This window comes from Equus asinus, chromosome 10, assembly GCF_041296235.1.
Source record: "Equus asinus isolate D_3611 breed Donkey chromosome 10, EquAss-T2T_v2, whole genome shotgun sequence".
Classification (NCBI taxonomy): Eukaryota; Metazoa; Chordata; class Mammalia; order Perissodactyla; family Equidae; genus Equus; species Equus asinus.
Genome location: NC_091799.1, coordinates 76,309,916 through 76,430,658, shown reverse-complemented (window position 1 = coordinate 76,430,658; position 120,743 = coordinate 76,309,916). Strand labels below are relative to the sequence as shown.

The window sequence follows — 120,743 nt, the reverse complement described above, 5'->3', positions numbered from 1 at the left end:
CTTCCTGTCTCTCTCCTCCCTTGGGGAGCTGCTTCTCCTCTGAGGACTGCTCCCGTTACACACGAACCACGGACAGTTTCTGCCCTGACCACCACACTTTCTCCACTCTGAGGTTGCTCAACCATATACTCCCAACCCTCCCTTTCTCCCATTTGCCCAAGATGGTTGTGTTCCTGAAATAATCCCAGCTGCTTCCTCCTCAGCCACCTTGACCACCTGCCCTTCTTGAACCTGGACCTTTCTCCAATGTCCGGTTTTGCCAGTTATCTTTTTTAAAAAATACCTTTCCCTAAATGACTTATTTTCTACACATAATGCACTCAGTTCAAATCATTTTAAACATTTCTGAAGGCAAAGCAAGTACTTTATACATTTGCTAGCTGTTTGTTTGCACAGCTATATAAATGTAACACCCTATCAGAACAGGACTCTTCTTGCCTCAGGGAACTAGCAAAATTAGACACACACACAGGGCAAACAGAGGAAGTGTATCTAAGAACCTAGTCACAGCCTGTAGAATCCTCAGCCAGATCAAGGATATAAAAGGGGTCTAAGGGAGAGGTTGGTAAAAAATTCCTTTGAAGAGTTTTAAGTATTCAATCCAACCTTCTTGGAGAAGGGGGTTACTGCCTTCTAGCTCTAAACCCAGTGAAGACAACTCAAAGGAACCACCCCAGAGCTTTGAAAGGCGTTTCCTACAACTCTTTTGGTGGGGGGCCGAGAGAGGGCTGCTGCTATGAGGTCACCTTACACTTCAGAATGTGTTCCGACCAAGGATGTGGGACTGTCTCCTGTGGACCAGATATGGGCCACTCAGGAGAAAAAGACAGCAGAGGATAATTTTGGTTCCTGCCAACAGGGCCCTCAGAGGTAGAGAAAACCTCAGGAGAAACAGCTGGATCCTAGGGGCTAGGAAGGAACCACAGGACTATTTTAAATAGAACTGGGAGCTATAGGAGAGGGAACTCAGCAGGGAGCCTCCAAAGGGGTGAAAGAAGTGCCCGAGAGAAAAAGTCAGCTTAATCATCTGCTGGCCACACAGGGCCCCATCCCTTCACCCCTCACCCCTCCCTCCTCCCGTCTACCCTTTAACCCCACCGAGGAGTGAAAGTGCAGCTCAGGAGCCCCAGGGAAGTGTACAGGGAGACAGCTGAGATGGGAGGAATCATGCCTCCTCCACTGCTGGCTTCCCGCCCAAAGTGGAAGAAGTGAGTTAAGTCAACTCTGAGTTTTGACTATTACATAAAACTGGACATTTTACTTATGGAAATAAAATTTTTTACAATTATGACTGGAGAATATACGTATATTTTTTGGTGAAGAAGACTGTTGCTGAGCTGACATCTGTGCCATTCTTCCTCTATTTGGTACGTATGATGCTGCCACAGCATGGCTTGATGAGCGGAGCCGAGGCGGAGCATACGAACTTAACCACTATGCCACCAAGCCGGCGCCTGGAGGATATTTTTTATTATCTCAGAGTGATCTAAAAATACATGGATGGGACAGACCAAGTCGTCATCCTGGGACACTGGGGCAGATTCCCACTGTATAAAGATAAGGACACAAAAATAGTTGTTTTTGTCTCAATCCACATACTAGGCCTCTTCTACAAATCTCTTGCACACATGAGAACCACTGTTTCATTGGAATTCTCCTTGACAAAATATTCCTCTACCCTACTATACAAGGAAGCTTTTGCTTCACATTCCGTTCTTGGTTCCTGAGGTTACTGATAGTCTCTGCCCAGTGCTTCTCTTAAGGTTATGATTTTATTCTGTTTCGAGAAAAAAAGAAAAAACCAAACATAATCCATATGTACTAGTATGAACGAGAAAGCTCTTTCTCTGAAACAAGTAAAACAATTCTATATTTTACTTGGCTTTTCTTACACTAATATACAGTAGTGCAACGTATCAGCTAATTACAGCCAAGGTTAAATTTTGTAACCAACCCAGAACTCAAAACAGGCTGAGTACAATCTCTGCCTGAATGGCTAGTCTTATCTTTGCCCTCCTTATCATTTAGCTTTCTTCATCACCTAAGGAAGTTTCCTCCACCCCTATGGTCACATTCACTGTCTTTACAGCACTTATCACCACCTGAAAGCGCTTACTTGTTCACTGTCACACCCCCAACACACACACACACACACAAAAGCATATGCACAACTGAGTGAGATGTCAGAGCAGGGTCCTTGTCTGTCTTGTCTTCCACTTACATCTCCTGGGCCCAGAACTGCTTCTGGCACATACAGGTCACTAAACAGATATTTGCTTCATGGGAAGGGTTACTATTTTATCAAGAGAAATGAAAGGGAACCATAGAATATTTAGGTAACCTTCCAAAAGCATCTTTAGGGGGCCAGCCTGATGGCACAGCAGTAAAGTTCGCACGTTCCGCTTTGGTGGCTCAGGGTTCACTGGTTTGGATCCCGGGTGCAGAACTATGCACAGCTTGTCAAGCCACGCTGTGGCAGGCACCCCACATATAAAGTAGAGGAAGATGGGCATGGATTTAGCTCAGGGCCAGTCTTCCTCAGCAAAAAGAGGAGGATTGGAGGCAGATTTTTGTTCAGGGCTAATCTTCCTCAAAGAAAAAAGGAAAAAAAAGAGCATCTTTGGTTTTTTAAACTGAACTCTCCATTCCTCATTGCCCAATCTACCCTGAACCCCTAGCAACTAACTTTATTCTTGATACTCTTCTGAAATGGGGTTTACGGAAAGTAAACACTAACCTAAATTTTCCCAAATGCAGAAGTCGGTTTTTTTGGTTTTATTTATTTCAGAAATTACTTTAAAAAAAAAAAAAAAAGCTTGGCCCTGAGCTAACAGCTGTAGCCAATCTTCCTTTTTTTTTTGTTCTTCTTCTCCTCCCCAAAGCCCCCCAGTACATAGTTGTATATTGTAGTTGCAGGTCCTTCTGGTTCTGCTATGTGGGTCATGGCCTCAGCATGGCTTGAGGAGCAGTGCTAGGTCCACACCCAGGATCCAAACTGGCGAAACCCTGGGACACTGAAGCAGAGCGCGTGAATTTAACCACTTGGCCATGGGGCTAACCCCTTTTTATTTCATTTTTAAATCTTCATTCTCCTTGTCCTCAGGCACATATGACTTAGTGCCGCCTCAAATATAATCTTTCTTGGTTTGTGTGATGGATCCTATCCTAGTTCCTGGGCTAATTTTGCAACCACTGGAGTCGACTGTCAACTTCAACCATGTGTTTTGCTCCTGCTGTATCTCTAATGTGGCCTGGCACACAGTAGGCGCATCATACATTATCATGTTAAAATGAATGAACCACACTCTGTCCTCGTGTCTCCTATGGACACCTCCCCTCCTCTTTCTTTGACCCTCTCTAGACTGTCTTCTCTTTCTCCAGTTAGTACATTTTCAAATGGTTTCAACCATTATTGAGTCAAGGATGGTTACTCAAGTTCATCAGTCAAGAAACTGAATCCTTTTCCCTCACCATCATTTCTAAATGCCTCCTAGGTCTCACCATCACCTCGTATCTCCATTTAAATTATCTTTACCATTCTAACCCTTAAAACTAGCTCCCTTTCACAACTACATGTTCATTACTTCCAACTGCAGATCTCTAGTTCGGGCCATCCACTTGAAGTGCCACCAGGTTTACTCAGTTTTTCCCAGATGTTTCCTCCTGGTGCCCTGTCAGCATCTCAAAACCACTCAACTTTACTATTTCCCCTCATTGCCTCCATTCTACATTCCCTTGCAGTGAATGCACTGCCTCCTTGCCCTGGTCAGAAACTTGCCATCCAAGACTCCTATCTCCCTGATGTATGTGAGGCCTGCTGCAGTAGACACACTTCATTCTCACATTATGACCTCATGGAATCCTCAGAGCCTATGATACAGGAGATGGGGGGGGGGGGGGGCTTGGAAGCTACTCCTTTTGATTCAAGTTTTAGATGTTCTCAGTAGAGACCCTCCTGCCACTTCCAATCCCAGTGCCACTACCTTAGTCCATAATCTCATTATTTCCACAGACCATAAAGAACCTGCTGCCTGATTTCCCAGCTTCAAGACGCATCACACACACACCACCATCACCTTACACTTTAATCTTGCTAATGATAACTAATCATGCCATTCTGTGCTTGAAAACTTCAATGATTTATCATTGCCTTCAGGCTGAAGTCCAAACTCCTTAGTATGGTACTCGAGACCTTTCATGATCTGATCACTGCTGACCCTTCCAGAGTCTTCTTTTGCCAACCTCTCCCATTCTCCAGATCTGACAAACCACATTATCTGTGCTTAAAAGGCCAAGTAAATATTATGAGACAGGAGGCACTCAATGTTCCTGGGCCTTATTTCAGCCACCCATTGGTTAGACCCATCTGGTCCTGAGTACCCTCTGCTCAAGAAATACAAATCCCTTACCTATTCAGTAGGGTAACTGAGCTAGCAGGTGTTGGTCAGGCATACTTGCCACTGTCTCAATAGACCAAGTGTGGCACTGGCCCCAGCTATCTTTGGTCAGATTGGGATCCACTTCCCAAACCTCAACTATGATCCTCAGGACATCATCAGATTTGTCAGACGTTAACTTTATGCAAACTAGGGTTCAATGAACAAGTGAATCCACTAGTCTGCACTCAATTCTCAATGTGTTAACCCAGCCCATCTCTTCCCCATTGCCTCTTCCTGGTTTGTACAATCAATTTAACAAACCATTTCATTCTGCGAGCCTTCTATGATCTATGGGGATAATTACCATTGCACCAGAGTAATTTCCCAGTGACACCTACTCTGTGCCTAGGGTCACAAACACTGGGAAACAAGAGGTAAGCTCACCCTATACTCAACATAACAGAGGCCTTTCTTAATGCATTAATGTCCACCTTTCACCTTAACCATTCATGCCAATTGATTTTCCTAAGCCAGGATTCAGCAGTTCCACAGGTCTTCAGGTCAGTGCACACTTGCCCCAAAGCCTAACATTTATTTCATACTGGGCATTACATATCTCAGTGGGCCCCTCCATCACTCAGGAACCAACCATTAGTAACACTGGAAGATTTCAGAATGATCTTAAGAACAAGTCAGATTTCAGTTCTCTCAAGCCAAAATATATTAAAATTGCTCTTTTTGTAGGTCAGAAGCAATTTCTTAAATTTGATCCTAAATATTCTAACTTTAGGTTGTGGCCACTGTAAACGCACCTTCATTTACTGAACTATGGACTGTGCTTACAAGCCCAGCCAAGTTACTATTAGCCCTCTAGTTTACAAGTGAGCACAGGCCAAGAAGTTGGTAAAATCACACTAGCAAATGGCAAGTGGTCTCCAGGAACCAGGCTCTTAACTATGCATCCCTAAAGTACAAAGTACTGAGACATTATATCAAGTCTTATATTGGAAGGAAGCCCAAAGTAGATTTAGATCAGCAGTGGCTTCTGAACAAGTGAATGTAAGCTGAGACCTGAAGGATGAGTTAGGAGCTGAAGAAAAGGGCAAGATGACGGCAGGAATTAGCTAGTATCTTGGGAAAGCATTTTAGGGTGCAGTAAAGATTAAGGTGGGTGAGGCAGCAAAGATCCTGAAAACCCTTCTAAGTTCAAGTTAAGGATAAGATGTTATCCTAAATACAATGAGAAGCGACAAGTTAGCCAGCACACCTTGGCCACATTACGATCTTATGGTGCTATTCCAACACTTGTGCTCTGTTTAATCTTCTCTGTCGTCTCACTCAACAGTCCAACAAAATTAGTCTTGCCTCTTCATGCCAAAACCCTGTCCAGCACTAAGCCACCAGAACTGGGAGAGCATGGCAGAAAGCTTCAGGGTGCTTTAACACAGAAAAATCAATGATTACCCAGTTAAGGGTTAAAATTCCACCAGGGACCCTATTTATCATCTTTAGGCTACAAATAGGAGTTTATACTTGGCTTTCCTTTATGTCCAACTCAATCCACTGGATTTGCATACGGATCTACAGACTTTTTCTTAATCAATCCTACTTACATATTTTTGTTGACTCACACCTAGCAGGTTGCTTTAACTTTCCACTTAATTGGCCACCTTAAACCTCACGCACAGCCTATATGCTAAGTGCCAAGGAAGCACTTTTGATACTAGGATCAGTTAAGATCATCTTTCCAAAATAGAATTCATTCAACTCCTACCCTTCATCTTCTCACTGGTACCCGAAAAGCCCCAGTCTATAGGATGGACAACCACTCTCTGAAGTCATTAGAGTATAGCAGCGGAATGTTACTAAAAGTAATTAAAAGCCATGCTTTCACGTAATCCAACATTGTAAATATCCATGTTTGCCACATGAGCTGTGCTATTTTAATCCTTACTATATCTTTACATCCTCTCCCAGCATTGTCTGCTTGAAGGAATCCTGCAATTGTGCTTCATTCTCATCCTCTTAAGCAGTATCACAACCCAGTTCACAAGGTAGTGCTCCAAAACAGCCACTTAACAAGTAAATCCAATATGAAGTTGTCCCATTCCTAAACCTATAATAACTCACTGATACCACAAGCCTATTAAAAATACCTTAGCACAACAGATATTTTTTAAAACCAGAACATTTATTGCGTGACTAGTCATCGAAATCCTTAAGATGAACTGGATGCCGCAACAGCTGCCCTCTTGGGTTTAGGTGTTGTTCCTTCACGGAATCCATGCCTGCATCGTGTTAAAAAACAAGAACCATTACTTCAGAAACATCACTATAAACGTTAAATTTTTGTTAAAACAGATTCTAATGAGCTTATCTCAGTTAAATGCTGAAATCAGTATTGAATTCATATGTTCAGACATTTATCTTTACAACATCACAGATAAGCTGCTACCATTTCATTTACTTCCCTTTGCTTCAAGATAGCCATTTCAGGGATACAGTTAACTGCAGCTGAAAAAGACTCAGCAATTTGCTTGTACCCATCGCTGGGCCAGTATTTCTTCACTGTTTGTGTCCCTATGCTGTAAGGCAGAGATCCCAACTACTCTCCCTTGGCCAAGGAGAAACAATGAGCATGCTTAATAGCAGACATTTTCTAAACCACTTAACTATGCCACAGTTTAACTCCTCTGACATTCATACCTACTCTGAGCTAAGTGTACTGTTATCCCTCTTTTAAAGATTCATGAATTGAAGCACAGAGAGGTTAAAGTCTGGCTTCAGTTCCTGCTCTTAACTCCTACAACACACTAGCAGGACAGTACTAAGTCCACACTACTGTATAATTGTTTTAATTGCAAAAAAGAATGGTCACCCCAGCACATGAACACAGATACAACTACAGGTGGTGGGGTTTACAGAGCCCCAAACTACTCTGGATCTTTTAAAATTAGAAACTCTGGGACTAAATGCCTAGAGGCCAGGGATTCTGCTAAATATCCCACATTGCACACAACAGCCTCCCACAACAAAGAATTCTCTCAGTTGAGACATTAGATGAGTTTACCCCCTAAAAGCTACCGTTAAAATACACTAAGTCTAGGTTGGGCAGAAACTCTGCACTTCTAACAGACTCTAAGCAACAAGACTGCAAGATGTTTCTTTTTATACGAATACAATAGCAACTATCAGTTTTCTACAGCAGACTTGCCCAACGTTACAAAACCAAAGGCCTGACTACAGACTTCACCCGCACACCACCGTCTTGAGGAATTTTGTTAAGTAAGTGAGATGTGACCACTACTAATAAATATTATCACGTTTTGAGGAGTCTACCTCAAACCATGCTCTAGACATTCATAACTCGTACTACCGTTTACTGAAAAATTAGTAAAACCTACATTAACTGATCCAAAGGTTACCGTGGCAAGAAAAAAAAAAACACTTTCCAACATCTTAGCCCCACTCACCAGGGTAGTATCCTTACTTTACACAAGTCAACAAAGGAGATGGTCCTTTCCCAAGTTCAGAGAACCAACTACGACTAAAACACAAAAACTGTACCTGAATCTGCGGTATACAATTTTCAGGTGCCTCATTCGACCGGTCCCGGTGGTGTTTCGCCTTTTAGCCTTGGCACTCCAGTTATCTACAACACAGACTCAGGTCAGCTTCGAAATGGTCTTCCCCACTCACCCCGCAGGCACTGTCGGTCGGTACACTGAGGAGCCCTTCCTCGCGTGTGAATCCACTGCACCAGCATCCGGACGCACAAGCTTCATCATAGACACCAAACAGCGTCCAGAGCCCTGCCCCGTCACTTAGGTACGGTGCCGACCAGAGACTACTGCTACCCTGGAGATCACCCCACAGCCCGACACAGCCCACTCACACTTTCTCTTCCTCTTGGCGGGGTAGCCGCACTTGCCACACGTCGACTTCTGCAGGTGGTAGGCCTTGGAGCCACAGCGGCGGCACAACGTGTGCGTCTTGTTGCGACGCTTTCCGAACGATGACGTTCCCTTCGTCTGCAAATTAAGCGGACAAACGATTCTGAAATCTAGCAATTTCTAGACACATTCTGACGTTTTCAGGGCAAGAAACTTCTTCTCAGACTTAAATGCAATCCATAAGGGCTGAAATTTCTAAACTTTTCTGAAATGCTAAAATCAGAGACCACTTCACGCTATCGAGAGCCTTCCCTAAGAGATGCTGTTTTGAAATCTACTACATTAAAAGAAACAGAGAAAAAGGTGAAAGAAGAAATAATGTGGTTTCCCTACCTGCCCCCACCCCAAACCCTAAGCGCTCCTACCAGGCACCACCACCAACCAATTCCTTTGCTTACACAGAGCCAAACACTTCCAAACCAGGCTTCTCCCCTCACTTCCTATCCAAAGGCAGGGCTGTGCGGGCTCCCCAAAGATAGACGGCAGCTAGGGACCTAGAGCGGCTCCAGATCCACGACCGCAAGCTCTGCAGCCCCAGGCACAGTAAGGAGCCATACTCCTGGCTCTTGAGGGCCGCTGTACGTCCCTTTCCAGCCCATCGGGCCCCCCTTATCGGGAACCTTGTGGGCACCCCAAGGATAGCAGGGAGCGCGGCGCAGAAAACGAGGATGGAAGACGATTAGGACAGCCGTTGCAAACAACTCACCATCTCGCTTCTGTGGCCGAGACCAAAGAGGCCGGAAGAGGAGGCACTTCCGGTATATCGCCCTCAGAAGCTTCCGTCCCGGAGAGTATTTCCGGCGGCGCGCGGTGCACTGTTCTCAAGCGTCCGTCGCTGCAGTATGGCTGGGGTGGAGAGGAGGATCCGGAGCCAGGTGGAGCCAATAGGGTTCAGCGCCCGGCAGGCGGGCGGAGCTCGCAGCTTTGTGGGGCCGGGATGGGCGTGTCCCCGCCGGACCGGTCTTGGCCGGGAGGCGCTTTTAGGCCGGAACTCTGCTTTGCGCTGCTGTTGCTGCCCTCTGGTTTTCCCGCCTTGTAGGTGGGGAGTGGTGGCCTCATCGCGGATCCCGTCCCGGAGCCGATGGAGAACCTGGCGTGGGGTGAGGCTGCCCCTTCCGGGCATCCTGCGCTGACTCAGCGCCCCGGCGTGTGTGCAGGGCTCGCGGTGGGACTGGGACCCTGGTTCAGGGCAAACCAGCCTCTCCAGGTTCCTCCTCATTCCGGCCGGAGGTTTTTTGTCTGACGCTGATTCCCTGAGAGGTCGCTAGGAGTACAGACCGGCCTTGAGGAGCTGGGCTCAGAACCTAAAGAGAAAGGCAAATAAGCTCTTTCTCACTGTAATTTAGAGGCAACTGGTTTGATCCCAAATTTCATTGTTCCAAGGAATCACAAGTGGAACTTGTTCAATATAGCTTCCTGCACCGTATCGTGAGATCTGATTCAGCAGCTTTGAACAGGGCCTGGAAGTCTGAAATTAAAAAACTTTTCGAATAATTTCGAAATGGTTGGTTCCCAGACCTCGTTGATAAAGGCTAATCCAATTGTAACCTCTTACCTATAACAAAGCCCCCACCCTCCAAAACGATAAAAGAAAATATCCAAACATTTAAGAGTTAACAGGTGAAACGATTCCAAATAACCGTCTCGTGTGCTTACTTTATAAAGCAAACAGAGAATTCTTGACCTGTCACATGTGAAATCTTAGCAAAGGTAATTGACTAATCACTAGCAGAACAAGATGACCTCTAGGAGTCAGAGGTTTAATTTTGACAGGTTGACAGTTGATTGGTGCCTAGTAAATTCTAAGCTTTTCTTTAGCAGCTGGGAATAGAGACATGAACAGGACGCAATCCCCGTCTTCATGGAAGTGGTAGGTCGCGGGTGGGGGAGGGGTGAGGTGGGCAGCAAGGGGAGAGAGCAAGCCAACGTTGCAGTGCTTGGACGAAAGTGCAACTCAGGAGACATTTTTCTGGATTAGGTGCTGTATTAGTTTCCTATTGCTGTTCTAACAGGTTAACACAAACTTAGTGGCTTAAAACAAAACATTTAATCAACAGAATAAAGTTTTAGTTACGCAAGAGGAGTAAATACTAGAGATCTGCTGTACGACATTGTGCCTATGGTTAACAAGTTAAAAATCTCTTAAGAGGGTAGATCTCATGTTGCATTCTTACCACAATTAATGATGTGGATCAAGGCTGCCCCAGGAAGGGAAGCCCAAGACGTCCTGGTCTATATGCTTATCCATATGACCCCAATCATATAAAAAGTTATACAACCACACAATAACCAGACCCCACTTGCACGAGACCATTTTAATGACTTTTTACATCATCTTTCCTTTGTCTGGTAAAAAAAAGTCACGTACCCATGACATAAATTTAGCCCTAACCCTCAACACATTGCCACTCTTCACTGGCCATGGGTCCTGTCCCCATGCTTCAGCCCTTCACTGCCCATGGGTCCTATCCCCATTCCTGCAGCCCTTCACTGCCCATGGCTTCTGTCCCCATGCCCGCAGTCCTTCACTGCCCATGGGTCCTGTCCCCATGTTATTCTCTGAATAAAGGAGCACTGCCCAGACCTTGAGAATCTAAGAAATCTTTCTTTTGACTCCTTAGCTCACTGAGCCCGCATGTATTGTATTAACACACACTTTTATTATCTTACGGTTCTGGTCAGAAGTCTGAAATGGGTCTCACTGGGCTGAAATCAAAGTGTGAGCAGGGCTGCATTCCTTCTGGGAGGCTCTAGAAGAGAATCTGTTTTCTTGCCTTTTTCAGCTTCTAGAGGCTGCTAGCATCCCTTGGTTTATTGCCCTCTTCCACCTTTAAGACCAGTAAGAGTCTTTCTCATGTCACATTACTCTCTTTTCTCCCTCCCTCTTCTACTTGTAACACCCTGCTAAATGAATTAAACAGGTGACCATTAGACTGAGGTGGCTCTAAGGCCCAGGCAGCGTACCTAAGCAAACCAAAACCAAGCCTGTAAATGCCTCAAGGTTGTGAAACTGAAAACGCTAAGGAGAACCAATCACAAACAGCCAATTAGGCTTTGAGCTATAGCCAATCAAATTACTTCTTTTCCTTGCTTCTGCACTTTCTCTATTATAAGTCTTTCCCTTGGATCATGACAGCAGAGCGCTCCTAACTATTTCCGGTTTGGTGCTACCTGATTTGAATCAATTTTTGCTCAAATAAACTTAAAATTTTTAATGTGCCTTAGTTTATCTTTTAACAGCCCCATGTGGATTACATTGGCCCCACCCAGACAATTTCTTCATCTTAAAATCAGCTGGTTAGCAACCTTAATTCTATCTGCAACCTTAATTGTCCTTTGCCATGTAATCTAGCATATTCACAGGTTATGCTGATTAGGTTGTAGGGGAGCAAGAACATTTCCTCTACCCACTAGGTCCTTCTGGCTGGGCTACGAATTAAATTAACATGAGACAGAATAACAGGAAGAAATCAAACAAACATTTATAACATGTACATGTGAGAGAGACCCAAGATAACTGGGTAACTCTCCAAAATGGTGGAGGCTCTCATCTTAAATACCATCTTCAGCTAAAGACAAAGGATGATGTTGGCACAGGGGATAGGGGGTGGTTTAAGCAAGTGTTTGGTAAATAAAACTTTGATAAGAGTGGGCTTAGCAAGGATCCTCCCAGTCTATCAGATACCCAAAGTTATCTATGGTGATGGCCTGTCCTGGGGTCAGGCCTTTATTTTAAATCTCTTTTAGGCAGTTGAGGGAAGGTCAAAGTTTCTTTCACAGTCTTTTGTTCTTAAAAATAATCAAGGCAAGGCAAAGAGACAGATTTTGGGATGGCCAATTCTGATCCCCCGCAAGCTCATGGTCTTTGGGGTGGGGGGGGCAGGCACTGTTCTGCCTGGCACAGGTGTTATGAGAAATGAGATCAGTGTAGACAGGACAAGTGACAACCGCTGAGGAGGCAAGGAGTATGACAGGTGTAATGTGAGTGTACTTTTTACCCCAGACACTCCTGGAATTGCAGACATCAGAGAAAGTGAAATATTTTTCCTCCTCTCCCTGATGTGATGTGGTTCTTTTTGGTGTATTTGAAACCAAACCATTTTGGCCCTGGTCAGGTAGGCAGGCCCTTGGCTCTACAAAGGCTTAGGGAGCCAGTTTAGAACCTCCAGGTTCCTACCCAAATGCCGGGTTTAGGTGAGGACTGGATCAACTTCTGAAACAGATGGTCTATGCTGTTTCCTAGGCATGCGCCCCAGGACATTTTGCCTTTGGCAGAGGATGACAGAAAGAGATTACATAAATCCTGCATCCATGGTTTACGTACAATTTAAATTTCTGGATCACCAGGACTTGGCACTAGACCTGCCTTTTTTTCCTACAATAAATGAAACAAAATTGCTGCTGACTTTTCTTTTTAGAAAAATCACATAAATTAAATTCCTTAGCTGCAAACAAAATTTTTACTCCCGTGTCATTGGATTTGATTTGAGGGATGTATTTTCAAGTCTGCATCTACTAGCCACACTCCCCCTACCTTCACTCCAATTTGCATGCTAAGCCTGTGCTATGCAAATTTTCTGTTACCAAGCAATTGAATTTAAACTTCCTTCACTAAGTTTAAATTTCACTGCTAATATCCCACTTCAAATAAACATTTTCCTTCCCATCAGCTTTGAAATCTCCCAGGGCAGGCTTTTGTGGGAGTGGAGGGTATTTGGTGTGGAGCAGTGGGGAGGAGATGGTGTTTGAGAAGCCTGTTAGTAGAATGCCTTACCAACCAAGGTGAACAAAAAAAGTGGCAAACTTACTGACCTTGCCAATCAAATTGTTATTATTAGGTGGGATGCATCTCTTGAAACCTGTACTTTCAAGACACATGTTAAAACTTTTATGGATACCAGCTCAACACAAGGTTGATACAAGGGAAGCCATATTGTAGAAAAGAAACTATATTGTAACTTTCAATGGCCTCTGACTAACTAACCCAGCTGGATACACACACTCCAGGAGATCTAGCTGCTCTGTAGATTTTATGACCCCTGCTTGTGTATGCACCTCCCAGCTGGGATAAAACAATAACCTTGTTCTTTTGAGTTCCTTAGGAAGGTGATGACACCAGGACAGCGAGTCTATGCTGATAGCCATCATCAATGACAACTGAAAGATCTGGTGTGGTGACTCCTAGTCTGTAACACCAGAGGGTCAGCATTCCTAACCCTCTCTCCTATTAACCCACTGGCCTATAACTGCTTTAAGATTCTGTGCTCCCCTTTAGATGGTTCTTTAGGATGCTAGTCCACCATCTTCTGATTTGCTAGCTTATCACTTAATAAAATACCCTTTCTCTGTCACCATCTTGCCTCTTGACAATTGGCTTTTGTCTTGCGGTGAGCACATCGTGCCCGTTCTGTGATAACATTACCTAAAATTAAGTTTTAGTGTCATATGACGGTTTTCTTATTCTTTTTTCAATCTCAGGGACAGCAGAGTTGAATTAATCATTATTCCTGGTTCCCAATACATACGCAGCATTGATCCATGCATGGCCTGCTTTTAGTACATATTTAACTACTTTTAATAATATAATAAGCACCTATAAACTTATTCTGAGATGATATCCTATATCTAACTCCATGATCTTCTTCCATCCCACCCCCAACCTCCCCCGAACAAGGGTAACCATCCTTCTGAATTTCATATTCATCATTTCCTTACTTTTCATTTTGTATAATTTAATGACTCCTTATATATTCCTAAAATGTATGTGCATTTAAGTTATTTTCAACTTTTAAAAAGGATACCATGCTGTATATAATCTTTTGGGACTTAAATCTTTCCCTTAATATTGTTGTGATTGTTGATGCAAATAACCAATGACAATTCTGTAGATAGGAGAGATAAGGTGAATTTTACTTGAGCCCAGCTGAGGACTATAACCCAGGAAGGCAGTCTCCACAAAGGAAGAAAGCGTTTTGGAGATGCATGGTTTTCAGTACAGTTTTGTACCTTTCTAGAACAAAGAACATACATCAAACATGCCCAGGATACGTATTCATCAAAGTTTCAAAGAGATATTCAGTTGCAAATTAGCAAGTCAACACAACCCTGATGTCTGGGAAAGGAAAATTATACTCAAGAGTATTGATACTGGTGTTACTGATACTGACATTGTAGGAAAGTAAGTATGCATCCTTATCTTCAAAGAGTGCATTCTTTTACTTTGAGATAATGTTTAAAGCATTCTTTACTTTAATGGTTAAAGCAGATGTACAAGGTATGTTTGACAGGTTGTAAGTCAGACTTCTTTAATTCAGGCCGAATCAGGTTTAAACCAGCATATCTACCCACTCTAACTCAATATGTCAAAATTTCTTACCATTATTTCTCGATATTGTGGGTCACTGAAATTCCTTCTTTATGAATGCTGTGTGTTATGTTATGTGAAATACTACAATTTATTCATCAAGTATCCTGTTGATAGTTGTTTAGATTGTTTTCAAGCTCTTGTGAACTATGTAACTATAAATAAAGACCAACTAGACAGTTTTTAAAAAAAATAAAACTAATAAAACTAATAAAAAGAAAAAATGGAAAATATTAAAATAAATAGTAATGTTTAAAGTTAAAAGTATGAATCCTTCTGTAATCATATCCCTAGAGATAACCAGTGTTACAGTTGGGATCTCTCTTTCAGGTGTAGGGGAACAGAATTTGCCACCCCGAAATGTGCCTCTTTGGCTTGATTATTTATTTATTTATTTATTTATTTATTTATTTATTTATTGAGGAAGATTAGCCCTGAGCTACCATCAGTGCCCATCTTCCTCTACTTTATATGTGAGACACCTGCCACAGCATGGCTTGACAAGCAGTGCAAAGGTCAACACCTGGGGATCCGAACCAGCGAACCCTGGGCCATCAAAGTAGAATGTGCAAACTTAACTGCTGCATCACCAGGCCAGACCCTGGCTTGATTATTTTTAAGAACAAAAGACCAGGAAGAAACTTTGACCTTTCCCCTAAATGCCTAAAAGAATTTAAGATAGAAGGTATGTTCAAGGGAGGAGCTATCACCATAGATAATTATAGTATAACATGAACTAGGTGTGGTAGATAGGGAGGAAACTAGCAAGGCCACTTTGATCAAAATGCTCTCTATATCCCGTTGTCTCTGCAAGGCATGGCAAACATTTGCTTATGAAACACTTGTTTTTCCATCTCCATGTGAATTGTCTGCCTCCTCTTTGAAGTCCCAAACCCCTACCCCCAAAATCCTCTTTTGTCTTTAGCTGAAGATGGTATTTAAGGTGGTGGCTTTGGCCATTTTGGCAAATTACTCAGTTTTTCTGGGTTTCTCCCATGTATATATGTAGTTAAACTTTGTTTGATTTTCTCCTGTTGTTTTGTCTCATGTTAACTTAATTATTAGACCAGCCAGAAGAACTTAGAAGGGTAGAGGAAAATTTCTTTCTCCCCTACAACTGGCTGTCTTCTTTTAAATATAATGTATATCCATATATGCATATTATAGATGTACAGTGTACACATTAGTCTTTTAATTAAAAATAGAATCTTACTGTTTTCCATAACAATATATCATGTATATCACTACTTGTCAAGATATATAGATTTAGTTCATACTTTTTAGCTAGTCTTTGGTGTTTCATTGTTGATATATCAACATTTGTTCCACAAATCTCCCAATTTATGGAAATTTTGGTTATTTTCAATTTTCTGCTATTATAAATGATGTTGTAATGCAGATTCTTGCAGATACATCTTTGAACATTTGTCTGAATATTTCCTTAAGATAATTTCCTAGAAGTAAAATTACCAGGTTAAAGGGTATGACTTTTTATTTTTTCTCTCTATCAACATTTGTTTATTTGTTGCTGCATATTGCCAGATTCCTCTCCAAAAAGAGTTAATCAATTCACCTACTTATTATTACAGATAGAGCTCAGAGTAGAAAATAACTAGCCCAATCTGAAATTCAAGAGAAACTTCTCAAAGGAGTTGACCCTGGGGCTGAGTCATCATAAGAGCAGGTAAATGATATGCAGGGAGCCAGGGTCTGGAGGGGCTCAGGGCTGGATTCTCCCACTGCTTGGTCTTGTTTGTATTTCCCGTTTCCAATGCTAGGCATCACTGACATACTTAATCTTTGCCAAATAGAGTCACTCTTTGTGGGGTTTTTTTGAACTTTTTTTTTTCTATTGGAACAATTTTGTAATCCATTTCCTGGTCTGGAGAAAGCAGGAACAATGGCTACCGGGAGTGTTTTCTCAGAGATCACAGAAAAAGAATGGAAAAAGTTACTTGAAATTCTCCAGCAAGATCCTGATTCCCTCTTAGATACATTAACCTCTCGGAGGCTGATTTCTGAGGAAGAGTATGAGACTCTGGAGGATATAACAGATGCCTTGAAGAAAAGTCAGAAGCTGTTAATTCTGGTGCAGAAAAAGGGAGAGGTGAGCTGTCAGCATTTTCTCAAGTGTTTACTTAGTACTTTTTCAGAGTCAGCTACCATTCGGGGCTTAAAGCACCGTAAGTTGAACTTTTTACACATGTTTGGGGTAGGAGGCACAAGGCAGATTTCCTGAAAAAGAAAATTATGGTCTTCTGTTTTTGTTTGTCTTTCTCTTGGAGATAGTTTTCACTGAAATATGACAAAGGAGAAAAGTGTGCAGAACAGAAAAAGCAGGGAACAATAAATCTCATTGGTTTAGGGGATTGATTTTTTTTTGTTGAAACTGTATGCCAAACTTGCCATTGTTTTAGTGCTCGTATAAACTGCTCGTTATTCTAGTAGTGACGTTCCAAAATACTCACGGTTGGAAATAGAGTACTGTTAATGATGACACATCTGGGATTTCTTTATCAAGTAAGTGAATTAACAGATATTAACAACCCCAAGACAAAAGCTGCATCTTTCACTTAGTATAGCCATTTTGAAAATACAGGAAAAATAATTTTTAGCATACACACAGGGTGCATCAGTGGCTTCATTCTCTGGTGATGACAATACCATCAGAACTCTAGTTTTCTGGAGCGGTTCAAATGCTGTCTTCAGTGTTCAAAGATAACTAGTGGCAGATAAGGGAGCAATTTTTCCAGAATATGATGTTTAGCAAATCTGTAGATTACCGCCTGAGGAAGGTGTAGCTCCTTTTCTAAGAATCTAAAAAATATTGAAGATTATTTTAAGAGATGTTAGAGGAGTAGCTCAAATAAAAAGTTTAGTGTTAATCATCTCTAATGTAGGACAAGGTGCATATGCTTAAAGAAATAGGTCATATTATTTCTACGATTTACTATTCCAGATTAGAGCTATTTGCTTCCTGATTAGAAATTATGAGGATCAGATTTCATTAGCAATGGGCCTAGGAAGTCTGAGCTCATTTTGGCTCACAGTAAATCCACAAGTAAGCACTGTTCATAGGATTCATATTTTCTGTTTCACTCATTTAACCTTTAAGTTTGCTCTGAAAGACTCAAAATTTTGAGCAAGGCAGGAGTGTGATCTGATTTTCTTCCAGTGGGAGAAAGACAGTTTTGACAGATGACTTGTGGCCAATAGGAGGCGATGGGTGTTCCTGTCCTCCAGTGAAATAAAGAGGAGAGACGACGCTTTGAGGCCTTGGAAACTCAAGTTATTACAAAACTTATTTTTGTTAATTTGGACAAGCAAAACAAAAACCTCCAAAACTTTCTTGTTGTTTTCATAATTTTTACAACATAATACAGAATCTCCTCCATCTGTGGGGATAAACGAGAATTCAGATGGTTTTCTACCTGGAGGGAAACAGCCTGAGAATCCTGAGATCACAGAGCCCTTCAAAGAGAAAGAACACGTGGATTTGGAAACCTCTCAGTCTTTCAGGGACAACAAAACTGGTTATAGGGAAACTGCTTGGTCCTCAAGGGAAAATGATAAGGAATACAATACACCAAAAGTCGCATTGCCACATTCCGTCGAAAATGTTGAATATGAAGTTCCAGCAACTATTGAGTGCTTACAGGACGGACAGAGATATGAGGAGCCAGATGATTCTTTATACTTAGGAGAAGAGGGATATCTAGAATCTGTTGGATACCCTGTAGATGCAGAAATCACCGTGGAAGAGGAGGATTATGCTGACCCAGACTACATCGTCTATGATGGTGAAGAGCACTGTGCGTATTCAGAAACCACGGAATTCTCTGACGAAGAACAGAGTCATGAGGATTCAGAAACTGGCATGTCATTGGAGGAGGAAGAGGAGAAAAATATGGAAGGTAGGAGAATGATGTGTGTATAGTTAGGCAACAACTTATTTTGAGGTTGCCATGATGTAGTGGGAAGAGGGGATGAAGGGCACCAGATGCCAGCAGAAAAGCAGCTACTCACTTTCCTTCTCTAACCTGGAATTTCCTCAGAGGTGGGTGTTGACAGTGAGGAAGACTCAGGACCTAGGAAATGATGCACAGTATAAGCAAAAGTAAATATTGGTTGTCAGCTTGTGGCTTTCTGCAGTCACCTCCATCATATATATAAGAAGTTACTAACCACCAATTTACGTGCTACCTTCTATTCCTCACATTAAGCCTCTTTAGTCATTTTAGGGCCTTCATGACCAATGGAATGTAGGGATTATGGGTTTAACTGTTGCAGTGGAAACAGGAGAGGAGTTTGTGGTGAATGGATAAGCTCCCCAAATATTATTATTTGGCTTGATACAGTCCATATATTGCCATCTTGATGACGGAAATTATATCAGTCTCTTGAATTTGAATACTTCTTAGTGAAAATTCAAAATATGAGAAATGCTGCATTTGGAGAGACATTGTCTGGGAAAATAAACATCACCAGGTTCTGAGTAGGCAAGAGAAAGGTAAATACCATCTCACATTCAGTCCAAATCCTGGGGATTCACACCCACTTCTGGGTAGGAAAAGAGTAATTTCCTCCTTAGCTCATCTTGTATTAGTTTGTTGGGGCTGCCGTAGCAAAGTACCACCAACTGGGTGGCTTAAACAACAAACAGAAATGTATTCTCTTAGGTTGGAGGCTCTTAGAAGTCTGAAATCAGTGTCTACAGGGTTGGTTCCTTCCAAAGGCTGTCAAGAAGAATTTGTTCCTTGCTTCTGGTGGTTTGCTGGAAATCTTTGGCATTCTTTGGCTTGTAGAAGCATTCCCCAGATCTGCCTTCATCTTCATGTGGTTGTCTCTGGGTGCTTATCTCCATGTCCAAATTTCTCCTTTTTATAGGGACACCAGTCATATTGGATTAGGGCTCACCCTAATGACCTCATCTTAACCAATTACATGTGCAGCGACCCTATTTCCAAATAATATTACATTCTGAGGTACTGGGGGTTAGGATTTCAATACATGAATTTGAGGCGTACATAATTCAACCTATAACACAATTCTTGCCTCACCCCTATACCTTTCCAATACATAGTTGCTTTTAGGGCTCCTTCTTTTTATTTATCTCTATATTTCAGTTGTTGCATAGGGTTGAATTAATTATTTATTGCATAATATCATCATTATTCTGCAAAAAGCCCCTTTTGTTTATCTATTCCATTTTTTTCTTTAATCTCCATTCCCATTCACCTTCCTCCATAGGTAACATTCTAGTATTGTGTTTCTTGCGTGTTATTGTTTTGTTTGCATGATTTTCTTTCTGTATCATTTATTTATTACTACACTGATGCTATATAACAAAGCTTCTCAAAATTGGGGTCACTTAAAACAGTAAGAGTGAAGTATTGTTCATGTGTCTCTAGTTGGCTGGGCAGTTTTTTGGGTCTTCCCTGGGTTTATTCATGTTTCTGTGGTCAGCTGGCTATAAGCTCATCTCCCTTCTTCTAGCAGGCTAGTCTGGACTTGTTCTCAGACTAGATGGGGCGTATTCTCTTTTTTTTTAATTTTATTTTTTATTTTTTTTTAAAGATTGGCACCTAGGCTAACAATTGTTGCCAATCTTCCTTGTTTTTATTTTTTTAAGGATTGGCACCTGGGCTAACAACTGTTGTCAATCTTTTTTTTTTTTTTTCTGTTTTATTTCCCAAACCACCCCCCCACCCCCCAACCCCAGTACATAGTTGTGTATCTTAGTTGCAGGTCCTTCTAGTTGTGGGATGTGGGACGCTGCCTCAATGTGGCCTGACGAGTGGTACCATGTCCGTGCCCAGGATCCGAACCCTGGGCCGCTGCAGCGGAGCGCACGAACTTAACCACTCGGCCACGGAGCTGGCCCCAGGGGGCATATTCTCATGGTGAAGGCAGAGGAGTAAAAGAGAGAGAAGGAGACAAAGAGAGAGGGCACAAAAGAGAAAGAGAGAGACAAAGTAGTGAAGGCCTTTTGAGGCTTAGGCTCAGAACCATCATGCTGTTTGTATTAGTTTCCCAGGGCTGCCACAATAAAGTACTACAAAAGGGTGGTTTAGAACAGCAGGAGATGTACTACCCCACAGTTGTGGAGGCCAGAAGTGTGACACCAAGGTGTTAGCAGGTCACGCTGTCTCTGAAGGCATTAGGGAAGGCTCTGCTCCAGCCCTCTCTCTTAGCTTCTGGGAGCCTCAGGTGTTCCTTGGCTTGTCGACCATCTTTTTTCTGTGTCTTCAAGTCATTTTCCCTCTGTGCATGCCTCTGTTTTCAAATTTCCTCTTTCTATGAGGACACCAGTCAGATTGGATTAAGGCCACCCTAATAACCTCATTTTAACTTAAGGTCTTCTGTAAAGACCTTGTTTACAAATAAGGCCACATTCTGAGGTACTGGGGACTTCAACATATCTTTTTTGGAGGGGACAAAATTCAATCCATAACACCATCACTTCCGCCACATTTTGTTGGCCAAAGCAAGTCACAAGCCAATGTGGATTCAAAGGTTGGGGAAAAATAGACTCCGTCTTGGGGCTGGCCTGGTGGTATAGTGGTTAAGTTTGCATGCTCCGCTTTGCTGGTCTGGGGTTCACTGTTTGGATCCCGGGTGCAGACCTATGCATGGCTTTTCAAGCCATGCTATGGCAGGCGTCCCATATATAAAAAATAGAAGAAGATGGGCACAAATGTTAGCTCAGGGCCAATATTCCTCAGCAAAAAGAGGAAGATTGATGGGAGATGTTAGCTCAGAGGTAATCTTCCTCAAAAAATAAAGAAAAGAAAATAGATGCCACCTCTTGCAGAGTAGTATTGCAAAAGATAGGGATACTGGAAAGCCATTAATTGGGGCTATTTTTGCAATCAAACACCTTTAACAAAACAGGTCAAGAAAAGTCTCATTAATAATGTAGTTATGTTCTGCAATGTAATTCTAATGGCTACCAATCCACTCTAGTTGACTGGAGGCATATGCCTAAGCTCTGTCTCTTTCCTCTGTAATATTTGTCTATACATCTTGGAACTTAAAAAAAATCCAAATGCATCTGACTCAAAGGAGAAGACTCTTCATGCTTTTTGTCATCTTGAACTTCATGTCCCCTAAAAAATCTCAGTGTCAAATCAAAGTCTCAGGAAGGCTTAAGGCATTGCCTTGTGTGTTCTGCACTGTGTAAGGTCAACTTGTATATAGACTATATCAATCAATTCCCTTACCTTCCAGCTTATAATTGGGGTCAGCCAATGGTAGGAACCCATATAGTTACCATGTCCTGTGGCTTTCTTTCTTCCTGAAGATACAAGTTTTAATTTGATGTTATTTTCCTTTAGCTTGAAGAACTTTACTTATTTTTTTCTTTTAGTGCAGGTCTGTTGCTGATAAATTTTCTTAGGCTTTGTTTATTGAAAAACGTCTTTATTTTGCCTTCATTCCAGAAGGATATTTTTGCTGGATATAGAATTGTAGATTGGCAATACTTTGCCTTCAGCACTTTATGGATGTCATTCCTCTGTCTTTTGGCTTCCATTATTTCTTCAGTCATTTTATCACTGTCCCCTTGTAAGTATTGTGTCATTTTTCTTCTGGTTGATTTCAAGATATTTTTCTTAAATTTTTTTCAGTAGTTGACTATGATGTGCCTAGCTGTGTTTTTCTTTGTTTTCATCTTCCTTAGAGTTTGCAGAGTTTGTGAATCTAAAGTGCTTTTTTTTTTTTACCAAATTTGAAAGATTTTCACCTGTTATTTGTCCAAATATTTTTTGTTTCACTTGCTCCTTTCTCTTGTTTTGAGACTCCAAGTACAAGTATGTTAGAGTTTTTGATATTGTTCTAAAGGTTCCAGAGTCTCTATTCATTTTTTTAAAAAATATTTTTTCTATCTATTCTTTATTTTTATTGCTATATCTTTAAGTATACTGAATTTTTCTTCTGTCATTTCCAATCTGCTTTTAAGTCCACCTACTTATTTTAAAAAGTTCAGATATTATGATTTTTAATTCTAGAATTTCCATTTTTTTAATACTTTCCTTTTTTCTAAGAATTCCTATTTAATCATTCACTATGGGCTTATTTTATTTTTCATTCTTGAGAATAGTTAAGATAACTGCTTTAAAATTCTTATATGCTAAATTCAACATCTTGGTCATCTTGGGCTCAGTCTCCGTTGACTGAGTATTGGTTACATTTCCTGTTTTTTCTATGTTTATTAACTTTGGGTTGTGTCCTAAACATTGTCTATGGTTTGTTGTAGAAACTCTGGATTGTTAAATTTCTCCCAAGAATCTTGGTTTTTTTGGTCCGTTTTAGTTTCCAATTAACCTGACTGGACTTAAATTCAATATTTAGTCTCCTTTCAGTGGGTTGCAGCTGAAATCTCTGATCATTTCTTTTTGCCTTAGCTGTGCGATTTTCATGAATTTTTAATTTACAAAAATGATATGGGGTTCTAGAAATTATGGTTTCTTACTTTCTTCATCCAGCTCTGTTCTTATTAAATATATAATTGCTGTGTATACATCTACAGTCATGTGCTGCATAATGACGTTTCAGTTAATGATGGACTGCATAAATGACAGTGGCCCTATAAGGTTAGTATCATACAGTCTAGGTGTGTAGTAAGCTATACCATCTAGGTTTGTGTAAGTGCACTCTATGATGTTTGCACAGTGATAAAATTGCCTGACACATCTCTCAGAACATATCCCTGTTGTTAAATGACATGACTGTACTTTGCTTCTAACCACTCCATAGTAGCCCCTTTATTATCTTGTCAACACTAGACATCTGGCCTGGGCTACGTGAGTACCAATTTCTGTGCTGAAGAAGCAGAGGATTGTTGTCTTAAGTCAAGGTAGAGGATAGGCAAGAAGAGATCTTAAAAGCTTTCCTGCAACCTATCCGCTCACAGCCTCCTCTAGGAACCCTTTGTGCTAGCCTCAACTCATCCCTCACCTTATTACCCCAACACATGTATCAGTTCAAGCAATCTTCAGACTACCCAAAGATTTCTTAGAGTTACTTTTAATTCTTGAAATCCGTACTTTCCTCTCACTTCCATTGTTTCTTCTAGGCTATTTTTATAGGGAATCCAAGAAGCTTATGCAAACTTGCCATCCGTCAGGAGAAGAAAATGCTCTCTGATCTTCTTTCTCTGCTAAGCACTAACTCTGCATTCCCAAGAAATGGCTGGACGATATATTAGAAAATGGGAGATCAGAAGAAATTAGATACAACATGTAAATTCTGAGAAAACTTTAACGGAAATAAAATCTTCCATTTCTCCAAACTTTAGCAAGAGATACATGTAAGAAAGAAATCAGTTCTAACCTAGAGAATTCTTCATACAAGTGTATAATGAAGCATTAACAAGGTTTTTCTTTGCTGCATACAAATATTAGACAAAAAATTGGAAAACTTAAATGGTCATCAGTAGACAATGGTTGGATAATAATGGTCCATCCAAACCATGAAGTATGGTGGATTAGCTAAAATGAATTAAGTAGATCTCTATGCGTACATACTGATGTGGAAGAATCTGCAAGGAATACTATTAAGTGAAAAGAAGTTGAAGAATCATTTGTTCAGTATAATTTCACTTGGGTAAAAATAAATTAGCATCCATTAAGCCAAACTATACATTTCTATATATGCATGCATACTTATATACTTACATAGAGAAAGGATAGGAAGGAAACATATGATACCACGTTGACATATCTCTTAGAATGAAAGTGTAATTGGCAGAGCAGTGAAAGGAAACGTTCATTTTATTTGTATTGTTTCATCTTTTTGCAATGAAAATGTCAATTACTTAATTTTAAAAGTCAGTGAAGGAAGCTTAGATGCTGAATATGACATTCACCGAGTATCTTTTTTCCTACAGAAAGAACAAAGGTGTTTAAAGATGTCCTGTTACATTTGAACATGGATAGGAGCAGAAAGCTTCTGCCAGATTTTGTTAAACAATTCTCCTTAGATCGAGGAAGTAGGTGGACACCTAGGACTCCAGGAGACTTCACCTGGAATTTCCTGATGAAAGTTCAAGCATTGGATGTGACGGCCAGAGATTCAATCCTCACACATAAAGTTCTGGGTGAGGATAGCACAAGGGAATTGCTGACTGGAGTACAGAATTTGGAAATTAGAGACTTACAAACCATTAATCCCCTTGATGTCCTTTGTGCCTCTATGCTGTGTTCAGACATCTCTTTGCAACGTGAAGTCATGTCAAACATGTATCAGTGCCAGTTTGCTCTTCCCTTGCTACTGCCAGATGTAGAAAACAACAAAAGCATTCTAATGCTGGGGGCCATGAAGGACATTGTGAAGGAGCAGTCACTGCAGTCTTCGGGAGGGCCTACAGGGGATACAGAAGCATTTCTGACTCTCATGAAGATGCCTGTCATCTCTTTTGTGCGTCTAGGATCCTGTAGCTTCTCTAAGTCCAGAATCCTCAACACACTGCTCAGCCCTGCCCAATTGAAGTCACACAAAATCTTTGTTCAAAAAGATTTGCCTGTTCTGGTGCTTCCCCGGCAAATCTCTGATGGCCTGGTTGAGATAACGTGGTGTTTTCCTGATAGCAACAGTCTAAAGGAAAACCCTTGTTTTTTCCAAAAGCCTGTTGCTGTGGCCAACCTTCGTGGAGATCTACAAAGTTTTTGGACACAGTTGGTTTCTTGATGGAAATTTCCTCAGCTGTGTTCTTTTTCACTGACCGCCTAGGAGAGAAGGAATGGGACCTGCTAATGTTTTGAGGAGAAGCTGCCATTGAAAGATGCTACTTTGTCCTCAGTTCCCAGGCCAAGGAGAATGAAGAGGCTCAGATTTTCCAGAGGATCTTGAAGTTAAAGTCATCACAGCTACTGTTTTGGGCGGGAGAGGAAGGTAGGGAGAGACAGAACACAGAGGCCCTTCAAGCTGCCCTCCGGGAAGTGATGTCCTCTTCACGCAGATGTGTGTCTGTGGAGGGTATGGCCTCCCTGGCCAGGGAGTTGGGGATCCAGGTAGACGAAGACTTTGAGAACGTTCAAGCAATTCAAGTTTCCCCTGGTGAAAACTTGGCTGCAACAGCTGAAGATGAGGGACAACAAAGGTACAGTCAGCCAAAAGGTTCATCTGAGTGCCCAGCTGAGATGCCTGTAGGACAGCCGGGGGCAAGATGTGAGGTCAGCCAGAATCTTCAGAATCTTCAGCTCACCCCAGTATTTATACCTCATCTGGCAAACTACTGTCCCTTACCAACCAGAATCAGAGGTGATTTTAACCATGTTTCTTTGAAAGCCCCCTGGGTTATGAGCTCCCACTTTTGGTCAGACCAGAAGTCTAAGGGGTTCCGTCCTTTGCCCTTTCAGAATACAAAGACCCATAGTCAAGTTACGAATTTTGGGATTCGATACTTCCAACCCCAGAGATTTTATTCACGTGAAAGATTCATGAAATTTTCGAGAACTGCTTGGGGACGTCACATGGTTGGAACATTGGGGAGACCACCAAGACCCATTTATCAGCATGTACAAGGCTGGCCTGAGAGACCTCAGACAATGGGAGCTCTTGAAGGGTTTCCAGCAGTGGTCTCCCAGGTAGGTCACCTCCATTCTCTGGGTTCACAGCCAGCAGGAACAGTTAGGAAGCCACAGCCTCGGCAAGCCGGCACACGGGGATCACAGCTAACTGAAGCAACTGGAAAACTCATGGGAACAACATCACATATGGAAGATCCTCACCCTAAAGCCTTTCAACCAGCAGGAGCCATACAGAAACCCATAAGACCTGCCTCTCAGCAAGGAGACAAAAATAAAGACACAGGGTGGGCCTTCAAATCGAGCTTTCCAAATGAATTCCCATCTCATGTCCAACAGCAAAGGTTTACCCAGCTCTCAGTTCAAATCTGATCAGCCCAAGCCATCCCAGCTCAAGCACTCCAAGCCCACACCCTCCCAATCTGTGCCCTTTCAACCCAAACCCACTCAAACAAAACCCACTCAGCCCCAACCCTCCCAAGCTAGACCATCTCCATTAAAACATACTCAACCCAAGCCATGCCAGCCCCAGTCCTCCCAATCTAAGCCTTCTCAACCAAGACCCACTCAACTCAAGTCATCTTGGACCAATCCTCCACAGGCGAAGGCATACCGTCCAAGAGCAGGGCCCAAGAGGGTAGGGAAGCATTAAAGTACTTACTCCAGAGACCTATGAAAAATATCCTTTACCCAGGCCATTCCTATAATAAATAGAATCAACCAGTAAATAAATTAATTGAATCCAGCCTTGAGTATTAGGTAATATATAACCTGAATCCAGGGAATGGAGGCTGTGAGACAACCCCAGTTGGAGAAGAATGGGACTGGAGTCTCTAACTGCCAAGTGACCATAAAATAGGGCTCAGGTTGCCTTGGTGGTGTAGGAAAATTGCCCTAGATTTTGGCTGCTCCAGAGATGCCTTGGTCAAAGATTTTTGGTTCAATATCAGCTGCTAAGCAAGTAAGCCTGTTTATTTGGCATATGTAAATCAACTTGCTTTTGACAATAGCCCCAATTTGCTCGAATGATAAAACTCACATTTGACCCTTAATATATAAAAATCAATGAAATTCATTATTTTGCATTAACTTTAGGAATGATCTGTGTATGTTTCATATTTAAAATATTTGTCATAGGTAAGATAATTTGGCTTATTAGAGGAACTGATACATTGGCCTCATGATTCCAACTTAAAATATGTAATTGAGTTTTTAATTTCAGAGTTGTGATTTTTTTAAGTTGAAAAGATTAAGATAGATTTATAAAGTTTGTAAAAAGCATTGAAATATTTGAGAACTTAAGATTCACAGAATTTATAATTTTAATTTATTAGATTCATTATTGTTCTAAACATTTGGGTAAGTTCTGCAGTTAGAAGCATTAAGTAAAAAGAATATATAACATTTAAAATATTTAAGTGAAGTTTAATTAAGTTTGTAAAATGACACCAAATGTTAATAAAAGGCCACTTTAAAGGTAGGTGTTAAATTCACTAGATTTAGAAATAAAATAGTAAGATTTGTAAATTGAACTAAGAGCCCTAGTTTTTGAATTTGCCACCTTTATAAAAGTATTATTAAGTTTAAGTAATAAAATAGCCCTGAATAGTCTTTTCTGGGAAAAAAAATTACCTTAAAGGACACAAAAAAATTCATATTGACGGATGAGAATTAATCTTTGAGAGGGAATAATTAATCTCTGAGAATATTCTCATACTACAAGTATCCTTCATTTGTTTGTGCATGTATTAAACAACCAATATGGGGTATTTACAGGATGTTCAATCCTTCTAAAGGTTATGGTAAGAGTAAAGAAAGAAATAGAGGGCTATGCATGTAAATTTTTATCCTTATCTTTTGGCAAGAAAAAAAGCATAATAACTAGTTCATAACTATAAAATCTTTGGTGTAAAAGCAGAGTTTCTCAATGGAAAATGAGCTTTTTTGTTGTTTTAACTTTTGAATAGTAGTGATTTTTTTTTTTTAAAGATTGGCACCTGAGCTAACATCTGTTGCCAATCATCTCTTTCTTTTTTCTTCTTCTCCCCATAAGCCCTCCAGTACGTAGGGGTATACTCTAGTTCTAGGTCCCTCTGGTTGTGCTATGTGGGACATGGCCCCAGCGTGGCCCGACCAGCAGTGCTAGGTCCATGCCCAGGATCCAAACCAGTGAAACCCTGGGCCACCAAAGCCGAACACGTGAACTTAACCACTCGGCCACAGGGTGGCCTATAGTGATGTTTTTTAAAACCTTTCTGTGAATCCTCCTGCAAGATTAGCACTTGGAGGATAGACCTTGTTTGGGTTCTTGTCACCAAGAGATTCTGTATCAGTCTGGGTCTTGACAATACATATGTGATACATTCAAATTGGACAATTTGAGGAGAGTTTAATAAAGGGACTATTTATAAAGGGCTGGGCAAGATATAAAAACAGCAGAAAGGAGAGCACAGTACCCTAGGTCTCGTAAAAGCAAGACACATTACCACCCCAAGGGCTGAAGGGGGTTGGGGGAGGGGAGAGTGCTTTTCCCCAGTCAGAGGAGCAGAGTGGAAAGGGTCTTGGATCTGGCTGGTTGGGGGTACAGCGGGCTGCAGTGATCTGCAGGGGGAATCCCAGGGAATAAATATCTGCCCTTTCCCTCCCATCTGCCAGTGTACCCCCTTGGCCAAACCCAACCAGAAGCCAGAGAACAAGAAGCCCCTCTAGGCAGTTCACGTAGGTCAGCCTTCTGGGTTCAGAGCAGGGTGGAGAGTAGCTCTGGAAGGGCAAACAGAAGATATCCACCAGATTCCTCCCTTTCCATTCCATTCTTCCTTTTCTCATCTTTTTTCCTTTCTTCCTTCTCTCATGTTTATTTATCAAGCATCTATTATGTGCAAGGCATTGGGCTGGGAACAGAGAAGACATGGAAACAGAATAAGAAATTCTTCTCTGGTTGTGAGAGCCTATAAATCTCTGTGTTTCCTCCTTATTATAAAACTATAAGCTCATTATAAATAGTTTTGAAAGTGCAGAAATAGACAAAGAAGAAAGGAACATAAAAATAATCTATAATCCAATAACTCAGAATGACTAGTAATGTAGTCCTCCAACTCACTAATAACATTTTCATGTATTTTTTCCACATATATATATTTAGAAGCAGCACTCAGTTACATTTTTGAGTATACTAGGGTTGAATGTGGCGAAGTTAAACACAGTGTTAGGAGCAGGCAGTATAAACAGCGTGAAATATTGGTTTTCCAGATGTGTTAAGAAAGTCTAAATTCAGCAGATGAAATATAGTTTGAGTGTCATTGTATCATGTACAAGTGCAGTTGTTTTAAGTAAAATGTGCAAAAATTCAGAACCAGTTGTATATATATGTTGTATTTACTAAATTGAGAGCATTGTATTGGTACTTAGCTTTTTTTTGTTAGCAAATTGAAGAGTCAACTCAGTGATTTACCTCTTTCAACACCTGAAAATCCTCTCTTATAAACACCTTAAATAAATTTATATTTTGTACAAGAAAACAAAGATGACTTTTTTTAATATTAAAAAAGTGTGTTCTTCATTGAGATGCTTGAAAAGAATGTGCACTGTGTTACAAAGACTCGTCCTAGGGACACAGTTGCCTCATGAATCATACTAACCTCATAAATCTAGGTTTTATCTGCACGCATTATGGCCTCCTGAATTTAATTTTTGTCTTAGAATTTTCTATAGTCTTCTTTTGTGATTAAGGCAGAGTTCCCTTTCTAATATTTACTTATCAGATCCATGTAAACAAAGTGTCTAAATTGACTTGATAGTTGAGGAAGATAAACATGACACTGTCTACCAAGGATTCAGGAATCTGATTTAATGTGTGGCTTTAAGTACAACTGGCTAAGGGTAGTTATTGATACTTGTTACGGTAAAAGGCCAAGATGCCATAGCAAAGAGAAGGCAAAAAAAGAGCAGCTTAAATAATATAGGAGTTTATTTCTCCGTCATGTAACAAGTCAGCCTGTCTAGGCTGATGGACAGCCATTCCCAGTAGGGTTAATCAAGAACTTCCATCTTGTTCTTCCATCTCCTGGGCATTGTCCTTTTCTGGACCATTGAGGCCCATCTCTCTCATTTCCTTGATCCAATTTACAGAAAGGTGAGAAACGCCAAAGTCCAGAGAAACAGGCCTGATTTTAAGTTAGAAATGACTTGGACATTACATATGTCTTTCACTCACACCCCATTGGCTCACACTTGGTTGTATGGCCACACATAACTGCAAAGGAAATTGGGAAATGCAGTCACTAGCAGAGTGGCCAGGTGTCCAGGAAGAAGGGGAGAAGCAGCAGTTTGCCACACTATCAAAGAATATCAAGAGTATCAGAGGCCCAGAAGAGGAAGATAAAGTCACCAGATGACCCCAAAGCAAACATCAAATGTTCACTCCTACCACCTTAATCATAATTTTTACCTACTTATTTATAGGATATAAATTATTTTAATTGGGGTTGTGGGGGAGTGGTAATTGCCTGAACTGAAAAGAGGATTTTAAATCATGTTTCCATGAAGAGAGGATTTTAGATTATGTACTCCTTTAAATAAAATAAGGTTGTGAATTGTGATCTGGGTATTGCCTACTCTCAACCCTAAATTACACATGAGGGGCTATAATGTTTTCTATTATTCTATATGCTAGACTATCATCTCCAATGCAAGATGTCAACATTCTTCATACCCTTTTGGCAAGTTTCCTTAAATTCTAAAGCAGTGGTTTTATAATTTGAGTGTGTGTAAAAATCACCTGAGGCGGTTGTTAAAACTGCATATTGTTAAGTTTCCCCCCAGAGATTCTGGTTCAGTAGGTGTGGGTGGGCCTGAGGAACAGCCCTTAACAGGAACTCCCACTGAGGCAGGAGACCCAGAGGTCACATTCTGAAAAACCCGATACAGCCTGGGCTGCAAACCTGTTTTCTGCTGCTCCGAGAAAGATATTTTCAATCTGGGCCAGGAATACAGGCTGGGATAATTTCCCTTCATTATCAGTTTCATTAAACTTATTATTCATCTCCTGCTGGAAAATTGGGCACTGGAAATTGGGCACTAAAATTTTGTAATGTGATAGTGAGGTGAAAACTTTTAGCCATTTAAGATAGGGCCGCTCTATAGGTTTCCGTATCTAACGCTTCTCATTTTGTCTGTAAGTCATACCTGATTAAATTTAAAAGATGTCATTTTCAAAATGTGCTTTGTTCTCTTTGCTCCATGGCTGAGGCTTGATTTTTTTTTCTCAAACCTCAATCCTTTCTTCTTCCTGCCCAGTGTCACTGGTATATACAATATCATTCTGTCACTAATGAGACAATGATTTTGCTAGGGGTTAATGCACTATAATTTTTGGCTTGGATCCTGATTTGACATTCCCATGTCTCTAGGCCCCACAGACTAGATACATTTCTCCGGGATATCAGAGGCAGAGAGAAAGGAGAATAGATGAAGATACTGACGTGTTGTACACGTCTTCCGGAAGGGCTCTCTATCCCCAGTCCTTGGTAAATCCCCACCCCCACCTCTAGGCCCCAGGATGACCAATAAAACCCAAGGAAAGATCTGAATATTGCATGCATTTAATATGTGTCCCACTTCCCATAAGTGGATTGGGTGAAGGGATGTAGTAAGAGAGGAGGAAATACTATTAATAAAAAAGCGCATCAGTTAATACTTCAAATATCATCCTGTCGCAACAGTAGCCTGGGTGTTGGGGACAGAGTGATGAGAACAGAAAGATCAGTAAGATAAGAACTAGATGTGTCGCTTTGCATTGTGTGGTCCTTATCAGTACAGTTTTAGGGAGAAAAGGGCACAGAAGCCAAGCTGAGGAGGGTTGAGGTGTGAGTGGGGAGTAAGGAAGTGGACACGCCAAGAAATTTGAAGAAGAAAGTGCTGTTCCTACAGGGTCAAGGAAAGGGTTTTCTTCCTCTCTTCTTCCTCCTTTCCTTTTCCTTTTCTTCCCTATTTTTCTACTGATTCCTTTTTTAAAAATCTAGGGTAATATAATATTTGGAAAAAAATTCAAACACTGTAGAAATATATGATGTAGGAAGTCGTTCATAATCCCACCCTCTAGCTAGCAGGCGTTCTCAATATTGGCTGCACATTAGAATCACTGAGGGAGATTTTAAAAAATCCTGATGGCAAGCCCACAGCCCAGGTCAAAGATATCAAGATCTCTGGGAGTGGCACCCAGAGATCAGCATTCTTAAAACTCTCTAGGTGATTCCCATACACGGCGAAGGTTGAGAACCACTGCTTCAGGGCTTTGCTACTCAAAGTGGACCAGTGGCATCAGCGTCAGCATTCAGGAGAATCTCAGCTCTGTACCCCCAGCCCCCCGGCTATCTACTGAATCATAATATGTATTTTAGCAAGATTTCTTTTTTTTTTTTTTTTGAGAAAGATTAGCTCTGAGCTAACTACTGCCAATCCTCCTCTTTTTGCTGAGGAAGGCTGGCCCTGAGCTAACATCTGTGCCCATCTTCCTCTACTTTATATGTGGGACGCCTGCCACAGCATGGCTTTTGCCAAGCGGTGCCATGTCCGCACCTGGGATCCAAACCGGCAAACCCCAGGCCGCACGTGCGAACTTAACCGCTGCGCCACCGGGCTGGCCCATTTTTTTTTTTAAAGATTTTATTTTTTTCCTTTTTCTTCCCAAAGCCCCCCAGTACATAGTTGTATATTCTTCGTTGTGGGTCCTTCTAGATGTGGCATGTGGGACACAGCCTCAGCGTGGTTTGATGAGCAGTGCCATGTCCGTGCCCAGGATTTGAACCAACGAAACATTGGGCTGCCTGCAGCAGAGCGCGCAGACTCAACCACTCGGTCATGGGGCCAGCCCCCCAAGATTTCTTGAAATTTCATATGCACAATAAAAATTTAGAAGCACTTTCTGGAGAAAAATCACTAAAAGCAATGAGAAAGACTTTTTTTTTTTTGAGGAAGATTAACCCTGAGCTAACATCTGCTAATCCTCCTTTTTTTGCTGAGGAAGACTGGCCCTGAGCCCACATCCATGCCCATCTTCCTCTACTTTTTTATATGTGGGACGCTTACCACAGTGTGGCTTGCCAAGTGGTGCCATGTCTGCACCGGGGACCGAACCTGGGAACCCAGGGCGGCCAAAGCAGAACATGCGCACTTAACTGCTGCGCCACTGGGCCAGCCCCCAGACTTTTTTTTTAAAGATGGAATGAGCTCATGCTTATAGACTGAGAGGAAGCATCTATAAACGGGAAAGAATAGAAAGTATAAGACAGAATGTCATAATTGTTAGGGCAATGTCCCAGAAGAGGTGGGAGGAATAGAAGTGACAGCCTGTTGGGAAAAATGAACTTTGAAGAGGAAAGGGAATTTGTCTTTTTCTGACAGCGAAGGAAGAGAGAATGACTGATAGACTTACAAGTAGGTTTGTGGAGGGGAGCAGGAAGTTGATGGCTTTTGTTTTCTGCTTTCCTCAAGGAAGTATGAGGAGAGGTCACCTGCTAAAAACGAATGGGACAAAGAGGAATAATGGCTACTGAACACTTACTATGTGCCACAAAGGGTTCTACATACAAAAATCATATATAGTCCTTCCAATAGCCCTATGACAATTCTGTTGTACAGACGGGGACATCGATGCTCTGCTGGTTTCTCCTTTGCTCAGTCTTTAAACACATATCCTGAGGTCCCTTCGCCATTTTTTCACTCTTCAGCGACATCACTCAGTCTTCTGACTGTAACTGTGGCCTTCATGACTGACGCCCACCAAATCTACATTTCTAGTCCTGACCTGTGCTGCGAACTCCAACCAAGTGTTTACTTGACATTTCCATAACAGGCCTGATAGAAATCTCAAACTTATCCTGGCAAAAGGAACTCTTCCCAAACCTGCTCCCCAGCCTCCATGCACCAATCATAATCCTGCCAAAACCCAGGACTTCTCCTGGCAGTGCCTCTTCCCTCCACCTCCCTCCATCCCAAATCACCCCCTCCCTATCCCAAATCACCAGGAGTCTTGTCAACTTGACCTCCATAGTATTCTGAGTCCACTCACTTCTCTAACATTTCCACTTCCACCAGTCCGGTCTAAGCCACTGTCACCTCCTCCGTGGACCACCGCAATAGTGTTCTAACTACCCTCTGCTTCCACTGTTACCTCCCTGCAGCTCGTTCTCTGCATTTCAGCCAGGGTGAGGGGTGTGTGTGTATAAATGGTCATTTTAAACTTACACACAAACAGAATAGTATAGTGAACCTGTTTAGTCTCATCACAGCAACTCCAAAAATTATCAATAATTTGTCAATCTTGTTTTATCTGTCTTCTTACTTCTACATTTTTCTTTTTCTCAAAAGCATTTAAAAGCAAATCTAAGATGCCATATCATTTCAACCATAAATATTTTAGCAGATATCTCTAACAGAGAAGAATTTTTAAAAGTACAACCAGAATGCTCATTACATTCTTAGTGCTCCAGTGTGCTGCACACGTTTCTATATTTTATCTTATTTAGTCTTCACAACGGTCTTGTGGGGTGGTCATTGCTGGGCGATTTCACCTACACAAAAATGCAGATTTAGAGAGTAAGGGACTTGCCCAAAGGGCTGAAATTTGAAGCGGAGTCCTTGAATTTCCTGCCTGGTGTGCCTTCCACCCCATCACAGTCTCCTCTCCTCATTCTTTGTGCCTTGCATCTTGTGATCGTGCACCTTTTTAAGAAAAGAGAAAATAAAAATGGAAACAATCTATATGTTTTCAGATTCTCCTGCTTAAATTTTTTCTGGCTCTAAATTTTAGGAAAAACATCATTATACTGCCATCTTCTGGATCTTTTGAATGCTAACATGGCATTCAATGAATGAACATTGAACGACATTCATTCAATGAATGAACGACAATATAGATATTTAAAACCAGGTCTGTCCAACTCTTTCTAATCTGGGGCTGGCATATTAAACTTTGTATAATTAAAATTATTTCTTTAATTAATTGGCACAGTTCTTTAACAACTTAATACATATCAAATATGGAAGCTAAAGGTAAATGTATTCAGAAATCAGTTATTTTTTTTTCTAGGGGATGGAGACAAACACACACGGTAAAAATTTACAAGTAATTCAGCGGCCACCTTTTGGCCGTTAAGTTCAATCTCTTCCAATGACAGTTTTTAAGATTAGTGTTAATAGAAGTGTTGGGCATAAAAGTACTTCCATCGCTGGTGAAGGTATAAATTATTATAGTCCTTTGGAAGGCAACTTGCATATATAAAAAATAAAAATAAAATATCTGTAACTTCTGACTCAGTAAATTTACTTTATGAATGCATCCTACATATATTCTTGTTAATGCATGCAAAGATGTATATATGTGAAGAATGTACACTCTTACATTGTTTACAAAAGACTAAAAAAACCCTGGAATGCTTGAGTGAATGATGGTACTACACCTATGCAATGTAGTTCCATGAAGTTGGTTAAAAACAATGACGTAGCTCTAAATATGCTTTTAATACTAACTGGTATTGTAAGAGGTTTTTTTAAAAAATATTTTGGCCTAGAACTGGAAGATACTATACAAAATAAGTACACTTTAAAAATTTTTTACTTTTTTTAAATCTATTTTTAAATAATTAATTTTTCTTTTTGAGGAAGACTGGCCCTGAGCTAACATCCATGCCCATCTTCCTCTACTTTACATGTGGGACGCCTGCCACAGCATGGCTTGACAAGCAGTACGTAGGTCTGCACCCGGGATCCAAACCAGCAACCCTGGGCCACCGAAGCAGAATGTACGGACTTAACCACTGTGCCACCAGGCTGGCCCCTTGTGTTTTTAATTAGCAGGTATTTATGTAGTAAAAACTACATTTGGGTTTTTGCTACTAGCAGAGTGGTATGCTCAGATTTTAAAAACTGGAACATGAGGCGATAAAGCATAATCTTAGCTTCATAATCTATGGTACAATAAATAAGGAAAATAATTTGAGCATAAAGTTATATTGTGTAGTTTCTACTCAAGAAAAATTTAAACAGGAAGAAAATCTTAGTGCTCCACGAAATCCATACCCGAGGCTAAATTTACATTGCAATGTTGTTTTACTTACATACATTCTGTAATAATAAAATAATTAAATAGCCATAGTAATCATGACTGATGTTTATCGAGGCTTTTCTATGTACTACGTTCTGTCCTAAGTGCTTAGCATGTGAGAAGTTAGTTGATCCTCTCCACGATTCTGGAAAGACAGGGTAAAGACAACATTCCTGTTTAAACAAATCGAGAGTGAGGAAAGTCAAGTGAGCTGCTAAAGATGACACAGCCAGCAAACGGTCAAATCAGCAATTGAGTCCAAAAATTCTGAATTCATATGCAGTGTTGTTTCTATTATTACATCCAAGTGGGCCAACAGGGAAAAAAATATTGGTGCAAATGCCTATGTTAGAATGTACATGAAGGGCCATTGCCGGGGACATTGTAAGTACTCAAAAAGTGTTAACTGTAATTCTTATTTTTTTTTTTTTTAAGATTTTATTGTTTTCCTTTTTCTCCCCAAAGCCCCCTGGTACATAGTTGTATATTCTTCGTTGTGGGTCCTTCTAGTTGTGGCATGTGGGACGCTGCCTCAGCGTGGTCTGATGAGCAGTGCCATGTCCGCGCCCACGATTCGAACCAACGAAACACTGGGCCGCCTGCAGCAGAGCGCGCGAACTTAACCACTCGGCCACGGGGCCAGCCCCATGTAATTCTTGTTATTTTTATAGGTTGAGAGGAAATAAGGGTAAGTCTTTTTTCAAATGACACTGATAAACATCCTTCCAATGATAAATCAACCCTTCCAATGAAAACTCTCAATTGCGTTGTGATATCTTCACATGAATATGCACCATAGCCCCAGGAGGGCAGGAGTTTTGTCTGTTCTGTTCACTGTGACATTCCTGAGGCCTAGACGAGAGCTCCTATTAAGTCCTCAGCAAACATTTGACAACTCGATTGAGAAACTGTAAGATCTTCTTGTTCCTTTTTTCTCCTTTTTGACTGTGACGTTATTAAGCTACTGTTGGTGTCCTGTTCTGCATAATTGGCTTGCTTTAGAATCCTGCTTCTCAAGTTCTAGTGGTTATGAAACCTCCCAGGATCTCGTTAAATATGTCGATGCCAGAAAAAAGTAGTTCCCCAGAAAGCTTCTTTATATATTTTTAGACCTTTGTGCATGGACCTCCATCCAAAATTTGGTTTGGACGTCAAGACTGATGATTGTCATATGCATATCAAGAGGGTATAAAAATACATAATGAAGCTTTCTGGGGACAGAACATCCCTGGGCGGGTTTCCCAGCTGGTTCAAAACTGGCCCGAGGGAGCAGAGAGAGACTGGCTTAGGGTTTTATTGTGATTAGGGAGTGGCACTGAGATAAGATCACTTCCAGAAAGTTGTACACACAACTTTTGCTGATATCCCCTTGGCCAGAAGTTAGCAGTATGAACTCACCCAACTGCAGGGGAAGTTACAAAATGTAGCCTTTATTCCAAGTCATCATGTGCCCAGTTTAGCGTTGGAGTTCTATTACTATATAACAAGGGGAGAATGAACATAAGGGGACAAAAACCAGTCTCTAATCCAGTTACTAAGGAGACATTAGATAGAATAACATCAATTATTTGAAGTCATCTGTGTATGGTTTACTACTCTTACAATTTCTAGTTCAGTGTTCTAAAAGTTGCTCTTTTTATAACTTATGGGTTTCAACATGTTCCATAGCACACTAGGTGAGCGTTGGAGGTGGAACTTAATGGAAAAGAAAAGGAAATGAACATTTATTCCTGGCAATGTGCCAGCCACCAGATTAGACACAGTTCTCTCATCCAGGGCCAACCATAGGCAAAGTGATAAGGAAGGTACTAATTTTTCTTTTATAATTTGTGCTTTTCTTTTCAAGAGATCTTTTTCTAAAGTGTATTCTGTATATTTATTGTTTTACAACAGAACGTCCAAACTAGAACATAACTGAAATTATTCAGCTGTGAAAAATGATATGTAGGACCTTAGTACAAATGGAAACATAATTTGTCAAGATAAATACTACAATATAGGACCAGCCTCGTGGCTCAGCGGTTAAGTGCACACGTTCCACTTCTGTGGCCCAGGGTTCACCAGTTCAGATCCCAGGTGTGGACATGGTACCACTTGGCAAGCCATGCTGTGGTAGGCGTCCCACATATAAAAAAAGGAGAGGAAGATGGGCATGGATGTTAGCTCAGGGCTGGTCTTCCTCAGCAAAAAGAGGAGTATTGGTGGCAGACGTTAGCTCAGGGCTAATCTTCCTCAAAAAAAAAAAAAAAAAACAAACATAATTTCAGGTCTTACAAAATAGTATTTCAACTAGATGGTTTCTAAATCTGACTGGCTGTGCTGCCTCATCTCTGGATCCCAAATAACAGTCATTCTTTCCCTGCCCAGACGGAAATAATCAATATGTGGAAGCATTAGGGCCAGTGGTTGGGTGTCATCACAACTGGTTCCTTTTTCCTAGAGCTTTCTCTAGTATCCTACAAATACAACATGCCTTGGATAAAAGACACCAGAAATTTCTCAAAGGCCAGTGGTTCATATAGTAAGCATGGTAAGTATTCTACATGATTCTATTGGTTCCCATTTCTAATTGGACTTCATCTAGATGAATTTCTTCAGTTTATCACTTAGGACAAGCACAAAGCCTCCAGCCAGTCTGAGTATTTTGGACGATGCACCTGAAAAAAGGCTTTCCCACCTGCATCATTGAAAATCTTCCTCCACCATTTGAGGGTCCCAGGATACACAATGTCAACTCCTTTGTGCCCACATTGCAACAACAACCACTGGCTTGCAGTATCAAGGGGGTAGAAAGCCACTTTAGCTTTTAAATTCTGCTTACTTGGCAGATTTTCCAACATCATTTGCCAAATGAGTTCTGGGAAAATCTAATGGGCAGAGGAAGGAGAGTAAAGTGGCTACAGATGCTCCATGAGAGATCACATTGCCAACAAAATATCTCTGATACTGTGTGTGTTTGCCTATTCCTCCTAAGAGCACCTGCTTGTGGTTACCCTTAAAGGCAAAGTGAAGGGCTTGAGCAAGGAAATATCTGTAGACACTTGTCGCAGTGCCCTTCTAGAAGGAGAATGCCTCCTGAGCTTTGGGAAGATGGAATATGCAATCCACTATGCCTTAGTACAAGGAGTCAGTAGCAACCTATTGGCTGCATCTGCCACAGCAGCTTCACCCACTGGATTGGGTCACTACAGTCTTGGAGATGGTAGTGGTGATGCTTCAGTCAAGAAGTCCCTTGTGATGTAGATGACCTATTTAGTTACAACAGCAGGGTGGACTAGAGGAGGATGGGAGGCCAGAGTGGGAGCTTTGAGAGCCAGGAGTGTTGCCATCACTGGCTTGACCCTGCCACAGACTGAAAGGCTAATATACGGCTTAGTTTCTTTCTTTCTTTTTTCTTTTTTGGAGGAAAGATTCACCTTGAACTAACATCTGTTGCCAATCTTCCTCCTTTTTTTTTCCCTCTCCAAAGCCCCAGTGCATGGTTGTATATCCTAGTTGTAAGTCATTCTAGTTCTTCTATGTGAGCCACCACCACAGCATGGCAACTGACAGAAGAGTGGTGTGGTTCTGCAATCAGAAAGCAAACCTGGGCCACCAAAGTGGTGAGTGCCAAACTTTAACCACTAGGCCATCAGGTCTGGTTCTAGTTTCTTTTGCATATCTTTCCCTTGTCCTTCTTTTTTCTTTCCCTTCACATAGTCGTATTCTTTTCAAGTAGGACTTTTAAGTCACTCAGTCTGGAGGAGGATTGTTTTAAGCAAAGAATAAATTGTTAAAGCTATAATTTCAGGCCTCAGGAGACAGAAATATTTGAGTATTTCTAAGGGTATCTAGAAAATATTCCCTGAGTAAGTGCATGAAAATTGGCATGGGGGAATTTTGTTGGTTGAAAGAGAAGTGAAAAGGAGAGAGGGCAGAAGACAGAGGCTGAGGCACATGGACAAGTCTTTGCAATGCAACTAGCATTGCCACTAACTCATGAGAAACACTGCTCTCCTGTGCTGAATCTATCCTAGAAGAATCAGGCTTAATAGCTCCTTTTATTACCTGGGAGCTAAATTCATCAGTGGCATTCTTTCCATATATTTTTTGAAGGCTGCTCTCAGATGGAATATAAAATGCTTTAGAAACCCAATTTTAGTTATGGGCTGCATCATATTTTTTATATTCTTGCTGAAGGGACTTAGGGTGAACAGAGTGTCAATGTTAATGTTATCTTTTTTTTTTTTTCACCACAAGAGCACATCACTCAGCAGAGTACTTAGTAGCTATGAGAATGAAAAATCCTCCCAGCATAAGATGTAGCGAACCTACTGGATTAGAAAGTATAGCGAGCTTTCTTTCTTGAAATAGGCCTAACCAATATACTTTATTATTCTTTATCAGGGGCATTCGTCAGTAATGGACCAAACACTAGGTGTGATATTGTGATTTATAAGAAATACATATATTTGGTCACTCAGAGGACCAAAATGTATTTCTCACATACATTTGGTCTTCCTCCACAGTTTCTGGCTCACAGCTTCCAAAACCCTTGGAATTTCCTGAGCAATAAAAGCAGTGAGAGAATCTTTTGTTATAATATTTGATCTCTTCTCATTTCCTGAAAATGCTTAAGAGGCATAAAGGTGAAGTGAGTGTCTTGTTATTCCAAAGAAGACCCTTTCCATCACAAATGGGTCTATGTTAATGAAGGTGACTTTTGGAATTACCTAAGAATGCAGAGGGGGAGGTGTATGGTGCTGGTTGCAACCTTGAAGAAAGGGTTGGAACTTTCAGTCCCACCATCTGATTTCTAAGGAGGGAAGAGGGGCTAGAGGTTGAACCAATTACCAATGGCCAATGATTTAATCAATCATTGTATGTAATGAATCCATAAAAACTCAAAAGGAGAGTGTTAATACAGCTTCCAGATTGGGGAACCACAACACTTCCATATGCCGTTGGGCTGGGCCCCAAGCTCCACTAGAACAGAAGCTCCTTTGTTTGAGACCTCACCCTATGTATCTCTTCATCTGGCAGTTGATTTATGAATAGCCTTTGTAATAAATTGGTAATCTATTGAGAAAATGGGTTTCCTGAGTTCTGTGAGCCATTCTAGCAAATTAACTGAGCTTAAGGAGAATGTTGTGGGAACCTCTGATTTATAGTCAGTCTGCCAGAAGTATGGATAACTCCCTGGACTTGCGCTTGGCATCCTGAGTTGGAGGGGGTCATTGGAACCTCCAATTTGTAGCCAGTTGGTCAGAAACACCAACCGGCATCTGCAGTGTAGGGTAGTCTTGTGGGACTGAGCCCTTTGCAATTGGCATCTGAAGTGGAGGGTAGTCTTGTGGGACGGAGTCCTTCACCTCTGTAATCTGACCCTGTCTCCAGGTAGACAGTGTCAGAATTGAACTGAATTGAATTGAATTGTAGGACACCCAACTGGTGTCTGAGAATTGCTTGTTGGTGTAGGGAAGCCTACACAAACACACACACACACACACACACACACACACACTGGAATTGGATCTCAGAACACCAAAAAACTAGGCAGAGCTTTTCCTAAGAGGCTCTCTGACTGGAGTTGCAGCCTTGAGATCTGAGGTTGTGTCTATGAATGTTATTCATTCTGAAAAATGCTCCTGTTAGCACCTATAAACATAGGTTCCCTACCCGCCACACAAGAGGGGCCAAATAAAAACTGGAATGCCAGGCTTGTCACAAGGAAATGGTTTTTATTTTGGGTGATATAAGCTGGGAGATGAGAGTGAGCCCTCAAATTTGTCTCGTTTCATCTCATCTCCCTGAAAGATGAGAGGACAGGGGTTTTAAAGGTTTGGGAGGAATGTGGCTGCTTGTGTGTGTTGGGGGAAGTCAGTGGCCTTGCTGGTTGGAGCATTCCCATCAGACTGTGTTCAGCCTTGGGACACTGTTTGCAGGGAGGAAGAGGAGATGATAAGGAATCCAGGTGTCTGTCCTTGGCCATTGTCTTCATGACAGATGGTTGATTCTGGAGCCAGAGAGCCAGAGAATAAGTAGGAAAAGAGTGCTTTGGTTTTACAACTCCATATATACTGGGTTTAATGTAGGGGAACTGATGTTAGGGCTGACATCACTCTGAGTACTTACTATGGGCCCAAATGCGGGGTATCATCAGGTCTTAGAAATTCACTTGTTTGGGGAAGCATTTAAGTATCTCTGCTGGAACAAGGGTCACATAATCACTCCATCATGCAATGTTAAATTGTAGAGGCAGTGGGGATGTGATCTGACTGAGGGCAGGGTTGTTCCTAAGCAGAGTTTTTAAGAATAATGAAGGTTAGAGTCTCTTCTCAGGTTTAACTGTGAGTGGACAAGATGGGACCTGATTGACAAATGAAGGAGTTGGCTTCAACTAGGTGCACATGGAGTTCATCTGTGGTAACAAAGGATAAGGTAGAATGTTTGGGCATAGATGCTGGTAGGTGGCCGGATGGACAATGGGAGCGTGTGGAAGTCCATTTACAATGGATTCCATTTTATCAATAAAATAAGAAGGTCCTTGGTTAGGAATGAATATGAAACAGTACATATTAGAGGTATGAGGGGAAAAGTAAGTATGAAATAGTTATCCACAAGTCTTTCAGTGTAAGATTTCTTGGATTTTCAGCCTTAGTTACACTCACCAACTTGCCCCATTGCACTCCCTCACCTCTCCCTAGCATCTCAATTATCAATATCAAATAGAAACCAGTGAAGAAAAATTCATGATAAGATAAATGAGAGAGGAATGTAGTAGCGGACAGATATGCAAGACAAATAATGGTTAAGCCCAGTACCAATTCTACTAAATTCTATGGGACTGAGAGTGAGGTCTGTTCCTGCCATTTAAAATCTTGGTAGCATCAACTCACCAATCTTCATATCTATCACAGTGCCCCAAAAGACACTAGCTTAGTTCTGGGGGTAGGGATTGGAGCAGAGGCTGCTTTCCTGTCTAAAATGCTTGCCTGAGAGTATTCTGAACCAATTCCCTCTGATGGACATTCCAGGGATTCTGAAGATAAAAAAGACTCAGTATGAGTCCAAAGTTATTTTCCTTCCCTTCATGGCTTCTACTACAGAAACGTGGAATAGAATTTCTAGCTACCGAGTTAGGAGCATAAAGAAGCAAAAGAGGGAGGGCAGAGTACATTGGTTCAGTGTGAGTATGTGGAATTTCTCTCTCTTATTTCAGTTTGCTCAGTGAAACAGGGAACAAGGTTATTATCGAGAGAAAGTTTGTGGGAAGAGGTTTAGAAAAGGAAGTGTGAAATAGTCATAGTGAACAATCGAATGGACTAGTCAAAGTAGTGTTTTTACCACTTAAAGACCCACTTGAGGTTTATGGCCATGAATTTAAAGTAAGATCAATCATAGGGTACAGGCAGAGAATAGGTAGACTGGATTTAACTAGGGTTTTGATTTCAACAAGCATATTTAACATTGTAGTGGAGGTTCTAGCCAAGGCATTTAGTCAAGAAAAATAAATGAAAGGCATACAGATCGGAGAAGGGGAAATAAAATTATTTTTACTTTCAAATAACGTGGTCTTACATAGAGAAAATTATAAGAAATCTACAAAAATCTATTAGAGCTAATAAGCTAGTTTTTCAAAGTTGTGCGATATAAGATTCATATATAAAAATCAATTATATTTCTATAAACCAGCAAAGAACAATCTGAAAATGATATTTTTAAAAAGTCTGTTTATAATAGCATTAAAAAGGATAAAATACTTAGGAATAAACTAACCAAGGAGGTTTGAGACTTGTACACTGAAAACTTCAAAATATTTCTGAAAGAAATTAAAGAAGACTTAAATAAATAGAAAGACATGCCATGTTCCTGGATTGGAATGCTTAATACTGTTAAGATGGTAATACTACCCAATGCAATCTAAAGATTCAGTGCTATCCCTATCAAAATTCCAATGGCCTCCATTGCAGAAGTGGAAAAGCTGATCTTAAAATTCACATGGAATTAAAAATGACCCCAAATAACCAAAATAATCTTGAAAAAGATGAACATAGTTGGAAGACTTATACCTCCTGATTTTAAAACTTACTACATAGCTACAGTAATCAAAACAGGGTGGTACTGGCATAAAGATAGATATATAGATCAATGGAATAGAATTAAGAGTCCAGAAATAAACCTATACATCTATAGTCAAATGACTTTCAATAAGGATGCCAAGACCAATCAATGGATAAGTAAAAGTCTCTTTAACAAATGGTGCTGGTACACCCGGATATCCACATGCAAAAGAATGATGTTGGACCCATACCTCACACCATATAGAAAATTAACTCAAAATGAATGAAGACCTAAAAAGAGTTATGAAACTCTTTCAAAAAGATACAGGGTTAAACCTTCGTGACCTTGGATTTGGCAATGGAGTCTTAATTATGATACCAAAAGCATAAGGAACTGAAAAAATTAGGTAAGTTGGACTTCATCAAAATTAAAAACTTTCATCTATGAAGGGACACTATCCAGAAAATGAAAAGACAACCTACAGAATGGGAGAAAATGCTTCAAATTATATGTGATAAGGGTCTAGCATCTAGAATACATAAAGGACTCTTATAATTCAATAACAAAAAGACAAAAAATCCAATTTAAAAGTGGGTGAAGAACATTTCTCCAAAGAAGGAATATAAATGTCCAAAAGGCACATGAAAAGGTGCTCAACATTATTAGTTATTAGAGAAATGAAAATCAAAGCCACAATGAGATACCATTTTGTATACTGTCAGGTGGCTATAATTAAAAAGATGTAGAGTAAGATGTGTTGGTGAGGATGTGGAAAAATTAAAACTCTCATATATTGTTGGTGAGAATGTAAAATGTACAGCTGCTTTTGAAAACAGTTTGGTAGTTCCTCAAAATGTTCATCAAAGAGTTACCATACGACCCAGTAATATATACTCGCAGGTATATTCTCAAATGAACTGAAGAGATAGGTCTATACAAAAACTGGTCTATGAATGCTCATAGCAGCATGATTTATAATAGCGAAAAAGTGAAACAACCTAAAGTCCATCAACTGATGAGTGGATGAACAAAATATGATATATCCACAGAATATTATTCCTCCATAAAAAGGAATCAAGTACTGATACATGCTACAACATAGATGAAACTTGAAGACATTATGCCAAGTGAAAGAAGCCAAACACAAAAAGCCACATCTTGTATGATTCCATTTACATGAAATGTCCAGAATAGACAAATCCATAGAGACAGAAAGTAGGTTAGTGATTACCAGGAGCTAGAAGGTAGTGGGCAATAGAGAGTGACTGTTAATGGGTAAGGGATTTCTTTCGGGGGTGATGAAAATATTCTAGAATTAGAGAGTGGTGATGGATTTACACTCATGTGAATAATCTGCTGAACAACACACTTACAAGGGTGAGGTTTTTTTTAGTCTTTAAAAAAAATTTGTTTATTGAGGTCATATTGATTTACAACCTTGTGTAATTTCAGGTGTACGTTATCAAAAATCAGTATCTGTATAGACTGCATCATACTCACCCCCAATAGTCTAGTTTTAATCTGTCACCATATGTACATGCCCCTTTACCACTTTCTCCCACTCCCCTACCCTCTTCCCCTCTGGTAACCACTAATCTGTTGTTTGTCCATGTGTTTCTTTATCTTCCACATATGAGTGAAATCATATGGTGTTTGTCTTTCTCTGTCTGGCTTATTTCACTTAATATAATACCCTCAAGGTCCATCTATGTTGTTGCAAATGGCACGATTTTGTCTTTTTTTTATGGCTGAGTAGTATTCCATTGTAAATATACCACATTCATCAGTTAACGGGCACTTGAGTTGCTTCTACATCTTGGCTATTGTGAATAATGCTGTGGTGAACATAAGGGTGCATAAATCTCTTTGCATTGTTGATTTCATATTCTTTGGATAAATACCCAGTAGTGGGATGGCTGGATTGTATGGTATTTCTATTTTTGATTTTTTGAGAAATCTCCATACTGTTTTCCATAGTAGCTGCAAGAGTTTGCATTCCCACCGGCAGTGTATGAGGGTTCAAAAGGGTGAGTTTTATGAGGTGTGAACTATATCCCAGTAAACAAATGTACCAGACAGGAGATAAGGGAGCAAATGATATGGAGAGGCTGACTAGTACACTGTCAGTAGAACAAATGAAAGGGTATATAAATCAGAAGAATATTCTACAGAACTTGTTGACTGATTGAGTATAGGAGGCCGTGAGGAGGAAAAGTTCAAGAATAATTGAGGTGATGTATCACCTTGTATTCCATTGATTTATTCATGTATTTTCCCATCCCATTAAAACATATTCTCCTCAACCTACTCTGGCTAAAAACATAGGGTCTGTTCTGAGGGAGGAGAACTAAGCGGCAATTTTAGGCACACTTTGGATAAAACATCAGCAAGTACGTCCATTTTCATGGGTCCGATTTATGTAATTCCAGAGTGTTGCTCAATTTCCTCTGTGAACAGAGAGGTTGCTTCCTGTATTTAGAGAGTTTTAAAAGTCTGTTTCCCATTCTGAGGTTTCCTCATTTTAGTCTTGATGAAAGAAGAGGAAGCCACTGATCTCTATTGACTCTACATTAAGTGCTATGGGTCCTACAGAGTTCTTCTGGACTTTTTCACAAGTGAGGTGCCCTCTTTGTTTCATCTGCATTGGGCCATGTGTTGTGAAAGACTTTCTTGACAATCAAAGCATTTGTTAACATAATTGGTTTCACTTTTTGCTTAATCAAAGTTGTAATATATGCCGCTGTCAACTGGACCTTCTGCTTATTGTGAGCTGTACCACCACTATCACAATGCTAGTTGATATAACTCCAATCTAAAGAAAAGGATCTTGATACTTTGATAAGCCTGCACATTTTCATTTTAGATCATGTAACTTTAGATCATGTAAAATAGGCCTGGGTACCCCAATGACTCTCTTCACAGACCCAAAAGAATTTAATGTCACAGAGTTGGTAATCTCCTTGGTAATTATTGATTAGGTTCCTTCTGGACTGGGTTTTTGCAAGTTGATTTGATTGTTCTTAGGAAGTCTGGCACTCAAACTGTCTATCATTGAAATTATATCTAATTTCAGAATGTCCAGTATATCTTTGGTTAAACTGTTTTGCTAAAATTTTTCTTTGGCTCACATTTGCTGATTCATGTATTTTAAAAACTCATTTATTGTTCATGGATGTGAAGGGTATGGAGACCTGCATGTGCTCACAGTGCTGCCATGTGTGTTTTATGTGTTTTGAATTTCATCATCCCTATAAAGAAGACTTCATTATCCTTTTTCTTTTTTTTTTAAAGCTTTTATTTTTCCTTTTTTTCCCAAAGAGCCCCCGGTACATAGTTGTATCTTTTTAGTTGTGGGTCTTTCTAGTTGTGGCATGCGGGATGCCGCCTCAGCATGGCTTGATGAGTGGTAGTCCGCGCCCAGGATTTGAACTGGTGAAACCCTAGGCTGCGGAAGCAGTGCACACGAACTTAACCACTCGGCCATGGGGCCGGCTCCTCATTATCCTTTTTTTAAAGTAAGAAGATTGAGGCATGAGAGGATAACACAGCAAATGGTAATGTCTAAATTTATGACAAAGTTTGTCTGATATTCTTTCTAGAAGACCACATTTTCTCCCCAGAAGCAGGCCCACACTAGTAGAAGCTGAAGAAAGAACAAGAAGAGAATGAAACTAATGTCTTTATGAATATGGGTAATATTAAATTTTCATTTATATTTAAATACATGTGATCAGTGCACTTTACTCATATGCTCACTATGAAAGGGCATACATTTGGGAACATAGTCACATAACAATCACATAAAAAAGGAAATATGTCAGTGGTGCACTAAAGTTAAGATCTATGAATCACAAGATCTACCATCCTTTTGGCCCTGGTGCCCATGAAGCATTTTGGCAAGATTCCTGTTTCTATCATTGCTGTGAGTATCATTACAATATACCCCAGCTCCTTCAAACAAATGAATGAACAAACAAGCACGCAAAGGACAGAGAATGGTTAGGATGCTTCTTCTATGGCACTATGAATAAGAAAATCATAGTAACTAACACAACAAATTAAACAATTTTAAATTTCTTTTTTGAATAGGTAATACCTTCACTCATATATTAAAAATATAAAATAGTATAAGGTAAAAAGCCTTAGTTTTATCTTTTTTTCTATCATTTCTTTTTCCGTCTTTTCAACTAGTCCCCTTCTCACAGGATTGTTTCCTATGTATCCTTCTAGAGATTCTTCATGCAAATACAAACAGAAATATATATTCTTATTCTCCTCCCCTCTTTCAACTTCAAAGTAACTTACTGTTGTGTATCTTTCCTTTTTCTCCCTTAACAGCATGTTTTGCAGATCTTTTCATATCAGTGCATCAAGAACTTCTTCAGTTTTTAAATAGCTGTGTAACATTCCCTTCTATATGTGTACTATAATTTACTTAATCAATTCACTATTGATGAATGTCTGGGTTGTTTCTGATCTTTTGCAGACCAGCTCACATTTATTGGACTAAGCTTACTTTATATTTATTTATATTCCAGGGGCAGTGCTAATTGTTTTACTCGGATTCATTTAATATAACAATCCTACGAGTTAGATAATATTATTTTCCACTTTTCAGATAAGGAAGGAAGAGGATCAAAGGGGCTCGGCAACTTGACTGAGGTTTGAACCCAGACCGTCTGCCTTTAGAGTGCATATTTGTACTAGTGAAGCACAAATTAGTACCCTTTATTGCTTTCAGCAAAATTTCTATTTTTTTTTTTTTCCTGAGGAAGCTCTTCCCTGAGCTAATATCTGTTGCCAATCTTCCTCTTTTCTTTTTCTTTTGCTTGAGGAAGACTAGGCCTGAGCTAACACCTGTGCCAATCTTCCTATGATTTATATGTGTGTTGTCACCACAGTATGGCTAATGAGTGGCATAGGTCTGAGCCCAGGATCTGAACCCGCAAACCTGGGCAACCAAAGCAGAGCTCGCTGAACTTAACCATTACGCCATGCAGCCAGCCTCAGAAAATTTCTACTTTTAAGGAGAAGTTTCTAGTTATGTATTTGTGACTGTTCTCCACTGGTTTCTAAGATTTTTTCACAAACATCTGAAGAGTTTGTACAATTCATATTTTTCTCCTTCTACTACTCATTCTTTATTCTTTCTTGGTCTGAGGAGTATATAATGATGAATCTGATATTAAAATATGTCTGTTTAAAGACAGTTTAATGAGGTAAAGTTTACAATTATGATACAGATTGACATTTTCTGAAAGTGATTACTTTTTATTTTAGAGCTATAATATGCTGAATTCTTGTTCTTAAAAAAAAAATTCCACCTTTTTCTGCGTAGACCCCACAAGTTTAAAGTGTGGATTGAATAGATGACCTTGTCTTTTGATAGTCACTTTTCCTCTGCAGGACTTTGCATAATGCAGTTACAGAACCACAGAAATCTTTGCGTTTCATATCTTCCTTCTCAAAGCTGTTTGACTTAATTCAAATGTAAACCAAATGAAATGTATCTTGGATGTGCAGGCTGCAGCCACGCATTGCAGATAACTGAAAACCCCAGATGACAGCTAGAAACCCAAACAAACCCAGGCCTTCTTCTAAACGTAGCGAGAGCCTGCCACTATTGAAAACCATCACGCCAGAATGTCTTATTGCCTCCTGATTATAATTTGACCCTTGCCATCTGCAGCCAGCAGGACCACCAGGGCAAAGGCTTGTCCAGTGTTGTAAAGGGCAATGACGTCTTGTCCAAAGGGAATTGTGAAGCCCTGTAAATATTTCTTAATCTATTTAAACCTTAAACAACATTCTTATCAAGGACTGGATGCCAAAAGAGAATACTAATCCAGCGACCTCACTTTAAATTAGTGCACTAATCACAGAGTTTAGTGCAGTGCTACCAGTGGAGACGGGCAGTATCTTATTACGTGTAATGATAAAACATTTAACAATCATTATTTTGCCAAAATCTTCCTTTGGATGAGGCATTGCCTAGCAGCCATTTTTCACTCTCAAACTATTCACACAGTGACACTTTAATGGAAAAAGAGATACCACCTGGAGTACTTATTAGCTTAAGCACTTGACTGGGAGCTTAAGAAGATTCAACATTTCTCCCCTTACCCCAAGTCCCTTAAGGCCAGAACCGAAGGCTGTTCTTTTACTCAAGGGATAGGAACATGCCTGCCACTAGAGGGTGCTGTGATTCTTTGCTCCAACCCCTGGAAGTTTCCATTTTGACCTTATCAGTCTCAATAGAGGAGAGAAAAGGAGGCTTTATCCTTCCCCACTGAATTCATTCTTATGCCTCCAGAGTTAGAGGAATCTGTTGGAACAATTTAGAAAGAAACAAAATGACTCGTAAGTGAAATGGGCTTGTTGAATGTTTGCAAATATGTCCCTGAGGTGGACCACAACAACTTCTTGATATCATCAGAGGCCTAATAGTTTCATTAGGGTCTGAGGATGTTAACAGTTTTTGAGAGGCTACCCAGGGTAGCGAGGACTAATGAGGATTAGGGAGTGTGTCATGTAGGACATGGGGAGAGGGCTGTGCCCTTGTGGGCCCTTCCCCAGTCTGGCAGAAATCTGCTCTTCCCCTCTACTGATTCTGTATTGGCTCAGACACCATTTGCCAAAGCGTGTCATATATACCAGTTTTGAACAGGGGGCTGTTAGAAATACAAGTTCTGGAGTCACATGAATTTGTGAAATTCTGGTTTGAAAAAAGTTTTTAAAAGTTTAACTTGGTGTAGAACTTCCAGAACGTTTAATTTAGGATGCGCTCTGCACTGTGCTTTGTGAATCTAAGGCTGGGCATTTGCTGGGGGTAGAAACTATAATAGTAGTTCTCAATGGAAGAGAGAGTGATTTTGCCTCCAGGGGACATTTGGCAATGTCTGGAGACATTTTTGATTGTCATGACTGGGGAGGGTGTTACTGGCATCTAGTGGGTCAAGATCAAGGATGCTGCTGAACGTCCTCCAATGCACAGGACAGCTTCCCCCAGTCCCTCCAACAAAGAATTATCAGGCACAAAAGGTCAGTAATTCACAGGTTGAGGAAACCCTGCTCTGTAATATACACAGTTTCTTACATGTGCTTAACCACAAAAGTAATTATTTTTTCCTGAAGTACCAGAGTGGAAAATATGTTGGGAAACTCTGTTCTAAGTTTATCCACAGTGCTTTAATTGTGGCTTAACTGCTGAGTGGTGTGGTCTTCCCTCAATACTCCTTCGCTTTGATCTCCATATGGCACTTGTCATTGTTGACTGACCTCTCCTTGAAATCCTCCTGAATTGGCCTGACACTGCATTATTTTGGTTTTCCTTCTCTTTCCGTAACCTTTCTCCTCTTTGGCTTTTCTCTTTCTTCCTGCTCCCCACACAGCAGCGTTCCGTCTGGTTTTGTGCGTCACTGTGGTCAGTCTCCCGTGGCTTCAGTTCTTTACCCTCACGCCAGTGGCTCTGCCTAGGGCCCTATCAAAGGTATTTCTTTCCAAAGAGATCTACGTTTCCAGTTACGGGACGGACGTTTTCTCCAAAATAAAAATGTCGCCTCTTCAAAGCCAGCTCTTGCTCTTCAACTTCCTATTTCTCTCCTTCATTAATTTGTTCTTAAATTCTTCCAATTTTCTCAGTCAATCAGACATGAAATCATGTTTAACCGCAAAGCCTTGTGAATTCTCTGGTTCTTTGCTCCTTCTAAGTGAGGCCTTGATTGCCCTTGTCTGACTGCTGAAATCAATTCTGAATCACACTTCCTGCCTCCCCGCCTTACCTCTTCCATGTAGTTTGCACACTACTATTGTTTCAGTCATCCTAAAGCACCACTTTTATTCTTTCCTTAAAACTTCCTAAAAACTTGATGGGGCTGGCCTGGTGGTATAGTGGTTAAGTTCGCGCCCTCAAGTTCAGCTGCCTGGGGTTCTTGAGTTCAGATCCCGGGTGCGGACCTGCACACTGCACCACTCGTCAGGCCACACTGTGGTGGCATCCCACATATGAAGTGGAGGTGGATTGGCAGGAATGTTAGCTCAGGGCCTCTCTTCCTCCATCAAACAGAAGAAGATTGGCAGCACAGGAAAAAAGAAATAAACTTCCAGTGTGTGAGTTCCCATTGTCCCTTGAATAAAGTCCATGCAACTTATGCTGGCAGTCACATTTCCCAAAGTGTGGCTCCCACTTCTACTTAATGCCTTCTTCCAATGGCTTCTCCATTGAAATTCCAGACAGAAGAAATACTGTTCACACAAGCACAAATATGTAAGACTGCAAAGCATTCGGGGAAAGGAAGTATTTGTAAACTTTTTAGAGTTAAATAACCTCTGGAATACAATCTCTGGGAACTGAAGAAGTCAAGTCCTAAATTATCATAGGTACATGTGTTTGCATGTGATCCATCCTCTAGCCTATGGTTACTCTATAAACAGGCTAATATGATCTATATAATACGTAAAGAATGAAAATAAAGAAGGATATGGCTCAAGGCTTCTGTCTATCAAAGTCCAGAGTTTATCATATTCTGCATCCTCAGTAAGTATTTGTTGAATGTAGAATGAACAAATGAATGCATGCACGCCTGCAGGAAAAGCTGCTGTAGCAGGTGCTCTTGGTGTCCTGCCTCTGTGCCCTCAGCACTCGCCTCTACGTGACAGGCAAATACTGGCGAGTACTGCAAACACCTGCAACTCTCTACTTGAAGGCCTTTTTGTTCTGGCTACAGATATGTGCTCAGCCTACCCCCAGGGCAAGCTGAAAGTGTCAGAAAGTTGATAAGTCCAGAGCCACCCTCAACCCACAACAGACAGAGTGTTGGTAGATATATTGCCTGGTTTTCTTTTTTTAAAGATTGGCCCTGAGCTAAAATCTGTTGCCAATTTTCCTCTTTTTGGTCTTCTCCCCAAATCTCCCCCAGTACATAGTTGTATATTTGAGCTGTAGGTCCTTCTGGGTCTGCTATGTGGGTCACCACTCCAGCATGGCTTGATGAGCAGTGCTAGGTCCTCGCCCAGGATCCAAACTGGCAGAACCCATGCCACTAAAGCGTAGTCGCGAACTCAGCCACTCAGCCATGGGACCAGCCCCTTGCTCAGTTTGCTTACCCTTTAGTTGGGATAACTCTGAGATGTGCTCTGCAGTGTCTCTCAGATTTCCTCATTAGACTGAGCTCTAATTGCCACAATCGTATCTTGCATGATAAAGTGCGTTTTACTGATTTCTTTCCTCCCCAATCTCGTTTTCCCACCTCTCAGCAGTGCTTTCTAGGATCGCTTCTCAAAAGCAAAACAAAACAACACAACAACAACAACTCCCTTCAAGAAACTCCCCCTCAAAACCAACAAAAACCAAAACCCAAAACGCAAAAAAAAGCCTGCTTGCAATTGAATTCTTGTCTCAGAATCTACTTCCGGTGGAACCCAAACTAAGACAGCCATTGAATGTAGAATTCCACATTGAGTACTAAAGATAAGCCCTGACATCTGGAATTCATGCACTTGGAGTTGAATAAAAAAAACATTTCTCAGGAATCAGGGGTCATCTTCTCTGTGGCAAATTTCTTCCACACAAACCACTGATGGTTTGAACAAAAGGTGTGGAAGCTTTGTCCCTGGAAGACCACACTCAGTTTATGAGGGGAGCGGAGGGGTAGGTCTCTATTGTTCAAGGTCTTTAGATACAGAAAGACAAAAATCATTAAAACTGGAAAATATTCACTAATGGAATGTTTACTCATAAAATTACTCTCAACTCAAATTTCCTTTCCTACCTAACACTTGGGGTTCTCCTACCCATATCGGCTTAGTAGCAAGCATCAGAACATTTGGCCAAACCATGCACATAAAACTGTAGCTCAACTTAAATAAAAAATCTGAAATCTGACAAAAAATGCAGCGTTTCATGAAATCTATGAAAGTGATGTTGGAGAACTGTTAGAATCAATGCAAAGCCGTGGAAAAGGAGATCTGGCAGAGTAAAACAAGGCAACAACTGAAGAAGAGAAAATGGACGTTGATGGCTACCATGATGAGAAGTTTCCAACAGAATTATCTGAATATCAAAAGATTAAGGGAAGTTCTTCAGAAAATTAGTGATGCCTTTAAATATGTTTGCAAAAAATGATGCTCTTAATAGTCTGATCAAAAAATGGGCAGAAGATATGAACAGATGTTTCTCCAAAGGAGATATGTAGATGGCCAATAGGGGCATGAAAAGATGCTCAACATCACTGATCATCAGGGATATGCAAATGAAATCTAAACTGAGATACCACATTACACCCATCAGAATGCCTATAACAACCAAGACAAAAAATAACAAATGTTGGAGAGCTTGTGGAGAAAAGGGAACCCTCATACACTGCTGGTGGGAATGCAAACTGGTGCAGCCACTATGGAAAACACTATGGAGATTCCTCAAAAAGTGAAAAATAGAACTACCATACAATCCAGCTATCACACTACTGGGTATCTAGCCAAAGAACTTGAAAACAGCAATTCAAAGAGACTTATGCACCCCTATGTTCATTGAAGCATTATTCACAATAGCCAAGATGTGGAAGCAACCTAAGTGCCCATCAACTGATGATTGGATAAAAACGATATGGCATATATATACACAATGGAATACTACTCAGCCAGAAAAAAATGACAAAATCATCCCATTAGCAACAACATAGATGGAACTTAACAGTATTATGTTAAACAAAATAAGCCAGAGAGAGAAAGACAAACACTGTATGACTTCACTCATATGTGGAAGACAAATAAACACGGGGAAAATAAGAACTATTTAGTGGTTACCAGGGGGAAGGAGGGTGGGAGGTGGACACAAAGGGTGCAGAGGCACATATATAGGCTGAGTGACAAATAATAATGTACAACTGAAATTTCACAATGTTGTAAACTGTCATAACCTCAACAAAAAAATGATGCTCTTTTTGATCCTTCTGCAGAAGTCAAGCATGAAGAGATAGATATTATAGTGTGTTAGGCTATATATGTTTTTTGGGGGGAGGGGTGGGGAGAAATTCCACTCCAGAATGTTCCATTTACATTTTGAGTGACAGAACTGCATTTAGACCTTTTCTCCCGCAAAGTGTTTAATCTCAGTCTGGTGTACAACATCCTTTAAGAGAATATGACAATAGCTGCTTAGTTCAGTAGACTGAAACAGGAAGGAGGCTTACCCCTGGCCTTACAGAGTGTTATTTGGTTGAAAAATCACTTAAACATGGAACTGACAATATTTGCTCCTTTTCTTGATTTACTGATGTTTTCTCAGAACTACACTTCCAAACAGCCCCAGCTGGCTGAATCTAAGGCCTGTGTAAATTGATAAGATGCATCTGGCTTCAAGACACAGACTGAGTACAGGCACAGACTCTTCCGGAGAATCTGATTGGGGTAGGAGCTGAGTCTCAGAACCACTTGCTGTATATATCGGTGCCAAATTAACCCCCAGCAGGGAGAGACAGGGAGGGAGCAGACTGCTGGGTTCTTCCTGATGGTGAAATTCATGGGGGACACAAACTGGAGATTTTCTTCCTCTGTTCTGCCCTGAGTGTTTTCCCAAACATGAAGGTAAGATAACAATTTAATTACTTTTGTAAACTAAGCTTTCTCAACAGGGAAAGAGACTTAACTGAAAGAACTCAAATAAGGAAAACATGTGGGAAAGAAAGAAAGAGAAAGATCTAAGGGTGACTTTTAAAAAATCCTTACTTAATGTATTTAACAGTTCAGCCAGGGTGAATTCCTTTTTTTTGTCTTGCAGTTAAAATATTGGTTCAGAAGTCTGGGAATCAGAGAGTGGAGACAATGTTTATGAAAGCCCTGAGAAAGCCGTTAAGAAATACAATAGTACTATTGTTATTTCTTAGGGAAAAACTTCCTCCAGTGGATTTTGTTTGATTTGGAGCCATGCAATGAGCCCCTGGTGATTTGACTTATCTAAGAGTTTTATGGAAAAGTGAATTTAGACACTTGGAACTTCAGAACTTAGAATCCTGGATGAAAGCGTCAGGATTGTGAGAGTAGAAGATACAGATATAAGGAATGAAACTAAAGGTTTACCAAACACACATGTTGGTCGCATGCAAAATGGCTAAATGTTTAAAAAAAGTACTATTCAACCAAAGATATGGCCAAAGGCAGAAATAACTATCATAGACTAGACTTCTAGTATGCAAAAATAAGATGAAATTGCTACTACAATTTTATTACTGCAAATTTTGGCATTTAAACTTTAAAAATTTTGCATTATAAGACTGGAACAGTAATTTCTGAGCCCTGTCAACTGCTCGATTGCTTTTGTGGTCACTGTGCCATCCATTTGCAATACTGAATCTGTGCTCATTTTCCAATGGGGTTGGAGCAGGAGCCATATACAGGTCCTGAATAACTCATGCGTGAAATTACATGGCATTAAATAATTAAAAATTAAACACAAATCACAAAGTGAATTTGTTTAATGTTATGATGTTAGAATATCAACTAACCCTACAAAGTTAGGATTATAATCTAATCTAATCTCTATTACTCTGTCTTGTATTTTTATTTAGAACTTTAGAAAATTTGTTAGCTCAAAAAGAATATGGTGCTTTTCTGAATCATCTAATTAGCATTCTTTCTTCTAATATTTGTATTAATCATCAATGAATTTCCCTATTTATTTTATGAGACATCTTAATAATTGTTTTGTGCTTAAAAATATGTTCACAATCATTGATTATTATGGTATTTTTCTTTTGTGATAATAAATATACTTTTCTCTGTCTATTGGCTGATACGATATCAACAAATAAAGAAATTATCTTCCTGCAAGTTGCATGCAGAGTTCTCACCTATATTTGAAGCAGGTAGTCACACTTTTACAGTAAACCTGAAGGGCATGCTTTTGTGATACATTTCAGAGAAGGAAAACTTGGCCTATGAAGACACAGCCACAAATGACTTTCAGGTCTGGCCTTTTAAGGGGGAGTATTCTTTTGTCTCCTTCTCCCATTATTCACATGAACTAAATTCAGAGAGGTAGTCCCAGAATCCCCTTGGTTCTCGTGGTATCCTTTGCATAGGATTCAGAGTGGAAGGGGCTTCTCTCTGAGCTGGCTGTGGCCTAGCCTTTTATTCCCCCCTCCCTGTGAGATGAACCTGGGATTTGCCAACATAAGGCATCATTCCCATGGGCTGGGATGTGGTCAGACACAGGGATGTCCTAGCTCAAGTCCTCTCTGCTTCCTTACCACACCTAGAGCTGATCTGATGTTATCAGCTGTCTTCTACCAATTGTACTGTGTTGTTGTTTGAGCCTTTAAAAAAATGTTCTTTTCCAGATTCAGATGCTACCTTATTGGCAAATGTAAGTTCAAAAAGAAGAAAATATCTATTATTTTTCCACCCAGAGATAACTGTTGTTAATGTTTTAATCTATTTCTTTTCAGATTTTTAAATGAATATGTTCAAAATATATTTCACTAAATTGTTATCAAATTGGATCTGGGTCTTTTTACTCATTATATCATATGGATATGTTCTTTGGACAATCTATAACATGCTTCTGACGGCTATGAAACGCTCAATCATATTATTGTGCCGTTTAGCATTTCTTTATTATTAGAAGTGTTGCAAATTGATGTTTATTTCTAATAAAAATGTAAGTAAGCTGATTTTAAAATCTTCCTTATTCATCTGGAGAATGCCCTATGTTCTAAATTTTTGATCAAGATATTAATTAGGACATGATGAATTAGATTTGATTTTTCCATACTATTTTTTGGAATTTAGGTATGTGGAATCCAGGGTATACTACAGAAATTAATACTTTGTTTTTTACCCTAAAAGGACTCATGGTTAAGTAGACAGACACAAATGACCAAACTTGGAGAAATTGGAAGCATAGAGATAATGTTTGTAGCTGGAACACGTTAGAGGAAGGAGGTAGAGCTCATGCTCATTTGGTGATAAGAAAGAAGAGAAGAGAATTCTGGGAGATGTAGTTCCAGGTTAGCTACATTACACAGGACAAAGGTTGCATATCCTTTCAACTAAACAATTCTTTCATAGAGTCACCTTAGATGTATACCTATCTCTGTCATTAATGTGACTGTTTATTGATGTGGGATTGTTCTATCATGTCCGTTTGATGAGATACTCTTTCCAAAGGCAAGGAATGATAACTGCTTCCTTTCTAGGTCCTCAGCTAGCACATATTCAAGAAATTCTTTTGGTTAATAGATTCAGCTTGTGTAACTCATGAACAGACCTGACCTTGTACTATGTGTATCTTCATGGGTTACAATAAGGAGGCTGTATGTGAGGAAGGAGGTGGCAAAGGCACTCCTGGTGAAGAAAAGTATATTCCCTAAAACTTGATTGGCAGTCTTTTAAAACACATGTAATAGAAGGTTAAAAATGGATTTTTCCTCATGCTTGTTTTGACTGAGGGTCAAAGGCCAAGAACAGTAAGTGGTCAGTACCCCCACGTTTTAAAGTGAGGTGTTGGACATTCAATTCAGTATTACAAGAAGAATAGCCCTAAACCTGTCTGGTGACCTTTTGGCCATCCCATTCCCCAAGAGTATGCAAGATCATATCCTTTGGAGTATGAGGGATATGGAGAATGATACCTGACCCACGTTTGAGGCATTCTAAAGGCACAGGCTGGTGACTGGCCTGCCTTTAATGGAGGAAATCAACACAACATTATTGATTACATCCTTGGCATTCAGAATTTGACAGGCCAAGGATGTGTGCAGGTATCCCATGGACCAGAAGTGGACCTTTGGAAAGGAGCCAGACTTGGGTTGTCAGAGGCTCTGCGTGAGAGACTGCCTGCAGGATGAAGCAACCCTAACAGATAGCATCAGTATGGAAAGGACTCCCAGGAAGCAGGCACTGGTGAGAGGCACGAGTGATGAACAAAGAGATGAATCATTTGTGCTGGAGAACAGTGGCTGTAGATCCCAGAGGGGATACCCTAGGAGCCACAAAAACACTGTGAGAGAAAAAGAATTGACATTCAAACATCCAGTACACCCTGATTTACCATCACCAGACTAGCTGGATCAGTCAAGCAATATCCTTTTTGGCTTTTGTCCATCTCACTCATCCCTCTCTGACTTTGAAGAAGACAGAGGCAGCTTGGGGAGGTGAGGAAGAGATGCAGAAGAGCACAGTGAGGATTTTGAAGTGGACCCCATTCCTCCCGTATTATAAACATCTGGGAACTGAGAGTCGGAGAGAAATTTAAAATTGGATGATGAATCGAAATTTGACTATTAGATTGTTTCAAAATTTTTTTTTTTTTTTTGAGGAAGATTAGCCCTGAGCTAACATCTGCTGCCAATCCTCCTCTTTTTGCTGAGGAAGACTGGCCTTGAGCTAACATCCGTGCTCATCTTCCTCTGCTTTATACGTGGGATGCCTACCACAGCATGTCTTGTCAAGCGGTGCCATGTCTGCACCCGGATCCTAACCAGTGAACCCCAGGCTGCTGAAGTGGAATGTGCGTGCTTAACCACTGTGCCACCAGGCCGGTCCCCAAAATTTTTATTTTCTGAAAATGTGACTGTTAATGCCTGTGAGTAACTAGTAAAGCTATGAGATAGGATTTCCCAGGGGCAAGAGAAACAAGTTGACATAGCACAGAGTAAAGACATGCTGTTGAAAAAGAAAAAAAACACGAAGTTTATAATTAAAAAAAAAAAAACCTTTAAAAGGTATTGCTTTACAGTATGTGCTTCATATATTTGTTGAAAAGTCAGAAAACCATTCATGGCATCCCCCAGCATTTTTCACTCATTTCCAGGATGCTCATAGCTGTGGGTACCTCTCTGCCCTTTTGGTTAAACTAATCAGAGTAATAGAGTAAAAGATTTTAAGAACTGTAAAAAGCAGAAGGAGGCAACTAGGATTTTACAACTGAAAGAAAGATACCTAATAAGAGGATGGGTGATCTAGAATGGCTAGTAGAAGAGTCTGGAAAAAAAGTTGGGAAGCCACTCCACAGCTACATTGAGACAAAAGAGGTTTGGGCAGGTCAGGGGGAAGAGAAAGAATACTGACCTGTTAAAATGTAGGGTGAGATGATTTTAAGGACTTTTACACTGGGCTATGAATCAAATGCATTTGTTATCTTAGAGAGTCTCTATGAAAGATTTGAATTGTATTCCCCCACTTCAGTTGTCAAAGTAGAAAAACACATAAAAGTAAAAATAAAAGAAATCATGTATAATTTCACAGCCAGAAATGAACTATTATCCTTTGTTATATTTCTTTCTAGATTTGTTTTCAGTGCATGTTTGATTTTTCAAACAAAATGTAACCACATTTTATGTATAATTTTGTAACCTGTCAGATCCTCAGTATTTAGGATGGTGCTATCATGTAGCGATGATTATGAAAGGCCTCAGAGGTGTTTTAAAACTGAGGAGCCACCCACAGAACTAAGGAGTACAGGGGCTTCACCACCCCCGCGACGAGGGATGTGCTTCACCTTTCGATTCTTCATTTATGAAGCTTATTTCCCTTTTAACTCTTCAGCTCTTGGCTCTGCTCTTTCTTGCAGGCTTTCTCCCCTCGGGATGTCCTCATGGGCGCTGAAGTTAGAGGAGACAGTGGAGAAAGGAATTTAAAGGTGATGGGACTCTAAGAAATGCTTGCAACCATTTAACTCTAGAGAACATTTTCAATTTGTTAGTCCATGACATCGCCCGCCCCTAGTTGTCTTTACAGAAATGAATAGTAGGAGGTGAGCTCAGCAGAATTATAATAAACCTTTATTTAAAATGGAAACTTAAAAGACAAACAAAGTCATCGAACATTCTCCATGGTTCTTCACTGTTTATCTTCCCAACTCACAAATCTTGATTGGTACCAATGTATTCAGTTTCAACTCATTAAAGAAATGCAAACTAAAATCATGTTTTATTGTTTTTTTTTTTTCACCCAGGCAATAAGTTTACTCATCTTGGTGGGATTTATAGGAGAGTTCCAAGTCTTTACAAGGTAAGAATTGTTTGGATTGTGTGTGGAAATCATTAAAAATTACTTTTTTATTCTTAGGACATTCTTTAGTGTGGCCTGAATTTTACATTGCAGCCTGAGCATACTTATCCCTTCAACACTGTATCTTTCCATGCTTTGAGAAAAGGCAATGATAGCAACAGCTTATTTTATTTTTAATCTTATTTTATTCCCTGTAAGGAAGAAATGTGAAGACTAAAAATACCTCAAGGGTTTCCGCCTGTCCCAGCACCATGGTTTTACCTGTAATTCAGAGAATTGCAGACAGCCTACACATCTTAGAGCAGAATTTGATCTTTAAATGCAGCCGTCGCAAAATATTCTTTGGACTTTAAAGGTTGAGAGCTTTTTAAGAAAATAGTTTTATTGGCTCTTGAGACCTGGAACAAAGCCAGCATCATCTGCCCATGGCCTTGTTTTGCTTTCCATGTCAGTTTGATGGGATGGGACCAGGTCAGTACACTTTATCGGGCTATCAGAACATGTGTCAGGAGCTCTGCTGGTGATGACAGGGTACAAAGAGCACCAAGACAGCATTGAGAGTCAAGGGGTGATTCCGGTCTCGAAACAGCTGATTTCAATACAAATGTGCTAAGGGTTCTGGGAGAGGCTTGCACAGTGTACTGTGGGAGCACAGAGGGGATGAGGCCAAGTGAGCTTCCCTACCTAAGCCTCGGTGTTTGGGGAAGACCTCTGCCTGTCCCTGGTTCACAAAATAGAAAAACAGCAAGTTTAGATTGTGTATGGGTCAAAGATGCTAAGGCATTTGGATCATTGGTGCCATGTTGAGGCTACAGGTTAGCAAGGTTGGCCCCCATAAAAGCACCTGAGGCACACCCTACAGAAGGGGACTCCTCACTTGCAGAGTCACCTGACAGGCTTAAGATAAGCACGAATCACCTTGACTCAAGAAGTCTTGGAGGCTAGGAAGGTACTGCAAATCCAGAAACCAGGAGTCTTCAATCCTTTCTCCCTTGTAAAACGTGCTTGTAGGCTGGGCTCCCTTAATCTCATAGGACTAAGCCATGTGACCTCCTCGACACAGCCGGAGTGAAGCATTGTATGAGAGCCAACTATCTATTCTGCACATGTGTTTTATTTGAGTGGAATTGTTCAGGCTCAAATTGGCCCTGCTTGGGTGTGTGCTTGAGAAGTAGCCTAAATGAACAGGGGGAACATTTAAAAGTAAACTCCTGTCCATTTAGCCTATGGTAATTTTTAGTGCCCACTTCTCATAGGGTCTTTTTAGAGCTTCTTGTCTCCCTGTTAAGAGTTTCTGTATAACTCTTCAATTCATCATTTGAATCCTTTCAAGGGTCACAATATCTACCTCTTATATGTTCTTACTTATCGTCCCAACTCTGAACACTCCTTTATTTATATTTCCATAACACATTATACTGTATACATTTCTGTTTTGAAATCTACCAAATTAGATATATTGTGTTATGGATTGTGATTATATTATGGAATTATGATTATTTGTTTACACACCTGTGTCTTTGTCCTCCCCTCTATCAATGGTTGGTGACCTATCTCTTTCATTATGTTTACAACTCTAGTGTCTAAAAAGTGCCTGCTACATTATAGATGTTTAATAAACGTTAATTTCTAAAAAATGTGGGTCTCTTCCATATATATTTGTATATATTTTGGATACCTTTGGTACTTCTTAGAAAAAAATTGTGAAGCAAGTTTTTACAATTTTTGACTATTCTTTGTGTTTTCTCTCTCTCATTTTTCCACCTGCTCTATGACAATTTGACAGTGCCTCCTCTCCAGTCAATTGCCAGTGGGCTTCCTACGGCCCTTGGTCAGAATGCAGTGGTTGTACCAAGACTCAGGTAGGACCATGCAAAAACTTTGTTTACGATTTAGTTACAGAAGCAGCTTAGGTCTGGACAAAATGGCATTAACTTTTGAATGTTATTTTTTATGTTTCTCAAAAATAAAATTAGTAATTTTGAAGGGAGAAAAGTATGACTTGTTTAACAATTAATATTGTAATAAAGTAATTTTTGCATTCTCATTTTTCTTGCAGGACTTTTCTGAATCTTATGTTGAGCCTAGAAATATACAAAGGATAAAAGTTAAAAGCAACTCACTAATTCTTTAACTGTTAGAGAAACAAGAATAGCATGAAATGACGTTCATAGATAATTCAAGATCTGTTTCATATTTACTGAGTTCAACTTCTTTTCTTATTTGAAACAAACGATAACAAGTAGCAAAATGGCTGCTTTGTTCTACCTAACAAATAGTGAATGACCAAGAAAAGTCAAACATTTGCAAAGTTTTAAAGTTTATTTCTTGAATAATACAAATAAAATATGGGATTGATCTGGATTTTCTAGAGTACTTCTAAAACGTGTCTGCTTTTTTCCTTATTACAAATTTGTTCATTGGAGAAAACATAGAAAAGTGTAAATAAAGAAAACACTACTTATAATTCCACCATTTAGAAGAAACCAGTATAACAGCATTTTGGTATTTATTCTTTCAATTTATTTTCTGTGTGTTTGTGATTTTTTAAAAATAGAATTATTTGACCATAGTTTTGTATTCTACTATTTTAACCTAACATTATACTATCAGCATGAATTTTAATAGCTATATTATGTTCCATTATATGGATATGCCAGGCTTGTTTATCTGCTTTGCTATTGTTTGAGATTTAGGTTATTTACACTCTTTGTTATTATACATAAAACTTTAATGAACATTTTTGTACATAGATATCTGTCTTCTTTTCTGATAATTTTCTTAGGATAAATTCCAAAAATATAATGTTTGTTTTAAAGGTTCTGAACATCTGAGTTGTTCAATATTTTCATATTCATATATAATTGAAATATGACATTATATTAGTTTCAGGTGTACAACATGATTCCATATTTATAAAATATTTTTTCACTTACGATAAAAATGTGTATTTAAAAATCATTTTTTAATTATTACAATAACAGAACCATATTACAGAAGGTAATTTTTGTTTTGAAGCATCATCATTTTCATCAAGCATTTATTGAGAACCTACATGAATGGTGTTTACAAAACAAGTGACAAACGCAGAATTTGGTTTCTGGCAAACATAATAGATGATAACTCTTATTACAGGCACACAGCTACATGAATAACGAGGCAAAAGTCAAACAAACACTAAACCACAGAAAACAATTTTTTTTACTGAGGAAGATTAGTGCCGAGCTAATCTCTTTTTGTTTGAGGAAGATTGTCACTGAGCTAACATCTGTGCCAATCTTCCTCTATTTTGTATGTGGGTCACCACCTTAGCATGGCTAACGAGTGGTGTATATCTGTGCCTGGGATCCAAACCCGCAAACCCAGGTTGCCAAAGCAGAGTGCATCAAACTTAACCATTATGTCCCAGGCTGGCCCCCAGAAAACATTTTTATAAATTGAAAGAAGTTAAGAAAGAGTAATGAATAGAAGTAGATAGAAGGTATTTTTCCTATCAGTAATTTTTTTCTTTGAGTGAAGGTCATCATGCAATGAGTACATCCCTAGATTATAAAACAAAATTTTCATCCAGAAAGAGACAAGTGAAAATGAAAAAGCAGTCATAAGATCAGAATTTGACAGGTGAGAATGAGACCACTGAGAGCAGGCAGCCATCAAGGTCATCCTGGCATATGGAGAAGGACAACATTATTTATACCAACAACACAATCTGTGCTTTAGAACTTCAGAAAAGGACAAATTAACAAGCCACATATGAGAGATGTTTTCATAAATTAAATATGGAAACTAAGAACTTATCAAGAAACTGCACTAAGTTTCATTTCCTATTCATATTCCTCCATGGCTCCTCGGCTGAGACACAATGAATGGTGCCGGAACCAGGCCCGGGCTGATGCAGAACTGCTCAGAGTTCAGATTTCATTACTGTGACCCCTTGTCCCAAGGAATCCCCACTTCTAACCTAATTTAGGATGGATGAATAGATCAACATTGGTTTGTATATCTAGTCTACCCTGTTAGTCTTTGTTCAAGGTTTAAATTCTCTGGAGTCTCAGATTTCATTCATTTTTATTAATGGGGAAGAGATGAGTGCAGGAAGAGGTTTAAAGATGCTCCTTTGGTTGCCGTTGGGGAGAAAAGGATTTTGTAAATCTTTCTTTTTGCTTAAATATTAGATACATGTCTTTATATTGATTAAGTGAATTTTAGGACAAATTAGTTGTTTTTCATTTAGCTTGATGATTTCCTCAATTCTCCTGTATTCCCCCCCTGCCCCCACCGAGAAGTTAGCCTTTGACATATTTCCCATTTCAGAGTTCAAGGATTTAGATTGTCTAGTGAAATTCCATTGTAGATGTCCCTTCACCTGGGTAGCTGTACCTAGGCTTCTGTTTTGTGAATTTGACTTCCGTGTTAGCATATTTCTCTCTCTCAGGATTGTTTTGCCTTGCCTTGCCTTGCCTTCCTGAAGAAGGCTTACCATCCAGCACTCAAATCATTTTCTAAAGGTTTCCCTAATTCCACTTCCTCTCAAACACCCCCTCGCCCCCCAGTACCCTTCCCTCCCTCCGGCAAAATTCATTTTGACTTTTCTAATTGGCTCTTGGTACACAGCTTTGGCAAAAATACTCATCATTCTATGTTGTAACTTATTTGCATATTTGCCAGCTAACTCTGTCAAATTCCTTTCTTAAAGATTCACTAATTTTTTTTTTTGCGCCCAACCCTGAGAATAAATATATGGGTGGGAGTGCTCTGTAAATAATAAGTCAAGTGTTACTGGACTCAAGGACAAGCGGGTCTGTGGGTTTATTGATTTTGGAGGTTTTACTTCTGTAGGACACGAGGACAATTTCCTGAACATTGCTTCTCCAACTGTATTAATTTCTCTCAGATTTCATTTCTCAGGTAAAGGAAGCTGGAGCTATGACAAAGCACTGCTTGTTTTGTGTTTAGACTCGCAGGCGGTCCATTGCTGTTTATGGGCAGTATGCGGGCCATCCTTGTGTCGGAAGCGCTTTTGAGACGCAATCGTGTGAACCTACCCGAGGATGTCCAACGGAAGAGGGATGTGGAGAGCGTTTCAGGTGTTTCTCAGGTATTTATTTTCCGCAGCCTTGGCATGCAGAGTGTGCATTCAAATGCTATTTGGTTCACTTGCTCAGTATGTATTTGTTGAATTTTACTGAATTTATACTGGCCTAAAAATTAATTTTCCCTAAATATCAGTAGGATTTTTCTTGGCATATTAATCACACACTCAGCTATCATTCTTTCAAATGCAAGGGGAGGCATCTGGTAATAAAGTTGGGGATACTCTTTGCCTCTCTGAGAAGAGATATGACTGTGGACAGACCCAAACAGTTCTTGATGTTGCATTTTTGGTGAAGATGTAGAGTAAGTCTGCTATGTACACGGAGATTGGGCAAAAACGACTTTACTGTCCAAAGTATTATTATGTTTATAAGAAAGGCAAGTCTAATTAGCTAGCCAAGGAGCAATACAGGTCACCCCATGCATGCGGTGATTGAAGCATAGTTTTGGCCCTGAGTCTTATTTGACCTATTGTCTACGTTGCAATTGTACAGTCAGATTAATTCAACCACCTTTAGCAAACATTTATTATTCTTATTATGTTCCAGATATTGTGATGAAGGTTGTGAATACAGAAATGAAACACATACCCTCTTCTCTCAAAAATAATAAAGTTTTACGGGTAAAATAATACATAAATGATGCCTGTGTTAGAAGTCGTCCCTGGGGTTAGCCCAGTAGTGCAGCGGTTAAGTGTGCACATTCCGCTTCGGCGGCCCCGGGGTTCGGCGGTTCGCATCCCGGGTGTGGACACGGCACTGCTTGGCAAGCCATGCTGTGGTGGGCGTCCCACATATAAAGGGGAGGAAGATGGGAGTGGATGTTAGCTCAGGGCCAGTCTTCCTCAACAAAAAGAGGAGGATTGACAGCAGATGTTAGCTCAGGGCTGGTCCTCCTCAGAAAAAAAAAAAAAAAGTAGTCCTCAAAAATACCTGTCAAATTCGTATTTTACTTTCAAAACCCAAATCAGATGACACCTCCTTTGGGAAGCCTTCCCTAAACCCCCAAGTGATAGAGCTAATTCACAAATCACTTCTCTGTCTTCCCTACGTACATTGTACCACTGTAAATGCCAACAGGGGTCTTCTGCTTGCCGCGACACAAGCCAACAGTCAAGGGGCAAGATGGTAGGAGGGAAACAGTCTTTTTACCACAGCTTTTCAGCAAGGGGGAGGACGGTGGACTAGTGTCCTAAAGAACCATCCTAAAACTACAAGATTTTGAAGCCGTTATACAGGACAAACTCGCTGAAGGGAGTGGTCTCGGAATGTTTACCAAATGGTGTTATAGTCCTTGAGACTACAGGGGATCGCTTTCTCGTCACTGGTGACAGATACCAGCAGAGAGATTTTCCCCAAAGGTCGTAATAACCCTGGAAAAGCTCAAAGAACAAAGTTATTGCCTTATTGGAATGGGGAGGTCTATGTATAAGCCAAGGCTACAAAATTAGCAGAGCCTGCATATTTCTCACAAGCAGATGTGTACTTCTCTAAGCTACGTGCAAGCTAAAGCATCGATAACAAGGAAAAGGGGGTGTCTTGTGGGTCAGGGTCATTTATAGTCCTAACACGGTTCCCCTCTATAAGATGGCTCCCCTTACGCTAACCTGTTAACCATTGGCTGTGTTTATCTTAGCTATTTAGGTGGTGTTAACACCACCTGCAATCGGGAGTAGTTGTTGACCAGGATGTCTCTCTTGGTAGACTGTGAATTCCTTGAAGATACGGATTATATTTCTTTCATTTTGCATTTGGAGTGCCTGGTACATAGTAGACTCAACAAATGTTTATTGCATTAGATTGAGAGCATAGTGAGGTGCATGCTGTACTATCAGGACAGTGTGTGCGATGCATACTCTGAGGACACAGGAGAAGGACATGCATTGTAGCCTGTGGGGTAGGGAGGATTTCTGAGAGGAGATGATGTTTAATTTAATTCTTGAAGGACAAGTAAGTGATAGGAAGAGAAAACCCTTCTAGCCTGAGAGAACTGTAAGTGCAAGGTCAGTGGAGATGACAGCAAGCCTGGCCTTTTATTTATGCAAGTGATCCAGTATGACTAGGGCGTAGGAAGCTGGTAGGGAGATTGGCTAGAGATGATACTGGGGAGGCACACAGGGGCTAGATCATCTGGTACCCTCCAGTGCTTCCTTGGTACCCTGGGCTTATGTCTATCATAACAATTGTGTTGCTGAGTTATAATGATCTATGTCTTCATAGTCTTTCCTATTAGATTGTAAAGTATATGAAAAGCCCAACAAATACCTATTTATTCATATTTGTACCCCAACACCTGGAGGAGTGTCTTGCACAGGGTAGGTGCTAAAGAAATGTTTGGTTTTAATCTTTTGACCCAGTTCCCAGGCTCTCAAAGCTTATATATCTAAATCATCAAGAAAAGCAGGACTTTGGCATGTTGGTCAATGATTATAAAAAAGAAATAGAAAACTGAAGGGCAGGAGGTCGATCTAGCTTTCCAGTGGTTGATATTGTATGAATGTGGGGGATTCAGACAAACTGTGTGATGATTGTGAGTGAGAGCCTGGAATTTGAATTCAGATTCTATTTTCACTTTTGTGTCCAGCTGAGGTCAGAATCAGTTTTGTGTGTTGCAAAATGAGGACCAAAATAATCACCAGTCTTTCCCTTGACACTGAGGATTTATCTCAAATTCATGTTAGATTATAAGTGCAATGTTGGTGGTTGGGGACAAAACCTTTTTAATCCCAGGTAGTGCCTCCCTTCTTCCCTCTTTCATTTTTTGTGGGGGCTTTTGTTGCGTACAGGTCAGTGCATCAGCAAATCTTTGGTTTGCAATGGGGATTCTGACTGCGAAGAAGATAGCGCTGATGAAGACAGATGCGAGGACTCAGAAAGCAGACCTTCCTGTGACCTTGATAAACCTCCTCCCAACATAGAACTTACCGGAAATGGGTAAGGTGCCGGGCAGCCTTCGGTAGGTTGTAGTTTTTCATTTTGTTTTGTTTTATTTTATGGTTTGATAAGTCTAATGACAAATCACCTAATAGCCAAGCCTTTGGCCCAGAGCTCTTTGCCACATCCTGAAACATATTTTTAATTCATGCCTGTGTACTTATAATGATATGTGGTAAAACGTAGAGTGGTCAATTGTCCCTGGGCTGTCCAGCTTTTAGCACTGAAAGTCCTGTATCCAGGGAAGCCCCTCAGACCTGGGAAAACCCGGATAGTCGGTCACCCTACGGGAAGGAGGGAGAGAACTGATTCCATGATTTCAGTGATGTGTGGATACTCAAGAAGATGAAGAGAAAGCAGAATGAGAGCAGGGAAGGAAGACAGCCAGCAGTGGGTTGGGATACTCAGGCTGAGAAGCAATTGCCTAAACTAGCTGGGAATTTTCACTTCTAAGGGAAGTTGGGACAATTTTGTGTTTGCTTTTTCACAAAGAGTCCAGAGGAACTTTCAAGGGTCAGACTCAAATGAAAGTTTCAAGGCTTTAAAAGAACGTATTTTAGAGTGATCATTAGATGTGATTTTTCTGTAATATTTTAAAATTCATTAACAGAGAAATGGTAAAATTATTCTAAAGAGTATACCATTCAGCATACTAAGAGGCAATTAGTTGAAAGTCATTGTGGAGTGCTCTCTCTCAAGAGTAATCTTAATTGTATTGGTTTTATCTATAGATTCAATTCAAAACCAGCTGTTGCCATAGATACAAAAGAGCTGTGTTTCCCAAACATATTCTTAGGCTGAAAGGATGTTGGATTTTCCCAGCTATTGGTTTTAGCTATCATACCAAGCAGGGGAAGGTGGATAATGTGTAGTATGAATTAGGATGCTGTTCTCTTTACCTCAGTTCTCTCAAGGAGATGCTTAATGGTAAAGTATTTCAAGAATTTCTAGAGTTCTCTAATGACTCCGTTTTCAGCAAGTGCTATTTCTGGTTTTTAAGTGCCTTTTCTTCTGTCCTCCATTCTTTTTTTTCTTTTTTTTTTTAAACAGCTACAATGCACTCACTGGCCAGTTTAAGAACAGAGTCATCAACACTAAAAGTTTTGGTGGTCAATGCAGAAAGGTGTTTAGTGGGGATAGAAAAGATTTCTACAGATTGAGTGGAAATATCCTCTCCTATACATTCCAGGTACTTAATTACGTTGATTTAACTTATTTCCAATCTGTGAATTGTTGCCAGAGAACTGTTGCCAGTTATTTACGTGATATTGATTTTTTTGGTGTTTATTGAGAATTTACTTGTGGTCTAATATGTAGTCAAATCTTATAAATGTTTTATATGGGCTTACAGGGCAATGATACTTTTAATTTGTGTCATTTAAGGTGAAATATCCTTTTGCCTCATTTTCAACTCTGTGCTCCAAGTGGGCCCGGGACCTTATGGTCTGTCCCTGTATGGGTGCTAAAACTCAAGGCCCTGGCCATGACTGGTTGTGATGATCTCCTTACCACTGACCCAGTGTCACTTCACTTAAAAATGCGTTTATTTTTAAATTGTGAAATATTTCATATCTACAAATGAGAGTGAATAACATATACATGCAGTTTAAAGAAAACTAATAAACCAAATACCCATGTATGCCCACCACCCACCTTAAGAAACAGAACATTGTCAGGGTCTTAAAAGCTTCCCATTTACCCCGCTCTGCTCACATCCCCCTCATCCCCACTCCCTGCGCAACCACTATCTTATATTTTGTTTTAATCATTTTCTTGTTTTTCTGTATATGTTTATCCCATATGTCTTTGTCCCTAAATCAAAAATTTGTGATTTAGTTTTGACTGTTTTTGGCCATTTATATAAATAAATCTTATAGTATATATTCTTTCATGACTTGCTTTTTTACTCAAAATTATGATTTTGAAATTTATACCTGCTGATGTAGGTGGCATTTTTATTACTGTTACCAATTTTTCTTACAAAAATGCCTTGAACATTCCTGTGCATGAGTTTCCATGCAAATGAGCTAGAGTTTCTCTAGGACACACACCCGGAATCAAATTGCTGCCTTGTATATGTGACACTTTACTAGGTAAAGTTTCCGAAACGGATGTATCAATTTATACCCCCACTAGCTGTGTGGAAGAGTGGTCTGTGCTCCACATACTTGCCAACATCTGTATTGCCTGACTTTTTAATTTTGCTTATGGTCTCAGGATCTCCTCTGTCCCCAGGATTCTGTTTCTCGAGCGCTGTTTCTGTCATACATGCTTAAACTCATCCTGTTCCTTGATTTCAACTCCAAATCTATGCATACAAAAATGTTATGGCTTTGGGGGACATTCTTGAAGATTTGGAGGGACTATAGAGGAGAGATTTCCTGTTGCAGTAGTGCAAAAACATTCAACAAAAACAGTTGGCATCCTCCATCTTAAAACGTCCATCCTTCCACAACCTCAACAAAATGAAGTTTCTGGTCTCATCTTGTTTTAGCCTCTTTCTTGCTGTCTTTTCCAAGATCTCCTTTCTCACTCCCTTCCCCCCTTCTTCCCAGAACTTCCCAAAATTTCTGATTCAGTGCTCCTTATCTATTACTCCAAAATTTGTAAACCCAAACTGTTAGGATGTTCAGACGGAAGGGCCTTTTGCTTACCCAAATTAACCTTCTCCAGAAAGCAGAGGGTTTTTTTTGTTTTTAAGTAATTTTATTTGGATTATAATGGTTTATAGCATTATGTAATTTCGGGTGTACATTATTGTTTATCACTTCCTGAATATACTTCATTGTGCTCACCCCCAATAGTCTAATTTTTACCCATCACCATACACATGTGCCCCTTTGTCCCTTTTGCCCACCCCCAGCCCCCTGCCCCTCTGGTAACCACTAATCTGTTCTCTTTATCCATGTATTTGTTATCTTCCACATATGAGGGAAGTCATGCGGTATTTGTCTTTCTCTGTCTGGCTTATTTCACTTAACATCACACCCTCCAGGTCCATCCGTGTTGTTGCAAATGGGACCATTTTGTCTTTTTTTTTTTTTACGGCTGAGTAGTATTCTATTGTATATATATATATATACCACATCTTCTTTATTCATTCACAAAAATTAACTCAATATGGATTTAAAATTTGGATGTAAGACCTGAACCATAAAACTCCCAGAAGAAAATATAGACAGTACTCTCTTTGACATTGGTCTTAGCAATGTCTTTTTGAATACCATGTCTACTCCGGCAAGGGAAACAAAAGAAAAAGTTAACAAATGGGACTACATCAGACTAAAAATCTTCTGCGAAGCAAAGGAAACCATGAACAAAACAGAAAGACAACCCACCAACTGGGAGAACATATTTGCAAATCATTTATCAGACAAGGGGTTGATCTTCAAAATATATAAAGAACTCATACAACTCCAGAAAGCAGTTTTGATTATGAACAGCAAATTCCATCTTCCAATTTACAATGGAATAAGTTACATTTAAGAGTTATCAAATCTTGAAAATGGAAAGTGAACCTGATCTGAAAAATGATCATAGCTGCCAATTTTTGAATATCTACTGTGGCATCTGAGTCATTTTAGGCAATTTCTATATGATTAATCCTCACAATATGTGTGGAAGGTAAGCAATATTTTCCTATATTTATATATGTAGAAATCGAGGCTTACAGGACTTCAGCTAATTTGTTCCGAGTCACCAAATTAATGAGTAGCAGAACTTGGATCCAGTTTGTCAGATTTCACAGCCCTTTATTTTTCTACTGTATTTCACTCTCCCAGTGTATGGTATTTCATTGCTGTTCAACTCTAAATTCTACATAGCGAGTAATGTGAATTGTAATTTAACTTTTGTCCAGAAGGGAGAATGTGAAATAGGCATTTGCACAGAATTCGTTTTCTGCTTCTATTCCTAGGAGGATATATTGATAATTCTTTCATAATTATAAGGGGAGTTTTATAATATGTATTTGGGTCAAATTTAGAAAGTTACAGAGCAGAGAAAATAATAAGGAAGAGAATTTCTGACATAGTTGGAAGGTAGACATGCTGGAAGTCTGCAGCTTCTGAAAAAGAGGAATAGTTTAATAACAGCATAATCCTGACATTCGTTTTCCTCAGCATGGCGTGGTTTGTGGATTGACATCTGAAATGCCTTTCCAGTCACTGAATCTGAAGGTGTTTGTCAGAAAGAGAGGGAAATTATAGCCCGTTATTGAGTGAAGAATAGAGATGTCTTGAAGATCCAGCCTGAGGGAAGTGAGGTGGAAGCAATAGGCAGAGAGTCAATCACTGAGGTGCTAAACCCAGGTGCGGCTGTGGAGGCTGTGAATGTCCTTCACAGTTCAAATAGATTGATCTGCGGCCACTGGGATTCAGATATCTACGAGGTGGAAGGTGACTTGGACCATAAATATTAGTAAATAAACATAAAACAGAATCAGTCAATCTCTCTTACAGTCTCTGGGTTATCAGCATGGTAGTTTATCCAGGGCAAACCTGGTTTCTTACTGAGTAAACCACTTACTTTGATGCCACGTGCATTCTCTGTTTCCTCATATTTTTCATACCACAAGGAAACCTTTGAAACAAACACATTTCTGCAACATGGTTTCTTTGGGACGGTGTCCCTTTGTTTAGTTCAGCCTGGGAGACAGCTGAAGACTGTCGGGTTTATTCTCAGCATGTAATGAGTTGCAAATGAGAGTGAGTAAAGATTAAGATGGAACAATTAACAACTTCCTGGATCCTCCTGTATTTGGTCTTGAATGTACTTGACTTTATTGTTTGAAGATCCTATATGCCTGTCAAATAAATAACAAAAACGTATTCTAAAGGCAATTTTAACTAACGCTTAATGATCTGATCCTCTGCTCCCTCTGTTGGTATCAGTCTAGATATCTGAGATTTCTAAATCTACCTTGTTAACCAAGAACAATTTGAATGATGTTAAAAATAGCTCACATATAATAAAAACCTTTTATATGCAAAGCACTATTTCAAGTGCTTTACATGGATATTTTTTCTTTATAATAACCCAAGAAGGTGTCATCTCTATTGTTACAGATGAGGAAACTGAGGCAAAGAAATGCTGAATAACTTACCCACGATCATAGAGGAAGTAGATGACAAACCTGGGATCTGGACCCTAGAAGTGTGAGTCTAGAGCCCTTGCAGTGGACTAGACTTTGGTGGGGTTAGAATATGTATAGGTATTGATAGGAATGAGCCAATGGAGAAAGAAAAATTGAAGCTGTAGAAGAGGGAATAATCAATCAAGTTAATAAATCCTTTGAAGAGGCGAGAGGGAATGCCATACAGAGAAGAGACAGAGAAATTAACCCTAGATAGGGAGGAGGGGGACACTTGTGGAGGAAAGGAAGAGAAGAAATGTTAAGAAGGTTGTAGATTAATTAGCCAGAAGTTTAAGAGGACTCTGTGATAGGAGGAGTGTTGGTAAAGAAAGAGGTTGAGTCATCTTCTGAGGGTGAAGGAAGTGGTTGTAAGATTGGGGAATTGAAGTAGGGGTATAAGTTTTGAAATTGATACTATAGAGAATGGGAGAGAGTGAGAATTGGCTAGAGAAATACAGGATTGCTAGAATATATTGAAGGTTCCACTGAGGTTGGAAATCAAGAATGGATTTATAGTGGCACCAATCTATAGTTGTGTGAGTTTTGCATAATAGCACTAAGCAGCCTGGCTGTAAGCATTGAACCAGGGTTGGGTTTTTTCCAGGCAAATTTGATGGTGGGACATATCTAGGCAAGGAAGTTAAGTTCACTGGCAAGAAAATGGTTGAAGTCATGGACCACAAAGCCTAATTGCAACAGGAGGGGCGTAAAAAAATGAAGGTGCTGATAGGGAGAGTGATGGGAAAATAAATTGTCTTATTTTGTCTCTCCAAAGTTGAATACTCAATATGGCAATGATAGAATGAGAGTCAAAAGAGTAAGAGATGGCAGAGTGTAGTATGTTTGAATTTGTGATTTCGGAGGATCAGTGTGGAGGAATTTAAGGTCTAAGCTGGAAGAAAGAAGGTATGAAAACAATTTAAGATCATACTACTTTGAAAAAGATGATTCTTGCAGCTATGTGTAGGGTAGATGGAGTGAGGAGATGCTGAACTAAAGCAGCTAAGAGGCTTATTTGCATAAATCATAAATCAAGTATTTGAATTGTGGATCTGAAAACGAGGGAAATAGGCCTTTTTTTCTTTTTGCATTGAAAAGGAGGTAGATAACCTCTCTTTCTGAAGAGACATAAAAACTTAAATTCTGTGTCTATCCAAAACCAAACAGGACTGAGACACTGTCTAATGATTGTAGAAATCTCTAATCGCAATTTTAATAATATTCTCTTTGTAGTCAATAATAATACATATATTCTCCATTTCATCTTGAGGCTGAATTTTTGCATTTGACTTTTAAACAAAATAATTTCATAATACAATGAAAATAATGCTCTAATAAAAGATATGGGGGCCGGTCCCGTGGCCTAGTGGTTAAGTTCGCATGCTGCGCTTGGGCGGCCCAGGGTTTCGCTGGTTCGGATCCTGGGCGTGGACATGGCACCACTCATTAAGCCACGTGAGGCGGCGTCCCACGTGCCACAACTAGAAGGACCCACAATTAAAATATACAACTATATACTGGGGGGATTTGGGGAGAGAAAAAGCAGGAAAAAAAATATATGATAAAATCTATCTTATTTTCTGATGTATTTTTAGCATGCATGCCTAGTTTTTAACATGGGTAGTGATAAAAGTAGCATAATATTTTTTGGCATTTTGCTGAATTTCTTTATAGTCTTTTTTTGACTGGGCATATACTTGCAAGGTTGTAGTTAACAGAATTATTACATTTATACCTGCTTTCTCACTTAACATGCATATTTTGTCTTCATAAAAATCATTTAAGATGGCTGCATAACATTCTGTCACTTTCTTTCCTTTCAGTTTTGTTTTTAAAGTGTATTATATTCATCATTTCAACTTTTTCTGTGCTTATTTATACTTTGATCTCAAATGCAGATATGAATGGATATATAATAACACAAATGCTTGTGAAAGGAGAGTTACTGATTTGAGCATTTATACAGAGCAAACACTGTGAGAGGGCATCGTATTGCATGTTTTGTTTAATTCTCATGGTGATTGACATTTTTAACAAATTACTTTCCTATGACTTTTAAAACTCCAGAGATTTTTACTTAAAGATTCAGATTTATCTCTTTTCTTGAAAAATCAGACAATCTGTCAATGCTAGAACCTGTAATTACATATGGCGACTATCTGATGGATTCGAGTGTTGGGTGTCCCTTAGACAGGGGGTGTCCTCACCTCTTCATCATCTTCCCTTCCTCTAGATGCTTCTGACATTTATATTACTTGCCAGCACACTGTAGACATTTCATTTTGACACTTGATCTGGAGAACATAAAGGATATATAAATGATTGTCTTCTCTATGAATGTTGGAGCTGTAAGTTCTCAGTTAGCCACATATGACTATCACATATGACATATGATACATATGACTATCCTGTTGTCTGTTTCAAAATTCTTTGGGGTGGCATTTTCCTCTACCATCCAGCATAGGGAAAAAAAATTCCAATTTTAGCATTTGTTCAAGTCAAACAGAAGTAGGAAGTTAAATCTACTACTGGATCACAAGGAACAATCCAAAACAAAGTCCAAAAGATCTCATTGCTTCATATCACCTATTTGCATCTCAATTCCCCTCTATTGGATAAAAAGTCAAAAGCCAAATGCTTTGTAGTTCTCTGTTAGTGTAGCTTTGTTAATTTGCTCACTTCTGGACTAAATTTTGAAATTAAAGGAAAATAAAAGATGTTTGTACACAAACGGATTTTGTGAATCTCTTGAGATTGCCATTATTGATACCATGCCTCCTGCTTAACAAAAAGTAATTATAGGAGGAACTCTATTCTTTGTACTCGTACAGCCCTGGTCTTAATGAGAGTCCTGGTTTTGTGTCAATGAAGAGCTTTGTCTTTTGGAGGAGATTGTATGAATAAAGTATCTGTGTTAAAGGAGCTGTGAAAAAAGGTTCTTGGTTATATCCAAGGCCTTAACCTGGTCACAACAAAACTTTTCATGTTCTTTATAGGTGAAAATAGATAATGATTTTAATTATGAATTTTACAACAGTAGCTGGTCTTATGTAAAACATACATCGACAGAACGTACATCATCTAGCAGGAGGAGATTCTTTTTTAGCTCTTCATCATCTTCTTCGCACAGTTATACTTCACATAAAGATGAAATCCATAACAAAAAGGTTAGTATGAAATATTAGTTAACTTTTTCATATTTTACTGGTTTAAGTATTTCTAACATTAACAGAAGTGTATTTACCAAAAGGATCAGCTTTCATTTTTTAAGGCAATAATATCTTCTTCAAAAAGAAAATAGAAAATGTTTCTTTAAAAGGTATGATCTTGTCTTATGAATTCTCTTGATAATATGTTTATTTATACTTTTTATCATCTCATTAAAGTATTTGTTCTTACTTGAAAATCTTAAATAAAAAATATTACTTTCAAATCTTCTAGTTAAAACTATCCTAGGTTTCTAGTTCATGATTATTGATGCTATTTTATAGTATTTTACAGTATTATTTTTAGTATCCAATTTATGTGCTTCCTAAACACTAATACCAGAGTCTTTTTTAGAAGGTGAATGAAACTAAAAGATTTTAAAACTTTATTATTTTTGAGATACCAAAATTTTCTTCCGAGGAAGCTACAAGACTTGTTTTCAGATACTTTGTTGTTTTCAGATACTGAAACTCTCATCTTGGGCAACCTGAACAGTTGCGATGGATTGTACTATTTGATATACACTTACTGCTGATGAATTTTTCTGGTTGATCATCAGTCACAATCTGCCTATTTTTCTCATTCTTAAAGTCAGTAACTTGATTAATAAATCACACAAAGGAGGTATAAAGGAATATTGATTTTATCTGTTTTATGACTAAGAAGCTGACCGTGGAAATACGAGCTGTGAAGACATTTATTATCTCCATATTATACTGTTTACATAAGTGAAGATTTGTTGTAAGGTAGATCTGTCTTGAACATTATTAAAAGATACTTAGGAAATATTTAAAAGACCTCATTATAAAGTGGCTTACCGTGGAAATGCCCCCGTATGGGAGATAAATTATATGGTCACCCTAACTATAGGTTATCATCAAGATGTGGACCCTAGGCACACATTATTTTATATACTTATTTGTGAGATTATTTACCAGTTAATGAAGTTGATTCTCTTTTTCTAGTTGAGGAGGGTGTAACGACTTGGTCGTATGGTTTTAAAAGTCATGTATAAAAGAAATTACCCTGACATCACTCAGATATTATTCCTATTGGGATTCCAAAAATTCCTGTGATTACTTTAAGTGGGTGGGCCCATTATGCATCAAAAATAAAAATTTGTATAGTCTGCATTGATTGGAGGTGACCGTTTATAGACATATTGGACAGAAAACCATTTCCATTGCCTTTTTATCTTCAATCTAAAACTCTTTTACTCTTTCTTCTTCCTATAGAGTTATCAATTATTGGTTATTCAGAACACTGTTGAAGTGGCTCAGTTTATCAATAACAATCCGGAATTTTTACAACTTGCTGAGCCATTCTGGAAGGAACTCTCCTACCTTCCCTCTCTGTATGATTACAGTGCCTACAGAAGATTAATCGACCGGTATGGGACACATTATCTGCAGTCTGGGTCCTTAGGAGGAGAATACAAAGTTCTATTTTATGTGGACTCAGAAAAAATGAAACAAAGCGGTAGAGTATTAAAAACATTATTGTATAAAAGCATTGTGGGGATTTTAATGGGGGAAATACATATAGTTAACTTAAACTTTAGAGCTTCAAAGTATGACAAACAGAGATGAAATTGCAAAGGAATCCAAAATTGTGAGAATCCATTCAACTCAAAATCTTGCAGTCTTTAAAAAAAGCCAGCCTACTCTTTTGGATAGTACCCTGACACGTGAGTTAAGCCATTATTATTATTGGCTATCTCCAGAGGGTGTTCACTGGATTTTTTAGAATACTTTTTAACCTTTCCCATTTCTCAGATTAAATAATATCCCTCGAGGAAAACTAACGCGGAATTTACTGATATTGCAGAAGTCAAAATGTTTTAAAGAAGTATTTTATTCACCTCTGTTTGTTACCACTCACATTGCTTTAAAAAAATCTGCTCTGGATACACAAGTTTGCTTACTACCTAATACTTGCAACAATAGCTTACATTTATTGGATTCCTTCCTCACAACAGGTGTGTTACACGTGTTAGCAATGATCCTCACTACTACCCAGTGAGATGACCACTATAATTCCTCTTCTGCATCCTGAGAAATGGAGACTCGGTGCCATGATAAGACTCATCCAAGGGGATATAGATTATAAGGAGGTCTAACTAGCTCCAGAGTCAGCTGAGCTTTTTCCTTATGCTATGTTGCTGCAAAATTGCCTGATTTTTGTTGGAATCTATTATCTATGTATCTACTATTTTGTTTAATAACAAAAATCAAATATCCCTTTTTATGACCCTTGATCCTTCTAGAACGCTTGAAAATGTACATATTACATCACTCTTGATTGGATGGCCACAGTGGTAGGAAACAACCTTTCATCCCCACTCTCACACCTGGTTGCATCTCAAAGGAGGTCTTCAATAAATGTGGAAATTAAGCACCTTTTAAATTTTTTCCCTAGGTATTAGTTCAGCAGATGAGATGGAATGTACTTCGTCAGATGTCAATCTTATTTTTAAATCATCAAAACACAAATGCCAGGCACTGAAAGAGGCCTTAAAATCAGCTGCAGGTAAATGAGAAGTTACAAGCTTGACCTCCATCCCTCTCTCTTGTGGTTAATTCTTGGTCTCCAACGGCCTTTGAAATGTCAGCAGGTGTTTTATTTTATGTTTTTCATATATTTCTTTATTTTTGCCTCTGAACTCTCTTTCCTATGTCATGGCAGTGAGGCATCATGCAGAGTGGAAAGTTTAGTGGGTATCTCCTGTGTATGTAAATACGTCCTCAGTGTACACCACCTTTCTCCCTTATGATGATGGTTGGCAAATAAGTCTAGGAAAATGACATCAGCAGAAGGTTCAGTTCCACTCTGTGACATGGCTGCTCAGTGCAGTTAAAGTTTTTGGTGCACACTGGTGGTGGTGGTGTTGGTGGTAGTGGTGGTGGTAGAGAGGGTGGGGAAGGTAGCGTGTTAGTCTTTGAGTGATTGAAGAAAGAATTGGAAGGGTAAGCGGATTTAGACTGTATCTGAGATCCCACGTGAAGGTGTTTGGATTTCATCCTGATGACAAGGGTGCCATTAAAGGATTTAATACAGGGAGTGATTAAATGAAAGATTACAAAAGTAAAGTTGTAGAGAAAGAAGAGGGACTGTGAAGGAGTAATCTTATAGGATAAAAACCAGAAAAGATCAGAAATATGGGAAGTAAAGGAGAAGCATTTCTCTCAGCGAGGAGCTGGGAATTCTTGGGATATTGGTGGATGGCTGCAAGAAGGAGGGAGACAGAGTAGTAAAAGCAGGTTTATTTACTCGTTCACTTACTTTATTCATCAACTATTTATGGAGCCTGCGGTATGTCCCAGGAATTGTTCGAGGTCTTGGGGATATAGCAGTGAATATGTCAGACAAAGTGCCTGTCTTCATGGAGCAGATACGACAAAGGAGGAGGATGAGCTTTTGAACAAGATGGAAAAAGGATGATCTGGAAACAGAAGTGGAAGCGGGAGCTTTGGGAACATACTGACATCAGTTATCAGTGGGGCTGGCAATTGGAAGCTGCTCCCCAGTTTTATTTTATTTTGTATTTAACAAACATGTAGCACTTACTATGTGCCAAGCACAATGTTAAGTGATTTACAAAAGTTAACCAATGTACTCCTCTTATGTAAAAGTTAAGTATTATTCATACTATCATTTTACAGACAGGAACACTGAGGGACAGAAAGCTTGCCCAAGATCACAGTTGATAAGCATCAGACAAGCGCTTCGAATACATGAAATCTGGCTTCACAATCTAGGCTCTTCTCTCTTGCACGAGGCTGATTGTCTAGGGGTAAAGCGCTAGTGGGAGCAGAGAGCTCACTGGCATGTGATAGGCTGGCTAGAGGCTAAAAAATAAACATAAAAACTGATTTCTTAGAATCTGCAGTTCTTAAACAGGTGTGCCAGTTAAGGCAGTGATTTTTTTGTTTTGTTTTCCTGAGTAAGATTCACTGTGTGCTAACATCTGTTGCCAATCTTCCTCCTTTTTTGCTGGAGGAAGACTAGCCCTGAGCTAACCTGAGCAAAGATCCATACCAATATTCCCCTATTTTGTATGTGGGTTACTGCCCCAGCGTGGCTGACAAGTGTTGTAGGTCTGTGTCTGGGACCCAAACCTGAGAACCCAGCCTGCCAAAGCAGAGGGTGCTGAACTTTAACCACTATGCCATGGGGTTGGCCCCAAGGCAGTGATTCTTAAACTTTAGTATGCACAAGGATTAGCTGGGGAAGCCTGTTAAAATGCTGGTTCCAAGGCTCATTCTCTCAGCTATTCTCTTGTAGGTCTCAGAAATCTGCAGTCACACCAGGTGATTCTGATTCAGGCAGTTCAGGGGCTAAACTCTGTGATACACTGCGTTAAAAGGGTGACTATTTGGATATTAAAATCACAGGAACTCCCAGCTATAAAATAAACAAGACATGGGCATATAATGCATGGGGACTATAGTTAATAATACCATATTGTATATTTGAAATTTTCTAAGAGAGTAGACCTTAAAAGTTTTCATCACGGGGCCGGCCCCGTGGCCGAGCGGTTAAGTTCATGCACTCCACTTCAGCGGCCCAGGGTTTCACTGGTTTGCATCCTGGGTGCAGACCTAGCACTACTCATCAAGCCATGCTGTGGTGGCATCCAACATACAAGAACTAGAAGGACCTACAACTAGAATATACAACTATGTACTGGGGGGTTTTGGGGAGAAGAAAAAGAAAAAAAAAGAAGATTGGCAACAGATGTTAGCTCAGGGCCAGTCTCTAAGAAAAAAGTTTTGTAACTATGTATGGTGATGGATATTAGCTAGAGTTATTGTGGTGATCATTTCTCAATATATACAAATATTGAATCATGTTGTATACCTGAAACATATGTAATGTTATATGTCAATTATATCTAAATTAAAAAAATAAGGGGCTGGCCTATTGGCGTAGTGTTTGAGTTCGTGTGCTCTGCTTCAGCTGCCCGGGGTTCATGGGTTTGGGTCCTGGGTACAGACCTACACACTGCTCATCAAGCTGTGCTGTGGTGGTGTCCCACATACAAAATAGAGGAAGACTGGTGCAGATGTTAGCTCAGGGCCAATCTTCCTCACCAAAAAGAAAAAAAAAGTAACGAAGATGAGGAAGCATTCAGCCAATTTATTAAAAATATTAAGCTTTCATAATTTCTGATAATAAAAGTATACTTTTTGAATTGCAAAATTTCATGAAATTGCAAAGTTTAGACAGTTACAAGAAAAGGAAAATTGCCCCAAATCTGATCTGCAAGTTAGGAATTTCTAGTCAAGACCAGAGTAAAAATCACTTGCAAATAGATATTAAAAGCTATTTTTGGAATTGAGGCACATAAATAGAAAAAATTGTTCAACTGGTGTTCAAAGTTTTTACAACACTTTTCATGACTTAATGTATGCTTTTTAATTAATAGCTTTTTTGCTTATTGTTAGTATTCTGGATGCAATGAACTGTTTTCCCCTCAATATTTTATTATGAAAACTTGCAAACGTATGGCAAAGTTGAAAAAAATGTAGTAATAAATGCCCATGTACCCAGCTTATATATGTAACAATTATTTTGACATTTTGCTATGTATATCTACATATGATATTTATAATATGGACTATTTAGCAATACATAAATATTGTATATTTAAAATATTTTTAATATTTGCTGAACCATTTGGAAGCAAATTTTAGACATCATGATGCTTCATCCCTAAATATACATGTACTTTCTAGAAGAAAGTCTCCTCAATAACGTAATAACTTTTACTAAACTAAGAACATTAAAAATATGAACAATAATTCCCTAATATCATCTACTGTCAGGTAATGATTATGTTTTTCTTTTCTTTTTTCTTTTAATGGATTTTTTTTTCTTGCTGAGGAAGATTAGCTCTGAGCTAACATCTGTGCCAATCTTCCTCTATTTTTTTGCGTGTAGGACACCTTCACAGCATGGCTGGTGAGTGGAGTAGGTCTGTGCCTGGGATCTGAATCTGTGAACCCTGGCTGTTGAAGTGGAGCATGTGAAACTTTAACCACTCAGCCGTAGGGCTGTACCCTTGATGGATATTACTTTTTAGAGTAGTTTCAGGATTGCAGCACAATTGAGCAGAAAGTACAGAGAGTTCCCGTACTTCCCCTGTCCTCACACAGGCACAGCCTCCCCCACTGTTAGACTCCGGTGCCACAGTAGTACATTTGTTACAATCAGTGAACCCACGTTGATCCTCTATTATTGCCCAAAGACTATATTTTATATGAGGGTTCACTCTTGCTGTTGTACATTCTGTGGATTTGGACAAATGTGTAATGACAGGTATCCACCATTATAATATCATTAAGATCAATTTCACTGCCCTAAAAATCCTCTGTGCTCCATTGATTCATCCCTCCCATCCCCCACCCTGGCACACTGATCTTTTTCCAGTCTCCATAGTTTTGCCTTTTCCAGAAGGTCATACAGTTAGATGGGTTGTGTTTTCATACTTGATAGACTTTTCACTTTTACGTTCTCATTTTCACTTTGTTTGCGCATCCTGACTTGTTTCATTCGCTTTCTCCTTGTGTAGGAACTGAGGGCAATGTGTTGCGAGGGAAGCCATTTGTCAGAGGAGGAAGTGCAGGCTTTGTGTCTGGCCTGAGTTACCTGGAGCTGGACAATCCTGCTGGAAACAAAAACCGATATTCTTCCTGGGCAGGTTCGGTGACTGATCTTCCCCAAGTCATAAAACAAAAGGTATGCGATGCTCTGTTGACAGGAGCAGAAAGCAGTCATGTTTATTTGCACTGGGGAAATTAGGTTAAATCAAGGTGGTTAAATAGAGAAGGCTGTAATTAGCATTTTCGGTATCCCGGTTATGTTTTGCATAGTAAAATAAATTCATAACTTATAAGATGAAACAGAAGGTTTGTTATCTTCTATGTCCATATTTCAGTTTGAAAGGTTAAATGTCTTGTAAATCTCAAGAGAAATTAATGACAAAATTTACATTTTAAGCTTTTGACCTAAATTTGATTATATTTTTCTTGGTCTCTAATTCAGAGGAGTTATAGATTTTCGCAAGAAGAAGGCATTTAGGCTTGTCTACTGTTATATCTGTAAGATCACCATTCTTCCTGCAGCCACGGATTGGATTAGAGGCTCTGGGAGTTATGTAAATTAAGATAGAACTGATTTGGCTGGCAGAATTTTAGGATGTTTTATTGATACAGTCACTTCTTTTATATTGCAACATGTATGTTCCTAAAAGTCAGAGAGCCAGGCAAAATTGCACAATAAAGACCACAGGGCTTATGGGAAAAATGGGGGTAGGGACACAGCACTTAAAAATTTGATCTTTGACACTCATTTAAAAAAAAAATAGGCATCAGGGGCCAGCCCTGTGGCGCAGTGGTTAAGTTCACACGTTCTGCTTTGGGGGCCTGGGGTTTGCCGGTTCAGATCCCAGGTGCGACATGGCACAGCTTGGCAAACCATGCTGTGGTAGGCGTCCCACATATAAAGTAGAGGGAGATGGGCATGGATGTTAGCTCAGGGCCAGGCTTCCTCAGCAAAAAGAGGAGGATTGGCAGCAGATGTTAGCTCAGGGCTCATCTTCCTAAAAAAAAATAAATAAAAATTAAAAAATAGGCATCAATAAAAATAGCAGAATTTTATGTTAAAATTGTTAAGAAATGCATATGTGCTACAATAAATGTGGCATTTTACCTAGAAAAACCCTGAAACTTGCTGGGTGAAGGAGGAGTTATAGCTTGTGAATTACTGTGACATGGTAGGAGAGCAATCAGAAATGGCAGCTCTGACACCGGCTGTGGGTGGGTGTAGTTTATTACACACACAGTGAACCAGACGGATGTTCGAGGTGTATGTGTGTACGTGCAAGTGTTGTGTATTCTTACGCAGCTTGGTTCAATTGTGTCCAGTTTTCTGTTTCTCCTGGTGTTTCTCGTGGACGAAATTACGTGTAGGAAAACACAAAATTTGTGATACATCATATTATTCCTTAATATGGCATATTGTCCCTTAATGGAACAAATTCACGTTTTCAAAACAAATGCTATAGCAGAAGTGATTCCATGATCTGTTCCCTGTCTTGGGAATCAAGCAACATCCCGGGTGAAATGACTTTCGGAGATTAAGAAACCTGGACACGTTTTGTAAACTCAAACATTACAATAGCTCCTCAAGTGCCCTCCTGACACCATACTGCACCTACTCACCTCTAAACAAGGGTGACAGTGGCAGGAGGGTTTTTCCAGGGAAGTCTTGTTCTAAAGTGCCATCTGTTAGTACTCAAAATGGCCCATTTTCATGGCTGGTCTTCCACACAAATCTTTAAAAATCTTAAATTGTTGATTACGGAAAAACAGACATTGTCTCTCATTCTCAACTACGCTCTTTTCCACCCGGGACTGGAATTATCACAGCTTTGCTAATTGATTAGCTGGGCAGGAAAGGCACAGGCAAAGAAGAGACATTTTACCTGTATGACCATGCAATGCCAAGCAGTTTGAAAGAGCCTGGGCAGAGATGGAGGGAAATGTACCTGATCTTGTCGGTGTCGCAATCCAATGTATACATCAGGATAGATGCAGAGAGGGCTGATGGCCACTCTGAGTTTATTATAACCAGCGTTTCAATATATACATAGTTTACATCTGTTAAACATACACAGGTGTTCTGGATGAAGTAATTAGCAGATGCCAAGAATTCTTAGTGATTTCTCAAGGAGCCCTCCCTCAGCCTCTGTTTTGATATTATCATGTTATTGCTGTGCTCGTATATTTTTATCTTGGAGCAGGCAAGATCTCCTAGGCAACAGCCCCTCCTGCTCCTAATATCGATATCGTGTCTCCATCTGTGCCCCCAGGCGACTGCGCCTGTCTTAGGTTGCCCCGCCCTGGAGGTCTTACCCATCATTGGCTGACCGGCCTTCTCACCTCTGGGTCCCAGTTTGTTGGCAAGCCTTTTCCAGTGATTATTAACCCTTCCTGCATCAGGGGTGGCTACAGATCTGTGTTAATCTCCATACTCACAGGGTACGCTGCAGCCAGCTCTCCTTGACTTTCTCAAGAGCCAATGGTGCATATCTATCCCCAGCTCTGTGCTCTGTGACATCGTGGTGGCAGCCGGAGACCAGCCATGGTTAGAGTAGCTATGCTGCAGAAATTGGCAAACACCGCGAATCAGAGACTTTTTGTTCCTGGGAGAACAGATTGTTAAAGCTTAGCTAACACATGTGATCTCGAAGTTGCTTTTCATCTGACATATCAAACACAGAGTGATAATATCTACCTGTTTTAAACTTCTCCAGGGAGAAAGAGTCATTGTCTTCCCTCAAGTGACACAATAAGTCTCTCAGAGTCAGGAAATTTAATCTTAAATTTAATTGCACTTGCTTCTTGGCTCTAATTTAAGTGTATTTTCTTTTCTTCTGTCCTCTGCAGGGGTGGAAATGTATTATTTTCAAAATAATCTTTCAAAAACTAGAAAATGAAAGTCCTATTGGTTTTTAAAAAATTTATGCATGCATACCAGATACAAAAAATATTCCTTCCTTATCTCTTGCTAGTTTCCCCTAGGTTTGTCTTGCAAAGAAAGTGAATTGCTTTCTCTTTTTATTTGAACAAGAAATAATTGGAATTAACCTAAGAGTGACTTTTGATTTTGTTTTAGTGGGGATTGAGCCTGAAGGCCAAAAGGAAAGTATTCTTGCCTAAAACCCTGATTGCTGACCATGATGCCTTTATCTGTATAGCTGACACCTTTGTATGAGCTGGTAAAGGAAGTCCCCTGTGCCTCTGTGAAGAGACTCTACCTGAAACGGGCTCTTGAGGAATATTTGGATGAATTTGACCCCTGCCATTGCCAGCCTTGTCAAAATGGTGGCATCGCCACTGTTGAGGGGACCCAGTGTCAGTGCCATTGCAAACCATACACATTTGGTGTGGCGTGTGAGCAAGGAGTCCTCGTAGGGGATCAAGCAGGTCAGTGCTGAATTGTCTCTAGTGATGCTGGACACATGGGGAAGAGAAGTACCCTTTCCCTCTGGCCCCTGAGACGGTGCTTCTTTGCGTATGGAAGTGTCACCAGGCATTTTGATTTAGTATCTCCCTCCCTATTCCACTTCCGGATTACAGCTACTGCAGTCAAGGTCCTTTGCTGTCTCCATGTTCCTGTCTGAATTAACACGGTGGTGCCCTCCATTCCCTGTTCTCCATTAAAATAGATTGATGACTGAAACACCTTCCATCCTTCCATCTCACTAAGGTTTTGTCTTAACGTGGGTCTGTGGAGCTTGTTTGCTTAATCTTTCTGACGGCAAGTTCTTCAAAACATCTCTATTTGTAATTTTGTATTATGTCCCATCTATTAATTATTCACAAGTGTTTGTTGAACATCTGCTGTGTGCTCAAAAGTGTGCTTGGTGCTAAAAGCACTATAGTACAGGGCTATGTGAAGTTGACTTTATGAGGAGGCAAAATATGAGTCAATTTATGTACATCTGTTTTTATATTTATTTCTATGTCTCTCTCCTCCAGAAAGCTCATTCCTTAGCATCAGGACTGTTTGATTCCTTTCTTTATTCTCAGAGCCTAACATAGAGCTTGATTCATGGAAGCCACTTAGTAAATGTTTGATAAATGAATAAACACAGCACTAAACCACAGTCGCTTACAGACAAGCATCAGGAAGGCATCGTTACCTCCAAATGTCTCCCCAAGTGGGCCAGTCCTGGTAATTTGAAATTCCACCAGTGTGATTTCATTCCTCTGTGGAATGGGGTGATTCCTGCTGGTAAGGAACGGGGTAGCAATCATAGTGTATTAAGCTACTACTACCCCGTATTAATATACTCTGAGGATTACTTTATTAACTCGATTTCTAATTATGGAAGAAAACATAAGGAAGATAATGGGAAAATATCATACAAACTAGTTTAGTTTCGGTGCTTGTGATACCGAGGAGTGGGTGTGGGGTAGGAGACAAAGAGGGGTGTAAGTTGCACAGCAGAAATAGCTAAAGAGTAGTAAACACACCCATCTAGTATCAAGTATCGATGCAAAATAGCCAGTAACCATTCTATAGATAAGAGAGATAAGATGAGTTTTGCTTGAGCCCGAGTGAGGCTTATAACCCTGGAAGGCAGTTTCCACAGAGCAAGAAAGCATTCCACAGAGCAAGAAAGCATTCTGGGTTTCAGTACAGTCTTATACCTTTTTGGAACAAAGAACATGCATTCAACATGCCAGGAGACATATTCGTCAAAGTTTCAAAGAGGTATTCAGTTGCAAATCAATGTGAACCTAGTGTCCAAGAAAAGGACTAGTATGGGCATTACCGATAGGGTGTTACAGATACTGGCATAGGAGGGGGAGTATGCGTTCTTAAGAGAGTGCATTCTTTACTTTACTGGATAAAACAGTTGTGCAATGTATGTTTGACAGGCCAGAAGTCAGGCTTCTTTAGCTCAGAATGAATCAATTTTGAACCAGAAGTTAGCCCATACACCCCAATATGTGAAAATCTCTTGTCACAAGAAAGAATGCTTCAGGGAATGGTTTCTGAGATCAGTTTCTAACTAGGAAAGCAAAGCTCTTAGAATATGGTATCAGTTCTCTCTTGCCTCTCCCAAAGAGTATGTTGGGGGAAAATACCAAAAGAACTGTGAGTCATGAATTGGCCCTGAGATGGAGGGTGGCCAGAGTGGGTTGAGGAAGTGCCTGTAGACTGAATGAGAAGGATGCTGACAGGAAATAAAAGCATTTCTCCTACTTACTCATTTTCTCGTTTTATACAATGCCAGCTCTGGGGTTAGCAACCTGGAATACCCAGTAGCTTATGTCCTTCTCATGCCCAAGCACTGCTTTAACAATAGGAACTTATTTGCCTTATTGAGAGACTGTGGGGTCATGAAAAGAGCCCGGACTCAGCCATTAGACTTTGGCAGCCATTACAGCATTGGGAATGGCATTTAACCACTTTGTTTTAGATTCCACGCCTATCAAATAAGAAAGGTAACAGACCTCTGCCCACTTGGATTCATTCTTGTGAGAAGTAAATGAATGATATAATGTACATGCTTTAAAAGAACATGCTTTATGTGCTTGTAAAATAATAAGTTTAATATATTATTGCAAGAAGTTTGTTAATGCAGCCTTAATATGCACAATGCTAGTCAGTGTGGAGACGTTCTGGCCCTTGTTGAAGACCTCAGTGAACAGAATGAAGGTAATAAAGCCCCAGATCATCCCCTCCCCCAATAACCACATGAGCAGGAAGCTTAGCCCCAAACTCTGAAATCTTCCTCTCCACATACTTTCTGAACAGCCTCTCTCTTTTCTTGCAGGAGGGGTTGATGGAGATTGGAGTTGCTGGTCCTCTTGGGGCCCCTGTGTTCAAGGGAAGAAAACAAGGCGCCGAGAATGCAATAACCCGCCTCCCAGTCGGGGTGGGAAATCCTGTATTGGAGAAACGTCGGAAAGCAGGCAGTGTGAAGATGAGGAGCTGAAGCATTTTAGGTAATGGAGACCAGACCTCCTGGCAATCACCTAGAACACAGTGCCCTCTGCAGTAAGCATGGAATACGTGATTGCTGCTATTAAAAGGTTTAAAAGTTAAATGGGAATTTTTATCAGTGACTGCTTTGCCCTTAGCACTGGGGCCAATTGAAGGAGGGAGGCGTGGTGTGCCCCACTTGCGCATGTGTGTTTCAAGTTTCCTGACACATGTTACAAAAGACTAGGTAACTGGGAGCAGTCTGGCTGAGTGGACATGAGCAGCAGCTTTGGCATCAAGCAGATCTGCCACCTACTTGCTGTGTGACCTTGGGCAAGTTACTTGCCACACCTCTAAAATCATTATAATAATAGTAGATAAAACGGTAATAGGATGTTGCCAGAACTGAATGAGATTAAGCATGTAAACGGATTAGTTCAGAGCCTGGCACATAGTAAGCATTCGATAATAGTTGCATTGCTTTTCAGATATACCACTCCCTCTCACTCATTCATTCCTTCCTTCATTCATTCATCTACTTCTTTAGGATTAAGCATAAAGCCAGATGCTTGAGATGGCTAAAATCTTGACTGATTAGCTCAGTTGTCTGATACCAATTTCCCATTTACCAGAACCTTGGAAAAACTATCTCAAAAGTGCTTAGTTGATGAATCATACCCCTGGGTCAGAATTCTTTACACCACGCTCCACTATTCTACACTGTCCTTACTAACCTCTTCAGATCAGGGATTGGCAAAAAGTTGTAGTAAGATAGTTTGAAGGTCCTATGAGTTGAAGAAAGATGTGAGATGCTTGGGTATCTGGTGGGAGCCTAGGGAGGAGGGATGCCTTACTCCTATATCTTCCCTGCCTCGTAATCTAACAATAAGCAATATCTCTTGATGGGGCAACTGGCAAGCAGATGAGATTATGGTAGGAGGAGAATGCTGGCTTCAGGATATGCACCTCTAGGAAGATGAGGGTCTCTGAGGAGGCCGCTGCCCAGTGGGTGTATTTCCCCCGGCTTTAGACAGAAAGCTGGAGGGAAGGGAACATCCTAAGGAAGGTGTTGAAGGAATTCTTGCTCCTCTTAGTGCTCAGAGGAGGGGAAATATCCTCCTTCTCCTCAGTATGAGGGAGGAAAGTGACGATCAATACTTCACATTTCTGGGTTTCTTCAGAGTGTGGCAAGAGGATAAGGAACTCAACTGAGAAAGAGCGACACACAGGCCATTTGTGATGCTTTCCTCAGATTTCGCATCTCCTGAGTGGAGATAATACTGATGGTATATTGACCTCAGAGGTGCTATTGGAAACCACTGTTTAATGATGAATATCACTGTTATCATTCTCATGACTGTGAGCTCCCTCTAGAAATTGCCTTGTGAGAGGTAGAAAGAGCATGGTTTGAGGAGCCTAACTGACTAGATATGAATCCAGCCCTGATATGTTTTACTTTATAACCTTGGACAAGTTATTCAAACTTTCTGAGCCTGATTTCTCCACGTATCTCAAAGGGTTACCGTGAATGTGAATGGAGACAATGCACATTTGTAGAGCACGTTTGTGGAGCCAAGGTCCCTAGCACATAGTAATGTTCAATCAGAAGTAATTATTTTGTGTTACCTCTCTCGCAGGATCACTTGCTCTAATTACCTTATTTTTAATACAGAATTAACTTTCTGTTAAAGGAATTTCAGAACCAAACAGCAGGAGAAAAAGCAGGTCTGAGAAGGTGACCTCTAGAAGTCACATAAAGTAGTTTAGTTTTTTTTCCCTTTTCTTTCTGTTTTTCATACTACTGACCTTATAGCTATCCTTTGGAAGCTTGCGTTTACATTTGAATTTTCTGTCACAGGATGTGATCAGATATTTGGTTCTGAGAATGACAAAAATATCACATCAATACATACATGGAGGGAGTCCCTTCAGATGCCAATGAAGAATTCACTGTGGTACACAATGTTTATTACACTGTGGAAATCCATCACATTAATTTAGTTTTATTTCCTTTTCCTTTCAGATTGCTTGAACCTCATTGTTTTCCTTTGTCTTTGGTTCCGACAGAATTCTGTTCGTCACCTCCAGCCTTGAAAGATGGATTTGTTCAAGTTGGTTATGAAAGATATTTTTTCCTTTACTCATACCCTTTGCTCCAAGTGTTATCTCACTACTGATGTTATAATCTATTTCCTTCTTCCATGATGAAATAGTGCTAAAAGTATTGTAAGTGTGCATTTCACTTTTAGTGGTGAGGGTTTTCATTTGTGACTTTTCTCCTTTGGCTGAAGGTGATTAGAATTCTGCAGAAGGCAGTATATCGTCTGTGGTAAGCTGACTCCATACTGTTGCTTAGTGAATTAGAAATGTAGTCATGCCAGAGGGCTGCTGAACATTTCTGTTCTGAACACTAACATAGGACTCTATAAGCACGTTCCTCAACACGGAGTACTTTCCCTATTCTTGCCACTGAAAGAAGTTCTTTTTCATTTTTCATAAATATGGGGTTTGGGATGAAGTATTAGCTTTATTCTCGGAACTGATAAGACATTTAGCCAGTGTTGGTGAGATATGGGTCATTGTGCTTGGAGCAATTTTCTTGTTTGGGAAGGAACACAAGTCATGTGCCCTTGTCATTCTAGGCAATTTTCTTGGCTTTGGGGTCATATGAATTTGTGCTCTTTTCACCCTTTGTTATGATGAGGCTTTGGCCTGAAGCCCCAGTGAAGTCTCCTCATGGCGTACATAGGAGATATTGTTCATCAGGACTCTCTCAGTGCTGCCAGCCTTGCTTTCTCCACAAAGGATTTTGCCTCTCAAATTCCAGGCCCTTGAACACACACTGAGATTTTGCTGAAGGTTCCCCAAATGTAGGTACTGTTGGGAGATGGAAGAGGTGTGTATGTGTGTGTGTGTGTGTGTGTAAAGAGAGAGAGAGAGAGAGAGAGGGTGAACCTAGCATCTCTAACACTCATACTGTCCCACTGCAGTCACCACAATCCATGAAGTTCCTGAAGGAAACATATTTTTGGAGAATGAGGCCAAACAAACTCACATACTTCAGCAAACCATGAAGCTGCTGTCTCAAGCTTCAGTGCACGTGGTGTTGTCTGAGGCGCCAGGGATTCCCAACACTGCTCCATGCAGGGGCTTCGTCACAGTCACCCAGGGAACTTAACAATAGAGATTGCCGTTTGCCCCTCGTCCTCCATTTTTTCTCATTCTGTAGGTTTATGGTAGATCCTGAGAGTCTTTCCTTTTTTTCTTTTTTTAATTGCTACTAGTGGTTTTGGACACTGTTGAGTTGACTTCCCCATGCAGAAGTCCCTTTTGCAAGGCAGAGGAAGGCCTAGGGGCTAGAACCAAAGCAGATCAAGTGGCTTTCCCTATTTTCTTCAAACCTCCATGTCAACCTGGGCCCTCTGCTTCCTACCAACTCCCACGATGGAGCCAGGCTGAGCCAGGACTGACAGTGAGGAAAGGAGGCACCACAGAATTTTGTTCGTATGCCTACAGCAGATCTGGTCCAGCTCCAAGTTCTCTCCAAGGCCGATTTTCTTCACTATCATCTTGGGTGGCAGAGAACCAAAAGGACAAGGGAAAGAACCAAGAGAGATCTCAAACGAGCATGATTACCCCCTCAAGGCTCATGCTTCAAATTCTTCCTTGCTCCCATGAAAGCTCACTCGCTGGCAATCTAGGCTAATGACATGTCCTTGAATCTGACCCAGCTGCAGCAGTACTTCCCTTACAGGGCGGGGGTTGGATGGTGGGGTGGGAGAAAATCAACATGGAATTTCCCCTAAAAGTCTTCAGTGAGAAACTTAAGCTTTCAAGAACATGCTGATTGCATTTGAGCATTTTCCATACTGGCATTTATTAGGCAGTACTGCCAATGAATAGCCCATAACACATTATTATGAACACTTGACTGACAAGGACATTTCCAAAATCTGATAACAAACTGCCTTTTCCTGAAAGTATAAGGGAAAGAAGTTACTCGGGCACTAAAGTAATTTTGGTAAAATGCTAAGTATAGTGCTTGGTACTTTGGGAACAATCAACAAATTATAGTGGCATTAATGTTTATTTCAATTAATGGTGGTACCAGTGTTGTTGGCTAGGACTATAAAGGGAAAACATTTTTATAGACAATTTTCCAAATCAGTGATTTCAATGTATGTTGCCTGATGATTAAAAGAACGCATTATTTATAGGCCAAATATATCTAAAGAAACATTTTGTTAATGCAAAATAGACATACTCTTTCTCTTCCATCTTTTATTTCTGTTTAGGATGAAGGTGCCATGTTTCCTGTTGGGAAAAACATAGTGTATACTTGCAATGAAGGATACTCTCTTGTTGGAGACCCTGTTGCCAGATGTGGAGAAGATTTACAGTGGCTTGTTGGGAAAATGCATTGTCAGAGTGAGTTGCTTTGGTTGTAGTATATAATTTAAGATGAGAGAATAATGTGGGAGAGAATGAATCAAGATAAATAACTGCTCACCCTATGCCCCATGTCTTGACCTCACTTTCCTGAAAGGCTCATATGATCTTGTCCTGGTTCCAGTTGTGTCTTGAAAAAGCCCTCAGCAGTCTCTAGTTGATAGTGCCTCTGTTAGGCAAGGCACATTTTATTGCAATTTTCAAGTTTCTAGTGCTAATTAGAATAGGCCAGGTGCTCAGTTCTGGCTAAGACTATCAGGACATTCTTTAGAGTTCAATTTCTAGAGGTCCACCACAATCAATCTACTTCTTTAAATGCTTTGGATCCTGTTCTGTTTATAAGGCTTATTCATTTTAAGTTGTCACATTGCTTTGACAGCCAGGGTGGGAGGGTGGGAACAGTTTTGATTTTCAGTCATTCATTGGTCATTACATGCCAGGCATTGTGGGACATGTCTTTCAGGCACCCTAAGAGTGAACTCATCTCTTCCTCCTTGTCCTCAAATGTGATAAGGCAGAGCAAGTGTACCAGCACCATTCAAGGCTGTTATTCTTTAAAAAGATGGCTTAGGAAAGCAATGACCCTTGTGTTCTGCTCTCCTCTATCTTTAGAAATTGCCTGTGTTCTACCTGCTCTGACGGATGGCATACAGAGTCATCCCCACAAACCTTTCTACACAATTGGCGAGAAGGTGACCTTTTCCTGTTCAGGTGGCATGTCCTTAGAAGGCCCTTCAGCATTTCTCTGTGGATCCAGCCTTAAGTGGAGTCCTGAGATAAAGAATGTCCGGTGTGTGCAAAAAGGTGAGCAGCTCCTGGTTCTGTCCAAGGACATCGGCACTCAGGCAAGTGACAGGCCTTGTGGCCATCCTTTATGGCACCAAATCACCATATCTGTGACTCATCCCCTCTACCCCTGCCCCTCTACAAGAAGGAGATCAGTTCATAGACTGGGTAACAGACTTTTTTCACATGGCAAAGGTAGAGTCATAGAATGCGAGAGAAGGCAAGAATAACCCTAAGGATTCTGAAATTTTAACTTAAATCCTTCATTTCAAAGATTAGCTTTATATCTGTTTTGTTGCCAAGAAAATAGAATTTTCTTTTGTTTTTTTTGCTGAGGAATATTAGCCGTGAGCTAACATCTGTTGCCAATCATCCTCTTCTTTTTGCTTGAGGAAGATTAGTGCTGAGCTAACATCTGTGCCAAACTTCCTCCACTTTATATGTGGGTTGCCACCACAGCGTGGCTGATGAGTGGTGTAGGTCCATGTCTGGGATCTGAACCCATGATCTGGGCCACTAAAGTGGAGCAGACCAAACTTAACCACTATGCCACAGGACTGGCCCCGAAAATAAAGAATTTTTAAGAGCTGATTTCTGGTTTCATCCTGATTTTTTAATTGTACTTTTGTTAAGTACAGAATTGAGATCATAATTTATATAAAATTTAGTATGTTTCATTTCTGGGCTCTCAGAGTTTATTAGTATTACTGAAATCGAAAATTTAAAAGAATTTGCACTTAGCACTGCAAAGCAGAAATTACTGAAGGAAAAGTGTTGTGGTTTGTGAAGTTGTTCTTAATAGAGGAAATCCAAAAATCTGGTATTTTTGAACACCAGGCAAATTAAAATGGCCTTTTAAGAAGCTAAGGTAGGAAGAGATGTAGAAAGCCAAAAGATTTCTTTTTAGAGATATTCAAGATGGGATGGATTTGTTTTTAAAATAATCTCCTATTTCTTCTTTGTTTACATTTTTTAAAATAAATGGAAAATATATGTTTGTAACAATTAAAAAGAGGAAAGGAGAAAAACTCACCTGCATTCTATTTTGTATGGTATTCTTATGTCTCAAGTGTAAGATTTTTAATTCAGTGCTGGAACTGTCTTTTATAGTGAGGACGAGCGGCTGGATTCTGTGAGTGGGACTATCAGGTGCATTAGGTGGTGACAGCTGGAGAGAGAGCAGGCTGCGCAGGGCGCTCCGGGGCTGACGGTGGGCGGGGGTCGTGGTGGTGAATGATCATCGACCTCAGGAGAGGGGGCAGCATGGCCAACGCAGTGCCCACCATGCCAGTGCCCACGTGCTCTTTAGCTGTCAAAGGCCCACATCAGAGACAAGTGCTTTGTTTTCTACATGCACTGACGCATAAATATGAATTTATTTGGGATAGTTGAAGGAATGGACCTGGACCAGTAATTCTAAAATTAAAGAGAACAATGTACAGTTGATGAGGTTGCTCTTTTATTCCAAATGAGATCATATACTTATCTTTCTAAATTGTCTGCTTCAGTCCCTTTATAGCACAATTTGGTATGAGTTTTCTCCCACTCAGGAGCAAATTCCATTAAAGTTTTAGTTAAGGATGTTTTTCAGACCTGTGTGTTTTTCGAAAGATGTGGATAACAATAATAACTACCCTGAAAATAAGCCTATAACAAACCAAAAATTCCAGCTTTGTCATCCTCCAAAGGTGATGTTGCAAAATACTGTTGTAAAAGTATTTAGTCTTTTTTTTATTGTGGTAAAATATATAAAACGTAAAATGTACCATTTTAACCATTTTTAAATGCACAGTTCAGTGGCATTAAGTCCATTCGCATTATTTGCAACCATGACCACCATCCATCTCCAGGACCTTTTCATGTTCCCAAACTGGCACTCTGTACCCATTAAACACTAACCCTTCATTTCTCCCTTCTCCCGTCTGTATTCGGTCTTGAAGTGAAGATATTTGGTTTTGAGACAGTAAAGGCAGATACTGTAGGTGGGCCCTAAGAGCATGTTTATTTGGTTAACCGAGCTATGAAGATAACCAAGCGATGTTCTTCTCAAATGCAAAAGTCTGCAGGTAATTCCGTCAGTGATTTTGCACAAACAAATTATAATAACTTTTAAAATCTAAAATTTCATCCTTATGAATGATAAGCAAATAAACTTCTTTTTAAAAATATTTTTTCCAGTTTTATTAAGGAATAATTCGACATACATCACTGTATAAGTTCAAGGTGTACAGTGTGATAGTTTGCTTCACGTATATTGTGAAATGATTACAATAGGTCTAGTTAACATCTATCATCTCACAAAAATACAGTAAGAAGAAAAGAAAAAAAATTTCTCCTTGTGATGAGAACTCTTCAGATCCACCCTCCCAGCAACCTTCCTGTGCACAATGCGGCAGTGTTAGCACAGTGATTGTAATGATCATTGCCTCCCTGGTACCCATCTGTCTCAGAACTGGAACGTTGTACCCTGTGATTACTTTCCTCCAAGTCCCCTCCCATGCCCCCGCTTCCAGCAAATAAACTTCTAATCATAATGCAGAACTAAGTTACACAGCTTTGTCATTGAACTTTAGTTTTGGCACATTTAGATTAGAATTTCTCAACTTCTATGCTATTGGAATTTTGGGTCTGGTAATTCTTTGTTGTGGGAGCCTGTCCTGTGCATTGTAAGATGTTTAGTCCTTGTCACTAGATGCCAGTAGGACACTTATAGAACCCTACTAGGATGCCAGTAGAAAACTCATACCCAGTTATAATAGCCAAAAATGTCTCCAGACATCACTAAATGTCCCCTGGGGGAGGGGGGAGGGCAAAATGGCCCCTGGTTGAGAAGTGCTGATCTAGGTAACACCATTTTAACAAACATTTTATTTTGCAATAAGAAAAGTTGCAAATATAGTTTCCTTGTAGTTTACCCATCTTTCCAAATTTTCCCATCTTCCCATAATATTAACATCTCACATGACTTGACATAATTTAATAGATTAAAATGAAGACATTAATATTAGTACAATACTATTGACTAAACTACAGACTTTATTCATATGTCACCAGTTTTTTCACTAATATTGTATATGATCTAGGATCCAATTCAAGATACTACACTCCATTTAGGATAATATCATTTTAAAGGGAAGTCTTTAAAGAATGAATACTCATTACAGATATTGCTGGACGTGACAGACATGCTTCATATGGCTACCATTTTTACAGGTTTATGAATTGTTCATGAGATTTTACCTTCATGTCTAAAGTTCTTAAGTTTTCCAAAGTAAGGAAGTAATCCATAGTTTGTGCATCCATAAGAACATGTTTTTCTGCTAAACTACCTTTATAGATATATCCAACAGGTAATAGTGTTATGGTGGGAAAGTATATGCCACTGGATTCTGTTGTAATGAAGCTGGCAGGAGGTGGACATAGTGGAGTGCTTTAGGTCTTTCACATTGTAATTAGGTATAGCTGAAGAGATGGCAGTCAGAGTGTGCTCTTGTAAGCTGGACCAAGGTGTTTTCCAGCTGATTGACTTTTAATCAGTTTGTAGAAAACACAAAGCAGTGGAAAGGATTTTATGAATGTAAGTAACTCCAGGCATTTACTCACTGTTGAGCGGAGACCACTTGGACATTTACATGTAAGAGGTTACTATGGATCTCCTCAGGATACCATGGAGTTTGCCATGTATAAGTCAAGTTATGCTGCTGCTGCCTGTCCCATTATAAGCACAGTGGGCAAAATGAGGTCCAAACAACAGTCTGTCAGCACCAGCTTCTTGAGAAAAGGGAGCCTGCTCTACTGGCCTTGGATTCCGACAAATATGGACTTAAATCTTGGCTTGGTCAACTTGTTAAATGTGTGAACTAGCACCAATTTCCTAACTTTTGTGACCCTTAGTTTCTTCATCTCTTAAATGGGCATTTGTTGAGGAGGATTAAATATCACACTGTATAAGAAGTGCATGGCCAATAGAAAATGCTCCAGAAATGGTAGCTATTAGGATCAGTGAAATTATTTGTAGAATGCTCTCTCTCTTGGAAAATGCTTTAAAGATTTACTTTTTTACTGTACAAACTTGTGGCAGTTGAGAATATTACAGAGCCTGATTCAACAATTGGAATAATGCCTTGTTTACCATGAAGAAGTTCTTCTCCTAATGATTGCCTCCTCTTCTCATCCTCATCCTTTTCTTTTAGGGGCCCCTTCGACACACACAGTGCCTGCATGTCAGCGCTGGGAGAAACTAAAGAATTCAAGATGTGTTTGTAAAATGCCCTATGAGTGTGGGTAAGCTCTGTCTTTGCTCACTTCTCATTTTATTTTATTCGAGATAAATGAAATGATTTCTCAGACGCTAGTCTTTGTTAGATTGAAGGTGTTGCTTACCAAGAGTTAAGGCTCTCTGCATTTTAATGTGGCCTATCTGCTGCCTGTTACTTGCCTGGGTCACTAGGACTGACAACTGGTGGCATTAAGCAGTGTTCTAAACTGGCTAGTGAGGAAGGCTGAAGCAGTACTTGAGCACTGCTTGTTCCATATATAAAATGGGGCAACATGACAAAGCTGCTGCCTAAGGATTTAGAGCATGAGAGGATCCCGGCTGAAATTCCCTTGAGACGTCAACTCTTAAAGCAATACTGATAGACCAAAAAGCAGCTGCTTTTCTGGTTCTTGAAATATCCACGTCTCCAGATTTGCATTGCAGGAATGCCACCCAACTTGAAATCACTCCATTGTAAGTGGGTATCTGAAGTAGTTACCAGATGTCTGTGTCGTGGTCCTAGTGGGATACAGATGGCACGATTAAATTAGGACAAGAGGTTTATTGGTGGGACTATTTACACAAGTGTTCAAAGTAAAGGAAGCTGCATGTCACAGGGTGGTACTCTGGACTGGTGACAGCTCGGGTATGTATCCATGCCCAGGCCTGAAGGAGTGAGGGGAGGAGCATGTAAGAAAACTGAAGACAGAGAAGGCTATGTGGAGATGGCAGCTGAGGAGGAGCTGAGTCCTCATTTTAGGGACCTCAGAGATCCCCCAAGAGTGAGCTAGGAGAATAAACACTCCAGCTGCACTCTCTTCCCTCCCTCCAATCTCCTGCCAGTGCTCCCCTTTGATCAAACCACCTGAAGCTAGAGGACAAGGAAGTCTATTGATATGGCCCCTACCTGTCAGCCTCCCAGGCGGGGTGGAGAAGAATGGAGAGTGAAGGTGGAGAGGCAAATGGGAGCCATCCTGGCCCCCAGACTTTTTGGTCATCTTTAAGGTTAAGAATCAAAATACAAATTTACTGATCAATTACTTGGCTTTTAATTGTTATTGTCATCAAAATACATATCCAACTCCTTGAACACCTACAGTGAGTAATGGTCACTATGATGGGGTCTTATAAGAAGTAACTTCTTGTGAGAAGGATAATACAACTCAGTAGTGTAAATGGCAATAGCGGTCAGCCCAGAATATTCTGACTGTGCTGTTAATTTCTATTTATCATTGTTTACTTTGATTCACTTTAATCCTCTAACTTCTCCAGATTCATTTAGTTTGTCTGCAGCCTGCTGTTTATAGACATGGTGTGAGTTTCCATATCAGATACTGATAACAAGGTGGCCTTGTAAAGTCTCTGTGTTTAAGCTGTTTTGAGTATTTCTATTTAAGGTTTAAATAAGCAGATAAAAGAGAGATACAAAGATTTCTTTTTGTTATGTAAATAACTCCAAGTAAATTTAGCTCTTGGTCGGAGAAGAAAATAGTAGAGCTAAATATATATAAAAATAAAAATAGACACTGCCTACTATATAAAAATACCTTGTTGTCTAAGGTTTCAGTACAGTAATGCCTTCCTTATCCATCAGCTTTCAGAAATGTGGTTGTTTTTATTAGTAACATTTCTGAAAACCTGGATCTCACCATTTTAGCACCAATGCTTAAGAAAGCAAAAATTTTTATGGAAATATTTCTAAATTATTTTGTAAACATAGATTTAAAAATAAATTTTTTTGGTGAAGAAGATTGGCCCTGAGCTAACATCTGTGCCAATCTTCCTCTATTTTGTATGTGGGATGCCTCCACAGCATGGCACAATGAGCCATGTATGGGTCCACACCGGGGATGCAAACCCATGAACCCGGGGCTGCCAAAGCAGAGTGTGCAAACTTAACCACTGTGCCACTGGGTTAGCCCCTAAACATAGATACTTTAAAAAATAGCATTGAAAAACACAGTTTCATTTTCCCTTGAGAATTCAGCCCACAACTGTTGGTCATTGCTGTATTATGGACATGAACTCTCAAGGTTGCCGGGCTTCGAGGAGCCGCTTCCTCCTGCAGTCAGTGGTCTCATTCAACTATTTGAATGTCTGATCTTTGCTGATTTTCTGTCTCATTCTTTGTCAAGCCACCAGCTGTCCCTAACAGACCTTGCCTTCTCTTCCAATTTGCTGTATCTGAGCTATTCTAGAGAAAGCTGGATATACACTAGATATCCAAGCTTGTACAATTTGTGAACACGTAAAGACTGAAATAGGTTCATTTTGAAGATCTAAGGGGGTTGGGCCCCAGGAATGAAGGGGATTTGAGTTTTTGCTTTATCATTTTGTTGTGGGTGATACCATTTGAGGCACTGAGCTCAGAACCTCCCCTTTCACTTCTCATCCTCAGCTTTTAAGAGTGAAAACTTTGTAAATAATGTAATTTAAAAAATTTGTTTCAGATCCTCCTTGGATGTATGTGCTCGAGATGAGAAGACCAAAAGGATACTGCCTCTGACAGTTTGCAAGATGCATGTTCTCCGCTGTCAGGGCAGAAATTATACTCTTACAGGTAGAGAGAGCTGTTCTCTGCCTGCCTCCGCGGAGAAAGCTTGCGGTGTGTGTCCACTATGGGGAAAATGTGATGGTAAGGGGCATTTCATATTTGTAACTATAAGAATGCCAAAGTAGTTTTTGAAAATGTAGTTTTCTAGTTTAGCACCAGATCAAAGCAGATCCCTGAAGATGTGAGAGACTCAGACTGGTGTGAGCGCGAACTGCCCTCCCCGCCTGCACTCCGTGGGGAGCAGGGTGGATCAGGCACAGAAGAGGACAAGAACCCATCCCTGATGGTCTGAATGTCCTCGCAAACCTCAGTGATCCCCATTCCACCTTCAGGATTTTTGCTCTGTCCTTATACTATACATGTTAGGTACTCATTTTAAAAAATAGACCATAAAAATAACTTTTTAAAAAAGAAACTTTATATCACTTTCTTAAAAGGAAATATCACTTGCCGTAAATATTAGGTAACTAGAAAAATGCATATAATGAAACAAAATAAGGTGGTAGATTCTAGCCAGATGCTGCTGGGAGCTTGAGGGATGCTGTTTCTTTGGGATAAAGGAGTTTAGCAAGTGTTAGAGGGGTGTTAAAAGCATACCAGTGCCAAGCCGACACCCTCCTAAAAGTAATCAGAAGGATTTGAAGAGAATAGGGGAAAGAGTTACTTTCTCAAGTTGTGAGTCAATATTTGCTAGTGCTATGTCCAAGTAGCGCTCACAGTGATCTTGAACACCATCACCACTGCCAGGACACACCTCCCAGGGTTTCGCTGTAGAACGAAGGGGAAGGCGCTGGGTTGTGGCGCCAAGTCACTGCCCTCAGTTTCCCCAACTGGAAATTTGGGAGCTGGACTACGTGATCAGTAAGGTCTCTGTCAGCTCTTCAGGCCCTCCTCCTGCTGGCCTGTATCCGCCGGGCACCTTTCCCCTTAGTCTTATGGTTTGCAGCGCAGACGGTGACATATGTAACTCTAGCCACGTCTGGGTCAGTTCTGGTTTGGCAGTCACCACAGTCAGCTGGCTGACCTTGTTTCTCTCCTTCTGGAGACACCTGGCTGGGTATTACAGCCTCTCACCTTCTGCACACACTCATTTCTCCCTAACTTTCCTCCCTAACTCATTTCTGGTTTGTTTTTATGGGAGTGTAGCCTTTTGCGTTTCATGCCCTCTATCTCCAAGCTAGGTGAAGTCTTTTTTCTTTGTTTCTCAGAGCCTTGTCTCTCAGCTCTTTGTGGAAGTCTTCTCATTCCGTCCCTCAGTTTCTGGTTCACATGGGCAGCAGCATGGAAGAGAGAACCACCCCAAATCGGTCCACCCAATAGAAATCCTGGCACCAACCTCGAAACCTGTTTATGCTGAGCGGAGCAAAATGCGTCGCTTTTCTGGTCCTACTGCCTTTCCCGGGGGTGGTTGACTGCATTACTCCAGGCAGGAGCTTCTGTAGCTCTCTCATCACCACATCATGACTTTCGAGATAATGTGCCTGGGCTCGCCCGACGTCGCGATGGGTCATTAAGCCTCTCTTACTTATTTTTCCAGACCAGAGCAGCAAATGTGTCTGCAGAGAAGCATCGGAGTGTGAGGAAGAAGGGTTTAGCGTCTGTGTGGAAGTGAACGGCAAGGAGCAGACGATGACGGAGTGTGAGGCTGGCACCCTTCGATGCGGGGGGCAGAGCATCTCTGTCACCAGTATAACGCCCTGCGCAGCAGGAACCCAGTAGGCTCCCAGGTGCCCCGTGGCTTGCTCGGAATCCAGCAGCACGCTGTTGCCGAATTAAAAGATCTGCATAGCTGGGGCACTTCAGACAGCTTTCCCAGCGTGGAGGCACAGTCTTATTCCTTCCGCTCCTGTCCTCGGCTCCAGCCACCTGCATGAACACAACCCCTTGTTCCCCCAAACCTGAATCCGGATACTCTTTCTTCTTTTTTTAAAATGTCAGTCAGGATGAAGAATATTCATGAATCTTTGCATGAGCTAACGGTGTGTTGGAAAAATTGCTAACTTCTTTGGACCTTGACTTTTTAATCTGAAAATTAGAGGATTAGACCAGAGAAACTCGAATGCTCCATTTAGCCCTACCACTCTTTTACGTATAACTGACCTCTCTGTGGGCCAGAATGCACTCTACAAATTGATTAGGGAAACAGAAACATCAGAGAGGTTGACCTCCCTCCGTGAAACCAAATAGGAAGGGGACTATAATGGGAAAAGACAGATGCAATGATTCCGTCCCAAGTAGTAATCTCACCTTCCCCTTGTTGACTCAAGCCCCACGTGTGTCCGGAGATTGAACCACTGAAATGTCAGAGCGGGATTCACCACGCTATGGTCATGGGGCGCCTCCTGCCTTCTTATGTGAGCCCAAACACAATTCAGTCTTCTCTTTGGGGTTTTTCTTTAGTATGTGTCAAACACAAGACCTGCAGTTTGCTCCTCCCCTCACCTCCCCTTTCCGCTTGTAGGAAGCATCAGTTCATGCCTGGGCGATTGAGCGATGGTGGATGTGAGAGAACAGTTTTCTCTAATGTGGATACATACCTAGGGTTTTCAGGGGGCTATTAGGTAGATCAATTGGAAGCGCTGGCCTTCTATTTATTCTTTATTCATCTTCCATTGAAACAAAAAAGCAGCTGTGGGAGGTGAAATGAGTGGGCTTAAATGGAATTTAAAATATGCTTTTATATACAAATAATATCTCTGTATTTTTTGATATTGATGCATTTCAACAAAATTTTAGTTAAAATGATTAAAAAGCTCATTAAAGGTACTGTTCTTTGGAAGTTTTTGATCTGTATTATGTTTAATTTTAAAGAATCTTTCCTTGAATACTGGCTAATGTGCTCTTTTTTAGTATAGTTTTATTTTGTAAACTATTTTATTGAGGTATGATTGACATGTAAAAAGCTGTACATATTTAATGTATACAAATTGATGAGTTTGGGGAAGAGTATACACCCATAAAGGCCATAAACATATCCATCACCTCCCAAAGTTTCCTCCCACCCCCAATATTATTATTATTATTGTGGTAAGAACACTTAACATAAGCTCTTCCTTCTTAGAAATTCTAAGCATATATTACAGTATTGTTAGCTATAGGTCCTATAGTTAGCACATAGCTATAGTGATGCTGTGTGGTGGATTTCCAAACTTATTCATCTTGCATAACTGAAACTTGGTACCCTTTGACCATCACCTCCACATTTCTTCCTCTCCTCAGCCTTTGGTAGCCATCATTCCACACTCTGCTTGTAACAGTTTGATTATTTCAGATTCCACATGCAAGTGAGATCATACAGTATTTCTTTCTTTATCTGGCTTGTTTCCCTCAGCATAAATGTCCTCCAGGACCATCCATACTGTTGTAAATGGAAGGATTTTCTTTTCTTTTCTTTTTTCTTTTAAGGCTGAATAGCATTCCATTGTAGGTATATACGACATTTTCTTTATCCATTCATCCATGGATAGACAGTGAGGTTGTTTCCATATCTTGGCTTTTGTGAATAAAGCTGCAATGAACATAAGAGTGCAGATATCTCTTTGAGATTCTGATTTTAATTCCTTTGGATAAATACCCAGTAGTGGCAATTGTTAAATCATATGGTAATTTTATTTATAATTCTTTGAGGAACCTCCGTACTGTTTTCCACAATGGCTGTACCAATATGTTCTCACCTGAAAAAATGTGTATGCCAAATTGTCCCTTGAGTGAAGATTCAGATATAATATGTGGAAATTACAAGGAGGCTGATTTAAATTGATTGGAAACAATAATATTCAGAAATGTTTGAGGCCAACTGCGTTTGTTAGAGGTATTATGGAGTTAATTTCCACCATGGGTGGAGGGTAGATTTGAAAATGCCGGGCCCAGATGCAGATCCCCAAACAAAGAATTGAGCAAGTAATTTGTTTGGGAGGAGATAGATCAGGATCCTTCCATAATTTCTCCTCTTTTCTTAAGTTAGTATGGAGTTAAATGTCTACTACTTATGTACCACCACTCTCCTTTCCTAACTAACACAGAGGATATGGTCATCATTAGCAAATGCTATAAGAGAATGAGGTCCAAAAAAGGAAACTAGCAGATTTGACAACTAAGAGGTTTGAGAAAGAAGTTTCCCAGAGTTAGCGAAGGAGAAGCAAGGGATTAATGACCAGTTGGTGGAGAAGGAGGTGAGCAGTGAATGAGGTTGTAGAGAGATGCTGTAGTGAAATACTAAGTATCATGCCTTCTTTTTCCTTTTCTGAACATCCTTATCCTTGACCTTCCCTCTAGTTAGAGACATTTGCAATTGTCTATGAGAGAATTAGGATTGTTGCAGCAGGTCTGCAAGGAGAAAGTAACTTTCAACATTGAATCTTTCAAAATGTTTTGAAAGTTCCAAAAGAAGTTCTGGAACATTTAAATAGAAAGCTTTAAGGAAAGCTAGGAGGACTACTTGTGCTGTGAAAATTGATTGCAAAGAGAACCAAGGGACTGTAAGAATTCCCTCTGTCTGCCCTTCTCTCTGCTTCAGACCAGGTGAGGTTCACCTGGGCTAGGATAGAAATAACCTTGGAGGAGAAGGCAGAAAGTACTGAGATTAAAGTCATCTGGACCTAGGGGGGAACATGGAGAGGAAGGAATTGTCTGGTGCATTAACCATCACTAGCTTCAGGGAGCTACATGGGAGCCAAGCCACATCCTACAAACCATTACTCACAATTTAAGTGGACCCTGTAAGTCACCTGGGCAGAGAAGCCACTTTGGAAGATCCCCTAATTGCATTGGACAGCACCTTCTTGTGACACACCACACATTTCTTAACATTGACTGGCAGAAGTGCTGCTTATCGATGCCCTGAGATTTAGTGAGCCGCATCCAAACTGGTCTGCACGTAATCTCCCTCCCCACCATCAACAGTCCAGGATGCTTATAATCTCCTTCAAAACAAAGGGAAGGTTCTTGATATTCAGATGGGGTGTGGCGGGGCTGCAGAGTGGCACGCAGGACTATCTGAAAAATGACCCCTGGAACTCCGAGCTACTAGCAACTAGCCAGGTAACTGGCTAATTTGATTGCAGGCTCTCCCTCTCTGCCAAGCAGATCATGGGTAATCTCAGCTTCATATGGGAATCGTGAACCCATCCTGATGCTAACTAGCTGCTCAGAGACGCAGTTGCTGGGCAGTTGGTTTACCCAGCATTCCCTGAAACAGCTTATTATGTGCCCGCACATAAATGGTTAATCAACTTTTCCTTTTGGTTAAGATTAATTTGTATATTAATCAATATTTTTGAACCCCATAGTTTAACATTTGTTCTACATTTTCTTTCTATACCTACCAAAGTTTTTTATATCTACATACTCACACACACAATAACTCATCATAGGAGTTTGGATTATTTGTAAGATGAGCATAATAGCTAGTGGAGGTGGTCCTTGCAACTATAATAAAACTAAGATGCTACATACTTTGGGTACAAGGTGAAGTGGTCTTCAGGTGCATGTACTACTCTTTCTCTCTCTGAAGTAGGAGAGAGAGGGGGAGTATAGACAAGAGAAGAGAATAGAAATGAAAAGAAGAGCAGAGAGAGAGAGAGAGAGAGATTGGACCATTCTTAGTATAGGATTAGCAGAACCGAGCAGCCACGTCAGTCCTGCGACCTACCACTCCACTGAGACTTTTCTTCCTTGATGGACTGGTTAAAGTGTCTTCAATACTTTGCAGGAAATGAAATGACCTGTTTCTCTTTTAGAACACTGAGCCAGAAAGCAACTGCAGTAGGAAGCAATTTCCATTAATATCTGAAAAACCAGGGTATATGCACGCCTTTCAATTACCTTGGTCTGTCAGGCAGTTCACACATTTGGGGACAAGAAAGCTGATCGCATGACAGGAGTCCCTCCTGTGACAACCACAGCAACTACAATTTGTCTTTTATTTATTCCTGTCAGGCACAGCTCCAGATTTACACTCAAAGTGTCAACCACACAAGAAAATTTGCTTTTTTCAGCCATGGGTTAACAAGACCAGATGGAAAGACGGTCATTGTTTCGGAAGGAATAGGGCCTGAAGGTGAGAAGGTGGGCAGGAGAAGAAAGAGCAATAAACTGTTCTTTTTGATTCACAGGCTGAGGACAATTTCCTGTGAAAGGACAAACATAAAGAACTGCTGTGTTATCACTGTTATTTCCATGCATCCTGATGAGGGGAGACTTGTACTGAATTCTAGGAGATGGGCCTTAGGTACATAACAGATCAATGAGGTTCAAGACAGGGAAGCCTTGACTGGAAGAGTAAAGCATGTACGCTGCCAAATGAATGTCTGTTGTGTAATAACGAGCTAACCAAGTGGGCTGGGAACAGAGAAATTTTCTGTAATAGTGAAATGGAATTTTCTCATCAAAGGAAAGTTTACTAGACATCCTCAAGAGAAAGTGAGTAAGGGGAAAGGCTCAGGATTGGTGTATTATTAGACCATATGCAACCCAAGTATTTAATAAAGTATTATGACAATATTTAATAAAGAGCCCCAACTGAACTCTAAGTGCAGGAACTCTTCTCTGCACAAATATTGAGCGCCAAGAGGAACACTTGAAGTCAGGTGTGATGTAAAACTATGGCCAAGCCCACTATCTGGATGATTGTGGCCCTGTAGGATTAACTACTTTGGTATGATGATAAGGAGCCTTCCAAAGAATCTTAAGTCTCTTAAAAATACAGTGATTAGCTGTTTACCGTGGACATGGTGCACAGATTCACTAAATGTGAGAGAAAGGCGCCTTTGAAGACATCTGGCTCCAAAACCTCCTCTAGATTGTGAGGGTAGATTCTAGAGGGTAGAGAGTAGAGAGGGTAGAGGTGGTCGTATACGGTTCTGTGCCCCCTGTTGCTCAGTACACTGGCTGTATGTGCTCAATAAAATGTCCATTTCATAGTCACTTTTCCATAGTCATATAGCTAGTTAGCAGAAGACCTAGTCTAGAAATGGCTCTTCTTCCTCCCAGGTAGTACTCATCCTTTTTCACACAGTGCTGGCCTCTTTACCGTCTCCCCGGCTCAGGAAACTACCTACTTACCCTACATCTCTTTACTGTCTTGTAGACATGTGGATGTTATGTTTGATTTGTGTCTTGCCAGACAGGGGTGGAGTTAATGAGCTGTGTGGGTGTGGTCTCTTGCTACACCTATAGGGCTGGTACTCTGAAATACTAACTTAGACTTAAATAGGTTTGCTTTATCTTTTGTGCCGTGGAACTATGTCCCTCCTAATTCTCCTCCTTCTTTCTTTTGAATATAGATAGGAGATTTCCTCTCACTTTTCCTGTGGGGGACTGACTGAGGGTGAGGAAGCTGGCTGCTGAGAATTGTGGTAGAGAATGAGGCAGAGGACTTAAGGAGGAAACAGAAATTCCTGAGATCTAAACAATATTGACAAACAAGCTTAAGTTCTGGGAAAGTTGATCTTGGGATGCCGGCGTATTAAGAGACTGCTGCTCCGACTTCTAACTGTGGAGGTGGCTGGAGCAGACAGTTCCCTTGGATGCAGACTGGGAATTATGATCCTCTGATGAACATCCTTCTCCATTTTGGCAGGAGAAAGAACAAGACTGTCTTAGTCAGTTCTGGGTTCTATAACAAAATAGCATAGACTAGGTGATTTAAACAGCAAATATTTATTTCTCCCAGTTTTAGAGGCTGGGAAGGCCAAGATCAAGGTCCCAGCAGATGGGTGTCTGATGGGGGCCCTCTTCCTGGTTTGCAGACAGCTGCTTCTTGCTGTGTTCTCACATGGTGGAAAGAGAGGGAGCTCTGCTCTCTTCCTTTTCTTATAAGGACACTAATCCAATCATGGAGGCTCTGCCCTTATGACCCCTGACCTCATCTAAACCTAATTACCTCCCAAAGGTTCCACCTCCAAATACCATCACAATGGGGGTTAAGGCTTCAACACATGAATTCTTTTTTTTTTTTTTTTGCTTTTCAGAAATTTTGTTTTTAATTTTTATTTTTTTCTGATGTACATCATATTTCGAATTCTGTATACACTACATCATGTTCACCACCCGAACACTAATTATAGTGCATCCCCTCACATGTGACCCTAATCACCCCTTTTGCCCTCCCCCCTCCCCCCTCCCCAATGGTAACCACCAGTCCAATCTCCAATGCTATGTCAACACATGAATTCTGAGGGGGCACATTCAGCACGTAGAAGATACCGCTGTGATTTATTGGTCAAACCTGTTGCTTCATTTGGGTTTGTGAGGAATCCTGCCTTACAAGCTTGCCCTTTAGCAATCTTGGCAAGTAATGCAGAGATCAAGGTAAATTTATGGAGACTGACATATTCTCTCAGCATATTCTAGGAGACATTTTTCTCTTATGTTATAATAGCAGTGCTTTGAATGCCTAAAACAAGTCCTAAGGAACTCAGGCTAGGACGTACCATTTCTTCCGAGAAGAAACACTGGAAGTCAGTCTTGGGATGTAGACTGCAAAGACCTCAATTCTGGAAAAGAGCAGCATTAATATTTAAACCCAAATCTTCTATGGGGCTTATCAAGTGCCAGTCCCTGCTGTGAGCACTTTACATACATCAGCTCACTTAATCAGCCCAACAACACCGTGAATAATTACTATAATTAGCCTCATTTAATAAATGAGGAAATGGAGGCGTAGAGAAGCTAAGAAACTTATCTGACTGCACACGGATGGCAAATGGAGGACCAGAATTCAAATCCAAGCCCTTTGGTTCAGAAAACCGTGTTCTTCACCACTATTCTGATACGTTGTAGACAGTAATAGCACTTCTCAGAAGACCTTAACAGGTTCTAAAATTTTTGCTATCTTTGGTCAAAATAAGCCAAGATTCAGGATAATATTTGGCTACTGAAATAAAAACACAGTAGTTAAACTTTTGTAGCTCTTTTCAAAAAGATTCAGCTATATAAAAATGATGAATTTCTCAAAATGATCTTTTAAAATGAATTGAAAGTTTTTGGAACTCTCGTGCTGCACGAGTCTATACTCTGTGTGTGTGTCTGTGTGTGTGTTTGTGTTTGAATGAGTCTAGGGGTTCACCCACCTGGCGATGACAGTAGAAAGGTTTGGTCTTGAGGATATTGCACTTTAATAAACACTGGCTTGTTTTATTAAACAATACTTGATTTTCTAAATATTTTGGAGATTTCAAGATGTCTTTCTGTTATTAACTTCTAGTTCAATTCTATTGTGGTTAGAGAACACACTTTGTATGATTTCAATCCTTTTAAATTTACAGAGATTTGTTTTACAGCCAAGAATATGGTCTGTTTTGGTGACTGTTTCCTGTACACTTGAAAAGAAGTTGCATTCTGTTGTTGTTGTTCAGTGGAATGTTCTGTACATGTCAATAACATCAAGTTGGTTGATAGTGTTGTTCAAGTCTTCTATATCCTTATTGATGTTCAGTCAGCTTGTTCTATCAATTATTGAGAGTCTTGAAATCTCCAACTATACATGTGGATTTATCTATTTCTCCTTTAATTTTATCAGTATTTGCTTCATCTATTTTGAAGTTATGTTATTAGGTGCATAAACTGTTAGGATTGTTATGTCTTTTTGATGAATTGACCCATTTATTGCCATAAAATTTCTTTTTCTATGATAAAGACTTTGTTTTGAAGTCTACTTAGACTGGTACTAACATAGCTATTCCAATTTTGCTTTGACTAGTATAGCAGTAGTATATATAAGTGGTGTATATACAAGTAGAGTGTATTAGTCAGGACTTACCAGAGAAACAGGATATGAATATGTATGTATGTATGTATATATAAAATATATAAAATTTATCATAAGGAATTTGCTCATGTAACTATGGAGGCTAAGAAGTCTCCAAGGGCAGGAGAAGACCAATATCTCAGCTCAAGCAATCAGGTAGAGAGAAAGAATTCAACCTTCTTCTGCCTTTTTGTTCTATTGTTCTATTCGGGCCCTCAGTGGGTTGGATGATGCCCACCAACATTGGGGACAGCAATCTGCTTTACTCGGTCCACCAATTTAAATGCCAATCTCTTCTGGAAACATATTCACAGACATACTCAGAAAAAAATGTTCAACTAGGTATCTGGACATCTTGTGGCCCACTCAAGTTGACATAAAAAATTAACCATCGTAAGTCCACCCCCTTGTTATCCTGACACCCATACCCATCTCTATAAACCATACTTAATCTCCAAATAAAGACAATAACAAGGTCATAATTCCACCTAACATGATACAGCTATTCTACATACAACTGAAAACTACTCACTCCTTCTCAAGAAGAAGAGGTAAAGAGCTTGAGTGGTGTTTATTCTTCTCCTTGACATCCCATAACTTAGATACTATGATATAAAATCAACAATACTTAAATGCTATGATATAAAGTAAATGATCTCATGTTGCATGATAAGGAGATGAAAGAAAAAAATGATATTTGCTTAATACACAAAATACACATTTTCATAACAAAATAAGTAGAAAATACTCATGTCAATTATAGTCCTCATTTCTGTAACTAGTCATGTGTTTGCAGCTGGCGTTTATAACTTCTTTCTTCCACTACCCAATCTGTACTCCCTTTCCCTTCAGCAAACACCTCAGCAAGTTGTGGTTCTTTACGTGATGGAGTGATCCACAACTTCATTCCTGAAGGGTCTGGGTCATTAGTAGTCCTGCCTGGATTGGGTTGTTGTAGTTTTCCATTGACCTTAATCACAAGGCATGGTAATACTATGATGTACCCTAAGGGATCTCCTGTATTCCAGACATACTCTTCCTTGCCTCCATTGTGGAGTAGTGGTCCAACTTCCCATTGGTAGTCAGAATCAATCACCCCACCCAACACAATTACTACCTTCTTTGCCTGTTGATTCAGATGCATGAGGAGCCCAAAGTGGCCAGGTGGCAGCCTTAAGTTCCAGTTCAGTGGAATCACTGATGTGTCTCCTGGTGGAAGTATTCGTCCCTCTGGAACTAAGACTTCCAGGCTAGCAAAGCATAAGATCTCAGGAATAGGAGGCAACAATTTTGCTAATGATTTACTAGGAGTAACAGTGAATGATGCCAGTGAGTGAGTGACGTGATGTCAGTGAGTGAGTGATGCCACTCTCATTTCCATCCCTTGATTCTTGGATCTCTGAATTCTGGCTATGGGAGAAACAACACCATATATTGGATGCTGATTCAGAGCATATATAGCCCTTTTCCCCCAAGCCTGCAAGATATTGCCACCGAGCTGACACTGTAACTGAGTGTTCAAAAGGCCAGTCTATGATTCTATCAAGCCAGCTGCTATAGGATGGTGGGAAACATAGTAAGCCCAGTGAATTCTATGAGCTTGAGCCCATTGCAGAACTTCTTTTGCTATGAAGTGAGTTCCTTGATTGGAAGCAATGCTGTATGGAATACTGTGACAGTGGATAAGACATTCTGTAAGTCCACAGGTGGTAGTTTTGCCAGAAGAATTGGGTGCAGAGAAGGCAAATCCATATCTGAGGTGTCTATTTCAGTAAGAATAAAACATTGTCCCTTCCATAATAGAAGCCCTCCAATGTAATCAACCTGTTAACAGGTAGCTACTGGGCTGATCACTCTGGGAATGTGCCTTAATGAGAACTCAGTGTTGGTCTCTGCTACTGGCAGATTGGGCACTCAGCCGCGGCCTTAGCCAGCTTTGGTGCGTGGAACTCCATGTTGCTGAGTCCATGCATAACCTCCATCTCTGCCACCACGACAACTTTGTTCATGAGCCCATTGGGCTATTACAAGAGTGTCTGGGGAGAGAGGCTAACTGGTGTCTACAAAATGGGTCATCTTATCCCCTTGATTATTAAAAGTCTGAGGTCACATTTTGGTGAGCATTTACACGGGATACAAATATCTTCATATTTTTTGCAAATTCAGAGAGGTCTATCCATGTACCTCTTTCTCAAATTTCCTTGTCACCAATTTTCCAATCGTGTTCCTTCCAAGTCCCTGACCTTTTGGCCAACTCGTTGGACACAGCCCATGGATCAGTACATAATCACATGTCTGGCAATTTCTCTTTCCAAGCAAAGTAAACAACCAGGTGCACTGCTCAAAGTTCTTCCCACTGGGAGCATTTTCCTTCACTGCTGTCCTTCAGTGATGTCCCAGAAAGGGACTGTAGTTACAGAGCTCTTTATTTATGGGTGGTACCTGCATATTGTGCAGAATCATCTGTAAACTAGGCCCTAGTTTTCTCTTTCTCTGTCAACTGTTCATAGGGAATTTCCCATGAGGCCATACATGTACACTGGGAGAGAGAAGGCAATGTAGCAGGAGTAGGGATAATGGGCATTTGGGTCAATTCTTCATATAATTTACTTGTGCCTTCACCTGCTCAGCCCTGATCACACATACATTATTTCTATTTGATGATGGAGTGCTACTGTGCAGACCCAAATTTATGGCTTGGTGTGTCATATAACAGCCAGTTCATGATGGGCAGCTCAGATCCCATGGTAACTTGATGACCTGCGATTAAGTGTCAGTCTCTACTAAGGCCCAGTAGCAGGCCAAGAGCTCAAAAGGAGAAAAGTTATCTGTGGAGGATGACAGGGCTTTGCTCCAAAATTCTAAGGCGTTGCACTGTCATTCCCCTATAGGGACCTGCCAGAGGCTCTGAGCAGCACCCCTATCGGCCATCAACAGTTCAAATACCATTGGATTTGCTGGATCACGGGGCTTAAGTGGTAGAGAAGCTTGCAAAGCAGCCTGGATCTCTTGCAGAGCCTTCTCTTCTGGGCGCCACTCAAAACTAGCAGCTTTTGAGTGAGTTGGTAAATGGACTGGAGTAACACACCCAAATGAGAAATGCATTGCCTCTAAAACCCAAAGAGGCCCACCAGCTGTTGTGCCTTTCTTGATTGTAGGAAGGACCAGAAGAACAACTTGTCCTTCAGCTTAGATGTGATATTTTGACATGCCTCCACACCACTGGGCCCCTAGAAATTTCACTGAGGTAGAAGCCCCTGAATTTCATCAGATTTGTTTCCCAATCTCTGGCATGCAAATGTCTTACCAATAAGTCTAGAATAGTTGCTACTTTTTGCTCACTCAGTCCAATCAGCATCATGTCCTCAATACAAGTCAGTGTGATATTTTGTAAAAGGGAAAGGTAATCAAGATCTCTGTGAACTAAATTATGACATAAATCCCACTTGATCGTGGTGTATGATCCTTTTAATGTACTGTTTGAATTTGGTTTGCTACTATTTTGTTGATGATTTTTGCATCTCTGTTCAGCAGGGATATTGGTCGATAATTTTCTTTTATTGTGGCATCCTTGTCTGGTTTTGCTATCAGGGTAATGCTGACCTCGTAAAATGAGTTTGGAAGAGTTCCCTCCTCTTCTATTTTTTGGAAGAGTTTGAGAAAGATTGGTATTAACTCTTTAATTGTTTGGTAGAATTCACCACTGAAGCCATGTGGTCCTGGACTTTTGTTTCTTGGGAGGTTTTTGCTTACTGATTCAATCTCCTTTCTGGCCCTGTCATTTCTTCTTATAATATTTCCTTAGTCCAAAAAGCCCGTCACCTATTGTCTGATTTACTGGTTTATCTACTCTGTTAATCACATGCTAAAGTACTGATTTTATCATTTCACTATCTTGATCAAGAACCTCCTTTGGCTACCCACTGTCTTCTAGATACAGTGTAACTTGATTTGTCATTCAATATTTGGCCTTTTGCTATTTAGTCATCTCTATCTCTTATTAAACCCTTTTTGCTATAGTCAGATGGGGCCTCATTCTATCCTCTAGAAAATGTTACAGACAGGAAAATGGCCATCCCCCAAGCCCTGCCCACAGACCTGTCTACCCCCATCCACAGACCTCGCTCATTCTCATGATCCCAATCCTGAGCAAAGCCTCTGAGGGTTGGATATGGGGTAATTAATGATATTCTTATGATTTCACTGAAATTAAGGTAAAGATAAATTTCAGCTCCCCACTACTTGCTCTGAAAAATTAAAAACATCCTGGTTAACCTGTCCTGCAGGATAATAAGTGATTCTCCAGGCTCTCCATTGTGAAGATAGAGCCTCTTTTTGACCACTGTGCAGTTAAGAACATGCACAGTTAAGAACATGCAGATAAGAACAAGGTGTTAGGGCACTGGTCAATTTAACCCTCAGGCTTTACCTCTGACAATATTTAGAGGAAACAGTAGATAGTGTAGAAGGAAGGATTTCTTTTTTTTGCTTCTATTTATTTTTTCAATTATTTCATTGAGGTCATATTGGTTTATAACATTGTATAATTTCAGGTGTACATTATTATATATCAGTTTCTGTATAGACTGCATAATGCTAACCACCAATAGTCTAATTTTTATCTGTCACCATCTATATGTTCCCCTTTACCACTTTTACCCTTTTAGCCCCATCCTGTTCCCCTCTGGTAACTACTAATGTGTTGTCTTTGTCCATGTGTTTGTTTCTCTTCCACATTTGAGTGACATCATATGGTGTTGGTCTTTCTTTGTCTGGCTTATTTCGCTTAACATAATAATACCCTCCAGATCATCCATGTTGTTGCAAAAGGAATGATGTTGTTGTCTTTTCTTATGGCTGAGTAGTATTCCATTGTATATATATACACCACATCTTCTTTATCCATTCATCAGTTGATGGGCACTTGGGTTGCTTGGACATCCTGGCTATTATGAATAATCTACAATGAACATAGGGGTTGCATAAATCTCTTTGAATTGTTGATTTCATTTTCTTTGGGTAAATACCCAGTAGTGGGATAGCTGGATCATATGGTATTTCTATTTTTAATTTTTTGAGAAATCTCCATACTGTTTTCCATAGTGGCTGCACCAGTTTGCATTCCCACCAGCAGTGTATGAGGGTTCTTTTTTCTCCACATCCTCTCCAACATTTGTCATTTTTTGTCTTGTTAACTATAGCCATTTTGACAGATGTAAGGTGATATCTCATAGTAGTTTTGATTTGCATTTTTCTAATAGTGATGTTGAACATCTTTTCATGTGCCTCTCGGCCATCTATATATCTTCCTTGGAAAAAATGTCTGTTTATATCCTCTGCCCATTTTTTGATCAGGTTGTTTGTTTTTTGTTGTTGAGTTGTATGAGTTCTTTGTATATTTTGGAAATTAACCCCTTGTTGGATATATGATTTGCAAATATTTTCTCCCAGCTGGTGGGTTGTCTTTTCATTTTGTTCATGGTTTCCTCTGCCTTGTAGAAGCTTTTTAGTCTGATGTAGTCCTATGTGTTTTTTTCTTTTATTTCCTTTGCCTGAGTAGATGTGATATTCAAAAAGATGCTGCTACCACTAATGTCAAGGAGTGTGCTACCTATATTTTCTTCTAGGAGTTTTACTGTTTCAGGTCTTACATTCAAGTCTTTAATCCACTTTGAGTTAATTTTTGTGCATGGTGTAAGATAATGGTCTACTTTCATTCTTTTGCCTGTGGCTGTCCAGTTTTCCCAATACCATTTATTGAAGAGACTTTCCTTTCTCCATTATGTGTTCTTGGCTAGTTTGTCAAAGATTAGCTGTCCATAGGTGTGTGGTTTTATTTCTGGGCTCGATTCAGTTACATTGATCTGTGGGTCTGTTTTTGTGCCAGTACCATACTGTTTTGATTACTATAGATTTGTAGTATATTTTGAAGTCAGGGATTGTGATGTCTCCAGATTTCTTTTGTAGCTAGTCAGGGTCTTTTGTTGTTCCATACAAATTTTAGGATTCTTTTTTCTATTTCCATGAAGAACGTCATTGGGATTCTGATTGAGATTGCACTGAGTCTGTAGATTGCTTTAGGTAATATGGACATTTTAACTATGTTTGTTCTTCCAGTCCATGAGCATGGAATATCTTTCCATTTCTTTATGTCATCATTGATCTCTTTCAATAATGTCTTACGGTTTTCAGTGTCTAAGTCTTTCACCTCCTTGGTTAAATTTATTCCTAGATATTTTATTCTTTTTGTTGCAATTGTAAATGGGATTGTATTCTTGACTTCTCTTTCTGTTAGTCTGTTATTAGTGTGTAGAAATGCAACTGATTTTTGTAAGTTGATTTTGTACCTTGGAACTTTGCTGTAGTTGTCGATTTTTCTAATAGTTTTCTGGTGGATTCTTTAGGGTTTTCTATATAAAGAACCGTGTGGTCTGCAAACAGCCAAAGTTTCACGTTTTCCTTTCCAATTTGGATATCTTTTACTCCTTTTTCTTATCCAATTGCTCTGGCCCAAACCTCCAGTACAATGTTGAATAGGGGTGGTGAGACTGGGCACACTTGTCTTGTTCCTATTCTCTGAGGGATGGCTTTCCGTGTTTCACTGTTAAGTATGATGTTGGCTATGGGTTTGTCATATATGGCCTTTATCATGTTGAGGCACTTTCCATCTATATCCATTTTATTCAGAGGTTTTATCATGAAGTGATGTTGGATCTTGTTTAATGCTTTCTCTGCATCTATTGAGATGATCATGTGGTTTTTATTCCTCACTTTGTTAATGTGATGTATCACATTGATTTGCAGACATTGAACAATCCCTGTGTCCTTGGTATAATCCCACTTGATCATGGTGTATCATATTTTTAATGTATTGCTGTATTTGGTTTGTCAATATTTTGTTGAAGATTTTTGCACCTGTGCTCATCAGCGATATTGGTCTATAATTTTCCTTCTTTGTGTTGTTCTTGATCTGTTTTGGTATCAGGGTAATGTTGGCCTCACAGAACGAGTTAGGAAGCATTCCGTCTTCTTAAATTTTTTGGAATAGTTTGAGAAAGATAATATTAAATCTTCTTTGAATGTTTGTAGAATTCTCCAGAGAAGCCATCTGGTCTTGGACTTTTGTTTTTGATTACTGTTTCAATTTCTTTACTTGTGATTGGTCTGTTCAGATTCTCTATTTCTTCTTGATTCAGTTTTGGGAGGTCGTATGAGTCTAAAAACTTATCTATTTCTTCTAGGTTATCCAGTTTGTTGTCATATAGTTTTTATAGTATTCTCTTATAATCCTTTGTTTTCTGTGGTGTCCATTGTCTTTTCTCCTCTTTCAGTTCTAATTTTTTTTTTTTGAGGAAGATTAGTCTTGAGGTAACATCTGCTGTCAATCCACCTCTTTTTGCTGAGGAAGATTTACCCTGAGCTGACAGTTGTGCCCATCTTCCTCTGTTTTGTATGTGAGATGCCTGCCACAGCATGGCTTAATAAGCAATGCGTAGCTCCACACACAGGATCTGAATAAGCAGACCCTGGGCTGCCAAAGCAGAACATGCAAACTTAACTGCTGTGCCACTGGGCTGGATGCTCATTTGTAATTTTACTTATTTGAACCTGCCCTCTTTTTCTCTTAGTGAATCTGGCTAAGCATTTGTCAGTTTTGTTTATCTTCTCAAAGAACCAGGTGTTAGTTTGATTGATCCTTTCTTCTGTCTTTTAAATCTCTATTTCATTTATTTCTGCTCTAATTTTTATTATTTCCCTCCTTCTGCTGACTTTGTGCTTTGTTTGTTCTTCTTTTTTTAATTATTTTGGGTGTAGTTGAAGATTACCTATTTGAAATGTTTCTTGTTTGTTGAGGTGGGCCTGTATTGCTATCAATTTCCCTGTTAGAACCACTTTTGCTGTATCCCATAAGAGTTGGTATGTTGTATTTTCATTTTCATTTGTCTCTAGGTATTTTTTGATTTCTCCTTTGATTTCTTCATTTTCCACTGGTTGTTCAGTAGCATTGTTGTTTAATCTCCAATATTTTGTGGCTTTCCTGGGTTTTTCTTGCAGTTGATTTCTAGTTTCATAGCATAGTGGTTGGAAAAGACGCTTGACATGATTTCAATATTCTTAAATTTGTCGAGGCTTGCCCTGTTTCCCAACATATGCTCTATCTTTGAGACTGTTCCGTGTGCACTTGAGAAGAATGTGTATTCTGTTGTTTCTGGATGGAATGTTTTTTATATATCTATTAAGCCCTTCTGGTCTAGTGTTTCATTTAAGACCACTGTTTCCTTGTTGACTTTCTGTCTGGATGAGCTATCCATTGATGTAAGTGGGAAGTTGAGGTCCCCTACTATTATTGTGCTGCTGTCAATTTCTCCCTTTAGGTCTGTTAATAGTTACTTTATATACTTTCGTGCTCCTGTATTAGGTGCATATATATTCATAAGTGTTTTTTCTTCTTGGTGGAATGTCTCTTTTACCATTATATACCGGCCCTCTTTGTCTCTCATTGTCTTTTTTTATCTTGAAGTCTACTTTGTCTGATGTAAATATGGCAACACCTGCTTTCTTTTGCTTGCCATTTGCTTGGAGTATTGTCTTCCACCCCTTCACTCTGAGCCTATGTTTGAATTTAGAGATGTATTTCCTGGAGGTAGCATATTGTTGGGTCTTGTTTTTTAATCCATCCAGCAACTCTGTGTCTTTTGA

The 120,743-nt window shown here is 40.0% G+C and overlaps 2 protein-coding genes, 1 long non-coding RNA gene and 1 other non-coding gene across 8 annotated transcripts; 1 reads left to right on the top strand and 3 right to left on the bottom strand.

Moving 5' to 3' along the window:
- Positions 1-6,549: 6,549 nt before the first annotated feature.
- Positions 6,550-9,179, bottom strand: RPL37 (ribosomal protein L37). The gene is made up of 4 exons (XM_014831251.2): positions 9,039-9,179; positions 8,275-8,410; positions 7,947-8,031; positions 6,550-6,667 (listed from the first exon to the last, which is right to left on the bottom strand). Exons 1-4 carry the CDS (start codon positions 9,039-9,041, stop codon positions 6,598-6,600), a joined length of 294 nt encoding a protein of 97 aa, XP_014686737.1. The 5' UTR covers positions 9,042-9,179; the 3' UTR covers positions 6,550-6,597.
- LOC123289652 (small nucleolar RNA SNORD72) lies at positions 6,750-6,829 on the bottom strand. The gene has a single exon (XR_006533716.1). It is a non-coding gene; the product is annotated as a small nucleolar RNA SNORD72 (small nucleolar RNA).
- On the top strand, positions 9,160-105,074 carry C7 (complement C7). Of its 5 annotated transcripts, none has more exons than XM_070519715.1 (19): positions 9,160-9,432; positions 60,937-61,005; positions 61,321-61,376; positions 63,163-63,238; positions 66,333-66,474; positions 69,256-69,403; positions 70,454-70,592; positions 77,534-77,704; positions 78,980-79,223; positions 80,163-80,273; positions 84,319-84,485; positions 87,508-87,736; positions 90,100-90,271; positions 92,272-92,359; positions 94,544-94,676; positions 95,310-95,501; positions 99,677-99,767; positions 102,192-102,376; positions 103,833-105,074. In XM_070519715.1, the coding sequence occupies exons 1-19, from the start codon at positions 9,175-9,177 to the stop codon at positions 104,012-104,014; spliced, it is 2,853 nt and encodes a 950-aa protein (XP_070375816.1). In that variant the 5' UTR covers positions 9,160-9,174; the 3' UTR covers positions 104,015-105,074. The 5 variants fall into 5 exon arrangements, with proteins under 5 accessions (XP_070375816.1, XP_070375817.1, XP_070375818.1 ...); XM_070519716.1 differs by lacking the exon at positions 9,160-9,432 and adding an exon at positions 16,582-16,803; XM_070519717.1 differs by lacking the exon at positions 9,160-9,432 and adding an exon at positions 18,316-18,610.
- A 146-nt stretch (positions 105,075-105,220) lies between these two features.
- Positions 105,221-113,290, bottom strand: LOC123289610 (uncharacterized). The gene is made up of 3 exons (XR_006533675.2): positions 113,161-113,290; positions 110,728-110,790; positions 105,221-105,803 (listed from the first exon to the last, which is right to left on the bottom strand). It is a non-coding gene; the product is annotated as an uncharacterized lncRNA (long non-coding RNA).
- Positions 113,291-120,743: the final 7,453 nt, after the last annotated feature.

Bases quoted from the DNA above. Each gene is read 5' to 3' on its own strand.
- C7 (XM_070519715.1), top strand. From the start codon at position 9,175: ATGGCTGGGGTGGAGAGGAGGATCCGGAGCCAGGTGGAGCCAATAGGG. The intron at 87,737-90,099 runs GTCAGTGCTGAA...CTTTTCTTGCAG, and splicing joins CCTCGTAGGGGATCAAGCAG to GAGGGGTTGATGGAGATTGG. The intron at 99,768-102,191 runs GTAAGCTCTGTC...AATTTGTTTCAG, and splicing joins AAAATGCCCTATGAGTGTGG to ATCCTCCTTGGATGTATGTG.
- RPL37 (XM_014831251.2), bottom strand. The intron at 8,032-8,274 runs GTGAGTGGGCTG...TCTGTGTTGTAG, and splicing joins CGCCAAGAGGAAGAGAAAGT to ATAACTGGAGTGCCAAGGCT. The intron at 6,668-7,946 runs GTACAGTTTTTG...AACACGATGCAG, and splicing joins ATTGTATACCGCAGATTCAG to GCATGGATTCCGTGAAGGAA.